The sequence below is a fragment of the Patagioenas fasciata genome, chromosome 7 (genome assembly GCF_037038585.1).
Source record: "Patagioenas fasciata isolate bPatFas1 chromosome 7, bPatFas1.hap1, whole genome shotgun sequence".
NCBI lineage: Eukaryota > Metazoa > Chordata > Aves > Columbiformes > Columbidae > Patagioenas > Patagioenas fasciata.
Genome location: NC_092526.1, coordinates 15,854,358 through 15,972,227, shown reverse-complemented (window position 1 = coordinate 15,972,227; position 117,870 = coordinate 15,854,358). Strand labels below are relative to the sequence as shown.

The window sequence follows — 117,870 nt, the reverse complement described above, 5'->3', positions numbered from 1 at the left end:
AAAGTGGTGGCAAATCAAATGCCCCTATGGGCAGGTCAAGGACAGACTGAGAAACCAGATACAGACCATGGGGGTGGTCAGGAGCAATGGGAGGGCATGAGGAACAGAAGATGAAGCTGATCAAAGGACCTTCTACTGTGAGAAATCTAGAACTGCTTTCCAAGGCAGGCAAAAGGGGAAATTGCAACCTAAGCCCAGATGTGGCACAAAGGGATTTTGAGGAAACACCACTTTATTTTTCAGCAAACAGGGCTAGAGGACACCAGACCATCTTCAAAGCCAGTGCAGCTCAAACATGTAGTTTAGAGGCCTTGCACTACAAGGTGTTCCTATTTCAGACTGGTGGCAAAAAAAAAAACACCTTTCCTTCCATTTTTATCCTACTTCTGCATTGTTAAGCAGCTCTTGCATTTCACCTCGAACAGTTACAATTGAGGAACTAAAGCTTCTTCATTCTACAGATCAAAGACAATGATTAATAACAATTATCAGCAGTGATTAGTTAATACGACCATAATACAACAATCCCACTGCCTGCCAGTCAACTGGAGGCATCAGTGTGTTGAAGCATGACAGCCGCTCCCATCAAACACGGCCTGCTCCTGGGGACAAGAGGCAGCTTCAGCTGAGGGTGATGCAGGCTGTAACTTCCCATGCTGGAATGGGGCAGAAAACAATGAGTTTAGACATGTTGAAGTCAATACAGAGAACATCGCTCTGTAATCACATTAGAGTGAGGGTAGTTATATCCTGAGTGCATGGCTCTTGCTTATTGCTAGATCTTTAGTTCAGTAATTGAAAAGGAACCATGTATGAAAGGGTAAAACAGGGGTAAGTAAGCAGAGGATAACAAAAAGGGTTTACTTACAGGGCTCCTGTCTCAAATTACAGAAGCTGGTTCTTCAAGTATTACAAAAGAGTTCACTATGGAAAGGAACTTCTAATGTAAACAACAGACCCTTTTCCAGTTACAGAAAGAGAAACTAGTCTAGGAAAGAAATGGACCTGAGCGGGGGGTGGTGGTAGGAAGGCACTTTCCATCAGATGAAGTGGCCATTTGCAAATGCTAATAACTCTTTGTCTCCATCTGAACAAAGGAGGGTGAGAGGCAGATGCCACATACATACCTAGATTTCCCAGGAGAAGAAAGGATGAGAAATTAGGACAGACCAGATGTTCAAGAATTAAAATTTTTGAAGAGGAACCAAAACACACAAGAAGCCATTATTGCTCAGGTAAGGTCCAGCTGCCTCAAGGTGTGTCTATATCATGCAGTACAGAGGCACGCAGATATGCCCATGGCATCCCAAAAAAGCCAGCTTGGCCAGAGTCATGCAAGTATCTCTTCAGAGCATGGCGCTCCCCTGAGCCCAAAGGGCGAGAGGAGGCTAATGTTCCGCCACTGCATTTTAAGCTGTCTTCAGGAAGCAGATAATGCGGTGCAGCTCTGCAGATCAGTTGACGTGACAGATACGTACAGACATGTGCATCCACTGTGGAGTGAATCCATCATGCAACCTCAGATTTGGGTCAGATATTCTGACTCCACCTGCAACTCAGTCTAAGACCACTCAGAAAAAACAAAGGAATAAGGACCGGGTGGAGGGTGTGTGTGTTTTTTCATGTGCTTTTGCTTTCTGTCACTTCCAAGTATCAGACATTTAACTCATCTTACTCTCCAGAAGTCCTTTCCCTGTTGCCCAGCATCCAAAGACTGCACATTCAGGAAGAGAACTGAGAAACCACTCTCCAAGGGTAGTGATTTTTTTTGTCCCAGCTTCAGATTTAAGCCTGTTTCACATACTGACTTTTAATGTCAAAGCCATAGCTCCCTCCAAAAAAATCAAGTTAGAAGAAACAACTTTTCTAAACAACATTAAAACCTTACAGGATACTGCAAGAAGAACCCCTGTTCCAAGTTCCCAGCAGTAACTGGACATTGCAAGGTAAGATGGGGATGTGGATATAACATTAGCTTTGAATTTCTTTCTTACCAGTATCAGTCAAGGCAAGCCTCAATGTTATTTTTATCAACTACGTAGACCAGGTGCTACAGAAGTACTTGGTGTAACCTGTCACACTGCGAAACAAGTGTCATATTGAATTAACAATTCTCAACTACACTTCTGTCCTGTTCCTCCACAGACACGTAGTAGAAGTATCATCCAAAAAAACATAACTTTCTAACTCCTGTTTTATAAGCCAACTAATACCTCCACTTACATAGCGTTATTGTCATGGATAGTCAAGAGAAGCACTAATTAGACTGGCACATTAGACACTTGTTAATTACTTTCTCAGTTCTCAATGTCAGGAGAGTCTCTCATTTGTACCTTTAGAAGCTGTGAGAGGAGGAAGAGTGGAAAACAAACACAACTTTTCTCTGATGTTATGGAGTTCTTGAGTTGGTTAACCAGCTACTGCAGTGTAGCTGCCATATTTTTGTCACAGACTAATGTATGCATCTGGATATGGTGATGGACTGATTTTATCCACAAGAATACACAAAACAAGCATCTGTCTGCTGAGGTCAATGAAACTGTATAGGTATGTAAACCAGCAAAAATAAAATCAAAATGCCACACGTCATTTCTTAGCATTTTGATCAAGGTCTGAGATCTGCATTCACGAATGACGTTTAAAAGTATTCACACGTCTGGATTTTTGCATTCAGTTTGGCCCAGTTCAGCTGATAAGAATTCAGTTCAAGAGATGAAAACACAATTTAGGTTTGAGGAAACTAAAGCTGATACTTTTGATTCAGGCTCAACTCTGACTTGAACTGATTTCCCCTTCACCCATATATGTAGTGCGTCTTTTAATATGTTTCTCTCCAATAAAATTATTACACTTTTCTCATGCCTCTCCATCTCCTGTACTTAACACTGCATTTTCACAGCTCTTTCTCAGGTGGCCGCTGAGCCAAATATCCCTTCTGAAGCACAGAAAGGGGAAGGATGACTGTCCAAGAAAATGTCAAAGATGTGTTGTATGTACCAAAGGACTCAAGAACTGACCAGTAAGTTGCTCTCAAACAAAGGAGCACTGAAAGGAGGAAAAATAGGAAAAATGTAGGACTAGAGTCAACATCCATCTCGCACAAAAACTGGACAAAGCAAAGAGTGTATCAGCAACAGCAGACAAGCTCATCTGCAGTTCAGTGCTGCTCCAAGTTCTGCTCACATAATTGACCTGAACCACTTGCCCCTGAGAGTAGAGGGAGAACTCGCAGCAAAACTAAAATTAGACCCTAGAAGCCCTAATCACAAATACCACCAATTTACTACCAGCACATAAGATCTTCACTCTGCTTTCATAGGCTTTGACTCACGAAGCAGAGAGCAACACCAACCCCAATGACAGATTCCTGCACAGCCTTCTCCATCAGCCAAGCTGCAGCGTACAGCGAAGGGCACACAGACAACTTCTTGCACCAAAATACTTGTGTCTGGAGGCCTCTTGGAAGCTGCCGCAGAATTAAGTGTGAATAGGTTATTAGATACCTTTCATAGTTTTGGAAATGTTATTTTAGATGTTTAAGAAAGCAATGAAGGGAGCATGGGACTAGTTGAAGGGATTATGTTTGTTCCCTTTGGAGCGAGGATCCCAGGCAGCTGCATGAGGCAGCAAACCCCAACATGCTGGGCTACAGCAGGAACCAGGGCGCAGCCACATAGTGAGATGTCCTGAGCAGAGAGCGATACAGGCTTTCTGTGCCTCTTGCTTTTTAATTGCTGCATCTTTCCTAAGAGCAAAGGGCCACACACACGTTGGATTCTGCTAACACAGCAATCTGCTTAAGATGCTTTAGGAAGGATCAGTGAACCTACCTTGAACAAAAGTGAGATGCTTTTTTTTCTCCATGGATAGTTTGGGGGAAAAGTTGCCCTTTCCCCAAGTTCGAGGGCTTGCACTAGCCTCAGCCAGTCCATGCCAGCAAAGAGGATGAAAGTTATGCCCTATCCTAAATAAGAGATCTGAGGCAAAAGAAATCACTTAACACCTCACATCCTGCATCTTCCATGCTCTAGCATGCAAGCTGAAGTTTGTGCAGAGTCATGGATTTCTAACCTCAGTAGCAAGAGCTGGATCATTTGTTCTGACTTCTCCTACATCCCTTACCTCCTTGGGCTTATCATGAAATTCCCAGAAAGCTATCCATAGCACTGATTGGAAGGCTTCAGGACATGCAAAAATCCATCCATTTCCTCAGCATTTAGATCTAAACTGTCAGAGCAGGGAAGTGGGTCTCTCCAGATCTGCTGCCATTGCTGCTTTTAATTACAGGACCTGGAGCACAACACTAAACTACACATTACAAACCTCAAAAACCAGGGCAAAGAGGTGCACCAAAGTGTAGTGAGATCGTCACAAGAAACACCACGCTGATTAAAAGCAGATTGTCTGGAGCTCAAGTACTGTCTACAAAGTGAATCAAAACTTAAAGGTGTTACTACAGACAAAACCAAGATTTCTCTGGCTGTGTCAACTGTCTCCCACAGTTACAGCCTATATTTAACAAGGGAGGCAGCGAGACATGCTTACTTTCAAAGTGCATTTCATGAGAATGTGCTGTGCCATCCCCATTATAGGTGCTCAGACAGCCACAACAGGATGAGCTGGTGGAAAAGTTTGCCTTATAGGCTCAATAAGATTAGATTGGAGAGTTATTGAAGGCTGGATTTTGACAGGAGATGACAGGACAGCGCTAATCTCAACCACGCACCGTTTGAACCCACAGAGACACGTTGTGCTACCAGGAACAGTAGGGGTATTTTTGGAGTCATTCAGAACTTGCCTTATAGCATGTCTTGTTGTGCTCATCTTCAGACTCCCACATTTTCTCCACCTTTTCTCCAACTCTTGCTCACTGCTTGATCAACCAAGTGCAGGTCCTCTCTTAGTTGCACTAAACAAATTCAGACACAGCTCCTTCCAGGTAACACTGACCACAAAACCCCAGTGGCATGGGCTCAGCTCAGTGCCACCTCTTTTGCAGAGTAGGTGAGGCCACCATCAGATCAGCTGGCTGGAACTTTTCCTTTAGGATCAAGATCCTAAGCTGACTTCTCTGCAGACTGCACTAGCTCTTGGTCTTGAAAGCTTACAGGAGTGACGCTCTTTCCTTTCTCCTGCTGATCTTCAGATCAATATGAACCTCTTTATTCATCTAATTACAGCTGCAGGGGGCTCTTCACAGCTCAAGTGCATTTGTCTCTCTGTGATGTTAATACAATCAGGCACAAAGATCACTTCATTAAAAGATCATCTATGCTTGATCTTTTTTGAGCTATTAAAATCACTCCTTTGTCACACAAACTGTATGGCGAAAAGTGCAAAGCCGGATGACTTGCTTTAGCCCATGGAGCAGAGTTCAGCTCCAGAGCAGCTGGAAGAGGGCCTGTCACCAAGTAAGTGCAGCACTTCCACCTGATGGAGCAGGCACCACACTCCAAGCTCTGATCAGCTTTCTACTGAAGGCTCCAACTCAGCCAGTATCTTGGCACTATTTAAGCACTAGTTTAAGACACTGCTGCTTGCCTTATACTTGAGTTGGTGGGAGAGGAATGTAAGCATCCCTTCACAGCCAGCCAGCTTGGTTAAATCACCAGCAGAGGTGACTGAACTAGCCTGGCTCGCTTTGCAGAGTAATTATCTGAAGTTGCATCTTCCGCATCCTTTCTGCCACAGAGCTGCTGGTGGGAAGGCCAAGCCTCCAGCAAAAAAAGCAGTCCTGCAACAAAGCAGCAGCAGCCTTCAGCCACCTCAGCTGGGTCCAGGAAGGTCACTCATCTCTGCCCAAGAAGTGTCATCCACTGCATAGATAAATGGGCACTCTGCCATCAGGTATGGGAGGAAATGAGGAGTACGCTGAATGTTGTGGCAGAACCTAGAACAGAGTCTGGTTCTCCGGTACTGTACAATGATGTCCTCTTTTTTTAGTCCACTTTCTCTGCCTTCTTACTACATTTCAGGGGAGCTGGACTAGATGATCTTTGAAGGTCCCTTCCAACCCAAACTATTCTATGATTCTGTATGCCTCCTGAAACGCAAAATGCAGAGCTTGTTTATTTACAGTGCAGTCAGACAGACACTGTCCTTGGAGCAGAGGGGCTCTTTTCTGAGTAGCTGGTGGCCCAGGGGGGATGTTGTCTGCAAAGAGGCTGAGAACGTCCCAGCAAAGGCAGGTCTAGATTGGTACTCAGTTGTCACCTGATAGATGTAGCTTCCAGCTGGTCACCCAGTGGACATTACACTTACACAAAAAGGCACATCTTCAGCAGTAAAGACTAAGAGTCAAGATTAAAAACCAGGAGGAATCAGGGAGAGGGAGGATTTGAATTTGAGAGTCCAATATTGCTAGAAAATGCTTTAACCTCTTGACTACAAGAAAAAATAAAGGGCTAAGGGAACAGTACAGGCAGCCTTCCTCCACTAGACTTTTTTCAGACCTAAGCTATTTTTGCAGACATCATTTGAGGCCACCCACCCTTAGGCCTGTGAGTGAAGAACTCTTTCTTTGTTAATTCTGCAAGGAAAGCAATGCAGCCTTGAGACACTGGAGTGTGCACACAGAATATGCAGGCAGAGCACAGCCTTTGCTACTGTGCCCCAGTCCAAAAGAGACATCTGCAAAATCCTCCACAAAAATTATCTTGCCCTACCAACATCTATATTTCTACCAATGCTGACCCATCTGTGTGGGCCTTGCCTCTTCGCATTATAAATCATCCAGCTGAAAAATAGAAGCAACACTCAATGTTCTTTTGACAACCTCAGGATGAAAGAAAGCTATTACAGCACTCTCTGTGCCACCAAGTTACTCATAAACACACCAAGTCCTGAAATCTTTTTAGCAGATTCTCACTGGAAAAACAAACAAACAAACAAACAAACAACAAAAAGCAACAAACAACAACAACCAAACAAAAAGCAAACAAAAAACCCCCAACCTGTACATGCTAGAAATTCAGCAGCAGAGTAAAACTTGAATTATTGGTTCATCAATCACAGAAATTTCTGGACATGAATTAAATACATATGCTTAAAACCAGCAGTGCTCACATAGCAGCACCATGATGCAAGTACTTCTCACCTTATCAGCCAGAATGATTTTCAGGAACGAGTAGTCACAAGAAGATTCAGGAAGAGACAATTATAGGTCACCAGGTTGATGCTGGCCCCAGAAAGCAGAGATAGTTGTACAGCAGGAATAAGATGAAAAACTATAAAGGAGCATCCTAGCACAAGCTGGCAAAACGTCTACCATATAGCTCTAAGAAATAGATATGCCCACAAGGAATGGTGGCTTGAAGCCTCCTTGGTGCTCTTCTGTAGAGGTAAATTTTGAAAAGCTGTTAAGTCAGAAGGGTTTGAGGGGTCTCATTCCTGCCCCGGGACTCAGAATCAGATGGCAATTTCCTGCAACCAGTGGTTTTGCCTCCCAACTCCAGAAGCACAGCAGACAGTGCTGATTTCAGCTGAAGGTAAGAGCTCAGAGTGATGAAGCACAGCAGCAAACCAGCCTGGAGGGAGCAGTCATATGGCCAGAGCTGGAAACTGCCAAAAGGCAAAAGTAAGATTGAGTGAGCAAAGCTGGATGGACACCCAAAAACCTGTAGCCAAGTTCAGAAGTGCTTTGTATATGGTGCACACAGCATGTGAAGGAGGCAGGGAAACACATGGAGACGGTGAAGTGCATGGAAAGAGACGGAAAAAGAAGACTTACAGTACTCCTACGTGAGGTCACCTCTCCAGAAACCATCGTGTCTTTGCTTCCTGCTGCCCAGCAAGGTGGTGATGGTTACAGTGCGAGTCTCCCTGCACCCAGCCCATGGCAGCTATAAACACTCATTGCTTCCTATCCCCAAATACAGTTAGTGGGTGTCTGCATTCTCAAACACATTTGCAAAAGCCATGTGACAGCAGTTGTACAAGGGGCCAGATGTGCTGACCGTAACAGACACATGGCAGACCCCTAGCAGTGGGAAGGGAGGAAGGAGAATCGCCAGAGAATCAGCAGATGGAGCCAGGCCAGCTTGCTCCTGACCCACCTCTGCTAGTTTGGAGTGATGACGTTTCCCCATTAAAGTCTGGAGCTGTTCAAACACCAGCTAGCAAAGCCATTGTCACTCAACACATTGCCCTTCCTTTAGAATCTCACAGAAGTACCACCCAGGTGAAGGGGTTGCTTTGTGGCCTGTTCTGTGTACAAGAGGCAAAGTACATGAGCTCATTTTGTGCCCAAAGGCCTGATGAGCTTGAGATAAGTGAGACTGTATCTCTGAGTTCTGCTAGTAAATATAAAATATGCATTTCCTCACAGGCTGTTAACAGTCAGCTGGTCAACAAATGAGCCTGTTAATGACCTCAGGGTACCAGTAAAAGAATAAAAATCATATACTCCACCTATGGGACCTCATAAAGCACTCATTGCTTCTTACCCCATGTAACAGCAGCATGGAAAGACAAAGGAAGGGTACAACCCATCTATTACATGTTTTTAAAAATCAAATTTGGGGATTTCAGTGTTTCTGCTATGGAGCTCTGTGCTTGTATGGGAACATCTGTCCTGTGTGCACGTGCACGCACATGTCCATAGACATCACCACCACAGGGGCAACCCTTCCCAGAGGAAATGAAGGAGAAACTGAGAACCTGATCCTGGCTCACCAAAAAGTTCCCACCCAACTGCACAGGGAGCAAAGGCTGTTTACATCATCATTCTGATAAACCTTTTTCTATGTGTTAGTTTTGTTGTGCTGTAGGTGCAGCTTCCCAAGAATGGCTGCACAGACAGGCAGGACAACCACGGCAGTGGCAGCGGGCCGTCAGCTGTGACACAAGGCACAGGACTCCCCAGCTCTGATACTCCACCCTGGATCCCCATTCCTGCACCCTTGATACAGAGAGGCCAGATGCACCTTTTAAGGCCTCTGCAGCAATGCCAGCAGAAGTAACAAACTTGCCTTAAATTAGCCAGCTGAATAAATCCAAGAGAACAAAGCTGTCTGATCCAGAAAGCACGACTGCTTTTGAAAAGTCCAATGTATTAGAGAAATTGTATAGCTCTATGTTGTGACTTCTTTTTTTTTTGGAAAATGCCCTCACTAAACAATGCAAGCCTGGATGATCATTGTTAAAAGCATCCCACTAAGGGACTGCAGCTCTAGGACACATGGGTGTTACCTACAAACAGCTAATGTGCATTAATACGGATTAGTTTCTACATTACAAATATTGACAAGCTCCATGCATAGCAGCTACAAGAACTCTCTATCACCAAGTAGCATTTTGAGCTGATGACACACAGCTAAATCCCGAAAGCCATGCAAAGTCCAAGAAACAACATTTTTTTTCTGAAATACTATACTCCTTAGGGCCTGTGTGTGTCCATTTAAGTGAATCCTAAGGGAATTGGCTTGTTGATGCGATTCGCTTACTTCTCATATTAAATGTTATGCTCTAATCTATTCAATTTCCTCCCTCCTTGTCTTGAAGCACTATTTTTTCAGCTAATTTCTAAACCTGAACTACATATACATGGCTTTGAGTTACTTTTCCCTTCTCCTCCTCTCTCAGTTTCCTTGCTGTCTTTAATTCATGCAGGGAGCAATTTGGGCTCCACAGACATGGCTGGCTTGCTGGTTACCCAACAAAACCCAAAATGAGTGTAGGGGAACAGTGTTCACAGAAAACTCACAAGTTTCCCCACACCTGAGCATCTTGAACCTGAGCAACCGAGCTGCCAGTTCTAAGCCTACCTGGTGATTTTGCCTTATCCTCTGTGCAGACATCACTATCTGGAGGAAAAACGATGGTAATTGCATGGTAATGGAGGAAAACCAAGGCAATTGCAGGGCAATGGAGTCATCAACATCTGCTCCATCAGATGGTTTCATGCTGGCTCTGAGGGCACACAGGAAATCTTCAGAAACTTCAGGAAATCTTTGTATAACAAGGGTTACAGAACTAAGTCTCTTAGAGACTTCCCAAGTCTCGCTCTTCTAAGACTTGGGAAGTGCAGTTGATTGCCTCTTTAAAGCCAAACAAAATACAGAACTGCACCCCAACAATTCTGGTCATTCTGCAGCTACTGAGAGAATCACAACAGGTTATCTTCTTCTGTTCCACTCACCTTATGTTTTTTGTACCTGTCTCAAACCATTTACTGTCTGGCCTAGAGTCATTCTGAGGAACAGATACTGGCAACCTAAGGGCCTGATCCCATCACACAGAAATTTCTGCACAAAAATTCAGCAGTTAAACTTAAGAGAAAGAAACAATTTGCTTTCCATACCTAATGCATGCTTCTCCATGCAGCTGGGATCTGCCCTTCACTTCTCTTTACCTCAGGGTAAATCTCTGAAACTGCCCACAACTCAGAACTGGACTCTGCAGAGCAATCATCCCCTTAAGAACGTTCAGCTGTGCAGAAGGCGATGCTGGTCCTGCCTTCCAGCGCGCACACACTCTGTAACACATAGGTGAGGATTTGGTTCCCTTGATTTCCAGTGGTCCCCTGGGGTAAGTATTGCTCTTGTGTTTCAAGTTACAGTGACCTGCTGTAGGAAAAGGTCATTCCTGCATGTTTTTCTCCCTTCATATTTGTTCTTTTTCACATGTCCTCTGTCTCACTAAAGTTCTTACATCTGAGTCATCATCAGCTTTGGGTTAATGGGGATTATACACAATCTCATGCGTAAACCTTGAGATGTGAGTCATTCGAATGCTAAAGCTCCCATCTCCTGAGGACTGCAGAGAAATCTCTGCCAGACAAGCTACAACCCCATTACGTATTGTCTTGCTGGACTAACCCTATTCCTTCTACACTGATTTTGTTGCTGCTGCCTGAAGGGAACTTTGTGACCATTTGCATTTTTAAATAGGTCAGTGTGCATGTGTCTGGGAGGAGTAAGTAGATGTTCATTATGTAAAACAATTCTTTCTGATTGTGAAAGAGATACAGAAAGGCTGTTCTTTCCAATAATAGGCTTTGAAACCTCATCTGTTTCCCCTCCTTGCTTTTCAAAGTCATTAAGTGGAATAACTGATTGTCCATTTCTCCAGAATGCCTCTGTCTTTGTCTGTTTAATGTCTGCTTCTCACATATTCCTGCTGCCTGTGAGACACTTAATGGAATTCCCACTGCTCCACTTCTCCTCAAGACTAATGATCATGTTCTTCTCATGTCCCAGGGAGCATCACAATAACTTGCTTTTTGTCTTCACTTACTTCTCCCCTCCCCCCAAATCTTTTGCCATAAAACTTTTGCACTTACATACACTCTCTATACGAAGTCTCATCCAACAAAAGTCCCTCATAAGTCTTTCAGCAGCCTTCTCTGTGAGACACCATGAGTAAACAACCTTCCTCAGTTGCAAAGGGAGGATAATCAAGAGGCAAAGAGATTGAATAAGTGGTCCCAAATGAATCTTCAGCAGAGCTAGGAATAAAACACTACTGTTGCTGTTCTCCACCTCTCTTATTTTCTTATGAAATAAGATGAAGAAAAAAATTTAATGAAGCTACAGGGGACACAGCCTGTTTCTGTGATTCTTCAACTTGCGGGTTGATTTAACATGAGTACATCACCGAGAGGTTCCACCTGTTATAGAACATACTTCATCTAGGGTACCTTCTTCATCTTCCAAGAAGTCTGACTACCAGATCTCACAGTTTTGAATCATCCCTTTTGACGAGCCACAAGCTCTTTACAAACAACTCACAACAAACCAAATCAGCTTAGTGATACATATGGTCCTTGTAAGTGAAGATCTCCTCCAGTTTTGCTTGTTTGCTAGCAAATGGTAAAGACTTAAGACAGAAACCCTCTCAGCTTTGTCCTTTCAAGGCCTTTCTGCAGTAAGTGCATGCCTCTTAAGGTAACGTTACTGCCTAAAAAGCACAACCCATACCAGAGAAACAATGGCTTAATAAGCTATAGAACACACGGATAGTTCTCATACTTCAAGCGGTAGATCATAAGCCAGAAGTAAGTTCATCAATCATGTGCAGTTTCTAACTCACCAGAAGTTATTTTCTTCCCCAAACCCTTTGTCTCCTTTACTCCTTTTCCTTAGGGAGAAGAATATACCTGCTGGTTGATGTTATCTTTGATAAATTCCTCCACAAGAAAATGAAGTGAATCAGCAAGTGTAGCTTCTAGAATACGATCAGAATGTTAGTCAAAGGTGGGATATACAAATTTGCACACTACTCAGTTTTGTGAAAGGTGGATCAATATTGCTTATGCTGAATTCTGCCTGGAAACCATACCTTGGGGCCAAACTGAAACATGGAGATCCTATGGTGGGTAACTGCTGAAAGGTCACAAGGAGTACCAGACAACTACATCCCAAGTCACTAAACAAAGAAGGTGACATTGTTTCTCATCTCACTTTTGCTGCACCAGAAGTGACACTCCCTGAACATTCAGGAAGGCTGTGGGCTAGAAGATGAAATTCACACAGGATTCAAGCACAGGGTTAAGGGCCCACAGGGAAAAACTGTTGGGTGACTCTCTTAGCTGTTCAGATTAGGGCTTTCTATGCTGGCCTGCTTGGGATCAAAGAAAAAAAAACCTCTTTCCTCCCCTCCTTTCTAGTAAGTAAAGGGTCCCTACACATTCTGATACAGCTGCTATAACCCTTGTGAAAAGCAACACAGTGCAGGGAGCTATAATGCTCTTCCTTCACATTGTGGATGTACCTCACCCCATGGGGAGAGAATATTTGTCATCTGACCACTCGCATTAGCAGGCTGGAGAAGGAATTCTCATACATCCAAGCCATAAAAACTCTAACAATCAGGTACTACAGCAATTTTACCTTACTTTACCCAGCATTAGGTCTGATCCGCGTGCTTCAGGCAAAAATATCTGCACCACAGTTGGTCTCCTCAGGGGCTTGTGCTCCCTTTATGTGCTGTCTCAGACAGCAGAAAATGTTTCTAGTTCTACCCTACATTGGAGATATTTGTATTTTCTGTTAGTATCTTGAAAGCTGCAAGATTCGCTCCCTTCCAGAGGAAAAAGAAATGACAGTTATTACTGCCCATTATTGTGCATCAGAATAGGAAGAAAGGCTGAGGCGGGGTTGGAACTCAGTAAAAAAAAGGAAGGAAAACAATCCTTTGTTTTGATACATTGAAAGTAACATTAAATGCATTTCTGTGGTCAGCCCACCAATTCCATCACAGGCTTCCCTAACTCTCACAGGAGCCCATACAGCTGACTTGGTGAATACAGACAGGTTTTAAGAATTAGTATACAAGTAAATATATGTAAGACCAAATTTAAGCACTTCTAAGTGCTCTGAAATAATTCATGGTTTGGTAACAACAAAAAGTACTGTGAATACCTCAGACTGCTGGTAGAAGACAAGCTTTCGAGGGTCAATAGCTGAGAACTGTACTGGTGAGGCACCCGAAGGAAGAAGATTCATTGCACTGTGTCCTAGTCACGCTGGCTTCACAAAGTTATTGGGAAGAGGCAGCAGATTCATTTCTGTCCAACTTAAATCACTGAATTACAATAAGCATGTGCAGGGAGAAAGGCAGATGAGTGAAGGGCCTATTTTAAGGCACTCTAAGCTCACAGATACACTAAAATTATGTCTGGTCTGTAAAAACTAGAGGAAGGGACAGGTTTGTAGTTCTTGTTTAGTTCTTTTTATTTTCATAAATGCAAGTACGATTCCAAAACAGTAAAGGGCAGGGGGCACACTAATCTTTCCACTTATCAAAACTTGCTGCATAGAAAAATATAGTCAAATTTTAACATAAATTAAGTAAAGCTGTGTTTGAATATTTTCCAAGTGATTTTCTTGTACAGTAAAGATTTTCTCTGCCTCTGTGCCAGATTTTTATGCAGAGTTCAATGTGGTTTTTCATCCTTTGGGAAAGGTAAGAGAAGCTGAAATCCACAGCCTTGACTTCTTTAATATATCTACTTCCGTTATTCACATCAGATTATGACAGCATTACAAAAGAAAACTTCCTCTGTTCTGGTTTCCTTTATTTTCCTTAGAATGTGGTAATCTATTCCTCTGAAGTTTTCAGGTTCAATAATTACAAGAAAAGAAAAGTCTGAACTGATGGAGAGCTTCTCTCAAAGCTGCCTTCAAAACAGTGCACAGAAACACTATGTACATAAACTCCACTACCTAGAAGGACAAGTAACCTCTTGCAGAAGTCAATGCTGCCTTCATTTGCTAGCACCTTTCCAGTGGTGGGGCTTACAAAGAAAACCGTTCTTTTCTATGCAGTAGTTCTTCAAAGAATTTACAAACACAGGCCTGGGTGAGCCTCCAGTTCCCTGCTAGTGCTGGGAACATTTTTTTTAAAATAATCTTTGTAACCTGTATCTCAAAAAAGGGAGGAGAAAACTTGGAGGTTTCCTACATCCGCTACTTATTCTTGTTAATGCTGGCACACTGTGCTCCACTATATGCTTCATGCTGTACTAGTACCAAGAAAAGAATGAAGACAGAAGGGAAAACGAAGCAAAGCTGAAAGTTTGGTGGAAATGAGTTTTACTTTGTCACAAAGGAACAGTTAAAATTAGCTGCTTATTTCATTCTGGGCAGGGGTGGAATAAAACCAAAACAATCCTATTGCTTGTAAGCACAACAGGAATATCTACCAGTATATTTGCCAGCTTAACAAAATACAAAACTCTTTCTCCTTCCAGATTACCCCCAACCCAACGGGATCACAAGGGAACCCCTTACAGCATCTGACTTGTGGTAGCAGCCAACAAACATCCTAAGAGCAGGATCTGCTGTGCTAAGCAATGTGCAAATGCAGAATATAAAGATGAGCTGTTTGCAGAATTCACAGCCTAAAGAACTTCTCCAGTCTTCCACAGATGACTAAGAATTTCCTTCCTCATTTTCTCACTCCAAAGACCCTGCCCCAACACCGCACAGACAGTCCTGCCAAACCCAAAATATCAGGAAAGTTAGCAAGAAGAAAATCTACCCTGACAACTAAGAGAGCGCAGTGCAGCAGAACAGATCTCCTTGCATTAGAAGTGCTTTGATAGTATGTGTCATACTTCCACGCCACATTGTGAGGACAGAGATGGAGCCTTGCTTCCAGAACTCTCCAAACATGTTGACACTATACTGTTGACCTGATAATTCATTTCAAGCCAATCCAGTATCACGCAAATCACACGCCTTCAAACATGTAATATTTTGGAAGTTATCTTCCACCATTTCTGCGACATTTTCACAACTGTCCGAGAGCACAAATTGGGTTTCTGAGTACAAAAATGAATGAGACAAGACTTGAGAACTGTTAGAGTCAGCAGATCCTACTACTTTGTGACGGAGCAACTTGCTTCATTAGCAGAATATACCCTGGTTGCCTAGAGATTCCCAGTACATTGTTACTGGAAGACCCTCATTCTTCCTCTATGCCTCCCCAAAACAGTGTTTTGTCCTTTCTGTGAAGTATTCAGTTTCATGCTATGGCCCCAAATCCCGTATAATACCTCTGGACACTTTCCACCTCCCGAAGTCCATGGTGCGAAGTATCTTTTCTAGTCCTCAATCCTTTTCTAATTGAAGAAGAGAAGAAGTAAGAGGACCTGTGGACTAGGCAACACATGATATTGCTGATGTGACATGATGATCAGCCTGCTGGCTTGTACTCTCAGCTGCCAGGCCAGCTGAAGAGGAAAGGCTGAACTCCTCATTCCTTTCCCTTTCACCTCTTCCCAGTGTCAACTTTCATAAAAACCTTTTAAAACATAATGCCGAAATCACTGCCCCTCCACCAAAGCTGATTGATACTGCCCCATGAGATATGAGAGCAGCAGATTAATAGGAAAGACACAGACAACCACCATAAGCTTTGATCTCTCCACAAACAAGGCTAACCAAGGTTACTGTCCCATACTATTAGCACCCAAACAGCTTCCCAGGGAGGCATTCCTTCCAGGGGAAAAAGAATTAAATCAGTAACATATAACAAAATCAGAGCCATTATCTTTTCTTTTTTTAGACACTTTGATAACTTCTCTGGCTATGAAGTATGGGACAGGGGATGTTCTGCTACTTGCAAGAAAACGAATTTGCATGGTGTTCCCTGCATGTCTGCTTTGAAGTGGAAGAGTAACTGCCCTAGTGCTTCTGAAGACTGGCCAGTATTGCAATTCAGAACAAGTATCTTCAATGGAATTAGTGAGTAACTAGATCAAACTCTAGAACTGGAAATGTGAGCTTCGACTAAGTGAAAGATCTCTTCAAGTCATTTAATAAGAACCTGAAAGCTGACCCTTTGCCAAAAATAAGTGTGAAGTCAGGCTGTTAGCTGATAGACTCTCAGTAAGACTTATCACAAGCTTCTGATAACTGATTGATAGTCAGAAGACTGGGCAGAATGAAAGGCATTTCACTTGCCTTCTAAAAAATTTGCTTTCACTGTGAGTCATAAATTACCATGCCTTCCTTCAGTACTAGCAACTCAGTTACCATGCCGAGCCTAAATTTGCTGTACAGGTAACAAGATCTATGTAAAAACACTCCATGAACTAAATGTGAATTGCTTGACAGAAGCGACACTCTCTTTAGACTGCGGTCAACTGATTCAAAAGAAACAGAAAGCCCTAGTCCTTATTTTGACTTGTGATTCTGTATCCTGTCTGGTCTTGACCAAGATTTCTTGTCATCTCTTCAAAATGTTAAAAACTATTTTATTAAGGTGTTGTGAATTTAGAGTTTGTAAAGAATAGAACAAGTCGTTACACGTGGCTTCCACACAGGGCTTTTGATATTCAGTGTCTGCATTTTATGTCCAGAAAAGTGGCTTTTGATAGTCCCTCTTAGGCATTGCATAGATAGTTAATAATTTGATTTTAGCAAACATGGTTCTGAAGAAGACAAAAGCATTTTAGAAATATTTTATTAATCAAACAAATTAATAAAATGTAAAAAAAACCCTCCAGTCACTGTTATACTCTATAAATTTGCCATAAAAGACATTCAAAAGAATGGACTGACCAAATATTTCTTATTTCCAGTTCAGAAAAATATCTTCTGGTGACACAAATGCTCTAAAGGTCTGGAAAGATCACTTACTCCCTGCCATCTGCATTTGAAAAGCCCTTTCACAGTCCACACAATCTCAATCAAAACAGGATGTTAGACAGGACAGAGCAGGTCACTGCAGGGAGGAAGGGGCAAAAAGCAACTGCTGCTTCCCACACAGGAACTGTTGTTCAGTATAAAGTGCAGATGTTCCAAAACATTTTTTAACTACAGCTCATGACTTTTTTTTTTTTTCTGAACTTAGTACCATTTTGCACAGTGCGTTTATACATTTGCACTAATGAAATAAACTTTTAAAAGGAATTAATCTGGTTGTAACAAACACGTATCTGTGAAGGTGTCGTTACAGTCTCTCCAGATCTGTAATTTCAGTATCTCTTTCTAAGCAGTATTTGACTAGTTTGGATTGCTCTGTGTAGACAGTACTCCATTTTGGTTACTAATGTTAATTACTGTCAGTTATCTGTCACAGGTGTCAGTGCACAGCTTTCATGGATTCTTCTGCTCTGCGTTAGCAGTTATTCACAGCATACAGAATGAGGATATAACCGATTCATTCACCCTTTTGGCATCAGGAGTATCTACAGTAGTTAAAAGTCTTAGAATGAAGCAGGAAAGTCTATAATAGAAAGAGACAGAGACTTTCGAGCTGCTGCTGAGCTGACAGGACAGAGAACCTGTAGTACAGAGATGCCCATAAGTACTGATCTGGGTACACTGTGGCAAAATCAGCACACATGGCTTTGCTGTGCGCTTGAGATTCTGCTGTGTATTTCAAACTATTCCTTTGTGACTCTCTGGCCTAGAATTTTTTCCCAGAAGCCTTTGCTGTTTGTATGGTTTTGGTTGTGATTTTCTTTTTTTTTTTTTTCTCTCTCTGTGGTGGTTTTTATTATTATTTTAATAGGAAAAAGGCATGAAAATAGAGATCTTTTTTTTTCCCCTTCTGTAACAACAATGCTGTGTAGTTACCTCCACTAAAGATTCAACATTATCTGGTAACCTCACTGTGACATTTCTATCTTCCTTCCCAGGCAATGTATTATAACAAGAATTTCAGGTGCCAGCACAGATTCTCATTAAATTTAGTAGTGTTTAGCTGAAAGAATTGCCAAGGATAAGCTAGATTCAGTGCGCTAAATGAAAAGAAAAAAAAAAAGATATGCCCTAAAAGTATCATTACTTCACAAAATACTTCAGATTATTTCAATCTTCTGTTCTAGTTTTAAGAAGTCAGATGACATTTATAACAACAGAAATGTCTCTGGGAGTTCTGCTTGCATTCAAGACAATAAAGATGGATATACTGTCTTCTCATTAACATCCTGGTTTTGTGCTCCATCTCACAGAGGGTTCTCTTCCAAACCTTTGCTTGCACAGTCACCACATATCGCCCAGTCACATCATGTCCAGCTGCAAACAGAAGAAACAGAATTGGAAGAAGTAGCATTGAATTCAAGTTATTTTGTATGTGTGTTTAGCACTTAGAAAACAAAGCAAATTCAGAAATTCTTATCATAAACCATAAATGGACTGCATAGAACTTAACACTAAGTCGCTATAAAGTACAAAAACACACAGAAAAAAATCTCATCTTCACATAATCGTATGTTCAATTTATAGATTTTAAAAAGCACAGTCTAAAAGTAGAAATCTGCCTGCCATTGAAACTTCTCTAAAGCTGTCTACGTTATCAGCTTAATCCTTGGAGAAATATTTGTAATGACTCGCCTGTAAAAATGGCTAAAATATTTATTAAAAAAGCTTCTTGAAATCCTTGAATTTCAGCAAGCCTATATAAAGAAGATTGATTGAGAAGACTAAAACATCTTTTAAAAATGATTTTCAGTTTTCAACGCACATAAATAGCTGTTCTAGATCTACAAGCTTTGTTAAATGCTATTATAGTAAATTATAACAATCTGCTATCAAATGAGCAGCCTCGTGGGCTCTTTTGAAACACACTAGAGGACATGCTTAACCTATGTAAACACCTGTGTAACTACATAACATAGTGTTTGCCATCATGAAATTACACATCTGGTTACGTTTACAATAGCAAATAAGTAATTTCACATGGCTCTTTCTGACTGAATCCCTTAGGTGTTTGCTAAGCCATGCACTCCAATTTACTGCTTTAAGAAGCACTCGCTGTCTCTCACTGCTCCTTGCAGTTACACTTAAATTTGAAAGCCACACCATGTCTTTATAGTACTCACCAAATCATCAACATCACCACCTTCATCTGTGGGAGGTAGGGTTTCATTTTTCTTTTCTTTAGGAGCCAAGAACTGAAAACACAAACGTATTTATATGATACCAACAAAACACAGACCTTACATGTTAAATTAACAGATTGTCTCCTTTGTATATCAAAACAAATCCACCTGTTATTAAAAATTACGAATGAAGTTTGTTCTGTTTTCCACCATCCAAAATCATCATGAAGTACAGGAAATTTCTTAAGAATTGCTTTTAAGGGATTTCACAGTGAAGTGTGTTGAATCACACACAAAAGGATATGGTTCTTCACCCAACACATGGTTAAGTTGTAGAACACACTATAATAAGGATGCTTCAAATATTAGTCCCTAATCTCAGGAGGAGATGGGGAAAGTTCACAGGGGAAAAAATCCTTTGAAGTCAAAGTCCACAGAAGCAACCTCAAGCACAGGGAGCACCTGAGACATCAGTACCTGGAGCCTGCACTTTTCCCTACCCGTCTGTTATTGTCCACCGCCAAACATGGGATTCTGGGCTAGACAGAAATTTTTTCCATTACAACGTGGCCATATATGTGTTCTTAAAAAAAGATAATTTAAAAATTAGTATTGTGTGTAACTACAAAATGCTAAAGGACAGCAAAGCGCTCCCCCATTGATATGAATACATATGCGAGCTGACCAATGGCTTGTTGAACAAATTTCTTCAGTGTGACATTCTAGTTCTGTGTGGAACTTAAAAGTTTCCCATATAATTCAATTAACATTTACCAAATGAACAAAGACGTGATTTTTTTTTTAAAAAAACAACCCTCAAACACACAAGATGGTTAGAATGCCAGCCTTTAAAAATAGAATATTCATCATATAAAATTCTATTGCTGTAGCTGCTGATACAACTCCCCATATGCCCTTCACTTAAAGCACGGCATCCACAAACAGAAGATAAAGGTAAGTTGCTCGGATACTATAACAACTCAAATCAAACATACAGACAATATCTGGAGTACAGCCACCTCTGAATTATTTTTCTCTTAGTGAAAAAAATAATTTAGCTAGAATGGCAGAAAAGACATACAAGTACTTGACTCTTACTCAAAAAGGGTCTAGCTGCTTACAAGTTTTAGTTACGGTCTCTTTACCAATATCTTTTCTATCAAATAATAGATTTTCTTTTGCATACTAAAATGCACCAGAACAAGTATACAGAGCTGGGAACAACCCTGCCCCAGATAAGAAGATGTCTGCAAAAGCTGCGGAGGAAGAAAAGTCACATTCCATGACTTTGAGTTCCATCATCATTAAATCAGAAATAGCTTATCTATAACTCTAGATGATGAAAGAGAACAACTAGCTAGAAAATAACCACATTAAACAGGCTATAAATACCTGGTAACTCTCGTGCAAACAGCTGTCTCCTGAAAGCAAGCTACTGTTTACCCGAGGACTCAAACTATAACAGCCATAAGGTTGTGTAAAAGGTCATGGGATCCCTACCTGATCACTATGAGACTCTGAGACAACACATTTGTACTGTAGAAAGCTTAAACACTATTTTACATCAATAAAATATTCTGCTTCTCTAGAGCAATAGTGACAGCTATAGACAAGGTGTAAAACATGGAGAACTTACCTGCTGCATCCCATTTGTGGGGAAAGTGCCAGGTACCATACCCACCAGGATGCAAAGCAAATACGTTGCTTTTGGTTAACACCAAAGACAGAGGATGTAGAAAACCTCTGCCTGGTTTTCTCACCACCCAAAGGTCAGACCTTTCCTACATCCTAAGCAGGAACATCCAAGAGGAATGCAGAAAGCTTACTCCACAGACAACACTCACGTTTTAATGTGCTGACTTCAACTTATCATACAGATTTTGCAGCTGCAAAAAAAATCAGAAGGTGCTGGGGCCAGAAGGAATTAGAATTTCAAGGTGCTGTATGTCTGTGTATCTTTTTTGAGAACCTTTTCAGCAAATCTAGTAGGAATGTAAAGCACATACCATGAAACTAAAAGCTAATTACATTGTCAGCTCTGAAAGGCTTTTTGTGCCAGATCAAATTTCTTTTTAAACAGTTAATTAAGAGTCAAACGGTATTTCTGAAAGTAGCACATTTTTCAAAGTTTTCCAAATTAGCTTTTCCACACTAAATTAGGTAAAGAAAGCTAAATAAATGTATAATGAAGATTTGCAATAAATTGAAACTTGAAGTTTCCATCAAATGCTGAACATTCAAAGTTGGTTTTTTCTTCCAAAACCGGGTTTAAATTTATGCAAAAGAAACTACATATAATAGTTGTGCTGAAATCCATTATCTTTCCCAAGGCAACCAGAACATTTCTGTTCTTTTAACCTATCATCCTCATGCTCTATAAAGAGTATTTCCACTATCAGAGGGGAAAACCAACAACAATCAAACCACACAACACTTAAAGTCCTTTTTTTCAGTGACAGGAAAATACACATGGATAACGTAGCTCAACCAAAAAGAAAATAAAATTGTTATGTGTTATCTGTCTAACAAGCAAGCTTGTATGTCTTTCTTTCTCCTTTAGAGAGCAACACTATAAACATGAAAACTTATACCAAAACAGTCCTGAAACAGCTATCAGCTAGAGATCTGCACACAAGAGAAAAGGCTTTTGTGTCACATCAGTCCACACTAACAGCCAGTGCCTTGACCTACATGCTTGCATGTGACCTGTTATAGGGGTAAAGAAAACTTGAATCTTGCTCTGTTGTGCGATATTTTAAAAGATCCAATATAACCCTTTAGGGAAGGGTAACGCCTTCAGTATAGAAAACTAACCATTTTTGCAGTCTAGTATAGACATAGGAAAACACTGGCTTTGTATCACACAGGAAACCTGTGACAGGGTTTAACTGGACCAAGGAGGATGAGATTCTAGATCAGCCCCATAACCTCAAGATAACATTTCCTGTCTCCACAGATCCAACTCCAAGGATATGCAGTCTTCCAATTTCTTAAGTAAAAAGTCATATAAACCCTCAACAGTCAATGGCAAATCAGGGCTCTGGGTTTGGATCTGGAGAGTGTGTGGGGAGGTGGTTATCTAGTGAATTACTGGGATTGCCGACTGCTTTGTTAGCAAAAGGTTTTATTCTGAAAGCCAAGGTAACTGCCATGTTAGAGAACTCTGTTGCACAGCTGATTCCATGCAATCTCTCTTATTCCCCTATTTTAAAGGGAAGTTATGGCCGTTGTAGGACCTCCAATCAATCACAAAAGAAGTTCCTGTATTACAATACCTGGCTGACTGCAAGATGACGTTAAAATGGAAATGTTATTTTGAAGTTGGTCTACCAATCCTTAGCTCCAGCTTAGTCTGGCAGCTGTAAATCTAGTCCTTGGTACTCCATAATTTGTGCTACGCTCCTATAAAGGTACAGTATTTTTAGCCACCACAAGCTCACAGTTAAGACAACAAGCACACTGTAAGGTCTTCATGGCTAGTAAAGATTTCCTTAAGGAGCAGTGGCTATTTCACACAGCATTAGTACATTTTGAGCATCAATGGTAGTTCTAGACTAGGAAGTGAAGTGCTCAAGAAACATCCCGTCTTTGGAAGTTTCCAAGTAAATTCACAGCATTTGGAATATATAACAAAAACTGATATTCTTTAAAACCACCACCGGGGAAAAAAGCTGCTCTATACAATTATGTGTGATGAGAAAAAGCCAGTAGGTCCTTCATGTCTAGAGAAAAACATCATATTCTGCCATTTTTACTCTGCACATCTGCTTAGCTTTCTTAGTTTGTTAGCTTTTCATTTTCATGACATTTCTGTGCCTTCTTCACCTTGAGGTAAATCCTTACAGATGAAAAAAGCAGTTTCTAAATGACAAACTTTTAACTGCTCATTAATTCACTCACGGAGGACCTATTTCTACCCCCTTCTGGTTATTGCTAATGTAAAGCCTGGAAGTTGCAAAAATCAATGTGGCATCTTAGAAAAGCTGCTTCTCTGCAAAGTACTTAGTGATTTTAGCCACAGGTTTACCTTGAAGGGTCTGTAATACAAGGATCATCTTCCTTCTAAACTATTTAAGATAATGGCTAGTAGCCTGATACAAGAATGCTCATCTTACACTCTCCACACAAATACCATTTTGGACAGCAACTCTGCTTTCCTTCAAACAGAAGGCACCACTCTGCCTGTTAGAATTCACTCCTTTGTAACTGTGACATCCTTCATTCAGCACTGCAGTTACTCAAGTGTTATATTTCTGCAGAAAGAATACCTGCAAATACTCCCAAACTTTTGTTTCCGAAAAATCTAATATGATCACCAATAATAATACCAGCAACAGCTATGATGTCCATCAATCCACAAGAGCTGCGTAAAGTGGAAAATACCGATATTGTTGCATACGTGGTGAAAATGATCCATAACAATTTTACATTGCTAGAGTTCAACCACCTTTAGACAAAAAAGAATCCTGAATTTCGAACTTGTATGCTGACAATGAGATCAGAGCTCTATCTATGAAGTTCAAATACTGATCTTGCATATGTAAATAATTAATTATTTCTGTTCCACTACACTGAATTCCTAAAGTTCTTTTTCTTTGTAGACGATATTTTCAGTAATGATGCCAATACATGCTACTTTCTAAAGATCAATTAAAGCAAAATGTTTTAGGGAACTATTTTTGCTCTGAATTGGGGCAATTTCATATGGATCCTATTTCATTCACCTAAAGATTTATCCACGTAAGAAGGAATCTTCTGTTCTACAGCACAGGCTCTATACAAATAGATGCTCATTAAAAAAACGATACCTTTTCAGCCTCTTCACTAGTCACTGAACTTCCCTCTGCTTCATCTTTAGTGATCAAAGAAATTCTGTCTAAAAAAAAAAAGACAAGATATAAAAACATCACTAGAAGGCTTCCCAAAACCACACTTAATGTTAGAAATGAAAATTCCAGCTTCTGAATGTGTCATCACCAGCAAAAATTAAAAAAAAATATTGTTCAAAGGAAAACGTGACTTGCATAAATGAGTCAACTACGATATAAAAATAAATTAATGAGCATATTCATAAGCTTGTGGAAGTATCCATTTAGGAAACTGCTAATATTATGACAATCAAACTAATGAGACACTGAAATCATAGATCACAGATTAAATGCTGAAAATCCGCCAGAAATTACATTTTTAGTCACTCACAGCATGCTCTCAGGTCCTTAATAGCCATAAAAAAATTAACTCCTAACCTACAAGCACTTATGCTGGGATTACCTACAGCACCGAAGTGCTCTTTGGTTGTGCCAGCACCACCATTCAGTGACCTCCCTAAAAAAAACCCCAACATATCAAACCGCAATTACTTTTTACGCCAATAGTTTTTCCAGTCTGGCCTATCACCTGGCTACATGAATGGTTGTGCCTGTGGGTGTGAGAGTGAAGAACAGGAGATTTGTAAAGGCTTGAGCGGAGGCACAGGTGTGAAACCACCTTAATGTGCTCATAGAACTACATGGCAGGGTTTCATGAGACAAATGAACTTGTCACACAGACCCGTCTTGCTCCTGAGCCACTAACTCATTACCTCACGCCTGTCCTCTTTTGGAGACTGCAGTCGCTCCTGACAAAGCCCAATGCCACATTTGGTAGAAAAGAAGGGATGGGTCATGTGGCAAAAACCAGGGAAAACAGGATTTCTGCTTTTGATAGCAGCAAGTAAAAACAATTTTAGCTAACTAGTGAGAGCAGATCAATTATGCATAAAGCACCATGATTTTTTCATCTTCTCACAAGAATATAATCTATTTTGTATGAAAATACCATCTGTTTGTATTTGTAATTTTTTTTCTAAAAAAATATACTCCAGTTTGTTAAAAACCCTGGTTTGTACCAACTAAACAATAGTAAAACAGTATTCTAGTATGGCTTTGGAAGATCCTAGTTTCCTGGCTGCAAAATTTGTTGGGTTTTTTGTGATTGTTGGTTTTGGGTTTTTTTCCAAATTTCTTCGTAGAAGGTCCCTTACAATACTATTCAATGTCGTATTCTTCCAGTGTTGCCTTGTGTTGTTGTTTTGGGTTCCTGAACAAATTCCTACCTTGTATTTTGAAAACGCTGGACAAAGCAGGCATTTGAGATTGCCTGGAGTTTGTCACTTTGAAAGCACTGTACAAAAGCATATCATTGCATTTTACAGCATGCACCCTTAAGAGATACAGCTGGGCATTTAACAGATTTTCTTAGCGCTGGTTCCAATTAAAAACGAGAGTATGACGTAAAAGATTTTTTTAGTCCACCAGGTTTCGTATTTGTGAAAATGTTCCTTCATTTATCACTTGCGTAGTCTTTGAATGTCTTTTGGAATCACACTGCCTCGTATCTCCCAGTTTAATCATAGGTAGGTGTCATATTACTGCATACTCTGTCCTTCAGGTTGCTTAAACACAAAATGATCAGTGACATATTTCAATGCTATCTATGCTTTTTTGAAGTTTAATTTGGAAGATTCTTTTTATATCTCTGCTGCATGAGTTTTTTCAATTTATTTTGAAATTCAGCTGAAATCATATCTTCTGCTCCTTAACCTGTAACATTTAATTTGTCTCTCTTCTTCCACAATTAATTTACCATTTCAACAAGACTTGGCAAGGCATTATGAATATTGCTGATACAAAACTAATAGTGCAGAAAAGGAAGGTGCAACATGAAAGTCTTTTTTTATGTTTTCAAACAGGCTGCAGGAACAAACCATACCAAACACCGCTCTGAGGTTAGTTTAAGCATCCCGTTGCTAACAAGGTTTGCTCTTACATAACATTACATAATGGATAATAGAACGAGAAATACTTTTTTCTTTTTTAAACACCATTCTACCTTGTATTATGATCTCCCAGAAATCAGCTAAGGCTTTATCTTCCATCTTTGATTTCAGGGCCTGCAGAAAATCATTAAAGCACTGCACCTTGGAGAGCTGAAAAAAATAACAGCAATGATAAGAGAAATATTAAAGGAGCTTACTACAGAGCACTGCAAACTTAATTCTTCATTAAGTCATCCAACACAGTGAACACAAAGGTCAGTACAGATTTTGGGGTTTATCCCTACTAAAACCAAGAGTTCCAAGGAAAGGTGAGGCACAAAAACTGCCTTTCAGAAAGCTAGAAAGACTTGCTTGCAACTAGATTTACTTACGAAGAAATTGGTAGGATTGTTTATTTTTCTTTTATAAGTATCAGGTCAAAGACCTTGTGGTTTTATGTTTAAAAGAAAACAAACAACAACAAATAATACCAGAGATGCTAATCCACGTTCCAGTAATAAAAAAACATAAAATGCAAGTATCTTTCTAAACTTTAATCTGTGTAGACTTTAAACTACAAATCCTCTTTTTTTTTTTTGCTCTAGCAATAAATTACCAAGTTTCTAATATAGCAAATAGGTCTATCATGTCTTTAATTTGAAAGAGATGAGAGTTTTCACATATGAACATTACCTTAATGGCTTCCTCTCTGAAAACTCTGATACAATTGATCCCTTTCATGTAATACTGTGAACCTTTATTTTCCAGGAACTGATCAATGCGGTTTATCAACTGCTGACTCACTGAAAGACAGGAGAAATAAATAAAATCAAAGAATGTACAGTTCCTTTACGTCTCTCTTTTTTCTATTCCACAGGCATCAAAAGAGTTAATCATACCCATATCACCTCAAGCTACTCAAGCTGATAATTGTTATTTAAGCTACTGACAATTACTTCAGCCTCTCTGGAAAAGCCAGATATAGAGGAAGAAACCCAAGCACTGCCAAGGCAAAAGTCTTTCCTTTCCCTCAACGCCAAGAAAAAAAAAGCACTGGCCTAGCTTGTTTGATAGAAAGCAAAACCAGAACACTGGGGATCCTAAAGCTGAGGAGGTTATGTTTTACAACATAAGCAGATGCCCTAAATGTCCTTTGAAATACATGCATATTTCAATAAAAGCATTAAATTTACGATGAAGGTGTAATAATGTCAAAACAACAGTTGTAGGGTGATTGCAGTTAAAAGACTACCTTGTTGTTATTGGCATTAGAGTATTACCTTGTCTCTGTACAGGTAGTATGATGATTTTTTCATCAGGGCAATGCTGATTATGGAGATAAGTATTATAAACTGTGCATGCTTGACAGAGAGAAGCAGAGGTAAACAATGAGAGGTAAACAATCAACCAGAAGGCAAACACCAGTTTCACCCTCACTGTTGAGCTCCTAAAAGGTAGGCAGCCATAAACCCCTGCAAATGCAACAAGTGAAAATGTCCCCAAGAGCTTTGCAAGGCCAGCTCACACCTGCTGGATTTTAGTCTTTTATTTTCATAGAATGATAGAACACCAGGCTGGAAGGGACCGCAATGATCATCTGGTTCAACCCTTCTTGGCAAAAGCACAGTGTAGACAAGATGGTCCAGCACCCTGTCCAGCTGAATCCTAAAAGTGTCCAATGCTGGGGAATCTACCCTTTCCCTGGGGAGATCATTCTGATTTATTTCACATTTAATTACAGGAGAGGGACTCTCCAATTTTACTTTCGGGCAGGCACCTCAGCCTGAGCAAAGAAAAGTGTGAGGAGTGTACGTACAACACTGATCCACAAACTCAGAAGCACTGTGAGAAGGATGAGTAGGGACTGATAGTCCACTGCCTCTCTCACAACAAGAAGAGGTGGGTTAAGAACAAACAAACAAAGAAGTACCTCTTCAAACAGAACCAGTTAACCTCTTTGCCACAGGTTGCTGAGATACTTGAAGTTTTATCAGCTTAAAAAAAATGCTTGAGCAAATTCCTGGAATTCTTAGAAAAGGAACCCTATGCAGGGAGATTAAAGATGATGTTGCCATTGAGGAAGAAAATGCAGGAAAGCATTCTGGACGAGTCACAGCATCTGCTTGTCCTGTTCTTGTACTGTTAAAGAAAGGTTACTGGATCAGTAGAACCTTTAGCCTGACCTATAGCCCTTATATTCAGATGTTATGGACATATATGTCACTGCAACTTGGAAACAACATGGAAAATAATCTGCTGGAGTGGCGGACGAAACCAGGATAAGTAAACACGGCAGGAAGCAAACATTGTTTAAATACTGTATTCCCCTCTGCCCACTGTAAGCATTCACAGCTCTAGCTGTTATATTTATGTTCTAGAAAATGTCTAATTGAACTGAATCTGAAGGACAGAACCCTAAAAAGCATGAAACAAGAGAAGTCTGATAATTCTCCTGCTAGCTTTTGACCATACAGAGTGTCTAGAAAAGGAGGCGGCTGATGGTTCTGTGCAACAGTGAGTTCGAGTGCCTGCTGCTCCAGGGGCCAAGCAGCTCACTCTGCCTATTCATTTTACCAGTAGCTGACAAACTATACCGAAGTCTCACTACTTAAGCTCCCCAAGTTAAGTCAGCCTATTTTTTTCATGGTTAACGATTTTGTCATTAAATGTTCTAATTTCTTATGAATTGCACTAATAAAACCAAGTCCTGCTGGTATTTTCAGTGGTGGTGTTGTGTTTTTTTTTTTCTTTTAATGCTGCCTTTTCATTGATGTTTTAAATTAAAACCCCAGGCACTATGAGGGTGCAATAAAAGTCTTTATTGTCAGAATGATTCCAGCATACTCTTTGAAATTATCAGACACTTTACTTCTTTTGCATTTTTTTTTTTTAATCTTTTTTCCATTTGATTGCACTGTCAGGCGTAAGAAGAAGAGACTTTTTCTCGCTACTGACTGTGAGCTGCCTCCTTTTGAAATCTGTTGTAAGGAACTAAAAAAACTCTACAATGTTTTACTAGGCACCAAAAGACCACAATATAGGCACGAAAGAGGTTACATGGCAACAATATTTTAAGTCAGATTCTTCTAACATCTTGAAACAGCTTGGCTAAAATTGGGTCTGTCCATTTGGTCTCACTTAAGTGACAGGCCAATGATTGATGAATCTAAAATAGATAAAATTCCCGTGTTCTGATTAGACCACCAAATTACTTCAGGAGGTCAAAGACAATACCAGAGGTGGTAGGCAACGATTATAACTGGGAGTTCTCTGAAGTGAGCTCTGTTCCTTTACACTTCTTGTCTGAGAACTTTATGTCCTGCTGCCTGTCATCTGCCTTTCCATTAGTGCGAATCTTTGGGTTTGGGTGCTGCAAAAAGTAAATTTCCCTGTTTTTCGAGAAAGGCATAAAGATGTCTGTCTAACTAACCTGTGCATTAACTCTGATATATCCCAGACAAATCTCAAGCATTGGGTTTTTGAAGAGCAGATCCCGGAGTTACAAACCGACAGTCTATTCAGGCTAACGCTGTAGAATAATAACCTTTTTCCTTCTCTCCCAGCTTCCCTCATCCCCCCCACACTTTTAAGGAAGTAAAAGAACAAACTTCTACATTTTGCATTAGCTGGAATTCCAGCACTCCTAATAACCATCACATTCAGCTAATCTCACAAGAAATCTTTATCTCCTGCTTCCTCTTTCTAGTGTACCTGATTGGTTAGATAACAAATACAGTGATTAAAGACTGGATAACTACAGGTTAAAAACAAAATAAAATCTTTTAATAGAAGCTTTTTTTTTCTAACAGGATTTAATCCCTTCCCCACTGGCATTCAGACACATTCTCTACCCTAAAATACACTCACCAATGCTGTTACTTCTTGTGAAGTATGTCACGAACAATCATATTCACTTGTTATCTCTGAATAGTTACAGTACAAAACTGTACTTATATTTTCGTGTTTGTTCAGTCCAGTCCTTGGTCTTGATTACTATGCCAACTGGATTACAGAATAATAATAGATAAAACTGTATTATAGTCCCATTTCTATTCCTTGGGGATTTTTTTCCCCTAAAAAAAAAAAAAAACAACAAAAAAAACACATACTAAAAAACCGAGTTCTTTCTGTAGATCAAAGACTCCTATTTTTACCAGTCTTTTGATTTATCCACTGGTGGTGGTAATGATTTGTATTCATGGACAATGCTTAAAATAAGAGTCACTGACAAAGCAGTTAAATCACCTGATAATTAATTTTAACCTATTGCTCTATAAGTACAATCTTTTTGTAACTGAAAAGAAGGAAGAGATTCAAAACTGAAAACTGCCCTAATTTTTAAGTACTTCCTTCATCTTTCAACCAAGAAACAACAACTTTAAGGTCAAGAGCTGCCAAACCACTCCACTATCCTATGAGGTGCTGTTCAGTTTTGAAATGGTCTCTCTAAGCAGCCTGTGGGTATCAAAATGAACTATTTAGGCTGGCATATTTGAAGGACGTGGACCAAATCCCTACTCAAACCAGGGTCGCTGTGGATCAGGTGTTCATGTAGCTCCAGAGATGGAGAGTATTCAGGTTCTCTGGGCCTCTCTCTCAATGTTTGACTACCATCATTGTGATTTTCTTATTATTTTTTTCCTGATAACATCTAATTCAAATTCTGTTCGTTGCAAATCAGAGCTCACCCAATGACTATGCCCTTCAAAGACAAATCTGGCTTCATCTTCTCTGTGAAGCAGATATACAGAAAACTTCAAAGTGATTTTATATACTCAAGTATTTGGTTTGCAAATACTTTTCTAATGACTGAATCATTTTCATCAAACCAGTCACTGCATTTGGCCTACCTAGCAGTAGAGCATGAACAGTCTCCGAAATACCGAAAAACATCCAGGAAGATAAAAATGCAGATGAACTGCAAAGACATACACCAACAAAAAGTGAAGCAAATACTATTTTTTTTTAAATTATCTTAGGTCTAGAAAGGTAGTTAACTATACACATTTCTACAGAAAATCTCACAATAAAATGTCATCCTTCTTGCAACTAATAAATTCCCATTGCAAATCTCTTATACCCAATGCTTTTATGCATACAAAGCATTCAGTGCAAAGCCAGTGTTTTACATTTTACTAAAGAAGCTATCTACAGCAAACGTGTGGCACCTTAGGCACAACAGAGTATTTGCTGAAATCTTCGCATGCTGACTCCTAACTTTTTTTTCTAGGAATGCCTATGAATAAAAATACTAACAAACTTTCTATAAATATATAAATGAGCATTTGGTACAAGTTGTCTCTGGACATTTTTTCTGACGTCTGCAGTTGTCATTGCAGATCTCCCTCTTCACTGACAATCAGTAAAATAAAATAAGCTCTTTCAACTACAGGACTTCAGACATCAAGTTCTCAGACAGGAGTCCTGTAAAATGCAATGAAATCTGTCCTATAAACCTGCACAGAAAATTTACAAATCATAGAAAATACTATGCATGTGTCAGTATCCATTTTTTTACCCTCCATTAAGCCATCCTATCTTCTACATAAGTGTATGAAAAGAAACAGCCCATACCAGGCACTTTCTGCTCTCCAGAAACACAGTCATGGATGGAAACCTGTAAACAGTCCAAGAGGATAAACTGGTCGCCACATGGCTACTCCTTTGGCATTACAAATATGGCACTCACTGCATTTGAGAATCTTTGTAGTGACAGAAATGAAGAAACTCATTGTCCACTCTTGGGAGTAATGACTGGATCCTACTCAGGGAAACTATTTTATTTGCATTCAGTGACAAAAATATCAGGAGATGTTACCAGAAGACTGTTCTTTGGAATGACTGTGCGCTTATAACCTGCTCAAAATAAGACCTGCATCAAATGACATCTCGCTGGCCACAAATGCAAATACAAAAATAAAGATATCTGGAGGGGAAACACAATGCTAGCTACATGAGCAATCAGCATAAACCAGTAAGTTGACACCATCACACACAACTCATCATGTAAGCTGTAAGTGGACCCTTACTATAATAAACTGCACAGATGCCAACTCAAAACAAAGTTGATTACTGTTTAGGAAACGAGTGGCCAGTCTCAGAAAACCTATCCCTGAGACCCTTACCAATTTGAAACTTTCAGATTTTCTAGAAATATGTATGTACACATTGGTGACCCAGGTTCCACCAACAGCAGACATGTCATTTCTCCTGATCTGCTCTGCTCTGCTGCGGGACACGGCATCAGACACGGGCTGTCCAACCTGCGCTGAGGCTTCTCCCGTGAACAGCACAAACCCCGCTCTTCAAATCCCAGCGAGGGCACTGCAGGAGATGCACTGGTACTCATTTTGGATGATAAATACACCATCAGGGCTTCCTACAAGCTGTTTAAAAATAAAAAATCCCCCTGCCATACTTTCATCTAGATAACTTTATAATTTGGGTGAGACTTGCTATGGACTGAAGCAGATGTGTGCCATTAACCCGCAGCTTAATTAAAAAGCCACTGTACTATCAATATTTAAAATGCAACTCTTCCTACTGCTACAACTTCTCTATCTACCAAAAAAACCCACTCCCAATCAGTTGAAAGGTCTTTCTCCTCACTGTGGAGGGACTCTCGTGCTGTTTTGTTTTAAAATGAGCAGGTAGGTTCTGTTCAGTTTGGAAGACTACACTGGGTGCTCTTTTTACACAATAAAGAAGCAAACCAGGATTCAACCCAGTAGTTCTTCTGTCTGCATCCTGAAACATACAATGTGACTTTTTTTCCCAATAAACTATTTTAACACCACAGATCATCCTTTCCTGTAAAGATATTTTACATTTCATATGTTCTAGCAGAGGAAAAAGTGCTTCATCATTAAATACAATATAAAATTATACTAAAAAACCCCTTAGAACTACTGAATACTTTTAAGGCAGAATTTACTATTTACATAACCAGAATGCAATACAGCAAGCCACTAAAAACATGCCTGTAATGTTTTATGTATTAAGCTACCTAAAAGGTTCCAAAGCAGAAAAAGGATTATGCAGAAGAAAACAAATAATATGCAGACCATGTTTTTATTTATAGTGGCTTCTACTTCTCCTTTAAATGGGTGACTGCACTACATTCTAACTAACTACACCTTATAATTACAGAGCAGATCACACATAAAATAGAAGCCAATTGCTCAAAATTCCAGAAGTCATCCAAACATGTACTGCAGTTATCTGCAGCACAGCTACCAAGTGGATATACTTAAGCACTCTTCAGTTAAATCATTTTCAAGGGTAATCACCGTACTTATTTCTGCCTTAAAGCTTCCTGCCTGATAAAATTAATTACTGTAACAAACCAGTCAACTTTCAGCTTCTGTGTTCCAATACATTGTGCAGTGTTGTTTTACTGTATCTTAATATCTGAAATTTTAGAACACAATTCCAAATATTTTTTCAATAAACCATTTATTTGAGAGCTCATGCAAAATCCATGTAAAATTAGCTGGCTTATAGGTCTGGAAATTCTGGAGAGAAATAGTTATGTAGGATTTAACAGACTGTATCACAAATCAATCAACTACTTAACACCCTCCTCAAACTATGTCCAAAAGGACCAAAGGCCTTGTGGAAATAACTAGCACCTCACTCCAGCTCCTCTGCAAATCTTTTTGGTTGAAAAGTGCTATGGTAGTGGCTATTTGGCAGATGAGGTTTATCTTGCCACTGCTTTCAAACACACTTTAAAAGAAAAAAGGAACCCATCTTGTGCATTCTAGCTTTGGATTGCCTATATCTTTATATAGCTATTCCAGCAGGGAAATACCATACAAGCGAATGATAATTCCATTGCATTTTCAGACTTAGGGAATGCAAGACAGGGGCTGACCTGTGCTTTGTATTCTTCCTCTCCTCTGCATCAAAACCCTGTCTTGCTGTACACTGAGAATGGGTTCAGTGCACACAGAGCCTCCTCTCAGCTTTAAGTCACATACTACCTGCTCATTACACTCTAAATACACCTGTGCTTTCTTCAGCTCACAACAAACACTAATAAACTATCTCTGCATGTAAAAATTTGAAACCCAGGCATCAGATTCCTATTTCTTCATAGAACAGAATAAGTAGGCAGCAGCAAACAGGTTTCTCACACTGCACGCAGCCAACAGCCCTCCACTCTGAGCCAGAAAGATCCCGTGAAGCCAAATGAGAAGCTGGTGCCCAGTTTGAATGAGGCAGTCAGTCCGTAGCAAGGGATCTTCAGCTGGGAACACCTGAGGAGTCACTCAGATGCCGCCATGCAGCTCTCTAGTGCCACCTTACACAAACACGGGTATCTGAGACTTCCAAATGGGGAAGGCAAATACTGACACGGGAATTACAAGTGACACCTTTCTTTGCTGAATGGCACTAGAAGCTAAGCAGTAAACTCCAGAGCATCTCGCATAGCACTAGAAACTCTTGTTTGGATTGCATTTACTGAACCCTGAAGATGCTACTAAATATAATTAAGATAGATAAAAGTCATTTACCATCTTTGAAGTCAGTATTTTTCTGCCTCACCAGAATTCGGAAATCTTCTGCTGGATTAACACTGCCAACCTACAAAAGGTCCAAAAACGATACAATGATATGCCAATATCCATCTCTTCTTTCTTGCAAGGCAATAAGAATCTTTACATTTCTGTTTACTTTAATATGGAAACAGAAGCTCCACAACTCTGCCTGCGGACTGATAAAACAAAAGAATGTCTTACAATGTGTGTTAATGCGCAGGACCCTTTGCAAAAGTTAGTTATGTCATGAGCAAGATGAATTTACACTTACTATGCTGCACTCTTATAAGGCAACCACATTCTCTGGGGTTTAGAGGTCAGAAGCACAATCATTCAGGCTATCTGCTAGTTCAGCTTTGAGACTCTCTGCAGCACAGACTTCTCACTAATCTTGACAGATGCTTAATGAGGAATGGGAGCTCCCAGGCACGTGGGTACAGAATCACTGGTTTGACACTCTGGTGCACTCAATTCATCTACCCTTTCTGGCCCAGTCTGACATCTTAAAGCTGGAGCTCTAAATGGGCATACAAGTACAGAAACCTTACAAAGGAACTAAAACCAGGTCAAATATAAATAAATCTCTACTGAAAAATGGATGCAATAACTTTGGAAAAAAAAATACATTGCTTAATATTTCCTTTCAGGAATCAAAATTCTCCTAAGTTTATTTGAAAATGTTATGCTTTGCTGTCAAAATAATTCTTTGATCATTCGATAAGGTTTAAGCTTCCTTGGTGTCTGCTTCTTTTAAATCTGACAATGCCACTTTTCAGGAAAAATCAGAAGTGTATATTAGGAGTACAAAACATTTAAATCCTTTTAGATTTAAAATAGGTTTTTAAAATCTCAATGATTAATTTAAAAAAAAAAACTTAAAGGACAGAAGAATTTGTCTTTACAATCTCCAGCAGACTCTCAGATCCACAAGCAGACAATATTTCAGCCATGTTTCAGCTAGTATCAGGAATACTGTATATTCGCTATAATATGCTTAGAGAAATTATTCTTCCCATTTAATAATCAGATTTGTAAAAATATGCTTACAGAGGTGACGTTGCCTTCAGCAAGCTTCACGATGCTAAAGCTACCTTCCTCATCTTCAATTTTGGGTTTCTTAGGGTTGGGTCCATCTTCACTGCTGCAAATGAGAAGGACAAAAATCAATATAAACACTTAAACTAAACTGTCCTGCCTACTAAGTAAGGAGTCAGTAAATTAATGAAATATAAGCTGAACACTGGACAAAATTTCATTTACAGTTATTCCCAAATGAACAGTACTCCATGCCTCATTTTGCCCCACAGGCTGGACAAAACAGACAGCAGAAACAGAGCTCAAACTTAATCTTAGTGTAAAGCAAAGGCACCACTGTTGAAGGTACAAGATTATTCACACTTATTTTAAGAGTGAATTTACACATACACATCTTCTCCACCTTTCTAAATACATGACATTTCCAGTCACTTAATTTGGAACCTGTATATTGAGTTAACCTTGACAATTTAAAGTATATGATTTACAGTAGATTACATGACATTTGGCCTTCTCACTGGATCTTCTTACCATGAAATGGCAATGAAACTTAACATTTAAGTAAGAAATTCATTTACTCTTCAAAAATTACCTGCTAGTTCCTGCCTTGGAATTGATGATAGCTACTACAAATGAGTCTAATGACCCATATTCTCCATCAGCACACAAGAGCTTTATAAACTTCCATTTACAACAGTCAAAACCTGGTGGGCAAACCCCAATTAAGTATGTAAGAACACTCCTAGGACATTTTAAGCTACATCTCAAAATGCTTTCAAATTAGTCTTTGTTATTTCTCAAAAGCTATTCGTGATTTTAGGCTACTCTCTAGCTTTGCCCTCCCAGGTAACATACACCAATGTGTGCATTCAAACCAGGAACTTAATTGTACCATCTAATGTGCCAAACTTGAGAGCATATCTTGGCAAAAGAAGAAAATCCAGCTAATCACAAAAGGGGAAGCAAGTCAGATGCTGTGTTTTGTGTCACTCAATGTGGCAGGCTACTGACACAGAAGAATCAATTTCAGTTGCAGAATGACTGAAAGCTACTCAATGATCTAAATCGCAGTATTTGTGTTCAACGAATCCCTAAACAAAGTAAGAAGCTTTTCTTAAAAATTCTGCTACTGCAGTGAAAAGAATAAAGTGCTTGACAATGTAGGGACAAAGCCAGCAATCCTAGGCTAGGTGTCATTTTGCATTCTACAATATTAGAACTGATTTTAAAAATCACATTGCATGTTACAGAGCAATCAATTACTAGAAATCACTTGTACAGTCTTCCTTTTTACTTTCTATAGCACACTCCTCCTCTACTTTACAATCAGTGTCAATCTCACTTTGTTTCAGTAGTCTTCTCTGTCTTTTACTTAATTTTGTCACTACTGAAATGAAATCGCTTCTCCTCAGCAACTCCTGTCATCCAACATAACCTTACTTATCATTTTAGGAGAAGTTTGGTTATGCATCAGGACAAGGACAGGACACCTTGCTTCTTTCTCAACTCTGCTGAGTTTCTGGCTGACCTTGAACACGTTGCTTGATGGGTTTGGACAGTCGATATGTCTGTCTGTAAAATGCAGAAACTGATACTTATCTAACACCAGTGAGTTTGGAACTTCTACTTGAATCAAAATTCTTGTCTATCAATGTGGTTTGATGAAAGGTGCAAAGAACAATGAAAAGTCTATTTTAGAATTCTTTTCTCCAAAGGTGTTTTCCACTCACTTGCAATGTCTTTAAATCTTTTTCTTCCTGCCTTATTTTTACTGATTCATAATACTTTGGGATTGGAGGAAAGAGAAAAACATAAGTGATGCTGCCGCATTTAACTGCTTGGGACAAATTCTATAGCTGTCATTAATCAGTGCAGTACAGCAGAAACTAATGAATCCATATCCATTTATACCAGCCAAGGATCTGACATTTAGGATCTGCAATGCACTGATTAGCAGTATTTTTAAACTGTAAAACGTGCAACAACTGTTCAAGAAAAATTAATAAAATACACCCACTTCTACATTTATATAGAAGCCTCTCACATACTGCAAAGCTGGATGAAGTAACAGCCTCTCCAAAGCAAACTGCTTTTTGTTTTATTGGATTTTTCAAACTACACAGAGCTTAGCAAAAGTGAAACAAAAAAATGCTGAACATTGAAATCAGTAATAAGACATCATGCCTACAGTTATGCTTCCTTAATCCCATTAGACCTTAAAAATTAAGCAGACATGAATCAGATCATTATGATGACATGAGACACAAATCAGTTTTAGAAAACAAAAATAACGGTCAAGAGAGCTCCTAACCTACTTTTGAAAAACTTTAGTGCAAATTACTAGATCTGATAGCATTAATAAGTTGAATGTTATCTGGTGTTTAACATTTTCCTTAGTCATTGTTGCAATGAGCTACTTTTCTTTATCAAGTGATTTAATTATACCACTCAGCTTTTCCTCAAACACAGACCAAAACCATAAAGTTAACACTTCTGTTGTAGTACTGACAATACTACTGTTCCCATTCATTACTACAGCAATACCACCTTTTTCATACTTTTTAATCCTATTACCATTCATTCTCCTTTGCATAGTTGAGTCAGTATACTTTTGCCTTCCTCACGGATTTTTTAAAAATCATTTTAGTGCCCTACACTGATTTCTGTCTCAATTATTTTTATAGCTGCTTTCATCACCTCTCTAAAGGAAACCAGTTTTTAAACAAAATAGCTTTATTTCTTGCTTGTCAAACAGATGCCTTTGGGGCAATATGTTTTTAAGCAACTACCAGTAATCAGTGACTGTTTTTTGTTTAAATCCTCTCCCTAGCTTGTTTGAAGCCAGGTTTTGATTTTGTTTGTTTGTTTGTCTGGTTCTATGACTTTTTAAAATACACATACAAGGGTATGTATGTATACACACACACAGAGAAATGGGGGCACAGAGCAAGGACAAGAGAATTATTTACGGTATGAATCCACAGATGCACCAAGGCAAGACAGGCACACACAGTAATGAACTATTAATAAATAAAAAGGTGCTTCCCAGTCTTTCTACAGCTATGTGGTCGTCATTCCAGCTCAGCGATGTGAGAAGTCACATCACATGCTGAGGGGGCTTCAGCCAGCTCAAGGTCTATGACAGCGCAGCAAGGCATCAAACTGGCTAAGAGATGCTGTTCGTACCACTGAAAGCACTGAGCTAAAAATGACAAAAGGGAGGGAGAAGGAGCTGAGAACTTCCCAACATCCCAGTGGACCCACTAGTTATATTATATGCATCCAATACATTAAGCCTTTAGAAGCAGATTTTGCTTGAGCAAATTGACTTGTGGCTGAGGTGACAGTAGCAATGCAGTAGCAATTAAGCATTTCTTCTTCATATTTGCAGCACAAGTAAACAGACCATATGTAATAACAAAAAAAAACCTAAACTGTTCAGACAATAGATGTTCCAGGAAGAGTCCATAAGTTTGATTTTTCAAGACATCCACAGCAGATAATAATTAAGCTGCTTTTCTTTTGACTTGGAATTAAAAATGAAAGCTACAGAGAACAAGCTAAATCAAACATGCTGAAAAGGAAGACTCATCTTTACAGCTAATTTAAAGCTCCACAGAATTTATTCCAAACTGAATTACACCCTCTGTTATTTTTATTTGAACTACTTTATAACTACCAGTAGGACAAATTGTTTGACCAGGAAACAGTAAGCAATACAACAGGTTGCCCAGAGATGTGCAGCCTCCACCTCTGGATGTTTTCAAGACCAGACTGGATGAAGCCCTGAGTTACCTGTTCAGATTTCATAGGTGACCCTGCTTTGGAGCAGCAGGCTGAACAAGAAACCTCCTGAGGTCCCTTCCAACCTGATGGATTCTGTGACAACAAATACAGACCTGAGGAAGCTACAGATTGGCTCCTCGTATGTCTTGCTCCATAACATTACAACCACCAGTATTTACAAAATACCCTACGCATACTGTGGTAGCACAATATTCCCCGACTCGTCACTATTTTTTCAGCATGTAACTCATTGATCTTATGTTCAAAAGATTCTGAGCCTGCTTCATCCAGCAAAAACAATTTGAAGTGTAAAAAAAAGTTTCAAAAAATACATAATACATCTCCAACTTACTTGTCTTTGAAGATATCTTGAGCAGTCTTGTCTTCTTTTTTCTTGCCAACTTCCTTTAGGGGGAAAAGTGCTTTTACTTTTTCAAGAGGAGCCTGACACCTTTCTTGCACCACACGAGGCATCTCCAGCATCTCTAGAAGGTGCTGCTCAATTGGTGGCAACGGTTCATTGGGGTGAAATGCTTTATGCTGCAAACACTGCAAGAAACAATTTGAGTACAGAAAAGCTTTTAGCTGATATGCATTTAATGTAATGCTTGTATGCGTGACATCCTACAGTACAAGCAAAATATCTTCCACATTAAAGAAACTACTTTCATATTGCAAACTAATATTCCAGCTCACAAGTGGATTGAAAGTCATATCATCAGCTGTTTAAGAAGACTAATAATTATATGTAGCAACAATACTGATGCAGATGAGCATTCCCACACTCATTGGAATTAGTTCTATGAAAATTATTAGGAAAATCCCAGGAATGAAAGAGTCATCTGCATCTATTCAGCTTTTTAACTTCGCTTTATCTTTAAAATGCAATTCTATTAATAAAATAGTAATGTGGGAGAGATTTCTATACACTCCAAAATTAGGCAACCAGATATATACCACAACCATGTATTCCAGTTATTGCCACATTTTATTGTCCTTCAGAGAAAGTATTTCTTCTTGGTCAATAGAACTCAGTATGCATACAGGATAAATTTTCACCAGTTTAAAAACAAATGGAAAGAGAGAAGTTAAATGTGCACAGGTGATACACAATATAGGTATGTTTGCAAATTAGCTCTGGAAAGAGTGAGGGAACAAAGGGGCCTGACAGATGTATGTCAAGGTTCAAACAGATGGTAGGAACTACAGAGGACAAGGCTTTTTCACCAGAGTGTAAAGGCAGCACGCACAGTCAGGGAGCTGAGCAGAGGGAGAGAAGTGAGGTTAATGAGGCAGGCTACAGAAATTCCATTGAGAATTTTAAAAACAAAGTAGGTATCTCCTAAATATTTTGAAGTCTAGGATAGCAGTAGAGATGTATGTGCAGATATACGCAGATACCAGTGCATAAACACACATACATGAAAACACATGATGTACATGTGAGAATAACTTTTCCAAGCCCATTGTACCGGGTTAACAAGACCCAAGGGTAAAGGTAGCTACTCAGTAAACTATGAATAGAGCAGAGGTTTGCTCCCCTCTTGGCTGTCACACATGACATTGATTTAAAAAACAAAATCAAAGCACACCCCCCCCCCCCATTTGTGCTGAAAAGCTGCCAATAAAGAAAATCCAGACCATATGCTACACATCAATACTGATGTGCTTTCATGCTGCCATTAAGACTCCAATCCATATTAGCGCACACTTTCAAAAGGAGGCAGTCATACAGGCAACTGATTTGGAAACATTTATAATGATTTAAGGCATAATTATTTTGAAAGAGAATAAAAATGTTGCTGGAAGCTGCAGTAACAGCTCTTGTAATACAAAAAAAACAGTATTAAAACAACATTAGGGGACTGAATTAAACTCACAAAGCAAAAAAGGAAAAAAAGAAGTACTCTGTTGTGAATGTGTTTTTCAGGCTTTTGCATCTGAAATCTCTATGTGTGCAGCTGCAAGAGCTGAGCAGACTGAGTACCACAGCCTCCACTTGTTCTTTTTTTTTTTTTTTTTTACAGTAGATGACAGCCTCTGAAACCTGAGATTGCAGGTACCATCAAAACTCAGGTGCAAAATGGAAATGAAGTTGAACAGACTTAATCTGAGGTTTCTAATCCCAAACAATCCCTTTTAACCTTGCTTCCTCGCCCTTCTGTGCCCAGCAACAACCACTTCAGTGGCTAGAAGGCAATCTACAACCACAACTATCATGTACTTAGGATGTCCAAAACAAGAAAGATCAATTAACTTCCCAGGGTTCTTTTTTCATGGATTATGGGATAGACTTGAACAACTCATTTTATGCTAGTTAGTTAGCTTTAGGTGGTTAAAACTGTGTGAACTGAGTCCAACACAAGTATCTCAGAGTTCAGTTTACACCTAGTTTGTGACAATTTCAAATTGACCTTCCAACAGACCCATTACATTCAACCAAAGGTAAGATTATTTGCTGCCAAAAGCCCTTACAAACTTCTGTGAGCTACCTCCTGTCCCCCTGCTGCTCTGCTTTTTGAAAGAACATCATGGTACAGTCCAACCACCTACAAAGAAGCTCAGCCCTCTACAGTTGCTTATATGTGGTCTAACAAGAGCCATTACAGCAGGGGTGTCAAACTCATTTTCACCCAATGTAATTTTAGGACTGAATAAATGTAGGAGTAGTTACATTCATACAGTCCTAAAATTACACTCAGCCCTTGAAGGCAACCACAAGACTGACGTGGCTCCCACTGAAAATGAGTTTGACACCCCTGCATTACAGCATATTTAGGTGCAGACTCTGCAGCTGGATCCCATGACCTATGCAATGCCACAGGCCACCGTGCCCACAAACCATTCCCTCAGGTCTGTCTCAGTACAGAACAATCACTGTTGAGCAACTTGTTTATTTGGCTATCAAATAAAATGCATTGCATTCCCCAAACATCTTTTGGACTTCAAATCCCTGTATTTCAGAGGAACAACTTAATGACATTGGAAGTATGCCACCACAAAAGCTCTGGAAGTTTGCTTAGGCTTTTCTGGAAGCAACAAATAAAAGTTGAAACTCTGGATATAGGATATTCCTCATCTTCCACTCCAGCAAGCATTAGCAATTCCTTTCCACCCACTCTATCATTTCCTGATGCCTACCACTACTTCCAGAGATACAATTTAGTTTGATGTTTCTGTTTAAATTCTAGCTCATGTCACTTATAATTCCAAACGTCTTCATGAAGCAACAAAGCAAGGAAATGAAGGGGGAGTTCATCCTTTCTTCAGAGTTATTCTTTCAAACCATCTACAGGTCCTGTTCAGCCTAATCAATTTACTGACTACATTCAAAACACGTAAAGCTTTTCTTCATAGTTCTTAAGGAACCAGCAGTGTCACTTGGTCTAAGAACAAAATATTAAGAATCTGAAACACATTTGAAGCAAAGGAGAGAACAATATTTCTGTGATTTATACAGATTAATAGTAGTTTTGTAATCGAGACAAATGGTGCTGTGTGCAAGCAAAAGAAAGCACTAAAAGGACAGGTAATTTAGGGGTTTATGAACAGCAAGCACCATGGACAAGAACTGTATGCCACCCAGTACAGTGAAACAGTCAATAACTACTTCTTCCACAAGTAGCATTCACCTTTACAAAATCCTATTATCCCCTAGGGAAATTGGAGAGTTATGCAGTTACTCTATTCTAGCAGCACTTGACTCAGCTGCTGGGAAACCACAATCATCCTGCTTCAGAAGACAACAGCACACCTAAAGAAACATCTTTCATTGATAAGTGATACCCACTGAACCAAAAGAATGCAAAATTGTATCTAGTGATGCAATAGAGGAAACCCTATCCCATTTGTGTTTCATTTACAAGGAAAGCCATGTTTTTTTGCTGTACCCAAGCTTTACAACCTTTCCTAAAAAAAGTCATGCAGAGGTCAATCCATCTTAAGCTCTTGCCCAGAAATAACCTGCTATTGACTAACTCTTGCATTCAGTTACACACTGTCTTGTCAATATGACTGGCAGAATTTGAAGGGAACACTGAGTTCTTCAGATGTCAGAGTAGGATTTGAAGACAGTGGGCTCACATGTGTTCCTGAAACATGCAAAAGACCTTCAGATCCTTTGCTGCTTCTGACAATCCTGAAAAGCAGCATGGTTTCTGGAAGCTAGAGTTAGTGTTCTTAATTTAAAAAAGCATCTTCTTCCTACTTGTAAACTGAAAAAAATTCACTTGGAGTTGTTGAGATATGACGAACATGGTTGCTGTAATACCATTTTTGGTCAATTTTCAGAGTGGAGTCATGCACTCAATATATCTCCATAGCTCTGCATACAACACAATTCTGCAGCTGCATAAATTGCATCGTAATTTTCTTTATTTTTGAATTTGCTATGTCATTTTCTTGAACACTTGAATTCCAATGTATAATTAAGTTTCTCATCCTCACAGCTGCAGTGAAAATCTTCATGATATGAAAGGAATGTAAATCAAAACGTAGACAGCTTGATACAATAACTGCAAGAAGTGTGAACTGCTCTGCTCACCCATAAAATGCATCAGCTCAGACATCCAAACGGAATATTTTAAATGTCAAGAATGTTAACTATTTACTACTGATCAAGTTCACCTCAGGCTGATCTGGTTTGGAACCACTGTGAGATGTAACAATGTACAAAGTGACTCTGCTCAAGATTTGATGGGATGCAGAATGAGGAGCTACAGAGATCCCTGATTTTCACTCAATTTCTCTCTTTGCCCAGAAGCCTCTGCATGTCCACACCATCACCGTGGCAATACACTGTTGAGATACTCAAGCAAGTTTTAACTCGTCTAGTCTAGGTGCCTGTGAACACCATTGATGTTGCTGCAGACACCTGAGCACAGGTATAATTTCCCTTGCTTCCTGGAAACTGGAAAGTTTAAGAGTAAAATCTATGTCGGGGACAACATAGAGATCACTGGCTACCCCACACTTTAATGCAAAAGGATTTATATTCCCATCTTTACAATGCAGAAGTTTCCAAGGTAAATCAGAGAAAGACAGAAGAGTTAAAAGTCTTAATAAAAGACTTTTTCAAAAAATGCCATATAGATCATCTCACCTGATATAACCTCTGAAAATGAGGGTTTGGGATTTTGCTGGGCTTAAACAGGTCCTCAAAAGTTTCTCCATCATCATCTTCAGAAATCAAATTCATAGAATCAATCAACAAGTCAACAGCAGATAACTGATCCGCTAAGGCAACAATTACATACAAAGAAAAATTAAATACACTTGCAGATGGCTGAACTTCTTGAACAATTTATAAATGAAGATTCACTTCACAATGTGAGATTTTCACCAAGTCATTACATGCCACAGAATACACTGAGGACATAGATGTGCCAATAAAGAATATGGATAATGGACACAATAATAAAACACCTGCTTTTTTTTAAGGACCACAATGTAAAGTCATAAAACGTTCCCCCTCACCCAAGACCTCAATTATTGCTGCCTTTCAGCTTCCATTTTTCAAGATGTTTTTATTTGCAATAGAAGGTTTATAGGCCACTTAGAAAATAAGGAGAACCGTTGGTTTGAAAAACCAAATGGCTGAATACAAATTTTTGAAGTTATGATTGCAAATTAACACCATTCACAAGAGTCCACTATTCCTTTGGTAAGACAGGTTTCAGATTTGTTCTCAAACTGCTGGTTACAGACAAGAACATAGAAACTGTTTCAGAAACAACCCTGCATGTTTTAAACACTTTGATATGCAGATGCCCATTCAACGGATCTCATAACAACTTAAAGAAGCAGAAGTGGATGTTAAACTACATCCATTTACATACATTGCTGTACAAAATCCTCAGAAGAGTGAGTCAAGCTTTGTATGGTTGCATGTGCTATGGCTCTCCAAAGACACCCTCCATCTGAATCTGTACACCAGTAAGTGCATGTTTCACGCACCACAGAAAATGTAGGCTTGGCCTTTGTACAGGTCAAACTGCAACTGACTACAGGAACAGCTTTGTACAAACAGAGCTGATGCCTCTACTTCAGTTCTAGCTAATCACATACTGTAGTTCCCACAAGGTCTGGCTGTTTAGTCTAACAAATGAGTTGAAAGATCAAAGGGTATGGAGGACTAAATCTCAGATGTCTATCACAGAGATCCTGCGAGACTAATAATACCAACACCCAAGCAAGAAGACATTTAACAGGATAGTTTTAAAAGACTGTCTGCAAACCTCGAGTCTGCTCAGCTGGCAACTAAGCAGGCAAAGTTTTGCTACAGGCTTTACACTTCAAGATGACACCACCATAATGTATTCCCAATGGGATGGGTTATTTTTTCCCTAAGCCAAAATAACGACAAAGCTTATGTTTTCATTGTGAAGCCAAATGTTTTAGCTCTTTTAGAGTGTCTTAAAGGAAGACAAGTAGATTACTTTGTCCAGCTGCCCAGTGAAGGACTATCTTACCTGTCGGAGTGCATTTTTTATTGTTTTTCAAGGATGAAAATATGTATGGTCTTAAGTCTTCCATGTAGGGTAGTTGCACATAGATGAGACACTAAGCATGACAAAAGAAGAAAGAAAAAACTGAACCTGAAGTAAAACAAACAAACAAAAAGAAGTATCCCCAAGTGCCCTATCAGGGCAATCTAAACAATTGGAAAATCCAAAGATCTAGTATCTGTGTATATCAAAACACTTACATATTTACAGACCAACATCATTTTAAGCCGAATAAAACACAGCGTTATTTTATAACATAGCGATGGCTACACGCCTCATTTTTCTACAGGTAGAATAAAGACCTCCCAGATCATCCAATCCCTTTTTCTTGTGCAGAGTTCCAACCAGCCAAGCTTTAAATGCTCCATACCTTTGCATTCTGTGAGGTTTTATCACAGCTTACTGTGTCTCAAAGTCTAAAGCTGGTTTTGGTTTTTTTTTTAAATTCTCAGTATCATTTTTTCGTTATTCAAATACCTCCTCCAGTACATACTACGCTAAATAATTCCTTTCCATCCTTTATGTTTATACTCTTCAAAAGTCTGAAGATTGTTATGTCCGCCCCCACCTTCGTCACTGCTTTGCCATGTTATACATATTTAGATTTTTCAATAGTCTCTCATAAGTAAGATCAGTGGAAACATATGCTGCAAAAATTCTGACATACTGTGTTGCTTCTGGGTCTCTCAGAATTTAAAACAAAAATATTTCAAATATGATTCTGCTGTGTACAGAACTTTCTTTTTTATTTCCTAAGAAATAAACTGCATTTTTTCTCCTGTTATTTTAAAATAACCTTTTCAAGTAAATAAATATACTACTGTCTTCCTAATTCTCCATATGAATTTAAACAACAGGTTTAAATGCTGTGAACTCCTCCCCACTGTTCCAGTTGACTTGGAAACCTAATGACAACAGCATAGTTGGACGTGCTAGAAATGCCATGCCAACTATCAAATTCAGATTTTGCACTACTAAGCAATCTGGAGATAAATCCACGGTTTTAAACAATGAAAGAAACTAGTGCAACTTTTGATTGTATGCTAAGAGGTAGGTAGTAACACAACAAGAAAGCAGTGGCAACTGATTACATAAGTATGTGATTACACCGTTTACAGATTAAAAAATGAAAGAGTTATTTCCAGGATAACAAAATGTTATCACTATGTTATTGACATAAAAGTCAGTATTATTTACATCTGTAATATAGAGGATACTAATAGAAACATATGGCATTATTTTTCCATGTATTTTTCTGCAGAATGTTCTTAATACTATTTATTACTTCCTTGTCCTAGCTGAAAAGTCACATTGGTTTCTTCCGGTATTACATAATACTGCAAATTTATACAGTTCAAATATGACCATTTATTAATTGGTATTTGTAAACCATCAATACAGACAGTCTCTACAGAAAAATTACCTCGTATGCATCCTTTATATATGGAAAAGCTACCCCAATTTGCGGGTTACATCTTCTATCATAAGCATAACGCACTATAGCTACCACCTTCAGCTCATCCAGCGCATGAACAAGGGCAGAAAAAGCAACTGCTGCGTTCTGGAAAAAAAAGAAAAAAAGTCAGACCCTAAAAGGAGCACAGGTCAGCACTATGGTGAAGTTTTTACCTCTAATATTCAAAATAATTCGGAGATCTGTTCTAAATAACACAGTGACAGGGCACACTGTTGCTCTGCATGAGAAGGTACTTAAGCACTAATTCCAGGTTCCCCATGCCCTTGCACAAATGTACCATTTACCACTTTCTCATTATTAATGAGAGATGGTATGCATTTGAGGTTTAATCCAATTTCTTTTCAACCTAATGGGCAATGGAACAAGGTTTCTGTAAGCTGCATTAAGAATATTTGTCTTATTAACACAGAAAGAGGGACAATTCCAAGTGCCACTACCATTCTTTTCTGTTCCACGGCAAAACACATTCAGCATTAAACTTCAGTCCACCTTACCTCATCATCTTTCGCTGCAAAGACCTTCAGAACCTGGTTGCCCATGTAGTAATGCCTCTGGATCTGGAGAAGCAAACGGTCAAGAGTTAGCCTGATCTAAACCAAACATCATTAATGTGACCAGACTCATTAAATTATGAAACAACTAATACATCACTCAAGTGAGAAACCACAAAATTTAATTACTGTGCATAGAGATTAAAGGCCTGTATATGTTTCATATCACCATTTATCACTCAACATGGATATTCAGTTGTATTTGGCAGGATATTCTCATACCTTCCTATTGATGGGCAGGAATAGAAAACTATGGTATCTGCAGCTGTTACCAGTCTCAATAATACTGCAGTAATCCAAAAGTCAGTGTGGAAAACCACAGTGGTTAGCAAAAAGACCTAAACCTAACTGACACCACATCTACACTATTAAATTTTCCTAGCAAAGACATGTCAAAAATGAGCTGGAAAAAAGCACATCCTTAATTAAGCAAGCTGCTTCAACAGCAACCTGGAGTACATACGGCTGTGCTGGCAAAGACACTTCTGTTAGCAGAGCTGATGCTGTTCATGAACATGGCTGACCCCCCAAAAAAGCAACAAATGGTTTCATTAAGGGCCATTTCTGGAATAGCGAGAGCTACAGAGGCTGAGACACACCTAGAGAACACCGCCATGGCAGAAAAACCGTCATGAAAACTGCACACCACTTTGAACACTGGTTAAAGTGACCTTTCCTTGTTAAAGAAAAACGTCATCAAATTACACTGTCTCCAAACTAATGTGGAGTTTCATTATCTAGCAAATTACCATAATGCTGTTGAAGTTGGTGGCAACTTACACCAGAGCAGATCTGTTTAATGTATTACAGCACAATTCTTCAATTCAGACTATTCTACCTGAAATTATTCTTTGCTGTTCTGTCTTTCAAAGCTCAGGAAATTTTATGCTCACTATAGTATAAATATCTAGACACGAGTATCACTACACCTGTTTTTTGTTTGCAAAAAAGAAAAAAGGTCCCTTTGTAATATTTTCAAGTATTATTTCTTGACTTATACGGCATTGCTTATAAATTAAAAATCAAAGTTTAAGCGGCCTCTGATCTTCTTTCCTGAGGGATGCGAATAGCTCAGAAAAATACTGTGAGGTAGCTCTATTCCTTCTTTAATTATGTATTTGGAGCTGTTCCAGTTTCTCTAGTTAATAATAAATTACCTTTTCTCCAAAATTTTTAAAATAAACAATTTAATATAAAACATACATTTGAATAGTGTCAGTATTATGATTCCAAACAATAAAATTCAAGAGCTAAAACATAAAGAAAGTATCAGTCTTGAAAATTCCAGCTGTAGTTGAAAACTTCCTGATATCATTATCTATACAGGGTAATTTTAATCCTGCAATCACACCTGAATAGTTTTGTTCTACTGAGGTCTATGCAACTACTATTGGGCATAATTACTCGCACTCCTAGTTAGAGGACCAGAATACACTTTATTTAAGATGTAATTCCTATCCATTATGAAATCCACAGACAAGAGAAGCACGTAATAAAAATTATCAAAAGCAATAAATATTTTTGCATTAAAAATATAAAGCAATGTTTTTAATTCTTTCGGGCATATTTACGTGAATCAAAAGTATTCCTACAATTAATTATTAACTATGTATTTGAAGATATTATCACACTATCTGATCAATGGTGACAAAAAAAAATCCATGTGAAATAACAGCTCACTTCCAGGAACACGATATTTCTCATCTGCTTTCCTCTTAGTTTCTGTTTTCAGTAAGAGTCAGAAAACAGAAAGCCAGCCTCCAGCATAAGAAAACACACATGGTGAAATACATCTTACAGAATTAAACTAAGACAGTAACACTCAGCTGTAGGTTAATAACGTGTGAAAAGATGCAAGAAATTGTCTCATTGAAACACTGCATTCAGACACAGCATTTCACTTGTTAGACCTGGTTTCTGGTACCGGATTTATTAGTCCCTGCCATGTCTCTTCCCTGGCCAATTTAAGGCATATAAGATCAAGCATGATAAGTTTCCTCGATCGATCACTTCCAGCACACAAGCTGCCATGTTACTTAACAACTTTAAGTTCTGAATGTCCTCAAGGAGCAATCATGTTGCAGTGCCTATCGAGGCTGGCTTCTCATTTCAGTAAATCACTGTAAATGCCTGGTTCCTCAGTTAATAATATGCTTTGAACCACCATGCTGCAGTAGTCTAAGGGCATCTCTAAAAACATGCAAGGGTCTCTGTGCCACCTGTACTGTAAAGTAAAAATATGTTTAGCTACATCCATTTGGAAGTAAGCTTCCTACAGACACTTCCCATTTCATTAGCATCCTTCCTTCCTGGTATAAGGAATGATTCCTCAGCCTTTGCCAAGGATTCTGTTTTGTTCAGGCACCAAGACATGTCAAAGAAGAACGGGAGGGCTGGGAGCTTTCAGAACAGAAGGCACAGAGCTGCCTCACGATTTCTTTCAGTTTTGAGTGGTGAAGGGGACTGGGTGCAGGGAGCTCCAAGAAGAGTAAAGTTTCCGTCACAATGGCAAAGTTAATACTACATGTACACACAAATACCAAGCACCTCATTGAAATATAGGAAATTTTTGAATTATGTTATCTTCATCTAAGTTCTATGAAGTCCTTGCTACATTCAGGTTTTGTTACAGTAGAAACAAGAGGTCTGAGTTTAGTGGCTCTTGTTTCACTTGAGGGCCCAAGGGTCACATTTATGAGCTTCTCTCCCTCACAAGATCACATACTGTTTGCTGATTCTAGTACGTGTAAATAAGTCACCCCTGTATACCTGACTGCAAATGCGCCATTTCCAGTACTGGAACCCAGTACAACACCACAATTTTTGTGAATTCAAACTGAAATCAGTTGTCTCAAACAACACTTGAACAACAGTTTAGTGCTGTACCTGAGAGGATCTGCTGAATCCCAAAACAGAAAAACATTTTGCTTCTGTTTTGTATTTCATTTGCTCTTCATCTTCCTTGGAAAAAGGAACTATATCACTCCCATAGCGAAACCCTGGAGAACAAGAGGAGAGCATCTGGTAAGCATATGGGCCTACAATTCCAACACCAAAATTAGGTCTCTGAATATTTTAACAACGCATGCATGCCTCACAGCTACACTCCACACACGCTCATCAAATTATTTTCCCTGTCAACAAAAAAACCACACACCCCATAGACACGTTTTGCACTTCACGAACAGCAGTTGCACTCCTTGTACGTTGTTTTCTATAACAGCTACCCTCATAGAGAGCAAGAGAGAAAATAAGGGAATGGAACATCTTACCCGAAGTTACACTCACAGAATAGATTTAAGCAAATCAGAACAGATTTCAGTACATAGACTGCAACACTCCCTACAAACGTAATACAAAAAAATCCAAACATACAAGTCATGGACAGGAAATGACACCAGCAAACAAAATGTGTTAACAGTGAAAATGAGGTTCATTTTCCCACACAATGGAAAACCAAAACACTCCTGTATGCAGAAGTGGCCTTTCTATACATCTGTGTTCTTCTTCCTGTGCTTTACATTGCATAGGTATCTCCACAAAACATGAAGCTGTTTGTGTCTCAGGGGCACCATCTGTTCCAAGTGCTTATTCCCTTACCTCAAGCCACAATATCCTCCCTGTAACATCATCACTTTCTTACACTGTCACAGACTAAGGAATATATCCTCAGGTGTGAAGAAAGCAGAAGGAACAGAGGTAAATCCCTGGATGAAAAAAACCTACATGTGGACTCATTTTCCTGGAAACAAAAAAACCAAACACACAGGCAGAATGAAAGAAATTTCAGTATCAAATGCAAAATATTGTCTAATTATGACATTTCTCAAAATGTCCACAGAAGTCCATGAGGCATCAGCAGCTCTTTAACTGTAAGAAATATGACACCACTAACAGAGAAGTGTTTGGTCACGCTTGTTCACATTGAACTGCTTGTTCATCACTTTTTACTAGCATCCTGCAATGACTCGCCAACTCAGGTAGTCAGGACATCGGCAGAGAATGGTCACAAATGTTTCAAAATCTACTTACTATAAAAAGTGAATTTTTAAAAATTTATTTTTACTAGAAGTTTTGAAGTTATGAAATACAAACAGACCGTTAGCTTTTAACTATCATTTCTGCTTAAAGAAAATCACTCTGTTGTTGGGACATTTTTATCTGCTACTGCTACAAAACACCTATGATAGCTACAACAGAAAGAGGTTAAATAAAAAATACAGTATTTATCTTCATTTTTCAATGTACTTTCTTTGTTTGATGCACTTTCTATACTGTTACCTCCCTTCAGAGTTAATACACTTTCCCTACTTCTGTAGGATTGAAATGGCAAAGAAAAAATTGGTAACACAATATATATAATAGTAAAAAATTAAACATCTTTGCTTAACTCAATTTTTAAAAAGTAGACTATTTAATTCTGTTTCTGGGGCATTTAGTCTTCTAAGGAATTTAATCCACTCAGAAAGAAGCTGAAGGTTATAAAAAGTATTCTGCATACCTCTACTTGAAACTGAACCTGCTATGGAATTTACACAGCAAAGTTAATAGACTCTTAAACATTAAACCTTCCTTTAATGGTTTCATCTTCCCAGCTGCAGAATATCTAGAGCAGTTGCTTATCTAGGAAAAAAAAAGCAGTTGCATGAAAGTATTCATGTTATAAGTACAACTGAAGATTTAAAAAGATTTAAAAACAGAATAGAGGTAGCAACTACTCGCTCCAGAACTGAGGTACGGTCCTCCATGGTGTACAGTTTAGGAAGTTGTAGTGCCTTCCATGTTCCACCTGGTGGTATTATTATTATTCCTATTAGTGGCAGAAGTAAGAATTTTTAAAATATGTGAAGACAAAGAGTCTCAACATAACAGCCTCTATCTTCCATCAGCTTACAGTGCTTACATTCTAAGATCACATCTAGGCTTCAAAGTATAGGTGATTTAGGAGTACAAACACTCAGTTTGTCAATCTTCAGTTTGTCTTCAGGGTGCACATGAAGTCATACCTTGAATAGTATCATCCTTCTGAACTTCCGTCTCATCATCATCATTCAAGCAGTAAACAGTTTCTTTTCGAATATCTTCTTTTCTGAGGGTTTTAGCATCCACAACTGTCCAAACTTTTTTCACTTTCTCTTCTATGACCTATGTATCAGAATTCAAATAAAAGGAAGATTTAACATTTCAGTGGGATGCAAAGCGCTTACCAGAACATGCAAAAATTTCTTAGACGAAGTACTGCATTATTTTGCCAATAAGGGATTAATACTGACATCCCCAAATACGCATCTCTGACTGCTACCACAGTGCTTTCAGCAGAGTTTTCATCTGTATGAGACCTGGCACATGAACCACGCTGACTGTGTATGTACTTGTCTTGGTTATTCATTTGTGGAAGTCTTTTAGTGCTGCCAGGATAACATGTAACTTTCTTGCTGTGTACTTTACTTTCGATAAAGCATTAAGACACACGTTAAAGATACAAGAAGACTCAATGTTCATTGAGCTTGTTTGACCAAGTTTGGCATAGGGTTACTACACCACAGGATAAAAATATCCCAGGTTACTGCAACCTCCCCAAAAGGTAGAAAAATATCTCAGCTGCATTATGGGACTAGGAGGGGAAAGGAGGAGTAAATATCTGCAATGAGTGAATGTTTCCCAACCACAGGGAAAGAAAAATGCTTCCTTTTCTTCCTACTTAAGTGAGATTTCTGGTATATTTAGTGAATGAGAAGCAAAATGAAGAACGGGGCAGAAAACAGAAGAGACAGAATAGATTATGTCAGTAGCTATCACAAGTTTACTCCTAGCTCTGATCCAACGGCTGTATGACCTCGGGCTGGTCACTCGGTTCATGTTGCTTACTCTTCCAAGCTTCATTTATTTTGCGTGTAAACACCTTTTGGAGGGGATTCACTGCCTATTTGTACAGGTCTGGAGCAATATCCTCATTAAAAAAAAAAATATGCATAAGTATAAACGGAAAGTTGGCAGCAGAGATCTCTTTCAAGGCTAGTATGCCTGGAACCTTGCAATACTGGCCAGACTCTTAGTCTTGGGTTCAAACAAAGCAATTAATCTCCATCTCACCAGATCCATCAGTGCTGCCACGCTATATAGTTACCTATTAATTATTCAATACCTGGAATATTGCACACATTGTGTGCTGAAATTCACTCACTTCTTCCCAGCACTGTGTGAAGGACCCATATAAACTGTAAGGGAAACACTGTGCACAAGCTCTGCCAAACAGTATAAAGCAAACAAGCAGAAAAAATATACCTTTTTTTCCAAGTCTGAAATAACAATAGATGCGATCCAAACCAATAGCTGGTAAAACATTTACACCCACCATTTTACATACACATGTGTATAATTCTTCTCATGCCTAGGGCTTAAGAAATATATACTAAGGCTCATTGAGCTGCAGACACATCACTGATGCCGAATGGAAAGCTTCACATAATCACAGAATTCTTAATCAGGTTCATCAACTTCAATACCACTAAGTGTCATGGCGTAGACGGCAATTACTTCTATTTCCGTACATCGTGAATTTTAGTTATTTAACATATGTGTGCAATATGGTGAAGTTAAGAGTTGCTGTGGGAACCACAGTTTGAGATGTACTGCCTTCTATGCACATAAAATCTCTACCATAATTATTTTGGATGTTGTTTCCTTTTATTTTCTTAGCTTTAAGGAAAAAAACATGCAGCTGCATCTAACTTGCTGCCAAAATACACTAAAACATGCGATTTTATGAACTTACTGATTTGTAGGCAACAATCCTTATAGACAAATTAGAACCAATAGTGAGCTGGCAGGGCCAAGGCAAAGATTTCCTTTCTATTTTCTTAAACATTGAAAGACGTTCCAGGCTCTCTCTAAATGAAAGAATCAGGAAAACAGAAATGAACTCTGGTGAACTGTAATAAAAGATTACAGACAATACACTCTCTTCAAGGAGATGCAGGAGTCCAATTGTTTCAGCTTTGACTGCACGAAGCACTAGAAAATAAACTGTGTGAATAATCTGGTCATTAACTATTGTCAGAAAAGAGAATTAAAAAAAGAGGTGGTACAGTAGATTATTCCCATCTCAAACCTTTGTGATGATGTGACATTAGGGCTTAAAGACAGTCAGTTAGGTCTTGTGATGAAACTACACAATTGCTTATTAAGCATTTTACATTTATCTGTGCTCACCCAGTTAAGGCATGTAGTTAGCTGAACATCCCAAATTAGAAAAGGCATCATTAAGTGGCTGAATGTTTTCTGCAGCAGAGGTGAAGCAGTAAAGAACCCAGTTTCAATTAACAGGATTTTGTTTGTGTGGTAATTAACATTTGACACTTTTTCTCAATGCAGTACTAATGAACTCATTATTTTCAGGGCATTCAGGTAGGATGAAGTAAGTTACTTTGATTATTTCTAGCCTTAACATATGCCAGTATGTTATGCCAGTTCACACAACACACACAAAAAATAACTGTAATGATTCAATACTATAGCGTTAATTCAATTGTACAACTTTAAGCAATGGAGTCCAAAAAATAGACAGCCAAACCAATTTAGAATATATTATTGTGAAATCAAATAGGCTTGCGCCCCAGAGCAGATTCCAGCTAATACAAACTGTATCAGCTACAATATTTTGCTATAAAATTCCGACATAGAGAAAGCGCTCCTTTTTTTAATTGCATGACGAAGCAAAGATAAAAGAGTGTTGACCTCACATTTATAACATGATGATAAAACCAAAGATCTATGTCTCTGACTAAAGCACTTGTCTGGCAGAAATTAAGATCAACTCCTAAAAACATTAGGACAGAATTCAACTTAGTATTCTCCTTTTCAACTTTCTTAGAACGAGCAGGGTTATTCTGAAAATTCTAACAGAAGCACAATGAAAGGAGAAAATGCACTGGCATTGTCGTCATGAGAGAAACACTGTATTTCTCTTTTTTTTTTTTTTTTTTTTTTCAATTCCTTGTGGAAAGGAACAGAGGAAAAATTGCTTCCTCTGGCAAGAGAGATCAATACAGGATTTTTAAATAGAAACTGTTGCTACATCATTAAAACTACTGCAACACATATATTCCAGAATGAATATGAAGATGAAATACCTAAGTGTCAAATGTCTAAAAATGTCATCTAAGCTCAGTTTATTGATTCTATCTTTTAATTTCTTATATTTATTGAAGAAAAATGCTCCCTGATATCCAAGACAAATCAGTCAATAAAACCCTAGTAAAAGCACATTTCAACTTGTATTTTAAATACATGTCTCTTCTCCTCTGCTCTCCAATCCCTTCCCCCAAAGCCAGAGGCAGCAGAAGTCCCTCCTGTCCAATAATCAGAATATCAAAACCTAAAACAATACAACAAAACTTTCCACACTTACTTTGCTGGCACGACCGATTTATTTTCACAAGAGTCGAAATATTTTTACCAGCAGGAATAATGAATATAAGAAAGTAGAGAGTGTATCTGAGCTGGTAAATTATCATGACAGATTTGTAAGGCTAACTTCTTAAAGCTTGATAAGCAACTTAACTGCATCTAGAACCTCACACAATCTTTAAACAACTAAAGCTTTAATCTATTTGCCAAATGCCTATTTAACCAGATTTTGGATTTCACTGAAAGCAAGGCATGAAGACAGCTTAGACAGTAACAAAAGCCTGCAATAAAAAAATACAAAGAAAGGACCAAGCCACATAGTAGCTTTATGCATACGGAGCATCCTTAAGGATAAACGGGCCCAGAAAGATGTTGCTTTTCTGTGCAGTCTCTTGATGCAATGACAAAGCCTGCTTTTTGCTAGAGACTCAGACTGCTCTGTTGACGACTATGAAATACATATGCAGTGATACATGTTTCTTCACTAATCCACAGTAAGGCTCAAGTAACAGTTTGGCTGCTGAGGTGCGAAGCAGATCGGCTGGGCAGGGTGAGGGAAGGAAATCCCACAAATAAAATTTAAAGTTATGAATAACATGCAAATAGCATGCAAACCTACAGGTACATACTAAGTTTCCTGAAAAACACATTGTCTAAAAGATCACATTTCATAATAACACTACTAAGACAAAAAAAAAATCAGACTTTTATAAGGCACATAGATGTGTTTTGCTTGTTTCCCAACTCAGACAACACCTATGTGAAAAAGTCTTGGATATATTATGAGCTACATTTTTCCAGAGACACACACAGATTTTTTACTCTTTCATAAGGGAAACTATCTTTCAATTCTTGCATTAGTAATGCTGCTAAAAAAGTATATTGTTTGGCACAATGGCATAGTCTTCTATGATTAAACAGCAGGATTAAACAAAACATTACTCAAAACATCTGCAGGAGTTTGATAAACTAGTGAGCTAAAAGAATTCTGAGACCAAGGAACAAAGGCTACCATTAAATGCAAATGTTTTACCTGCACTACGTTACAAATTCCAACTCTTTCCAAAACATGCTTTTGAAATCTCATTTAAAAAAACATTCCTCCAAAATCCACTAACACTAAAGATGGAAGAAAATTGATATTTTTTTTCTTTAAATACAGATACAGAAAATTCATTTTCCCCTGAAATCTCTACGCTTTTCTACCTATTCTACAGCAACAGAAGAAGCTATTTGAAAGGGACTGAGTGTACAGTAAATTACAAAATTCACTGACTTCAGTGAAACTGGAGCCAAGTGACTGATTACTTGATTTATTTCATGTTTTGGGGAAGAAATCAGAAAGTAAATTTACAGCGTGATAAAGAGGATTAGCCAAGTTTACCTGAAAGTATAAATTTCTTCCAGCCCTCCTTCTTCATCCAAAGTATGCATCAGTTTCCTCACCACATCAATGCCTTCCTTCTGTTGCTCTGTTAAACCCTTTCTTGGGAAAGAGTTTCTGTGCATCTGAGAACAGACACTGGCACTTTTACCTCCACCTCCATCATCAACATTCACCGGAAATGGCAAACTAAGAACACAAGCAGAAGCGGTTAGTTTGACTTTCTTAATAACCAACCAAAACCAAAACAAAAATTGTATCAGGATCAACAATTTATATCTAGCTGCAGTCAGATGTATGAAGAGCCACAGGACTTGTGAAACACATGAATTTCAGGTCTACTTGGCATTGGTAACATCTTGACCAGAGCACTGCACCAGTTCTGGGCAACACACATCAATAAAGATGTCCACATACAAGAAGGGATTAGGAAGTGAAGATAACAATGATTAGAAAACAAAATATATGAAAACAAATTGAACAAAATGAAGCTTGTAGAGAAGGGAGTCAGAGGACAAGACAGTCTTAAATATAAAAGGTTGTTGCAGAGGGGAAGGGAACAATCAGTTCTTCATATTCAGCCTCTGCTAAAATTACATCATGGAGTCAGGTCAGATATTCAAAAACCCGATAAAGGCATTTCAAAGCATAATCTCTAACACCAAGTGCCTGAGGAGGCAGAAGAGTCTCCATCACCGGAAATCTTTACAAAAAGATTAGACAAACACTGCTCAGCAATGACATACACACAACCAAGCCACTCTGAAGTAGAGGGTTGCCATTCCAGGCCTGCGATTCTGTATCGGCTCTAAATGCCAGCAAATGGGACTTTCACTGCAGTGGGGCTATTAGGTATCTCTGGAATAAATGTTAGTCTTTGAGATTTTAATAGCCTACAACAATAGGTCAATTTCTGAGTGAAGATGAAACATTTTCCTGCACTTCAGGAATCAGATTTTAAAATTTAGCCAGGGGTTATAGACAAAATCATTTTGCCACTCTTCAAAACACAACAGAGTTAACTAAGTGTAATAACCACAGAAAAGAGAGATGTGTAAGATCCTCTTCTCTTGTGCCCTTGACAATGCCTGCAGATTTTTCAGGTCTTTTGTCTGATCCAATTTTGAATGAACTGCATGATACCTTTTACCACATTTCTACAAAGTATTTTAGCATTGCATTATGTTTTCAAAAAAGCAGCCTACAGATCTCTACCTTATTTTCACCTCATTAGCCCTCACTAAACTTACATGTGGAGCAACATACAATAAGTGCAGTTAACAATATGCACAATAATGTCACCTACAGCAGAGTTAAAGATCAAACTTCAGCAAAATGTTTGGTACTTTTTTGGGAAGCACCATCCACTGACAAAGAGAAACTGTGTTTTAAAGCTGTCATGAGAGCACAAAGCTTCAAACCTCCAAAAGTTAGATAACTTTCACTACACAGTGCTTAGAGACTCCTGTGATGAGAACTGTGTAATACCCAAAGCTACACTGTGCTCAACATGTGCTCGGTGCTTGGTAACAGGGAGGAAAACCAACTACCTGCCACAAGTTACAACTTAATCAATAAACAGGGTGTAACAGATGGAAGCATGGGTTATAACAAAAGGACAAGGTTTAGCAAGAAATCGCTTTTAAACCAGAATCCTGAATATTTTACATTTGTACATGTATTTCTCAATGCATCATTTGCTCATGTGGCTGGGAGAGAGGGTGTAAATCTGAAGTTGATGCTTTGTGAGCAACATCTCCCTAGTGCTTCTACCAGCTGTGGGGGCTTTTCCTTTGCTACATTATAAACAAAGAAAATGTAAAGATTTATCAGAAATCTCACAGAACAAAACTGCAATGTTAACCTGTGGTGGTAGCACCTGTCTGCACAGCCAACTACAGGTATGGAGACAAGGTGGCAGGGGCTAAATACCAGGTCTCTGAAGGATGTACTCTGGCTGGTAGCACCTAATCAAGTTCCTGGTGTCGTGTCTCCAAAGTCTCCAGTGCCAACAATAGCTCATATAACCTAGACAGGGCATGTCAAGGCATGTTGCAAGCGTACAAGACCCGAGAATAGTCAGACATTTTTTTTTTTTTACACTCAGCCTCTCCAAAGCACTGGCAAAAAAACGATTTTTCCATGGAGGATCAGCCCACGATTTTCAGTCACGCTTTCCTACCTAACACCTCTGCCATCTTGCAGCGAGGTCCACGAATGCTTTACTGAATTTACCAGATTCACAGCATTGCTCCTTACAGAACACTGGATCCAGGTTAAAGTAAGTATTAAAATGGTCAGAAGTAAACATGCAGCTTTAACTTTCTCCTGGTTAATTGTTTGTTACAAACAGCAAACATTAACATTCACGCCAAGATTTGTTTTTAAATAAACTCCTACTAGATGGCCTATAGCTTCCTATGTTAACACCACGTGCAACAACTATTAATAATACATATCTCAGCAGCACCACTGATTCTGCAGATCAATGCCTGTACCAAAACAACCAAGAGATTCCTGTCATAACAATGAAGACATTGCTTCCATTTTCCAAGCCCATCACTGTGAATATGTAACCCTTCTCCTCAGACGACTTCTGTTGACACCAGAATCAGGCTCTAAACATCTGCAACACTACTGCATTATTTCTTCCCAGTAACTCCCTTACCTAAAAGGATCTGGGCTGTTGCTGTGAGAAAACCGCTGCTTCCGAGGCTATTTCTGTCTCACCGTTTCTGAATTCTCTGCTTATATAGATCTTTTATCTTTCATTTTAGGTTCTGGCTCTAAGCTACAAGCTTAATAGAAGAAGAAGCCATCATCTTAATGTATATTTGCACATCACTTAATCAACGGGACTTTGTTCATAACCGGAATTCATGACATGTGTAATTAAGTACTTAAAACAATCAGATTACACACTGGTACACCCTCTATAGAAATCATATACCAACAGATTACCAGCTCCTTCGAGATTGTTATTGAGAAAGAATCATAATTCCCCTTCAAAAAATGGCATAGTGCATAACAGCTACTTCCATACTCACAAAAACTGAAGTGAAATTCCGGTTTTCTTCAAGTTAGCGATGATAATATCCAGCTGATCCTCACTGACAGGACTACTAAGGTCTGTAAACAGTTCAATGTGTCTCTTCTCGTACTTCTTTCCTCTTCAAATAGAAAATAAAGAAACATTATCTAAAGGCCTTTTCTAATACTTTCCTTACAAAATGAATTTTTTACCAAAGCAAATTAAAAAAAAAAACAAACAAACATACTTGGTAGAACTCGCTCTGTCATTACTCATATTATTTATGGTAAGTTTTTATCTTTACATGATTCCACCTACTCACTCCTACTCCCTAAAATTGAGGATTCTAGTCCTTTGACTATATAAATCACTAACCACATCTAAATGAATGGAATTCTGCCAACTTTTACCAATGTAGACTAAATGTTAATAAAATGTGAGGTTGTTTATTGATTTATACTTGATATTTCCTTTGCAGGTGTAAGTCTGTCCTTGTGAAAATGGAAAGTGTATTTTAAATTAGTGTTGCTGGCAGGGGTGTCATTTTAGTAAACTAATTCAGCAGATTCATTGCATAAGATGGACTTCAAAGCCTACTTAATGCACTAAGAAGTAACAACAACAAACATCAGAAAGTTTTGCCAGCCACGAAACAAACTTCAGTTAAATTGATAATAGTTTTTATCTGGACAGTCAAGCATAAGGCTGATTTTCTTGAATTTTTACCTGATAGTATTTTATCAACTGAAGGAGAATTCCATATCAAAGAGTTTGTTGCATACAAATAGCTTACCCACAATACAATAAAAGCAGTTGCTCCATAGGCATTCAAAGTTATACTGCCACAAATACAGTGATTTTAATTCACAGCTCAACTGTTTAATTGATACAGCTTTCCACACTGATTAGAATTTATTCATAGAAGTACAAATTGCATAACTAAGTCTAGTCCTCTGCATTCACAATTAGATCATACGATTTTTCTAAAAACATGTTCAATCTGTTTGGAGAGGAAGTAAGGCTATCTTCCTTTCCCTGGACCAACAGTCCACTGAGTCTGAGAAACACATCTCCAGTCTAAGTACATTCATCGACAACTGTGTAACACACACAACAACATTTTCTTTTAGCTTAAACAGGTGGGGCTTTTTTCCTGTATGTTTATCTTCTACAACCTGCATATTTGCAAACAGCCACCTTATCTCAAACAGCCTTTGATTTCCTAGGCTGAACAAACTCACCTGTTTTTTTTTCTTTAGAACATATGCCATCACCCTTATAAATTTGGTACCCCTTTTCTATGCATTTTAACAGCTGAATTAATGTTTTTTGAAAACAGATCACAAGAAATGTGATGCTAAGTGAAGCCTTTCTGTCTCGAATAATGGCATTAATATTCTCATGAATCTACTGCGAAGTTCCCAGTTGCATCAGGAAGCTCTTTGATTGTCTGGAGAAGCAAGATGTCTCCTGAGCATTCCTCAAGGACAGACTCCTGAAGTGTGGATTTTGTTTTGTTTTGGTTTGTTTGTTGGTTTGTTTAGTTTTTTTTTTCCCAAATAAGCATTTTCCATATTTACACAATGCTGGAAATGTAACACTGACAAGAAATCAGATCAGCTTCAAAACGCAAGGTCAGAATTCTGTAAAAGGCTTTGGGTTACATACTCACATTGTTTCCTTCTGAAGCAAGTCCATACACACAATAATTGCATCGAGAACTAAGCAAATTTAAGAAAAATCTCATTTAGAACACAAATCATGACACAAATTTAACTTGTTTTTTCTATGAATCTTGTTTTTGCCCCCCCCCAAACACTGACAAACACGCATTTTAGTTAACAAGCAAAGAATTTTTTGAGACAAGTACTCTTCAAATATCGATGCTGCAAGAGGTTCCTATATAACTTGTCTACATTGTGATCTTCTCTCTTATCCGTTTATCTGATGGAACAGTAAAAAGACAGCTTCAGGGCCCAATCTTTTAACTGCCAGTGAGGAGGCTCAAAGGGCAATCTAATCTTCATAATGCCACTTTGAATCCACAAACAAAATTTACTTGTACTTTCAAGACATGATACCATTTTCTCATGCAAGTTTTCCTTCACAATATCTGCATCTGGCAACCTCTTGATAATTTCTTCCTCACCGCAGTTTTCATTAGGAACACATTCTTACCACCACACACAAACCTGCCGACCGATTGAAGACAGAGTGTGACTCTGCTTCTGCTAAGATCCAGCTGACTGGCTGCACATTTCTCCAAAACAGCTCTGCCAGTCTGAGCAGAGTTCACTACAATCATTTTATGGCCAGAAAGAGAGAAGACAACAGGTGAAGCTGAACAACATGTAAATGAAACACACAAAGGGACACTATATAGATTGCCTTCGTTTAAAACTCTTCACCTTATGCAACTAACACCACAATACATTCAACCATGAACAACATTCAAACCAGCAAGAGACATCTGGCAATGTTAGAAATATTTTATATAGATACCAAGCTGATGCACCTCTATTCTGCTTTGTCTGGCTTCTGGTACTTCTGCTGACATTTTTCATAAATAATATTCTTATTTGATGAAAAAGTTCTGCACCAGCATTAGAAAAAAAAAAAAAAAAGAACCTTATTTGACACCTAAAAATATATTATTGCTATATTTCTTCTCTTTAATTAATGAAATACTTCATAAAAACTATTCCCTATGGCCAAGGCTCCATCTGCTAACCTAAAAGAATGTCAAAAAGCAGCTAATTGCTTTTGAACAAACTTACAACCACAAATCAGCTGAACTCTGATAGTAGCTAAAAGTTCAGAGGAAAATCTGAGCCCATTTCACAACACTAACGTCCTGTCTCCTATGTAACTGCCTCGGCTCAAGAAGAGCTCTACAACAGAAGGATACAGTCTGCTTGTTCCGAGCCTGGTTTAATCACATCTTGAATGTCTTCCAGCAGATCAAAATCTGGTAGCATTAGTGACCTGTGCACAGTAATGTTTTGGTACTGATCCCTACTGGCAAGGTCATTCCTAGTACCATCTGTGCCAAAAAAAACTACAGCCACTTCATCTTTTGTCTCAGCAAAAACCTGGAAACAGAGAAAATACAAAACCAGTATAAAACCACAGGTATATTCATACACAACTATGTTAGGCAGACTCCAGCAAGCTGAACTAATTTTGAAACAATGTCAAGTACAGTGGATTTACTTTTTCTTCTGCAGTGCTATCCTACCAAAATGTAGTCTTACATAGAGTTCACTAATTTAGGTATAATTAGCAGACTGACATGAGGATATATGGGATAAAACAAGTAAAATTGGCTGACTCAGTCCTTGAAATGAGTCTTCAGTATGGTAATCTTACAAAGGTTGACACATTTTAGAGAAAGAGTACCTTTTTCCCCCTCAAAATTTATACTGCCCTAAAGAAAAACAGTGACCAATCCAACTGCCACTTCTCCACAGAAGCAGACCTGAAAAAAAGCAGTTACTCCCACATAAAAACAGATTCTTACAAATTTCTCATTTATTTCAAATATTACTAAATGAAAAAAATATTTCACAGATGTTGTTGCTTCCTCTCCCTTTTTAATGTTTTTTTATTACATGTGAAGTGACACATACCTGTCGCTGCACAAACTTTGTCATAACCTTCTTGGCTTGTTCAAGTGAAGACTCTTCACCAGAGGCTGAATTGCTCATTGCATACCCTACATCCAGGCACAGCACTATGGCTGCCTAGAAAGGACAGACAATACCAAATAAGAATGTAAATGGACTAATATAAGCATAATTACTTAAAACAGTTAGTTCAGATCCTTGCACATAAGAAACTAAATAACCAAACTATGTCGCTATTGGTTTCTTTTGCAGCAACTGCTAATATGAGACAATGGTGGAGGACAGAACCAGTGCAACTGCACTGAACTAGGAATTATTTAATCCTGTACCATGTTTCAGGCATCTCAGTGGAAAAAAACAAACAAACAAACAAACAAACAAAAAAATCCCCTGTTATACAAAAATCTATCAGGAGAGAAAATTTCTGTTCAACCCTGTGAACACATTACGGACCTAAAGGCTTTTCTACACTAGAAAACAAACTAGAGACGTTTTAGCTGACAGTTAACAGCACAACACAGTTCAGTATAACTGCACAACACAAGGTGGATATACCAGCTTGCTCCCTAAACTCTGTAGCGACATCCACCCCCTGCAGCAGCTTGTAATAGCTTCAGAGCACTGCTTGGTGCAGTTCATGAACATCAGGATGACTGCGCTCCTGTGGCTTCCAGCCAGGGCCAGAACAGTTGTTGCTGCTGGAGGTGTCTCTGCAGCGCACAGCGATGCTCTTAGTGCCTCGGAAGGAGAAATTCCAATTTCAACTTAAGGGCTTACATCCCACAAGCTAGCATATGTGTTTGCACTGCTGATCATTGCTTTAACTGGTCTGTATATATCAGCGTCGAAGCCTTTCCCTTTTTGATTTATAAGCTATCATAAGAATAAAGTAAAATTGCTTCTTGTGAGTTCTTTTGTTCAACATTTTTTAATAATGAATACTACCCACAATGTATTGCCCATTCAACCAGTTTTGATAAATTCATCTAAAGTTCTTCCGCAGACTAATTACTTTGACTAACCTGAGTAATTTTATGATTGAGCTGAACAAAGCTACAAGGGGAATTCAGCACAATTATGTCCTGCACCTCCAAGGACACTGAAAAAAGGGCAAGTCAAATTTATTGTCACTGATTAAATCAAGGTTCTTGAAATATACATCAAAATCTTGCCTGGTGAATAGCCAGTAGCTTAAATTACACTATGTACAAAAAATATTGTTTGCCAGAACACAAGAAAGTTAGGTATTATCTAGTTTGTAGCTGGTCACCTTGTTTTAAAATACAAAATATATCAATTCTCCAATAAGTGAAAGTGCCAAAATGATGTGGGACATAAATCAGAAGACTGAGAATCAAGCAACACAAGATGCATAATCTGCTTTTGTAAAACAATTCAGATGAACAGTAAGGAAAGGTGTTGGTCTAAACTCTTTTGCATATGACCATGAAAACAACACCAAGTAACTTTTTAAACATCAATTGAAAGAACCTGATTCTTTTTTGTCACCCAAATAGATATGTTCTAATATCAAGTTTATAACAATAATTTGCCCAAATTAGTTGTCTAATGCTCTGCATTAGCAGCTCTCACACCATTTTCTTGTTCTCCTCCTTTTCGCAAAACATATTGTACACCACCCCTGTCATTTTAACATGTACTAGTTTAACTCCCTGCACCCTCCCAGGGTAGGACAAGAAGAAGAACAAACAAAAGCAGGCTGAGCAGCAGGACTCCACAAGACATCCAGCAGGTTATATTCAGTCTCAGTGCTCTGTCCCTCACTCTGCCTTTACTGGTGGCCTTTCTGGGAGCCAGGAACTATCATCTTTGAGGCAGCAAGGTCTGGAAACTCGTGGAACGGAACAGAACAGTAGCAGTAACTGAGGCTGCACTAGGTTCTCACAAGAGCCATGTTACTGCTCACCTGCCAGTCTGAGGAACTACTCTACCAGCAGCTACAGACCCTTGGCTTGTTGCTGTCCCTCCTCAAGACACACAGTTGCTGGCAGCTGAATTAATCCTGTTGTCCAAAACAGGTGACATGTTCTTCACAGCTGGGAGGATGACAGCAAAAACCCCAAATGACTGCAGGAGTGAAGAGCAGCTGTTTTGCTTAAGAAAAAATGATGAAGTGTCACATGCTACCATGCTCTTTTGGAAGGCAGCAAACTCCAAGCCTGGTACCTATCTAGGTATGTGAAATCCTCCTTCAGGAAAATAGCAGGTCTGTCTTTAGATAACCCTCCTCTATATGCACCTTCATCTGTTATTAACCAATCTGCTTTACTCAAATACTGATAAGGAGGAAAACAGAACGAGTCCGCTTTTATCTCTAACCCCAGAGTGCTGAAGCTACTTGTAACAAAGCTAAGAGCACTTCAGCCTGTGTTTAACAGATACTAAACCGCCCTGGATCAGAAAAACACTTAATGCAGCTTTCACCAACAGGACTCCTTAAATATGCCACAGAAACAAACTGTATTTTTAACAGGGCAAACTCATTTCTACTATTATACCAACAAGAGCAATAGCAATTACTGCTGTGGTAGCTGCACTTTGCTCAAACCCGCAGCTGCCCCGAGCGAAGCCCCTTTGACTCAGGGAGTTTTGTAGCAGCCGCAGCTCAGAGGCCGCACAGGGAGAGTCACTCGGTTTCGGGGATGGGTTTTGCAGCCCTGGCTGTTGTGCCGGTTGCTTCTCACACCCAGCTCAGCTCGCTGGACCCGGGCCAGACCAGCCGCTTCCAGCAGGTGAGCACGGCCGGACCAGCCACGTTCAGCTCCCAGAGTGGCACCACCGGAACGAGCCCCAGGTGTCGCCAGAACCGCCACAGCGAGCACGGGGCCGCGCCAACACCCCCCGCCACAGGCGGCCCCCCAGAGCCAAAACTCAAACACCGCCGTGTCACAGGCGGCAGCGGCGGCCCCGGCCCGCAAAGGAGGGACCCGCTGTCACGGCCCCCCAGCGCTCAGAGGCAGCGCCCGCTCCACGACCCCGCACCATGAGGCACGTTACCGCCGCAAGAAGCCCGCGGTGCGGGCAGACCCTCACCTTGCCGCTGCGCGCCATCGCGCCGGTTCCGGGACGCGGTGCGTTGTGCTCAGCGCTCCGGCCGGGAACACGGCGGCGGCGCCTCACGTTCCGCGGGGCGGGCAGCGCCACCCAGCGGCGGGCGGGAGCCGGGCAAAGGGCGGGCGGGGAGCGGGGCCCGTCCCGGCTCTGCCCCATCCCCGGACCCCAGCAGCGGGGAGGGGACAGGTCCCTCACCGCCTCTGCGGCGGCGAAGCGGGGGTGGCGCGGCCTCCTCAGCCTCGTCGGCCTCGCCTAGGACCGAGGGAGGTGCAGGACAGCTGCGCCAGGTACGGCCCGGCCGGGTGAGAGGGAAGGGCGGTGTGAGGTGCCCCCCTCGTCTTTCTCCTCAGATCGACACAGCAGCTCCCTGCCAAGCGCCACGTCCCACAGGCATGGCTGGACCTGCGGGTTTGGTCAGACGGCATGCAGCACATAGCCAAGGACAGGCCTGCTCTGGGGGGACTGGGTCCCTGAGGAGCGGCAGCGCCAGCGCCAGCGAGGCCTCTTGTCTCCTGCCGAGCCCCATCTGCCCCCTACCCCGCAGGGCTCCCCAGTGTCCTCCCAGCACCCGGGAGTCCCACAGGACACATCTGCTGAGGGAGTCGTTCATTCCCCTTTGCCCGGCCAGGGCTTTGGGCTGAATGGAACTGTCTGATAAATCGTATTCTGCTCATGGATCACCAGGGGGACACGGTGTATTTATATATATTTAGTTAAACATTGGCACAATACTAGCTTTCTCCCAACATTAACAACAGAGAGGATTTCTCAACCAAATTGCATCCAGGCTCTGTGATGGAACTGAAGCCTGCTGATTCTATAATTCATGAGATATCATCTATATCTGGGCACCCGTTGCATATTAAATCAACAGGAGAAATGTATAGAGAATGGCAAATATTTCATCATAAATATTGAGTACTTCTTGTTCTGCATTACCTTCCCTGTACCGTTTGAGAATATCATCACCAGTGTTATTTCTATTCTCACTCTATCTCAAACCCCACATTATTATCTATAATGGTTCTCAGAGTGCAAAGTGGTGATATTAGTATAGCTACAAAGGAGTAAATCTCACATGAACACTCCAAAAACCTTGTACTGGGAGGCTGACCCTACAAACACAAGCATTTCCGTTTTAAATTGGTATCTGAAGACAAAAATCCCCTTTCCTTCCTTACTACATCACCATGCTTTGGGAATATTGATAATTGAGGGATTCGCTCTTCAAAGCATTTTGCATATCAAAAGAACAAGCAGCTTGGTGATGTGACAAACATTTTATGGGAAATCTGTAGACAGAAAAAAACCCAGAAACTGCAAGAAAGAGCTGTTCAATGTCTCCCTGAATATCTCTACAGAGATTTCAGATTAATCAGCCAAGGAAGTCAGGTCTGCTTATTATTATTATTATTATTCCTGATGTTATGTTAGTCCCTAGGAGTGCTCACTACAGACCAAAAGCCCCCTTTGGGCTAGCAATCAGGCAGTCCCCCACCCCAACCAATTTCCAGCGTAGCTTGCAGCCTACACATAATACGTGTGCATACACACAAACATAAATGGGAAGAACGGAGAGATAAGAATTGATCAACATCAATAATAGCTTTTCGCAGGCCATCAGAAAAACATTTTGCCAGGCACTGTAACCAGTGAATATTTTACTTTTATGCTAGGGCTGGGAAGTAAAACCCCAGCCCTGACAGCTGACACAAAATACTGACACAAAATACTGGCACAAAACCCTTCATAGTCCACTTTGAATCCAAGATCTGACACAAAAGCTGAATCCCAGGCTTTGGTCCAAACTCTCATAGCTAGAGCAGTAATTGTAAACATCACCCAAAGAAATGTAATTGGGGTACATACTAGGAACCTCTGCTTTGCAGAAAGGTTGGTGTGCCCAGCCCAGCTACAGCACCCTATTCCCTTACAAAGTCTAAAGACACCTGTAGCCATAAAACTCCATCTGTAATTTTCCAATCCATTACCTCTCAATCTGGCATAAACGGGGTCTTATAACTCTCTTAGCAAAATACACAAACAATAAACCCAAACTTTCCCCATTTGCACCTTCATGCTGCCAGATTTCCTCAGAGCAATTTCCACCATTTGAAGGAAAACTGGCTAATCCTTTCTGAAACAAACTTGAATCCCCCTTTACTTTTCAAGTCTGCACAGAGCTCTCTTATAGGCAATCATCAGATCTGCATAACAAACTCCATCTGGGGGCACTGGGGCTTTCTTAGCCTGGATTAAGACTTGAAGATCTTTGCTTGTAAACACTTGCCAAAAGATACTTGTGATTAATTGGCCATTTCCATTTTACAGAATGTCAGTCTCAGGGTATAAATAATAAATGTGATGTCTCTGAGGACTCAGCATCCAGGGTGATCAGCTGTGGTCTCGTTTGCAACAAAGTGAGTCAGACCTTAGTCTTCGTGAGGTTCTCACTCATTGCTCTGCTTTCTCCTTTTTTTGGTTACATTTCTTCGCCCAGAGAACCAAGCCTGGATTAAGTAAGCGTGCTCTTGGGAAGTGCCAATTAGGGGCCTGCCTTGTGTTTAACTCAATGCTTTTACAAGGCAGCACAGAAAATGGCTTCCCTGTTTTGTTACAGGAAGGAACATGTTATCCAGAGAGATGCAGCTGGGACCCAGCTGCTTATGGCAGCTCTGACCAAACGTGAATGGCTTTGACGCAGAACCAGAAAGATGGATTGGCTTTTCTCCCTCTTGAAGCAATTGCCCACAGGGTAAAACTTTGGATAAGTGCCTGTGGAAAGAGGAATACCATAGCCATCTGGGATCTAGCCCAGCAGTTTTGTTGAAATAGATACACAAAGCAGAACTTTCCATAGAAGAATTAGCTTTGCAATCATTACCTATTCTTCGCCTGAGTTCATATGTAGAAGTGGACACTAACTGCAAAATGAGGAATTATGAACTGAATTTCCTACAGAGATTAGTGAAGCAGGGCAAGGACACTGTGGCACCAATCAGCTTTGTATTTCTACAGGTACAAACTTGGCAGCAAGCTGAAAGGCAAAGTAGACAGGTAATTGGCATCTGAAGCAAAGCAGAACTTCGGAACACATCTGTTGCATCTTCCTGCATTGGGCTTCATGAGGTATGTGTACACAGCTGTCTTTTCCCAAGAGGTCATTCCAAACACCTGCTTGCAAGCACATGCCAAAACTGTGGTACAGACCACCACTGGTATTTATTATGTCTGTTTAGTGATTCCTGATGGTCCTTCCCAAGAGGTGCAAACCTAATACATGGTCTTTGCTTAGTAGCTTCTTTGGAACACACCTGCAGGGAAAAGAACTCAAACATGGGTTTCATTCCCTAAAGGAAAACTGGGCTTTGACATTGAGGATCATCTCTAAGTCCACAGAGCTTGTGCTGAAAAATAATAGTAAAAAAATTCTTCTGGGGATTTAACAGCTCCCATCTGTTGGCCTGCCTGCTCTCTCCGTTTTTTGTTTAGTTCATGCAATAGAAGAAAATGAGTCTACTAGGAAACATAAGGAAATTATTGTGATAGAAAAACTAGAAAGCTAAATAGGAAGGAATATGCCACACCATCCAACCTTGCTTGAAAACACAGAAGAAAAACATAGTGAGGAGAAGTAATGAGTTATGAAAGTATATTGACTTGGAGTGGGTCCTGCCCAGCACATTCTAGCCCAGGGGCTCCCAAACTGTGGCAAATGGGTGGATCACAGCTGATACATAAGCTACTTCAAAGCAGCTCACCCACAACTCATGATCCCACACCACGGCAGAGGAGACGGGGAACGCTTCTGAAATGGCTCCGCAAATCCTTCTGCATGAAGCTCTCATAGGTCATAGTTCCGCTTCCAAAAGACACCATCACTGTTGCTTTTCCTCCTCACAGCCCCGACTCCAGCTGCTGATTTGCAGCCTCCTGTTTCCCTCTGACCAGTCTGTTTTTCTTCTCCAGACTATCTGGTTAACAAACATTTCCCAGGCAGAATAAAAACTTCCACTGGCTGTAATATACCTGCAAAGGCCTTATTAGGCCTAGAGAGCATGAAGTCACAAGCCAACTCTGTTTGCAACCTTTTTTCCCAATTTACCTTTATCACACTATCATGGCTCACATTGAGAATGACACTCTTCTGTAGCATGCACGTACCATCCTGCAGAATTAGTGCCCATCCAGTAGTTCTTCCACCTGATGATCATAATTTCCAATGAACAGAATGGTACATTTACCTAGGAAATTGTGTCCTTTTTTTTTTTTTTAGTTTTTCGCTTGTTTGGGTTTTTTTGTTTGTTTGTGTGTGGCTTTATTTGTTTCAGAACATTTATGAAACTTGCAAGGACCTTTTTAAATTTCTAATCTTCTCAGCCACTGTGCTTGCCATCCCTCTCAGTTTGGTGTCATTTCCAGTTTTCATAGGCACATTTTTTTTCTCCAGCTAAGTCATGCTTAGCCTGAGATGGCCACCTCCGGGAGTAACCATTAGACAGCTCTGTATATAACATTCCAGCTGCTTTTGCAGTTATTTTGTCGTACATCAAAATATGCAACAGCTTCCAAGCCTGCTTTTGAGAATGTCACTCAAAACAGCATCAAAGAAATTATTCACCTTGATTTTAATAAGGCTATCTGAAAAGCCTGCATCTCTCTCACAAAAATAAAGATTGATTTGACATAATTTGTTCTTTAAAAAAAAAACCAAAACCACACACTTATTTTTCCTTTTACTTATTATCTTCTAAGTACTTATAAATGATTTAATAATTTTTTGTTGCTAGTTTCCAGTAACTGAAACATAAGTAATACTTAACTCCCTACCATCTTTGCACTCCCCCAGCCCCTTTTACAAGTAGATATTATATTTGTAACCTCACTGATCCTTTCAAGGAAAATCATTATTTTTCCTGAGAGTGTTTTAGCCAGTTTTATATTTGCCTTGAATTAAATTTCCTTGACTCAGCTGATTTGAAAACATCTCCACCGTTTAAGCACACTCTTGACTGTTCCTGTTTTATCTTGAATCACTTTTTGCTGCAGGTGACCTTTGTAAATGGACAGGCTTCCACAGCTGTCAGTTATTTAATTAGCTCAAAAGGCAGAAGCATATGCTGTGAGTTCAAAGGTTTTAGCTCAGCTGAAACCCATGTAGCTTGTGGGAGGAATCTATATAATAGAATTTAATTTTACTTCTTTAATATGTTTTCTCTAAGAAGTAAAGAGAACATGAAAGGTGCAAATGTCCAGCTCCAAGATGTGAGGGGAATTCTGACTCTGAAGTTTCTTCTGCAACCTTAACCAAGTACTTTGTGTCTGTATATTATGAAACAGACTCAACTACAGGAGCAGGTACTTTTTTTGTCCTGTCATAGCCTCTTTAAATACATATTGAGATAAAATCAGGGCTGTGCACCGGAGGAGCCATAAGATTTTTGCCTCATGTGTTACAAAAGCTGGGAGATATAGACTGAAAAAGGAAATTCTTATTATTATGATAATTTAAATCTTAAAATGTCATTCAGTTATCTGGGTTTTCTCCAGCAGGTTGCCTGTGTTCTGATTTACAGATCACTTGAACCCAAGTCACTAACCAGTAGGCACTGGTTATGTGAGTCACATTTGCTTAGTGCTCAGTTTGAGATGCAGCTAGATATGCATAAGTGCTGAGCATTCACAGGTGTTCATGAAAGGAGCTTCACTTTGAACACAGAAAATGCCTTATTACGTCAAATGTTTCAAAAAAGTCAGCTGCAAGGCATCTCAGAGGGGCACTGAGACTTCATAGACATTTGTAGCTTTAAAAATCCTTGTGCCTTTGTTGCCATACAAGTTTATCAGCATTTATGTCACATACAATTGCAGGGGGAAAAAAAAAAAATTATGTGGAGTACTTACATGTGACAGTGGTATGTATTATTGAGAGATGGTTCTGCAAACGGGTTTCAGCCACACTTTGAAATATAAGGGCAAAACAAAATGCTGGATTGGCTTCTCATTAAATACTTTCCCATGCCCCCACTATACAAGCCTGGCAAGCCAGAGAAAAATAGCAGGAACACCTGTGACTGAAGATTGCTTCAGGTTGCATACCTGTGAGGAACGGGGAAGGATTAATTTTCTATTAAAATATTAAAGATTGGCATAGTGTAACTTCTTAGTATTTGCCATGGCGCTTTCGCAGCACGTAAAGGCATTTCTAAGGCAGAAAAAAAATTCCGCAGTGGGCTTTTTCCCCTGATTTTCAATTCAGCCACTGGAGGGCAACATGATCCCAGTTTCCTAGGCAGAAGAAGCGCTGTAGCCTGCAGACTTAGGTAGTGTGCACCCAGCAAGGATCATCAAACTGCAGAGGAATTTCTGCCTACAGGTGTGGCAGAAATCGGACAATAACAAACAGCCCCTCCCCCATGTTTTTAAAAATATTTTTACATTGTAATTTTTTTGGAAGGTAGACCTATAAATTTCTTCCTACACCTGAAATCTATTAAGCTGGGCTTCTGCTTAGGATGATGTTTTCATGAGTTCTAAATCCATGGATTAGCCAAAGGATTTCTGAAGGAAGCGATGTGAGACCCGGTCAGCCTGGTATCACAAGAGCTGAAATATTTCCCCCTGCTAAGTGACTGGAAGCCTGACATGTTTTTACTCTTGAAATAACTCTGGCAGACTTTTCTGAATTAGTTGTTAAATCCATTACAACAGATGATTTATCTATTACATTTTAGAGGACTATCAGCAGTGTAGGGTCTGATTTTCTTTAAAATTAATAGAAATAGTTTGGTGTGATTGAACTTCAGAGCACCTGAGTTCCTGGGGAGAACCAGGGAGTTCATGTCAGATGTTCTTACTTTGAGGAAAGCAACAGCCCAGCAAAATAGAATCAAATAGTATTTGAAAAATGTTAAAGCCAGTGTTTTAGGAAGAAATAATAAGTACACACTAGATGCCGATAAAATGAAACAACACCTTAGAAACTGGGGGAAAACACAGACTGCATTATAGGACACAGCAAGACAACAACATTTTTCCCCGAAGTCTTGTATTGGCTGCTGCTGTTTCAGATTGTGTTATTGCAGAAGCAGAATCTCATCCATTTTGTTCTCCACATGCTCCTGGTTTCACAGTCTTTATCTCACCTTTCTCTGTGCAGTAAGTCTTTGTTTGCAGCTGTTAGCAATCCAGCTGTGTTTTCAGCATCTCTAGAAAGCACTTTCCTGCAGCAGAATTGTTCTGGACAAGCTAGCTGGGGTAACTCACTGAGTGAAGGATCTGCTTTGTGGATACACAAGGATAAGCCTTTAGTATCCTCCATGTTTCTTCCTTCCCCCACCAGCATCATGCACGTACGCACGCACACATGCTGGCTAATGGTCCAGTTTAATCCCTGTAGCACAGGGATTTGTTCCTTATCCATCCATCCAACCAGCCAGCAGGAGGGGACGGAGAGAATCTTCAGCTGCGAAACAAGGCTCTTTCCGAGCTGGGAGAGAAGATCCCATTTTAAACCCCTATTTATTTGCCTGCACCTGAAAGCAGATTGAAAGGATGGAAGTTTTGATATTTGGAGAAATATCAGCCTTAACGCACTTTAAAAATGGAGCATTGCAAATATGGAGGATGGGGATGTCATGTTTTAAGGCCTTTAATGCTTGTGAGTTCCCAGTTTGTACAGCTTGGGGGGACAAAGCAGCAGTGTGAAGAAGGGAGCTGCTATTTGAGAGGAAAGGAGGGATTAAGTTTGGGTTTTATTTGTGTAAATTGATGCTAATCCATGATACTAGCAGATATGTGTCAGTGTCAGATGTAGAGGCAATGGAAGAATAATTGCACGTTCTTCCTGTCAGTTATTGTTTGCAGGAATTCCTTGGAGGGAATGGAGTCATCAAGATGACAACTGCTGATTTCTGCAGGTTTTTTTGTACTACACAAGGCAGACATTCAGAGTTTTTTAACCTTCTGTTAAAATAAATGTCAAATTTAGCCATCAAAAGATACTTGATTTTAGGGTGGAACTGGAGCCTCTGAGCAATCCTGGTGGCTGAAGTCCACCACCACATGAAACTCTTGCCTCAGAGTCTGTTTCAATACTAGAGTTCATCACTTCAGTGGGTGTAATGGCATTGCAGAGGAGTTGGTATTACTACCTGCTTTGAGTCACTAAAGGTAGCTCTACCAACACATATTTAGTGAGAAGGGAGATGTCACACTACATGTGCCCTGGGAGGATACTGCTTACTGTGTTAAACATTTAACTTCTTTTTTTCACTACACACAGATAGTAGGAATTATTTCTGCTCATTTCTGAAGTCACAAGGGAGCTCATTTGAATAAATTAATGAAGGTTAAAATTGCTTGTGTTTATTAATTCTGTGTGCAACTTTTACATGGTTAAAATGTTAAGGAAAAATCTCCATTATGATGGAAGGATATTCTAGTAATTGCCTGTAATTATAAGAGCAGCTCGCTAGAAATACATTTAAATACATCGTAGCAAAAGACATTAGAAGGTGACACTTCCATAGATTAGGGCAAGTAATGTATTTTAGGAAGAAAGACTGAATAAATGGAATGCTCTCCTTATGGCAGCTACCCCAGGACCTGTTGGATTCATGCCCAGCATTGATGCTAGAAAAGCCACTCAGTTTACTTATGATATTTGGGGCTGTTAGGATTGCGACTGCAGGTGATTCAGACAACCAGGCTAGAATAAATTGACATACATTTGTGTCATATCACAATAAGCCAGTTTACTGTTATTTTGTAGTAGAAATAATTTATTAACTTATAGTATCACTGTAGGAGCAGAAAGAATTTGGCGTGCATATGAAGATAGTCAAAGGTACCTTGAAATATATTAGTCCTAATATACATTTCTGATGGAGGAACTTGCAATAAATGAAGCCCTGAGGGAACAGGTTGCCTGGGAGGTGGGTTTGTATCTTATTTGCCAGGTAGAACATACTATCAAATTCTCTAGTTATCTTTTTTTATCTTGTGAAGTTAAATTTCCAGCTTAAAGAAATGGTTGGAAAAAAGGAGCCCTAAGACAGAGAGATCGCATCTGGGCAGAAATTATGTATCTTAGAGGGCTCCAGGTCACATTCTTCCATGGCATACCTAATTTCAGTGGATGAAAAGCATAAAAGATTTTAGCTGCTCTGTTTTTGTGGGGAAGGTTTTATGTTTTAGCTCACTAAAAGCAAGAGCATTTTTTTAACACAGGAACAAATGCATTGTTGGCCTGGCTCAAGTGTTCTCTTTATTTTAATGCATTTTGACAGACTTCAGCCACTGTGTAATGACAAGAAATTAGGAAGACTAAAAGTTAAAGGAGCTGGGTAACCAGAGGGGATCCATGAGAGCCCCTCAAGCCTCTTTCCCGGAGCTGCCTGTTCAAATGCAGCCACATTTCACCCATTTATGTGGAAGGATGCTTAGGGGGCTTTTTGAACCCCATGGCAATTTACCCTGTTATCAAACACACAACCACAAGCCCTCCCTCATCATTGAGTGCCTGTTAGAAGAGAAATCATGCTTTAGTAGTTAAGGCAAGCAGACATGATGTCCCTTCTAATTCACCAAATTAATTGAAAAGTCCTTTTTCCAAGTGGATTAGCCCCCTTTTATGGGTAGCAGTATTTGGAAAAGGTCTGTATTTGCTTCAACCTTTCTCTCTTGTGAGTTCCCATTCAGGGAATAGATTTGGAAGGACAAATCTACTCAGAAATCAATCCACATCAAGCTAACTGCCTCCACATCAACAAATCTGTCAGTTCTCAAAGAAACTGGGATGTGTAAGTCACCAGGCAGAATTAGCACTTTCCCTACCCCTGGTGAAACACATGGTGCAGTCATACTGGTGTTTTTTGCCTGGTGTAAAGGTCTTCAATAGGAGTCTCTCCCACTGCTAACCATTATCTTATAAAATTATCACCTTGTACCTCAAAGATGAGAACTGCAAAGACTAATAACCTAATTCTCTGGTCCCCGTACCGCCATCCCACTCTGCCACATCCGGGAAGCCAAAAGTCCTTCACCAGCTTCCTCACTGGAGGTGGGAAGTCCCCACATGTACATCTACCACATGGGGAACCCTGTTCCCCTGGCAATGTTTGCAGCAGGCAAGAGCACCTTCCTGGTAGCTCCACCTGCTTTGTTGGATGTGGCACTAATAGTTTGAGGAAATGACCTGCAGGTAGCCTTTTGGCTCAAAAAGCTGTTACACTGAAGCTGTGCTAGCCCTCAGCTAGGAATTTCATTTGTTTTTTCCAGAGATATACATCTCCTTCTTAGAAGAAAAAAAAAAGTCAATTTTTTGCCTTGTGCTACCAGGAGGGTAGGACTGTAGTAAAACTGTGCGGGAGAGCATCAAGGGTGCCAATTAATATTTAGACACCTCAAAGAACTGTGTTGGTGGATTGTCCTTTGAGTTATCATAATAGAGACATGTCTGGAATTCTTAGGGGTGGTAAGAAATCCTCCCAGCACAGCTGTAAATAGCAGTTCCAAGTCAGAGACACACAGACCATATTTGTAGAGTTCAATGTACTTCCTATTTTGGTATGGAAGCGTGTCCGTCCCTACAGGTCCTTTGGGCTAAAACCAAGCAGATACTCAACAAGTGAAATTAAATCAAGAAATTTTCATTTTTGTGCTGTGAAGTAAAAACATAGAAGAACTCAGAGTCCAGAGCTATGGCAGTTCTGGATACACACAGGTTAACAAGAGGTAAAACTGACACCCATTTCAGACACACTTTAAAGTGGGTCTTCAAAGATAGTGATTTGTAATCAATTATGAGCATGGAACAACTGTGCCAATCCACCATTCTGTTTTTAACACATAGTCAAGCAGAAGCATGAGAGCAACACTCTTCTAAAGCCACATACATCTTTATTCTCCACCCAGGCCAGCAAGGATGGGAAAAGGGAATGCAATTAAAAACAACAATCAGCAAACACACGCTATCTTTGCTTAAAAAAAATCCATCCAGACTGGAAGAGTCAGAAACACACTCAATAATCCAAATAACTGTAATTCCCTGCACTTTGACAGTGGCACATAAGCAGAAATTCTTTGTGAGTTTCTGAAAGCAAGGGTAGACCAAGACAAAAATTTGTGCTTTCTTCTGTTACAACAAGTGATTATGATTATATATTTTGCAGCAGGCAAATGACTCTGGGGGATAACAGGCAAGAGAGAAAGCTATCCAGAGTTGTTTTGAGAAAAGTTTGAATCAAACTTTTATAAATAGCACCAGAACTAGCCCCAGGCTTGAACCAGCCCCCACCAAAATCAATGGCAGAACACCCTGACTTCGGCAGGAACAGAGTCAAGGTTGGTTAAGCATAAAGAAGTAGGAAACACACGATATCCCAGTATATCCCCAGAAAGGTGGAATCCAAACCAGAAGCGTAGCTGCCATGGCAGAGAGAGGGTACCGTGACTTCTCTGATGCTCCTTTGTGTCTATATAGCAGTAAGAGGCACAGATTTGGGTTTGTCTCCATGCTGGCAGGCTGCTTGCAATCCTGAAAGCAAATCCTGCAGTTCAGCAGACATTTCACAGGGCTGTATTCTGTAATGAGCTTGTATTTAGCACTCAAGGCCTCTGTAAGCTGAAGGCTCTTTGTGCTGCTGACCCCAGCCTTTCGTCTAGCCTTGAACAGCTGCTCTTTGGCAGTGACAGCTGAATCAGGTTTTCTCCCTCTCCAGCAATGCACACTTGCCAGCCGTCCTTCCCCCAAACCCACTTGTTTGCCTCATGCTGGGGCCAAGATACACAATCTACTCCTTTCATGCCAGCAGTGTCCCTCTAGGCAAAGCACGTGAACACTTGCCAGCAGGCCAGCCTTCCCATTGATGCTTGTTAAGCATCACTTTTCCCACCCTCCAGCCATGTGGAAGCCTGTGATTTCCACGTGGAGGAGTATTAAGCAGAGTGGTTGCACTGGCTCAGTACAGACTGCCAGCACTGGCATGACTTATCCTCAGCTTCTCTATGAATTCAGAGGCATATCAAGCTCCCTGATTGAAACAGCCCTGTAAAACACATTCCACTGCATGAACTGATCCCAGGCATATGTCTCTTTGAACCCCCCTGTATTACCTGCCATTGCCTCACAGGTTGGGGTCTTTTTTTTTTTTTTTTTTTAATGTGGAAGTTGGTCATTTTCTTTAAAGACTTCACCAGTAAAAACTGAAAGCTGTGCATCAGGAAGCAGCCAACACAGCCTGGCTGTACCTGTAAAGTGTAGGGCCAAGCCTGCTCTTGATATGTGGCTTGTATGCTGTTCACACTGTTAGTCCTCAAGCGAGCATTAAGAGGCTGCTTTGGCTGGATGTCCTAGAAGGAGATGGACCAAGGATACAGCAGGGACTTAACTTATTTCTCAGTGTCAGGCCTAGAGCATCCATCAGATGGACTGCTTATACATCACAGGTTTCTAGATGTCCTAATCAGGACAGCCAGACAGTATAGTCTTGGCCCTATCCTTGAAATGCAACACAAAACACTAGTTCCTGTGAAATCCAGCTTCTGAATGCTTCTCTTTACCATCCTAAAACTAGAGCAGCTCCCCCTCTGCTAGGGAGACTGAGGACGTGAAACACACAGACAGGACTGTCTCTGCAGCCTGACTGCAAACTACCTATTACCTACCTACATGCATGCAAATGATGGGCTCCTCTGGATTGGGGCTGGGCCAGACTTTCTAGCAGCACCAGCTGAACTAGAGCATTCAGAAAATTAATCATGTTTCAGATGTGTAACTCAGTTGCCATTAGAGTCCGTTATACCTTTCTTTTATTTTCCTCATGTCCTCCTCAGGCCAAAACCCCAACAGTCAATCAAGAAAAATAACTTTTCTGCTAGTCATTTTTTAAAGAGACAATTAAAATTTCTCCAGGCTCTGGTGGACACCTCAGTCTGGTCTGGAAGCCCACTAAGATGCCATGCAAAGTCTCAAAAGGAGGGAAACCAATTATGAAAATGAGACATGAGGGGAGGAGCATGTATAATCCATTGCTTTTCCATGTAATTAACCAGGAAGTGTGTGGGGGATGCAGATTTCCAGAGCTGAGACACTAATGCAGTTTGCACTGGCAGTAACAGACAGGTGCAAGGGACACCCCTGTTCTGAAAGGGAAGGTCCAGCAGCTCTTCCGTAAGAGCTACCTGAAAAACAGAATGGCCATTTCAGTGAGACCTTCCCATCCCAAGTACCTTCTACTTCCCTAAATAAAGGTGCTGGCAGTCCACACTTGCATTGCAGTGACATGCCAACTGATCACCTTTCCTCAGAGCAGATGTTTCTTCCCTACAATGCAACTGTTGGCACTGCACACTGCGTACCACTCCCATAGCCCACTGCTTCTAAGTAGCTGTCAAGAGACCAAATGCAGGTGTGTCTTTGTCAGAGGCTGTACTGCCCTCTCCCAGTGAAAGGCTGGATACAACTATTGTAGTGGTCTATTTTTCAAATTTTGACAGTGTCTAAGTGGCTAGCCTACCTGGAAGGTTTGCTGCACTTGTCAGGACTGGAAACGGACCCTTTCTAGGAAAACTGCAGAAACATCACATTTTGCAATTTAGCCTTTACCTCTGAATGATTTCCTAGCTCCTGAAGGTAATCCCCCAAATAGAGACTTCTTTTCACCGAGTTGACAGATCACTGTTATGCCCCATTCTGTAAAAGTAAAGTCTAACTTTACAGAAGTGGACTTTTCAGCATATATCTCTGCTACCTCACAAACAGACAAAGCCCCACAGACCGGGATTTTCTCATCATTCCCAGAAGTTGTAATTAGCTAAAACAGATGACAAATCCTTGGAGACCCATGCACCTCCCCACCCAGACCATGTGAAGCTAGCACACTTGCATTCTGTGACATTTAAAGAGCACTCCTAGCCCAATATTTTACTCATTAAGTTTGCGTTTAAATATATATATATATATATATAAAAAAAAAATCTGTGTGTTATTTTCTAGGTGAAAACCACTCTCATATGACCAAAATAGTCATCCAGGACAAAAGCTCAGACTGCCGAGGTCTCAACCCCCTGTGCAGAACTCTTGCCAGAGAGACTACCTGAGATATTGTCAGAATCTAGCAGCTCGACAATGCTGTACGGAGAACAATCTTCCAAACCCAGCTTGCTGCAGAGCCAGCCACAGAAGCCCTTCTCCATATCCCTGACAGCACGCCACCAGTATCCAAAGGACCATGCTACCTGGGCCACAGCTGAGTACAGGCCTAGGGAAAAAGACACAACCATAATTATAATTGGGTAGAAGATGATCAAAAAAGGACAAAACGTGATTTTGTGCCAGAAGGTCCTCTCTTCATTGTACACCAAGAAGATGTTGTACCATGTAATGGTTCCATAGTAGAATGAAACCACAAAGGACACTACAAAAATTACGGGGAGGCAGATGATGGTCCAGAGGATGATGTGGGGTCCTCTGTCCAGCCCAACATCACATTTCTTCTTCTCAGGTACATCTTCTTTGGGCGGTTCCTTTGACTTAGCCAGTTCTTGCAGCTCCTTGTCTGTTAATGTGACATGGATGTCCACCATCTGACCCTTTTTCTTTCCCCTGGTGATTGTTCCAGTCAAGGTGACATATCGGCTGTCTAAAGGCATGTTCCAGACACCTATGAATACAGACAAACTCATCTATATCGGTTTTATTTTCTGTACAAAGTATTTTGTTTAAATCACCAATGACCTCAAAGACAATTAGATACTGCATATAGAGTTATAGTTAAATTAAAAAAATAAAAAAAAGATGGAACACAAAAAGCAATGCAGTATAAAGAAGATTATCACAGAACAAAATGAAAGAAGAGCTAATGAGGCCGAAGACAGGAATTCCATGTGAAAGAAATAACATGGGAGAAGACTCCAGCATCTGCACTGGGGACAATATGTGAAGGGAAAGTGCCGCAGGAGTAGACGAGAAAGAGAATAGACAGAGTAAGTGCATAAAAAATGGTATGCCTATTTTGTCTGGTACCCTCATAGATTTATTCCTGAACAGCATGGACACTTGGAGTGAATTAGATAAATATGACTAAGGCTCTTGTTCTGGAATAAACATATCCATACATGGAGTTATGCTTGAATAGCTAGTATTTCACTTTACAGTTGCACTGTGTCACAATCCAAATTTATTTTCAAAGTTTAGAAAATCCTTACAAACTCTCATGTAATTATATTTGCATTTTAAGGGATCAACAAAGGCACAAAATAGGAAAGTCTTAGTATGTGTGTTAAAGTCACAAACAGACTGCCTTAGCTTCCAAGTGACATTGGTTTAGCGTGGTCCCTGGAGTGGTACTGGCCATTAACTCTTCTATGAGGCTAAAATATACTTTCTCCTGGTTTTAATTCTGACTAGCTTGGAAGGAGGTCTTCAGATGCTCTTAAAAGGAGGCTGAGCAGTTTGAAGTGGCCCACAAAAATAAGAAGGCAGCAGATAAGCCATGAGAGTAGGAGTTGGGATCATGGGGGAATCCAGTGCGGCTGATGGACCAGGAGCATTCATTCACATTTAAGCCCCACTCAGCCTGCACTCTTGACCACAAGAGGATTAGCTATCGGACCTGCCTCCCACACATCTTCCCTGCAAGGTTATCCAGGGCAGACATCAGAAGTGAAAGTGGCTCCAAGATGCCCCACAATGACCTTGCCAAATAATCACTCTTAAAGAGGAAGCTGTGCTGAGAATATGCAAACAGAAGGCAACAGCAAATCCTAGATAATAAGTAAAACTCCCTATCACAGGAAGAGCCACTAAATCCATCTGCTTCCATCCTTTCACTGAAATGGCAGTTGTTTAAGACATGGACATGGGCTTGATCATAGCATCACTGGCTTAAAACATGTTCAGCATTTTTCTTAATCAACTCCAACCAGCACATACATTTAAAACCAAGAGTGTGGCAACAACCAACCTCTGCAAAGAACTGCAGGAGACACCCCAAGATCAGCCTTTGATGCTTTTTATCAGAGTGTCTTCATGTATGAACTCAAGTTGTCCTTGCCTGCAGTCTTGGAGAGGGTTGGTCCCACAATCACTTCCACTTGATCTCAGTGCATGCTGGCATCAAAAATATGTTTACAGAAAGTGGGTGTTCCCAGGAATACATACCATCTGCCATGGACTGACCCAGGAACTTAGAGCCTTCCTCAGAGCTCCTCTCCCCTCCTTCTTCATCTGCTTGTTCTTCTTCCACCTTATTCTCATTCTCTGACCGATACACTATTATTGACTCGGGACGGGACTCTTTCTTCTTCTTTTTCCTCCGGTCCATAGTGGCTTCCCCATCAAAGGTGACAGTGGTTGCCACAGCCCTTCTCAGGGAGCCACGGTGAGGGCTCTGGCCTCCAGACTTGCTCTCTTTCTGTACGGTCTCCTCCATCCCACTGCTGCTCTCAAGCACCTCACTTGGCATCTTTTAGCACTTGTTTCCAATCTAATAGCTCCTGCACTTACAAGTCATTGATTAGACAACAGTCCCATGGATGCTTTGATTTGGTAAGATGTCCCACTGCTGACATCCAAACTACGCACTCCATTCCCAGCCTAAAATGAGACAGAAGTATCTTTTTGTTACCAAGGACACAAAATTGCCAGAATTTTCCTATAACGAGTTACTTCCAACTGGTTTAAATGTCACATGAAGATCCTTACTACTGTCTTGAACATCAATTTTGTTACATACATACATGTTTCGTATATCACCTAATCCTAATTCTCAAGTTCCAATTTGAAATATAATAAAGCAAAGCTACTAGAAAAGGAAAGAGTATTAACATTTATAAGAAGAGATTAAACAAGCACAGCTTACTGGGTGATTTTAACATTCCTCTGCAATGCTGGAAACAAACAGAAAACAATAGTTTTGGCCCACATGCGTGAGAATGAAGAAATGAAACCATACAAGAAAAATAAGTTGCCCGATTTAAGGACTGGTTGGATCAGAGACAACTGCACTCATCCTGCAGTTACAACAGCCGTATTGGTGCCGCCCTTTCTCATTTTGAGGGCCTTCTGATTTACTATTGTAAGGATGTTACGAAAAGTAATCAAATGATGTGGAAACGAACAATGTTTCAAATCTTACCAATTTAGCATTATGTAATGCTGTCAAACCTTAAAAATATAGTATATACAGTGAATTAAAGCAAAATTACTATTAAGATGACTTCACTTGGGAGAGAATTGGAAACCACAGCAAAGTCTTCTGATTGTGCAGGGAAAACAACCCAAATCTTCACAAATATTTGTAACAAATATAAGGGCTCAGTTTTTCACTCCTCATCCAAGCAAAATTAACAGCAATTTCAAGTGACACTGTTATCTATGGGAAAGGTGCCTAAGGAAAAATCATACAATTATACACACATTGGGGCAGACAAATCCTGCTCCATGAATGTGGAAGACGCAGGATTAATGGTTCTCAGATTTCATAACATTTAAGAAACTGACTGTGCCAAGTATTCATGAAGTATTTAGGTACAAATCTGAAAACACTGAATAATGTTTTAACAGCTCTGAAGAGCTCTGTTACATTAACATTTTTACATTAACATTATAAAGAATGCACATGACCAGTAATTAAGCTTCAGCCTAGTATCTGAGTCATCTCTTTAGCAGAAAACTAAGAAATAACGTTATCATAATTTATAGCCCACACAATGCTGGGGAAATCGTTATTCTTGAACAGATGCTAGAAAAAAGTTGAGCATTTTCAGATTGAGCAATATGGTTCTGGTCTTTCCACAAATAGAATATTTTGCTGGTTTGTTTTGAAATTTGTTGCAGAACTTTAGATCAACTATTTATGCCTCATACATTTACACACACACATGACTTTTAATTTTACCACTTTAACAGCTAAGACTGTGGCCAGTTGTCTGTATGTGGATTTAAAGAACTCAAACATTCATATTATTATTTAGAATAAACTCACTCATTGTAGTAAATTCATCCAGGAGGTGTAATACGCTCTAACATTTTTCTCTGAGGATCAACAATAAAACTTCATATTTTGCATCTATGAAATCCTAAAATCACCTTATTGAGCCCAATGAGCACCTGAGACAACAGTGAGATTCCCCTCCCAGAGGTGGTGAAAAGCAAGCACGCTTGGAGCCAGAGAGAAGCCACAAGCATCACTGCTGGGATGATCTACTAGAAGTGTGGATACACAAAAGTTGATTTGGGATTAAATTCCTGAAGTTCCTGGCTGTAGTTCCATGCTCAGTCCCTACTGCCTTGAAAATGGGATGACTTGCCAGTAACATTTAAAAATAACACAAAGTTACAGGCGAAGATTTGTGGTTGGGCTTTTTTTTCTTAGTTTATCCAGCTGTGAACTTGCTTAAACCCACAGCAGATGATAAGCTTATGTCAGTTTTCAGTATCATGCCAAAGCCTAAAGGACCCTGTCAATCTTGACTATGCAAGGAGGAGCGAGATGATGTTACTTTTGAATCTGGCACTGACAGGATCGCTGCTGGAAACCTGTGTCCAGTGCTTGCGCTCACCGGGCCGGCAGGATGCTGATTAATAAGCAGAAGATGCTGATGGATTATTTTGCTTTGTTTGACATCTGCATTCCCACTACAGCAGCTATTGCACTGTGAGTTACCTCCAAGACTAGAAACACCTCAAAAACAGGGTTATCAAGTGGTGGCAGCTCAGTTTCTTCTTCTCATGCTCCTGAGCTGAGGGGAAGGAATGGGCAATGGGGGGCAAGCCCCTATGAAACACCGTTACTGTGGCTGGGTCAGAGCCCTTGGGATAAGGAAATGAAGGAATCCAGGTTATTCTGTTCAAGGCACAAGGAGGTAAAATCTGATGTCAGTCTGTCTACATCAGAAACAAAAACATGATGCAGAAGATCTCTGTTTCCAGTGGAGGACGATGCAGTAAGATAAAAGCTGAAAGATACAAGTACAGGGCAGACGTTAGGTGGGTGTTTTAACCAAGTGGGTAGGTATCACTTGATGTACATCATGGAGGGCTGTGGAGAGTTGTCCCATCACTGGAAACTTCCAAATCTGGACTCGGTATCTTGGCAGCAGTTTGGTCACCAGTACTTGATCAGAAAAGGTGTTAATGTGGGGAAGGCCTCTGGCTTCTACTAGGGAGCAATCAGACTGAAAAATCAGAGATGCCTCCTGATCTTAAGCCTGTTTTCACAGTACATGTTCATTCTTTTCTCATCTGTTTTGGCTAATGGAGCAGCTGGGATACCTTCTGCCACCTGTACACACCTTCTGAACACAGCAATTTGAAACACCACCATCAGCCCCACATCCCGCAGGGATGCAGGTGAATCATCCAGGATCACTCTCCAGTCCTGTTTTTCCTGGGAATATTTTCTCCCTAGTTGCAAACAAAACATGGGCTCTTGCAGAAATCGCAGTAGTGTCCACAAAGCTTACTTTTTCTCTCTTCCTTTTCTTTACATCCTGTAAAAACAAGGCCAGCCTTCAGCACTGCACAGCTGTCCACAGCATCAACTCTTTTGGCCATACACCGAGATCTTAACCCCTAAAAGCCTTGCTGTGGAGCTGAAGCATGACAACTGCTATGCATCTAATATTAGTGATGTCTCCCATGTGGGAGCACAGGGGCAGACATGAACCTACTAACTGTCCGCAGGAGGGAAGAAAAAGAAATGGTCACATTTCAGAGATAGCAGGGAACAGTTTATTAGCCAAACAGTTTGTTATTAACCTCTGTGTGAAAACAGATGGCGAACCCTGGGGAGGCAGCTCTGTAAAAACACTCTGTAGAGGAATTTTTAGAAGCAGAATCTTCTGTTACTATGCAGGAAAGCTACTGCTGGTTATGCTTCCCATGACAGTATTAGTCTTTCACACGCAAAACAGGAGCCTAAAAGCTTGGTCTTGCACCATTTAGGTCAAATGAAGTTTTCTTCCATTGGTTTTCAGGGCTTGATCCTGCTGCTAACAGAAGAGAAATTATCCAGTTTGAAAGCAGACAGGTAGGAAGAGGCTTCCCACAAGATAATAAAATCCTTCATCTTAAATCCCTGTTACAGCACATGTAACCTTTTTATGGCTGCTCAGAACAGATATGAGAGGAAAAAATGTAGATGGTAAGCAGTGAGGAGCATCAATTTTTATTTTTATAGCCACATAAAATGTACAACACGCAAGAAGAACTGGCACTGTGTCTTCACTCACATCATGTAGGCGTTATCTGCAGAAACAAAAAACAACCTGTGCTTTAGAAGCACTGAGAGTTGCCCAGGATGGGAAGAGACAAGGGGAAATTTACCCCAGAGACATACCTGGAGAGAGAGTTCCCTGCCCATGGGTCCTCCTTTGCCTGTTCCTTTTACTCCATAGCCTCCCCATCCCCAGTCCCTCCTCCACCCAACCCCACCGCTGGTTTCGTGCATGTGTGTGTTTCTGAGGATGCATGTTACCCAAAGGATTATTTCCAATTCCTAGTATTTTTAAACGGGCTATCTGCTGGCAGATCATACACATGAAAAATAGATGGTATCAGATGCATCCAGCTGTTCAGGACATATCTGTCACCAGTCAATCATGTTAGGACAAAACACACTGGTCTAATGAAGGACATGCAGCCCCAGACCCTACAAAAACATGTGGCAAGACCTGTGTAAGAAAGTATATTTAATTCAGAACTTACATTGGTAGAGGACCAAACTGTAGGGCTCCCTCAACGGCTTTGGATCTGTTTTAAATACCTAAACAACTCCACATGATCTTTCACATATGCATCCTCACCATACCCTGCTGAAACTGGCTCAGACTAGACTACACAGTTACTTGAATCCAGCAAATACTCAAGGATGTGATGAATGACATGTTAGAAGACGAGGCAAAGACAGCCCGTCCCTATCAGTACTAGCGTCTGTGCAGCTTGTGGTGAGCTTTACAGGGGGATTTATCTCACTGAAAATAACTCTTTTGCATTTTAAAAGAAAATAAAATGTTATTTTTAGCCAGATGGATTCCCTCATCAGGATCACCATGCAGCTACCCCTAGAGGAAATAACATCTAAGGAAGGGGAGAAAAACTATCCCTCGTGGCAGTGGCCCATTACATGGCTGCACTGAGTTTCTGTATAACAAGAGGCGCAAAGAGAAATGTCCGCCTATGCCATCCCAGCGGGAAAAAGTAAACAGCAAAACTCATAGATCACACCCGTGTTTCCCTCCCTGCTTATTCCACAAGCTTCAAAATGCTTTCTGGAGAGAGACAAGAAAAATGACTGTGCTCTGGGGGTGCATACAAGCAGGAGCAGAGCTCAGGCTGGATTGCCGGCACTGAGCACCAGAGCAGAGGGGACAATGCAGTGAGATGACTCATGCCACCAAAAAACATTATTGGTGTTTGCTAATGGAGCCCCCTGCCTCACGCCTTCCCCTCAGGAGCAAAGGGTGCTAAAAGCCCAAGCTAAAAGCAAAGAGAGGAGTGGGCAAGCAACACAATCTCTGCAGGCAAGCACCAACAGACCCAAGTTTGCCCAGTCCTTGTGATGCATCACTGGCACACGGCTCCTGCCTGTTGGCAAGTGGCACTAGTGCCAGCACTGGCCCGCACTAACAATGCTGAGCAGCTTCTGGATGAGACCTGTGGGCACGATGAGCCGGACCTACACTGGCCAGGATGGGTCGTCCACCACCAAAGCTGCATTTGGAGCAAGGCTAGGCTTGCTTGGGTGTGGATTAAGGGCTTGCTGGCTCCTGGTGCCCTGCTGGGCAGCTCAGGCCCTTTGCTCTCCCAGCGATCCTTCCATGAGACACCCAAATGCTGACAGTGCTCTACAGATATAGCGAAAACAACAAAACAAGTAGCGAAGAAAGGCGTTCCCAAGTATTATCACTAAATTTTTTCTGGATGACATTTTCAAGAGATTTTTTTAAAAGTCAAGGACATTTTACAGAGTATCTGTTTTATGAATCAGTTCGTTTTATTTTATTCTGCTGTTCCGTAACTTTTCCAAATGTCACAGAATAATAACTGCTGTGTAGATCAGTATTACCCAAGGCTGGAAAACAGCATACAAGAACAGCTGTGCATTTTTATTTTATATTAAATGAAATGCCTAATCAATTTTCTTGCATGCCAACTTTTTCAAAATCTGCAAACTGTACTACTTTTTTTTTAGAACAAAAGTCTGAAGTGCTGTCTCTCTGTTGTGGCCCCACTTCTTTGTCCAGACTTGTAGAAATAAAACTTGAAACAAAGGACTCAAAGCTTCCCACTGCCTCCACAGGGATGAGGACTGTTTCTTCATGTTTATTATACTTTGCTAGAAATGTCAATGAATGGCACATGCACATTAGCTTTTAAAGAGAACCAAGGCTTTAAAAGAAGAAAGACTTGGAAATGGAGGTTGGTTTGAAATCCTTGAAGTAATCTAAGTGGTTTAGATAAGAATCTTGAATAACCCTAACATATGTCCCTAAATAGTGTAGGAAAAAAACCTCAATGATAAAGTGGAGTCATGCTCTCTCTTTTCCCCTGCTTACCCCTCACTTCTGCATTTGCCAAAGCAGTGCATCCTGCACCTTGAAACAGCAGGTGCCCATTTTAATTCCAAACCCACTCACCAGATCACTGCTGGATTACAAATTACCATAGGAACAACTGAACCAAGTGGGTCCCACCAACTCGAGCCCAGCATCCTGCTTCCACAGCAGGGCCCTTAAGCTGGGATCAGGTGTAGCATCTGTTTTTATTGGTATAAGACCTGATCCAACCTCAATTTGAAGCCTTTATATTAAACAGTTTTGGAAGAAGCACTAGAAGCTTGCTCCACACATCAAACAAGTGTTGTGCTTCCTCTAAGCATCCAAGCAGTTGCCCAGAAAAAAAGCAACAACAGAGCAAGCATATAGTACATGAAAACAGTTTTAAACCCCTCACCTCCCTTCCCAGAGTGCAGAGAAAACACCTGCTACACAGTGTATAGCCACACACACATATGCAAGTGGAAACATTGGGAGTTGCTAAGTCTGAAGAACGCAGAGCCATGAAGCACCAGTGGTGGGTGAGAAGCACTTGTGCTGATGCAAGACAGCCTAGTCCAAGCTAGCTAGAGACCTGGCTGGCAGGTAGTTATTGCAGCGAAAGACTGCAAGACCTCCAAATCTTTTCTTTGGAAATCATGCAGTGCTCTTTGCCAGGATGTTTTCATGCATGCTGGACTCCTGCCTGACCTTTACCATAACTAAAAACTAGGATTTCTGTTAGCACCTCAGGCATTTTTCTTCCTTTCTTTCCTAATCAGAAGATCCCTGACCATCTCAGTCTCCTTTCCTGCCCTGCTCTGTGCTGGCATGACCAAGCACCCAAGTGCTTTGCTCAGACAAAATGAGGAGAGATCACACAGAAATACCTGCAAATAGAGAGCAAGAAGCTGCAGCCGTGCAGCCCAATGGAAAATCTGTCAATTGTAAATCCAGTCTGGAAAGGATTATCTGAAAAATATTGACACCAAAGTACATGCTACAGTTTTCATTTGGGCAAGATATCTGGGGGCTTCAGATCGGAGCTTTCTCCGCGTTACACCCAGCTACAGCCCAGGAATTGCTGAAGAGCCAAACTGCACAGAGAGAGAACTGGGAGATTCCCTTGGGAGTGATTCACAGTTGCTTAATGCATTGCACAGTAAATATAATCTAAGATATTTAGACAGTATCTCCAGCAGCAGGAATTAGTTGGCTCAGGGGACTCTCAACTGGATACAAGTGCAGATACAGATCCATGATGCCAGGGTATTAAAAATGCAGGTCTTTCAATTGCAGACAAGTGAATGCATCAGGATCATTACTATGATATTAGCAGGGTGTGTGATTCTTTAGAAAACCTGCCTGTGTACCAGTTTCAAAGTGTTTGATGCTGATATTCTACATCTTGCGCCACTACAAACTCTGCGTTGAGTGGATTCTCCATCTTCAGTATCTCCTGTATGTTTTTAATTACTGGCATGAAGTTCCTAGGGATAACGTTGAAAGGTTGTAAAATCCTGATTATCTCCTAATTAGTCTGAAATCCCCTGAGATACCACTGAGAGTAAAGTACCTTTCCAGAGGGGAAGTCCCTAAAGACATTGATCAAGAGCCTGCCCATCAGCTGGAGCTGACCAGGAGGTGTCCTGACATGACAGAAGTGAGGAAACAGAAAGGCTCTCACTTGCTGGTGAGAGATGATGAAAGCAAAAACAGCCACAGGAGAGAATGCACAGACAGGAGGTGAAAGTAGCAGGGATTTCCAAAAAGGTATTATGTATAATCCCACAGGAAGGTCCAGAGAGGTAAAAAACCAGAAACTCATACCAGTTTTCATCTGGCTTTGGCTCACTCCTGGCATGGGGGGAAAGAAATTACAGTTGTTACACTTCATGCAATTTGGTATCCCAGGAGAAGAAGGATGTGAACCTGGAACTTCCGTAAGAGTGGGGTTCTGGGAAAGCAGAGCCTGCTGGAGTGCAAGACTCATTCTTTCTAAGGGCTAACTAGCAGAAACCCTCTGTCAGAAATTGTCTGCCCTTAAAGTTTTATTTCAGGCACTGAGATGCTTTTCATTAAATCTCGTCTGCTCTCACCGCCCTGTGAGACTGCTGGCCCCAGGGATTCCTCTCCCAGAGTTTGGATCCCACACAGGTTTCTCTCCTGTTTGGAGCTGTTTTCTCACATCAGGTTGGTATTCAGCAGCTCTGAGACCTTCTCCCTTGCCAACGTGGATTACAAGCCATGGGAGGGCAGACACTGCCTGAAGGACAGAAGGCGATAAGGAATTATAAAGGCAGTACATAATATTGCCAGGATTTTTAAAACACAGCAGCATACCAGACTGGCAGGTGTCATCAGCTGAATAGCTGAGCCACAGGCTGGCAAAGCACAAAACCAGCTTTTGACAAAAGTAGCCTTTTTTGAAAACACAGAATTTCCTGTTCATCTCAACAAACTGAACTAGTTCATTCAAAGCCAAGACACAATTTGGGAGCTGTAAAAACAGGGAATCTAGTTTTTTCCTCTTCTGTCTATAAATAAAAAACTATATGTTGAAGAATGACGTGCTAATCATACAGCCCTGACGGAGCTGACAACTGAAAAAAAACTACTGATTAGTTCTTTTTCCTAAATGTGTCATTTTGATTTTTGAATGGTTCATATTTTAAGTGATAGATATACCAAGGAAAAAAATACAGATGGTTTTTAACTTCAAAAAATGAAGACTGCGAGGCTTTAAATGCAGATTTATTTTCTTCTAAATGCAAGCTGACACATACTAAATAAATAAATCAGCTGTCTAATCAGACACTATTTCCTACCATATAAAAATTAAGAATGTGAACATTAAGTTTAGAGAATAACATAAATATGTAAGGAGAGCCTTCTGCTCGCTGAATTTACCACTATGGCTGCTGCATGTATTAACAGACCAACATGTTTTAATGCGCCAAATAAAAGAAAATGAACAGTCCTTTGTGAATAAGGAAGTACAAGTGTAGGAGAAGATTAAAATTGATTTAAGTTAATAAGATTTTCTTCTTTTCAGCTTAAATAATTTTGAATTTCAACCACTGGAGTAAAATTGATTCATGCAAAGGTACACTTTGAATCCTTGGTTCAAAGGCAATCCACACAACATTGAATAGAAGCCATTGCCTCACTGAAAGTATCTGTGAGCGCTGGTTATTTCAGCTCTGTTCTTTGTAGAAAGGTTTTGTACCAGAAGGGGTGACCCTCCATTGAATGCCAAGGAATGGATGTCTCATTTTCTCACCTTCTTACTCTCCAGTCTTTATGCCCTTCCCCTTTCTCCCCCTACCCATCACTCACAGAACCTTAACTCATGTGTTCAGTCCCTTATTTATAGCATTTCTATGGCTATTAGGAAATGCCAAAACCCAAGCAATTTATCCCAATAGGAATAAAAATCACTTGATAATGCTCTCTAGGAAGAACACTGAGAACAGCCAAGTCATATGAGCAGGAAGGCCCACTGGATTTTCCTTTGTGGCCTGTGCCTCAGTTGGGATGGCAGGCAGGTTGGAATATGAAGATCTAGTTCACTAGCACAGATGAGTGCTTCTCCCTGGGATTAATTAATGATTGCTCTGATACAGCCTGCCTAAATATGTAGGGCAGCCAGAGACAGTTAATGGGGGATCTGTGGAGTCTCCAGATTGTGAAATATAATTAAAAGGGAAAAAAAAAAAAATCTTGCATTGTCACCCACAGTGATTCACGTTTTGCCTCCAGAAAGTAATACTGTGCTTTAAAATATTTAAGTATTCTGCAAACATTAACCCACCCAGAAGGCAACTTTGCCTAACGGTTAACTCACTGGCCTAAGTCACCAGAAGTCTATTCCTTTCTTGTCACCCTTTGCTGAATGAGTCTGGACACATCGTTAACTTCTCTGTGCCTCCCCTTCCCTACACTTAAAGCTAGGGCAGACGGCTTCCTTTGAAATACACTGCATTTCAGGATGAAGATGCTATCTTACAATTGTCTCTGATTTAAAGTATTAAACCTTAGAACATGTTTAAGGACAAGTAAACAAATCCATTTAACAAATGAGAAAACCAAAACAGACTTGACAATTCTCCCACTTTACTTAAATGTGTCTTTTTAAAAAAAATTCTCCGTCTCTTCTCAAATTAGCCATCTCCTCTAGGGTGAAAATAATAGGACAAAATTGAGATGTACTTTCAAATGTCTCTTCTATTGAAAAGGACAGAGGAGGTGCCTGGAAAGATACTGAACATGCACACACGCTCCTGGGCACATCAGCACTGGTTAAAATCACCTGCAATGGACAATGATGCTCTGTCACTTCATTGTGGGATAGAAAGGAAAATAACATTGCCTTTCCTCTGTGTCAGCTGAGTAATTAATACTGAGGTTATTGAGGGGCATTTTAAGAGAAAAAAAAACAAAAACCATAAGGGCATTTTGGCACTAAAAGGCTATATTAGGGACATGGCAAATGGTACCACCGCAGCCCCCACGGCCTCTTCCCGACAAAGTGCCCGTCAGGGGCGAGGATCCTCCGCTCGCGGGTCCCCGGCAGGACAGCACCAGCAGCTGCCTGTGCCATTCGTGCCACCTCCACAGCATCACACCGGCTTCTCCGGGCCGGGGCTCCGCACCCGCGCTCCCGAGGCCATCTCCCCGCGCCGCTGGGGAGGGTGACCCGAAACGTTACAGAAAAATATTCAACCCCTCCCTTCACGGCAGATGAAACCGCGGATGGTGGGTTTGCTGGGAGGCTCCCGTGGGAAGGGGCGACCCCGAGGCAGCAGGACGCTGCCTGAGGAACCGATCCCTCCCCGGCGCCGGACCCGGGCGTGGGTAACCGCCCCCCTTACCTGCCGCCCGCGGGTGCCCGGTGCCGCGCTGTGCCACGCCGCAGCACTGCGGGATGACCCGACCGGGGCCCCGGTACCGCTGCCGACCCCGCCGCCCGCTCGCCGATCCCGGGGCTGAGCCCCGGCGCGGGCGGGGCTGCCCGTCACGTGGCGGCGCCGCTGTGCGAGCCGCGGGGTGTGTGTGTGTGTGTGGGGAAGATGGCGGCGCGCGGGCTGCTGGCGCCGGGGCTGTTCCGCGGGCGGGTGGCCATCGTCACCGGCGGTGGCACCGGCATCGGCAAGGCCATCGCCGCCGACTTGCTGGCGCTAGGTGGGCGGGGGATGGGGCTCCGCAGCAGGGTGGGTGAGGGGAAGGCGGGGGATGGGGTCGGGGAGCTCCCGGACAGTGGGGCTGTGAGGGCTTTGTGGGTGGGACGTTGTGACAGGAGTCGGTGAATAGCGATGGGGACGAGGTGGGGTTGATGTGGGGCTGTGTCGTTTGACCCGCTGGCACTTAAAAGATGCGGCACTTAAATTACAGTGGTCAAAGTGAAGTTATACTGAATCCAGACCCTTTCTCTTGTATTCCCTCTTGAGTGGGTTTTCACCTTGTTTAGGCGGAGGATTTATCTGGTTGTTGAGCTAAGTCTTGCAGAGCAGTAAGATTTTGAACTGTTGTCCACACAGTAAGCTTGGAGAAATGGTGCTTCTTTCTCAGTACTTGTGACAGGAATGGCCTGAAGTTAAAGTATATCTTCAGTGTGTGCTTTGTGGGCTTTCTTTCAGTGCTGATTACAGAGAAATGGTAAAATCTGGAGTGAAAGACAATCTTCAGGTCATCCACCTTGCAACACCTTTTCTGCAGGTTTCCACAGAAGTGCTAGGGATTGTCGGCATCAGAATGCTTTCGGGTCATGTTTATTGTCATTATTGGATGCCCCAGCACTAGCATTGTGGCTCGCAGTGACACGCTGCCCGTGGTTCACGCTGTCAGAACGTGCACCGTGCCATTTCACTGCGTGGTAAAGAGCTTTCTTTGTTAATGGTGTGCTGGGAGACATCTCTGCGCCTCCTGGACTTTGTCACCCCAGCTTTCCACTTGTGCTGTGGAACTGAAGGGAGGGCTGGTTTTGTCACGTTTATATTACTGGGGAACTAAGCATTTTTTTTTAAGGTGTCTTTACATGCACCCTTAAAGAGGTGCTTTTTAAGCATCATCACGCTGTTGGTTGATGATGTTACCCAGTTACCTTAAAATTGTACTTAATTTGATCTGGATTATTTTCTCAAGCAAAATACAAATAACAAAATGTGTGTCCATAACATCTAAATAGAAAACAAGGCTGCAAGTCTCTACAAAGCATATGTGAGAAAGTGAAGAAAGAGCTATGGCTTAAGTCTGAGTAACCTTCCTCACCTGCAGACTTACTGGCTACTCCTGACAAGAAGATGACCAGTAACTATTTCCATGTGTAGCTTGTGCTTTAGGCTGTGTTGTTTTTGCAGGGAGTACTGGCTGGACAGAGAATGCCTGAGGGAGCAGTGACAGATAATGCACGTTGTTTTTATAACCAGTCTCCTTTGATGCCTTCTGGACAGATTTAAACCTTTCATCTGGAAACTTGTGACCTTTTCCCTCTGACCCTATCAGGAAGTGGTCTGGTCATTCTTTGTGAAGCAAAATAAGTGAAGTAGTGTCAGGTTGTACAGTAGCTTTCAAGTGCTCTTCAGTCAGTTAGAATCTCCATCTCCCCCAGTTAGCATATTTAGCAAAAATACAGTCTCTTACTGGACCTTACTCTATCAACGTGGGTATTAATAATAAGCACTTCAGTTGATAAATATAACGGTGCTACTGTGATTTAGTATTTTGTGTTAATTGGTAATAGTGTGTGCCATTTTATCTACTCTGTGTTAGTCAGGTGGTTGTGTAAGTGACTAGAGTTCTTAATTTAAAAATCAGGAGACCTCAGAGACTAATATCTACATGTGTTGTTATAAGATGGCCACTGATTAAAGGTGGAGCTCCCATTCCTAGGGATATGTAGTTGCAGCAATTTCTTCTGGAAGAATTCAGCTCCTCTGTTGTTTGTTTTGTTTTTTTTAAATTTTATTTCTAGTTTTATGTATAGTTTCACAAGACAGTATGAGCCAAATGAACAGCTTGCTGCTCTTTACTCTCACTAGTTATTTTTAGTTGATTCTGGTGTTTGTTTGATCACATGAGAGGCCAAATTCCACTCAGTAAAATATCAACAAAGAAAAAAAAAGCACCTGGCAAGCTGGTAACATTTTTTTGGCTGGTTGAGAACGTTGAATTGGTTTATGTTAAAGCAGATGAGCACCAGAGCTGGTATGAGGAAGGGATGGCCTCTGCTGGGTGCTCACATTATGGAAGGAGCAAACTGGGAGCAAGACCTCCTTGCCTGCATGGCAGTGGAAGCTAGTCATTTGTTTATCCATAATATGACATTGCATGCCTACTGGATTTGCATTAGGAATTTATTTGGTGTGGTCTGTTTTAGTCTGTGTAGTAGCAAATTGCTGAAGCTTTAAAGCTGTCCTGAGTCTGCTGGTGTGACAGAAGAGGCTAGACTAGTCGTAGTGTCAGTGTTTGCCATTAATTTGGCACCTGCCTTGTTTTTCTCTGTAGAACAAGTCCTTCTGCCTCTAGATGCTGAAAAAAAACCAGAAAATTTGAGCTGTTGCCTATTTTTTTCCTCTCCTTTCTGAGCAAGGGTTTTGCAGCGTGTGGCGGTGCCACAGAGAAGCCTCTGTTCTGCTGTCTGTAGTCTGTAGATAAGAATTAATCTCATGAGGCTATCATCCTTTCCTTCAGCCTCTGTAGGGTTAAAAAGCAGAGGATTACATTTGCTCACCACTAATCAAAATTACAGCCAGACATACGGTAAGATTATTTTTGTGGTTTTAGGAGCAAGCGGTTTTTTTGTAATCAAGACCTGCTGAAGCATCTTTAAATCACATAATTGATAAATGAGGCAGCTGTGAGCAAAGGCAGCAAAAGTGATGTCTGAAAGCTACTTTGCTGACTCTGCAGCTCACAGGCTATCTTCCCTTCTGCAGGAAGGAGAGGGAACCTCATGGACATTTTTTTGATTGCTTTTTTCTTGGCACAGTGGGATCTTGTTGCTAAAAAGCACCTGACATCAGTCATTTCTTTCTCTTGCAAGAACTTCAATGCTGTATCTTCTAGTCAGTGACTAATAAATGAACATCCTACAAGATATCTCGATGATGTTATTAAAAACCTAGCATAACTGTAATTTTAACCATGTTAGCTGAAGGATGTTTCATTTTGTCTCTACAGGTTGCAGTGTTGTTATTGCCTCTCGTAAATTTGACCGATTAAAAGCTGCTGCAGAAGAACTGAATGCTACATTTTCTTCCATGAGTCCTGCCAAAGTGACTCCTGTACAGTGCAATATCCGCAAAGAAGATGAGGTGAAGACTGGTGATCTTGTTCTGGGGCTTAATGTGTCAAAAGCATATTGTGTATATAAATTCACAGATCTCCAGAGGTCTTTCCTGACCCTCTCAGAAGTGGCTTAGATCTAGATAAAGATGTGCTTTCCAAGAGAAGACCATTTGTTAGCCACCCAAGCAAGAAAACATTTGGAATTGCAAATATTTTTCTGACCATGCATATGTATTTCAGATATTTCTGGGAGAAGCAGGTCTCTGAAACTGGCATATAGTACAGCTGAGCTGGAGCCCATTTAGCGTGGTTCTGTGTCACATTTCTGTGACTGCAGTGAGGGGGCGTTAACGTGTGAAGATGGGGACCTCAGAATAGTTCTTTCAGACAGGGAGTCATAGAATGGAATCTCATCGCTTGTGGCTTGACACGATTGCCCTGCATCGTCAGTTTTGCTTGTGTCAAAGCAAAAAAAAACAACCCACAGATATTTTTAACCATGTTTCAAATTTTGTTTACAATTACAATTTGGTTACAATTACTCATTTACTATCTCAGTTAAGCTTTTTCTTTTGTCTTCATATTACAACAAATGGAAGGTCAAGAGCAAAAGTACTTAATCCAGGTTTTCAGAAATCTGCATTCACCTCCTATTTTTTTAAATCTGTGTAATTAAACATTTAAAAGTCCAGCATCAGGTTGGACTTTGAACCTATTGCAGACAGCTAGAAAGTATTCCAGTAACCACTGATTGCTACATTCTTCTTAACTTCTTAACTTTTCAAATTCTAGCATAACTTGAAGGAATATTAATGACCTTCAGTAGCTATGTAGATTCTGGAAATATCCTAATATACCACCATAAAGCAAGTAAAAAATAAAATTCTTCCCTTATGGAACAGCTCATGCCATAAAATATTTATAGTAATATACTTAGACTTTCTCTCCTGAAGGAGATGAACCCTGGGGCTGTGCAGTATGTCACTTCACCTACCAGTGAATTTTAGATTTGTATATACTATCATCAGCAATGCAACATAATGGGTTATGACAGATGTCAGAGGTCAATTTACAAGATTAAAGCTACAGGAAAGAAAAGAGGTAAAGAGAGAGAGAGGCTTAAGCCTTCTTTCACATCACTGTTCTTGCAGAAAATACTCTGCATGCTTAATAACCTTTTGCAGGTGGATCTTATTTCTGCATCAGTTTAAAAATGATTTAGGGGGAACTACAGTGTTCTGTGGGATGGTAGAAAGCTTGGATGGTGAAATGAGGTAATCTCCATTAAAAAAACTTACCATTCATTCTTTTCCTGTTTATTAAGTGTGGCTAAAGACATGTTGGACCAAACAGTCTTAGATGGCTTTGGAATCTTTCTTGAAGGTGCTTTTAAAGCCGCCTTTGTGGAGCTGTGTGAAGTGTTCAGGCATTGTTCTGTGTTAGTGGAAGCCATGCTGATATATGGAGAAACTTCTGTATTTGGTATTACCCTGTAGTATCATCGTAGAATTGTCTTGTTTTCAAGTTTAGTTTTAAGCTCTGCTCATTTACAGATACACCAAAACTTCCTTAGAACTTTTCATACAATATTGGAGAAGCCTCTATCAGGTGCCTTCTGACAGTGGAAGTTCTCATAAACCATTGTCATTTCACAGCTCTATGTACTGAAGAGAGAGTGCAGAGGAATAAGGTCAATTAAACTCCAGTCTTGAATGTTTCACTTATTGACCCAGTCTCCTAGTTTGACTCACTTCAGTTCTCCAACTGCTCTTGCTTCTTTCTGCTGAAGCCCTATTCAGAAAAAAAACACTATGAAAATTGTGTAAGTCTTTTGTGGAAGTTTTGAATAAGGAATGCAATTTCTGTTGCATGTTAACATAAGAACTTAAGTGTAGCCACTAAAAAATGTTTATCCATTCCAGATGTCCCTCTCCAAGAATAGATATTTTTACTGGTTAGAGAGACCCTGTGATTTTTGGTTTTTAGCTCTTGTTTTTTCTGGCTCTTTCCTCCTCTGTTAGTTCTTTAATGCTGAGATTCTCAAAGATTGCTAAATTCTGTCCAATTTTTACTTAATTTCTAGAATTACTAGTGGACTAGAAATGTGTCTTATAGTAATTTTCAGCTTTTAGATTTGTGTTCGGCATAGTACTTCCTTACACTTAGGTGTTTAGTGTTTGTAAGTTGAAGCTAAACTCTAACAATCAGTAACTTATACTGCTAAAAACTGTCGAAACTTAGAACTGAGGGATATGGCAGATTTTCCACAACCCGCTGCTCACAATTCTTATTTATTGTATTTTCTAAGAGCAGCAATGGTGAATAGTTTATTTTAGTTTGCATTTGATTGTCTTGCAGACACTAGAGGAAAAGTACCTTTGGGCTTTTACTTCTAGTGAAAGAACATTGTATATCCACTTTCAAAACCTACTCCATTCTTAACCTTAAATTTAGCGCCTGGGACTTTGAGTCTTAGTAACATGGATTAGTAGAAGATGTAGTGAAGAATTTTTCTAGCCTTGGGGCTAAATCTTGAGTAGAGGCAACACAGCAATCTAACTCACTTCAGTATTTTTACAAATACAGGACTAGCTTCTTGTCTACAGTGGAATTTGAGGTGAGAAGGCATTTAGACTTTTGGCTTCCCTCCTGAAAGAAAGAAGACTTGTACAGCTGTGTTGGCTCTGTATGTACTCATGAAGAGCTTTAAAACTCATTGTCTGGTTTCAGCTTAGCGTGACCGAAGAGAAGGTACCTCAGAAATTCGCGGAAGCATGTTGTTGGGTAGAGAGCACAGCCTCTACAAGTATTCCCTGTGAGTCATTACATCCTCTTTCTCAGCTCTTATACCAGGTATGATAGAATGTGTGAAGGAGAAATACCTTATGAATGTTTCAACAAAGGAAAAAACTTGGGAGTTCAAGCCTCCTTAGATGTCAGAACTGATGCATCACAAGCATCAAAGCCCAAAAAGCTTCCCGGAGAACTACATAATTAATTTGTTATATTCTTCTCTTTGATACTGACACCTTTCTAAGAGTAAATTTTTCTCTTAAAGGAAGCCACTGTGATCACCTGTAGCAACGAGCCATCTGTAGCATGCGGTTGTGGTTTTTTTTTCAACCCTCCATTTCCATCAGTGGTTCTGCATTTCACTAAAGGCTCCTATGAATTTTGTCATGGTTTTGATTTTATAATCAGGCAAACTAGAGGGAGGAACTTTGAATAGAGATCTAAGAATGATGAAAGTGCTTTCAAAATTACCAAATGTTTTTTTTTGCCTCCTGTTGCAAGTCGTAAAGTAACTGACCTGCTTTGAAGGTGACACAGCTCATTCCTCTTGTGTGCCCTACTTTGGATTTGTGAAATTCAAGCATTAGAAGATTCATCCCTCATCATGTAGTGCAATATATCTGTTAAGCTCTTTCTGGCCTCAGAAGAATCAAAGAAGGTGCAGTGAATTAATTGCTACAGAGCCTGATGCTGTATATCATGGGAACAGCTTAATGAATTCACATTAAGTCTCTTAAGCTTCATCCTCAGAAGCCTTCTTGCTTTCTAGCAAAGCTTACTTTTTGTTTAATGTGCAAGACGTAATCTTTCTTGACGGAGAATTTTCAGCCATTGCATAACCTGTCAGATTGCTGCTGCTGCTGTTGGCTAGTTTTCCATTGAATGTTTTGTAAAGGATAACAAACCTGTTCAGTTTTTTAAAATGGATGAGTAGAGGGTTCTGGAATGCCGGTAAGATCACCTAAGGTTTCTATGTTTTGTGTTCATGGAACCTTATCCTGAAGCAGTGGTTGTGCACCTGTCCCGTATCTTGTGATCTGGCATGTATGTAGTGATCAATATAGATTCTTTTTGATTATAAAGCTGAAGTGATTTTAATTATTTGGATGTTTTCTAGAACTGCTCACATAATGTGTTGGATATAACAAAAGCAGTTCACTTTGCTCTTGCTGAGATGCAGAGCAGACAGCTGTGTGTGTGTCTTTCCAAACCAAGCTCTTTTTTTGGAAGTTCAAGGATGTAATTAACTAATTCTAGTGCCTCAATGTAATGGTGGCGAGAGTGAAGGAGAAAGACCCCATCCTTTTTCCCGTGTGAAAAGAGCTTTCTGTTGATCTTTGTAGGTGTTGGGAAGGGGAAGCATGTGTTTGTGTGTCTTAAATGTTGAGCTACAGCATTATCTATTGACAGGGAAAGAAAGAGATGAGGAACTTGTAAAGACTTTGTGCTTTATGTGCTGGACAAACATTTCTTTACCTGCCATCTAGATAAGTAGAAGACATATCTAGGTAAGTGAAAGATAAAACCTTGCATGTTTAGTAGGCCACTGCTCTTCTTGCAACCAGCAATTCGGAATTCTGTGCAGTGTCCCCTTTCCATACTTGAGTTCCAGCAACAGTAACTGCTGCTGGAAGCTCAAAGCTAAAACCTATCACTTGGACATCAGACAAACAGGACTTCTCAAGATGGGCTCAATACAGTACTATGTAGCACTTGCCTTATGTCTGAGTTAACTAGTAACTTTTCTTTTCCAATAAACCTTCTAGCTTAGCATAATCTCAGTTGGTTTATAAATACTTAATGCCTGTCTCTGTGAAGCCTATAGTGGAAGAGTGTGGCTTGGTGGGAAGCTGTGGATAAGACATTCCTGTTGTCTTGCTTTAAAATAACACAGCAATAACAAGAAGTAAAAATACCTGTTATCACTGTGCAAGAATGCCTACTAGTTCTAGTCCTCAAATAGCAGATCTAATATGCTGTAGTGGGTAGTTTGTCTGCTGAGTTTTACTCAAGTTCAAGGTGACCTGTGAATGCATGTGGAGAGTTCTCCCTTTTCTCTGTGTCAGCGAGTACTGTCACCTCAGTTATCTGTGAAAGTGTACTACTATATAATACCTTTGAGTTGCAGTCACACATAAAAAATCCTTATTGAAGACCTCCTGTCTTCTGGTTATGTATGAAGGGCCTGAGTTTGTTATTTTCAGTCTTTATCAGAAGACTGTCCTAAACTGCTCGATATGGTTTCTGCAGTTTTGCTTTACTTCCAGAGAGTGTCTTTAGTAGATTTTTTAATGAAGTTCTTTCATGTGAATTGTGAATATTTAGGAACAGAAAGGAATGTTCTTTAGTTTTCACTGCAATTTAAACGTGTTCTACCGCTCCCTCTTTCTCACTCTGCTGGTGACTGCTGTCACCATGTTTACTGTAATTGGGAGAAGCTCTGCAATGATGCTTTCTCAGCAACACAGAAGACGTTGTGAAGATTGCTGCAGTTGCAGCCATCTGAGCTGTCACTGGAGAACCTGCCAGCCTTTGCTGGCTTTTGGAAAGCAGAACTGATATATGTTTGGTTTTGGTTTTATTTTTGGTTTTTTATTACCCTGAGAACATGGCGTGACAAGTAGAAACAACAACAGAGTTTCTTAAGATAAAATGTGTGAACCATTTTGAATTGATGTCATAGCAGTTTTTGTCCACCTGCTGAAAACTTGTTTGTCATGTCTCTTCTCAGTGAATTTTTCTTGTATTACTTTATCTCTGTTTTTTTTTCCCTTTTCTGTGTTTTATTTTGTTTTTCATGAGCCTGAATAGCCTTAGTCTGTTCAAATATTCCTTGTACTGAAACCATATGCCTTCCATAAATGAGCCCATACTTCAGTGACTTATGGGGACCAATATTCAAAGCAAGCTTCTCAGACTGACAGGGAGTAGAGTTTGATATTGCTGAGCAACACATAACTTTTGCTGCCTAATGAGACATAACTTACTCTTCTCTGGTTGTGAGCAAACTTAGAAGTCTTTATGGCAAGGTGGTTCTCGTAAGTCATGGGTTTGGGACTACTGTCACAGATGTTTTGGTTTTTTGGTTTGCTTTTTTTTTCTTTTCCTCAGATCCCACAAGCTGCAATGATTGATGTGAGGAATAAGATGTTATTCGGAACTTAAAGATGGTGATTTATCTATGAAAATTGTTTTCTTAAGGCATCTTTTTCTCAGCAGGCATTAGTTTTTCAATCAGGCTTCAGTCACCATATGCCTATTTAGGTTTTCTTATTCAGCAGGGTGCATCCTTGCTGAATAAGCACTGGAACAGGCTGCCCAGAGAGTTTGTGGAGTCTCCTTCTCTGGAGACATTCAAAACCCGCCTGGACACATTCCTGTGCAATCTGCTATGGGTGAACCTGCTTTAGCAGGTGGGTTGGACTAGGTGATCTCCAGAGGTCCTTTCCAACCCTAACCATTCTGTGATTCTGTGATCCCTACAGGATCCATGCAATTCTGTTAAACCGTCCTGAACTGTTAGCAGCAAAAGCTATAAGGCAGCTATTTATGAGACTGAGGTGGTGACATTCTTGGTGAGATACAGGTCATGCATTGCTTGTTCTTTTATTTCTGATGTTTTCTACTGCTAGCTCATTACAGAGGAAGGTTGATAGATATCCTTCCTCTAGTCAAATCTGTTTCAGCAGCAGCATTGCTCCTGCTGTTTGTTTTTTTGTGTTTTTTTTTTGGTCTGTGTTTTCTTTGACCAAAGATACTAGATTAACTTTTCACATATGCTTGAGTAGGAATAACTGATATATGGTATCTAGTTATGATAGGTAATGTATGTGGGAAAGTCATGTTGCCCCACTTCTCCTGTTTCTTAAGATAAAATTTAGATTATTAAATGGTTGCTATAGAGTTCTTATTGCTGTCTTGTAATTGGAAAAATATAATACATCAGCGTTGGTATCTGTAAAATCTTTGAATGCTTTGGAATACATTCCCTTCCAGAAGTTTTCTCACGTTTAGTTTGAGTGTGTGGCAAAGCTGCTGTGCTTCCAAAACAAGACAATGCAAAAGGCTTTGCTTACAACCTGTAGCTCAGATTAGGTCATTGTTAGAGCTAGGTTTAAATTCTCAAAATCTATTTCCTTCCATATGAACTTAAACTACTCCTATTCTGCACTGACTGGTCTTTGAGTAAGTGAATAAAATGTTTACTGCTATTTGCTGTTAATACCTTCTCAGTGTACCCAAAGTTAAACAGTACCAAACAGTGCTCTTAATCATAAGTATTCATCCTGCCTATAGGCAGAAGGTATCTGCTTAACCAAATATTCACCTTTCATTTGCTGAAGAAGACAACTTGTAGTATTTCCAGCACTTGGTAGAAGTTCATGTTTTATAGGGTAATAAATTGATCTGCTTGATCTGCATGAGAAGATGGGCTGTTGCCAGCTCATATGTCAGAGCTTTAGTGACCATACACAACTTCACAAGATGACTTGTGTTTTCTGTTTAAAATGCTAAGGTATATGGGTCAGATTAAAAAAAACAGTAGCTACCTGATATGGAACTGTTCCAGTATCTGATGTGAAGACGCCCACCCTTGCGAAAAATGTTAGGAGATTCTTAGTAGGTCTTAAGTAGAAGGTTTTGTGTGTGTTTGTCTCTGCAAAACTTCAGCAGCATAGATAGTCTTCTTTCAGTGCTGATATTTTGTGTGGCACCTGCATTATACCAGGAAGATTTCCTAAGTAAACATGGACTCAGCCCAATCCTTCTTGGCTGACTAAGCCTGTCATACCGATCTTCCAGCCCCTCTGAAGGCTGGGGCCTCCTCTTTATGTGTGAAGATGATATGAGAGAGAAAATACTGTCTGAGAATGAAATTTGGTATATAGCTTAATCAGCATACCCCACTAACAAATATTGTTTCAGGTAGAAGCTTTGGTGAAGTTTACACTGAATCTGCATGGGAAGATTGACTTCTTGGTGAATAATGGAGGGGGCCAATTTGCAAGTCCTTCTGAAGCCATCCGTGCAAAAGGCTGGAATGCTGTGATAGACACAAATCTGACAGGCACTTTCTACTGCTGCAAAGCAGGTAAGGACTGAATGTTAAGCTTTTTTTTGTTTGTTTTGTTTTTTTTTTTACAGTGATACCAGAATACAAGACATTTAAAGTTTCCCTACTTTCTTTTTTCACACACTTCTCTGACAGTGGATATTTATTTTAATGAATCTCACCCAAAGTTTTACATTAAACTTCACATTACAGTTGTTCATATATACAAACAAACATTTAGGCAAGTACAATCTTCTGGTTAAGGCCAGGTTTGAGGAGTCAGTTAGTTTGGATACTCAAAGGACTGCAGGAAAACCACTTAACTTCTGTAGCCTGTATTCCCTGTGTGTAACACAGGGAAAGACTTCTCTCCCATCAGGGATGTAAATTTAGAGTTCAATTTAAGTACAATGCATGAGTCTCAGACAGCATTAGGAATGTGGAAATGAAAATAATTTATGTGGAAGCATGAGATCTTGATTTCCACCAAAAGGCTTCTTGACAAACATTGAGCCTTACCCAGACCACACCTGTTTTCTCACCACTGCAGTGATGAGGCTGTGATACAAAGAGCAGATTGATTGTCTAGATCTGTGTAGTGTAATTGAAGTTGAAACTCCAGAATTGGCTTCCAGTTGGCAAGTTCGTTTGTATGCATTTCTCCTGATATTTATAGGATATCTTCCTCCTTCATACAGTGTACAATGCCTGGATGCAGGAACATGGAGGAGTCATTGTCAACATTACTGCTGCTGTGAGAAATGGGCTTCCTGGAATGTCGTAATATATATTTTATTTGATTTTTACATCTTCCTGTATTTTTCCCCTGGAAGTACTAATTGCTCCTAAATACTTTATATTTTATATAGAAATCCAGCATACAGTATAGAAATACAGTAGTTAAGTCAAGGCAGAGCAAGAGTATCCTTTGGCTGTGGGGGGGGGGGCATCTTTTATTACTTCAACAGAGACTACAGGAGTAAATAACATCTCTGGTCTCTGTCAACTTGTTTGTAAGAAACTATGAAGCAAGACTTGCCAGTGAAGCTTCCACTGGAAATGCTGTGATAGTGGGACTAGATGCACTGAAATGCAGCATTTGCTTGTTCTCTCTCCAAGTTTCTAGAGGGTTTACAAACACTTGGCACCTGTTGTTTTCCTCTTCTGCTGTCAGTTTACAGGTCTTGAGGGTGTAGTAATGAGTTACGGGAGTTGGACTGGTAGCAAGGGAGTAGGAGGAACATTTCTAATATGTTACCAGGTTTTGCATTATCATTTGGGTCACATAATGCCTGCCTTTCCCATTTTCCTTTTTACCCTCACTTTGTAGCCATCTTTCTCAGAGAAGTTTCTCTGACACAGAGAATCAGTTCTATTTGCTCTACTCCTTTCTTGACTGGGAAGAAGGCTCATGGGTACAAACATATTACCACATTTGTAGTTCTTTTATAGTGACACAAATGATCACAACTGTCTGCACGTAAATGCAGCATCCTCTCCATATCCATTTGTGTACTATATTTGTTCAAATTTCTTTACCCTCAAAACAGAGGTGAGCAAGAGTCTTCTGATTTGAAACTTTTCCACCAAAAAAATTTCAATGTGTTGAAAGAGAAATAATGTTCAGAAAATTATTTGTTTCAGTTATTTATTTTAAAAGGAAATTTTGAAGTTATCAAAATGCTGCATTTTGACAGTTTCTTAATTGAAAAAAATTGAATTTCTTCTTTGAAACTACTTTGTTAAACTTTGAAAGTGAATTTCTATTGAAGAAAACATGAAAATAGAATTTGAGTAAATGTTACATTACCTGTCTTTGTCCTGATTCAGGGTTGAAAGTTTTCAAAATTTCAAATTTTCAACCAACAACAGGATATTTTCTCACTAGCTTGTTCTTGGCAGTACAAAATAAATTTAGAGATCCACAGGGTGGTGCTGGAACTACAGTTACTTGCTTTTCTCCACTCTGCTTACATTGTGGTGGTAAATAGGCTGAAGCTACATTTGAGAGTTGAACCAAGATATAGAAAACCTAGTTCCGAGTAACAGTGGAAAAAAGTTTCCAAAAAAACTGTTGTGTGTGGATGTAGGTGGATAGACAGAACTACTTTAAAATTAGATTCCTGCTGATTTGATACCTGTTTTGGAAAGAGACTATTGAAAAAGACTTGCGTTTACAAGTGCAGCCACTGCTTATGCCAGAAATCACTGGATACAGTTTTCATAAGTATTAATTTTAAGCATGAAACTAGTCAAGTTTGTGTGTTCATACTGTGTCTGGAGATGATTTATTTCTGGCCTAAACATAAGTCAGGCTTAAGAAACAGAAGTCTGGCCTAAAACCTGAATGAGTCAGGTTTTCTTATGCCTTTCTTAAGTTTTTCTTATTCCTTTTCTGGTATTGGAGAAGCTATTTTATCTGTCTCCTCTCTTTTGCTAGGCTAAAGGAACTAAACTCTATTATTCTTTGAGTCCCACTGCCTGCTCTTCATTACTGCAGTAATTTGGTCTGCGTTTGTTCAAGCTGGTATTCATTTCAGACTAGTTTCCTACAGCAGCAAGGTGTGTGAGATCACTCTGGCTATGGTCATCTCTATCTCCATCTGCCTGTAATAATTTTTGAACAGTGGCTGGTTTGAATCATGTTTGTCAGAAGATCTAAACTATTTTTCAGACCACTGTCCTTTCAAGTGTTGCTTTACCTGTGCAGCCTATGTTTTATAGTGTTACACAGTTTGAACTTTGTCTCCTGGTGTTTTTCATTTCATAAGCCACTTTTGCAATGGAATGTAACTGACCTCATGTCACATTGGGGAAGAGATGATAACTACTGCCAGAAATGACAGGAAATTGTAGCATAGCTTGTTTAAACTGTAAATCTATGGTCAAACTTACAAACTGGAAAATCTCTATCTCAGGTGGTTGGTCCAACCATAGAAAGCTACTCTGACTACCCTAGTGAGGCTGTGGTAGAATTAATATTGGGCACTGTCAGCTGAGGGAACAGATACTTCTTTTGTTTTATTTTCTCAATAGGCACACAGGAGCTGCAAGAGCTGCTGTGAATAACCTAACCAAGACTTTAGCTTTAGAATGGGCCCACAGCGGAGTAAGAATCAACAGCGTTGCTCCTGTAAGTAATGGCAAACAATCTGATTAAACTTAGCCATCATATGTGCTCATGGTTAAAATTTTCAGACCAAAACTTTCAGATTTTAACATCTATAGCCTGTAATTGTGTGTGGATTATTTATGTATTGATTTATAATTCCCTCGTCTGCATTCTTCCGGTCATTTGAAATTATTTTGTACTGTTAGGATGACAAGCCAGAGATGTGGGATAAAGTTGCTTCAGCTTTCTGCTTTGTCTTGGCACTCTTGGTTTATTTGCTAGTATAATGAAGTGAGATAATACCTTGGAGGAGATGGTAACCTGCATTACAAACCCTTGACATAAAACTACCGAATGCTTTATGTCTCAGTAATCATTACATGATTTCTGAGTTCACACAACTTTTTTATTTGAGATTCAGGTATGCTGATGGTTTCCATCTATGTCCACAGAGTTATTTTGAAAATCTCTGTGTCATATACTGTCTTTTACTTTGTCTTCTATGTGTTACGTTAGATTAGTTTTAGGCAGAAAAAGACTGTATTCGGAGCAGAACTTCTCTCAAAGAAACTGAATGTAAAAATGTGTGTTCTGATTTTTTTCTTATAAAATGTATGCAGACAGGAAACCACTATGCAGGTCAGCTAAAATATGCCTGCCACATTTCTGAGGAAGTAGGTAGTGTGTGGCAGTTGTTTTAAATAACTGTATGGAAAGACCTGCTGTATTTTCTAGTGCATGGTGCTGCAGATACAGAGGTTATATAGAAGCCCTCCCATTGACATTAGAGATTATACAAGAAAGTATTGAGAACTTGTTCTTGGGCCTTGGTGATTTTCTTCTGCAAGCTAATATGAAATGCTTACAATTTCAAAATGGTCTTTGAGTTTCTTCTTTGTACTCTTCACTTGATAGTCATTGAAGTGACAGTGGAGAATTGGAATAATCTGAATTATTGTGCTTGAACAGAGATGTGGCTAGCGGCCAAATTACCTTCTTGTATAAATGATACTATTCCATTAAATATAAAAACTTGCATTCAAGTGCTGTTTAGATAGTTTAATCCCATAGAGAATCCCAGTAATTACAACTTCATAATTTTACAATGAACACAGTTTAAACATATACAAGAGAACTGAATTTCCACTATGCTGTTTTAAAATAGGGAATAGTATTTTCAGAAACTGCTGTTGCAAACTATGGAGAAGAAGGTACAATGATGTGGTTAAGGAGCATACCAAAAGTTCCTGCCAAGAGATCAGCGGTTCCTGAGGAGGTAATGTATTTCAGAACATTTGTGACACTTCTCTTTCTCTGTTTTGAAGCTACTTCATTATATTGAGAACAACAACAAGAAAGAAAGACTTAATTTTGCACTGTGATTGAATATTAAAAAAGAAAAAAGCTTGTAGTAACATATAGTAGTGCCAAGTGGGAAACTTAACCAGTAGTCACTGTGACACGAAAAATTTAACTTAGATGCCTCTTACAGCTGAAGTGTTTCATAGTAGACATTAGTTCTGATCAGGTTGACTTCCAGCAGGGAGGACTGAAAGAATTAATGTGAAAAAAAATAAAAGTGTATCTTAAAAGTGCTTAGCTCTCTTCAACTGAGAATGTGCATCTTTGATAAACTGGTCAACTTTTCGGTTTGATTTTCAGCATCTGATGCTGATCTTTGAGAGCTTACTGGTTTTTATCTGTTACATGCTTGATGTTTGTGGCTGGAAAGATGGCTTTAAGACTGTTATGGTTTTCATTACTGAGTAGAAAGTGTTGCTATGTCTTGCCTGTAAAAGTTTTTACAAGTGTCTTTGACATGAACAATTCCCAGCAGCTTAAGAGAGATTAAAATTGTCATTCTTTTGTTAGATCTCTCCTGCAGTGTGTTTCCTGCTGTCTCCAGCTGCTTCTTACATAACTGGGATAACCATGGTTGTGGATGGTGGCAAAAGTTTATATAGCTGTATCCTAGAAATACCTGGTAAGAAATGGGCTCCAAAATAATGTCCTTCCAGTGGCTGAAGGTGGGCAATGGGAGGACACAAAAGTAAACTGCTTAGTTTCTCAATCAGCTAAGTATGTTACTTTATTTGCTTTCCTCAGATCACGACAGATGGACCCCACCACCAGAAGGAAAAAATTCTGAAATGCTTAAACAGCTGCTTTCTGGCAAGTTCAAGGCAAAGCTGTAAAAGAATGAAATTTCATCTTATTCCTGTTTGCACACTTGCTGATAATCTTGTGTTGTGATTTGGGTTTACTGTTCTCAGTAATATAATTTTTTTTTTGCTCAAATATAACTACATTGAGTGTCTGGATTTTTGTTGGTTTATATTTAAAACTTCAAAGGCTATCCATAGTACATCTCTGAAAACACTTGCTGCCCTGAAAACATCCAGTCTCTTCAGAAGGGAAGATGTAAAAGATAAATTCTCCATCTGCACAAGCACGGAGTAATGAAGAATCTCAGTCAGAAGTGAACTTTAAAAATACTTATTTTGAAGTGAAAGGGGTAGAGAGGGAATGTTTCAGAATCCATCTGTTCTGTATGAATTTTGAGATAAGGTAATTTTAGATCTTCCTGTCCATACCATGTTGTCTTACAATGGTAACACAATTTTGTTCATCAGTGTCTCTAAAATAGGTGTGATTCTTGTGATCAATGCAGAGATTCCATTTAAGAAACAGAAATCTTGCAATGTATTCCTTTGAGAGGCTGTATTTGTCATTACTCAGTTTTTAAATTGACTATAAGGAAATACTCCCATGTCAGATAACTTTAATCAACGTTTAAAAAAATAAGTGATTTGTTCTAATAACTGAAGTTTGTGGAATCAAGTTGCTGCTATAGAAGCAACCATTTTAGTACTTCATTTAGTACTTGATTGTAAGAGTCTTTGCCAGTTTGTTCTCTGCAAAGATATTTGACTTTTGTGTCTTTCATTAAAATATGAGAATTTACATAGGTACATGAAGATCGCTTTTTCATGGAAATCTGAATGGCAGTTTTGTGGGGAAAAAGGGGTCTGAACCAAAGTGCGTTCTCCTCCTGATATATCCTTTTTCCTTAGAAACTGGGTGGTCATTTATGTCTTTGTGAGAAATTTGTACAGAGGTAAAAATCAGCTTTTTTCAAACCTGTTGTGCAAGATATATATTGATTATTGCAAATATTAGTTCAGGGTACACAGCAAGAGAATTCCTGGAAGAAAATGCACCTGTTAGGTGACTAACTCTAGAAGCCTAGCCCACTGCATTTAAGTGAAATTGCTTAGTTTGTTAAGAGGTTATTTCTACATTCTTAACATCTTTCTGTGGAAGAAAGTTGAACAGGCTTGAGACTTGCAGAATTTACTTTCTTTTCATGTTTGACTGTGAGCTTCTATGAAATGTATGGACTGTAGATTTGATGCAAAATGCAAGTGATTTGATAAAACTAAGTTACTTTTATGATATCCCTGAGGTGTTCTCTACAGCATAAACTTGGTAATGATTATTTTATATTGTTGCGAATTTCCTCTTTGCTGGAGTCTGAATATTCATAAAGAGGGGAAGTTTATGCATAAAGGTGGTGAAATGCCTCACTCATCTCATTGAAATGGAATATGAGAAAGGTGAGTGTTTTCCTGTGTGGGAGATGTGTTCAGTCTGCAATTAATAAACTCGTCCACAAGTAAGAATTATAACAAACCTTTCCACTTACAGAGAATACAAGGAACTTTTGTTTGACCTTGTGTTCTTCAACTTCCAGCAAAGCAATTAATGTATTAAGGAGACCTAAGCCAGTTCTTCAGAAGAGGCTTTTTTCCCTGGCAAAAAGTTGAAACAGCCAGCATATGTGGAGCCATAATGTGCTGCACCTTAGTGCAGTGGGAGAGTATGCTCAGAATACTCTAGTGGTAAGTATGGTGTAAGAATACAGAAAATACATCCTCAAAAAGAGAAGGGAAAACATCACTGTCTTCTGTTTTGTGTAGGGTTGGTTTGTTTATTTGTTTTCCCAGTAATCATACTAATGCCCCCCATGTGTTGAGGCTTACTGTGCCCAATATTAAAATGTTTATCACATTATGTTAGATATTAGGATAGTAAATCCTTTAGTGCAATAGTGCAGTAGTTTTGCAATGATCACAGCCTCTCTTTATTTTTCTTTTTTTTTCTTTCTTTTTATTTTTTCCCTTATTGCACTAGGGAGAACATGAGGTTTAATTTTCAGAACAGAGGGTTTATTTTGATCTTTGCATCTTTGGTCCATTTTTATGCAGATTAAAATTACTGTTACAGTTCTGCAGCATCTTGCAGAAACGCAGTGTTATGTCAGCTGGCAGCATGAATGTTTCAGTTTTCTGCTGTTAGCCTTGCAGATAGTATCAGTTGTAGCAAAGCTCTTCCTAGGCTGTTGTAACAACAGCCCTCGATCAAAGGACATTGAAAGGTTAAAAAAAACGGGTGTGGTAACAAAACATCCTTGACCTGTGTAAGATTTAGGTATCTGAAGTTCAGAGAACAGGGCTTGATTTTATTTTGTTTATTTATTTTACAAGGGAGGTGAATGCAACTGTGGGAAAAGGGCTGAGTAACCTCAGGAGGAATCAAGGAGATTTATTGATCAAACACTGAAACTTAAATGTTTGATGCACTGTACAGTTGTAATAAGCAAAGAGAAGAATGTTAGAAAAATGTTACATTTACCATTCTGTTAGAAATCTATTTTCAGGTGCTTTAATATTTACCTCTGGCTAAACCTGTACCTATTCTGCCTATTCCTTAGCAGATACTATTTTGATTGATAAATAGGTGCTCATCAACTGCAACTTTGCTCCACTGTCTGGTCTTATATCTGAATATGTCGTAGAACTTTATGAAGGCTGTGTAGTTCCATGAAGGGGAATTTTCATCAACTGTACTTGCCTGATGTTTTACAGATACTCCTTGTGTTAAGCAGAATATTGATTATTTGGGGTATTTATTTAGTTTAAAATGAAGTTTGATTATTCAAGGGTTTTATTTAGTGTAAAATGACATCTGTTTTGTAAAAATCTTCATTCTTCAAAGGTCAACAGTCATCATGTTTGGTAGAGGGAATAGAGTCTGTGCAGTGTCATTCTGCAGTCAGGTGCATTGCCTGCCTTAAGATGTAAATGGACAAATACAAGGCAACAGTTGCTTCTTACAAGCTTTTATGGCTATGTTTAGTCTTCTGAATGGTCGTATAGAATATCGTGTATAATCTTTAAGAAAGCATGCTATTTGCCAGGTAGTGTAATTTCATATACTTCTAATCAGTATCTCCTAGTTTACTCTTGCCATCTCGAATAGCAGGCTTGTGTTAAATGGCTGAGTAATGTAGATATTAGGGGAATAATTTTATTAGTAAGGTCAACAGTGCCTGTGTTCTGGATTACTGAATATGGCTGAGTCCTAACAATTGCATCATAAAGTTCAACCATTGGCTGGAGCAGACAAACCTACCAGTGCCCAGTTTCTTTTATAGTGTGCTTTTTTCTAGAGAAGCAGCTCCATACCTGAATGACTACTGTATTTTTTCCCATACTTTGTTCTGTTTCAAGTATTCTAGACAAGTCAATGGCTGGCTGTTCTTTATTATTTTGTTCTGGACCTGAACTTAAATGTCTTGGGTAGTGGGAATGCATCCCGAAATGCAAAATACTAAATACTGATGGGAGATTCCAGTCTGGGTAAGAAGTACATTTGCTGGGAGGGAAGATGAAGTCTCTTATCAGAGAGATGAGCCTGTTTGAAATAGAATTACAAACAGGATTGTTGATTTTTTTTTTTTCTGTTTGTTGTTGTTGTTGCTTGTGTTGTTGTGTTGTTGTTTCGGGTTTTTTGTTTGTTTGTTTTGTTTGTTTGTTTGTTGTTTTTTACCCAAGTCTCTTAGTTTTAAAGTGTTTGTAGATAAAGGCTTACTTAGGTGTCATCTCTTAAAATGAAGTCTGTTTGGCTTCTTTTCTCATATTCCTGTAGAAGATTAATTTTTTTCCTGCTTTGGGATGATAAAGGAGTTGGTTGCTGTAACTGCTAACCATAGCTTTAGGTACTCTGAAGAATCTACTTTTTGCTTCAGATCTGTAAGTCTGGGGCTTTAGCTGTAAAGGTGTAATGAATCTTCCAGCAGTGGTTTAGGGCTGTTCTCCCCCAGCTATTTGCTCTTCCTCTCTTTTGACATCAGCCTCACAGTGATGGCACATTTGTATCAGGAGGAACTGGAACTACTGAGATGCAGGCACATCTTTCCTTCTGTTGTGGAAAGGCAGAGGAGCATAGCAGACAGAAGTAGCGAGGGCTTGAAATAAAACTGTTTGCTCAATGCATGTGACCTGGGTTTAAATTTATGAACAGAATATTGGTCCACCTGCTGGTGAGAAAGGACTCTTGATCATCTTATAGCATCCTTGCATCACAAAATGTACTCTACTGCTCTTCCCAGAAGAAACCATTTTGACTGACCTTATCTGCTCTGTCTCCAGCAGCTTGTTCCTTTGCCAGTTAAACCGTCTTTTGATAAAAACACTTATTTAATCACTTATTTAACTATATCCTTTCCTGGATGTAGTTCAAAACATGATAACACGGTAAAATGGTGCCAGCTATAGGAATGAGTGGTGGGGACGCAAAGAAACTTGGGGAGGAAAAAGAGGTTGATGGCATGGCCATGAAAAGGGGCTGGTTTGTTCACATTTGAAGCGTTAGCTGTGCCTTTAGTGTTAACTAATACAGGCACTTGTTTGTGTCAAGCAATAACATCTAGAAGGTGAGAACCTCTTACTGCAATGAAGTATTGATTCTAGAATCCAGGGAGAGCCGTACTGCCAGATTTCAGTCAATTGCTTGAGTAGACTATCCTAAGATGTGCTTACCCTATCATTTCCACCCCTACTCCTCCCAAGTTCCATAGCATGTGTAGGTCTTGTACTGAATGCATAAATAACTAATATGCTTTATTGCAGCTTCTGTAATCTATTTTTATACTCCTCTATATCAGGAATTACACTTTTCCTATAAGCTTTATTTTGCTTCAGTAGTGTGATACATCATCTTGGAATCATGCCCCTGGGTTTGGGCTGAGCTTAGTGTAAGCCAGCGTTGTAAGTGCTGGTCCCTGGTGTTGATATTTTTTATCTCAAAGTCAATATTTAGCTGTTCATCCTGCTCCTGATTCTGAAGATGCTCTGTTTTAGGGATTATGTAACGCTGATGCCTTTCAGGATGTACGTGACCTCTGCAAAGCACTCTGGGAATGGTACTCATAGTGCAGCAAGAGTGCTCGGTGCTGTGTGGGCTTTGTGCAGAAATACAAAGAGCCGCATGGGTAGAGGAATGTGGAATGATTTCCACAACCCTTCTAGCTTCTGTAGTGAGGGAACTCCAGCTTCAAAACCTGTTGTTCACTGCTCCTTCCGCCATCAGTGAAATCCATTTGCAAGATGCTGAAACTGACAAATGGCCATGAACTGGAACATTAAGGCAAGGGAAACACTGGATGTGTTTTCGAAGCTGTGTAAGCAGCTGTGGCTCATTGATCTTGCTTGATGGTGCAGGAGCATCACACAATGTCAGCATTTTTCTTGGCTCACTATCATTTAGCAGAAAAGGTCACCTTTTAAACTTTCTAGTTATAGACTTTTCCATGACAAGTGTCTCACGAACACGGCTGACAATTTTGCCAACTGTGGAACAAAGGGTCTCAGCTTTGAGGGACAACTACATCTCCTTCACGTCGGCTCTGGAGTTCTTATTAATAATTATGATTCAGAGCCTTGTAGCATTCTTGCATATGCTTCATCAGTTGGTCTTCCTTTAGCACAGTCCTATTCCATCCATTTTTTTTTTTTTTTTTAAATATGACATATGTTCTGCAGTGTATTTCAGTGGATGATCTCAAAGTACTCAGGTTGTGGGCCTTGATGTGCAAATTTTTAGTTTCATATGTGGTTCCCAATGGAAGTTTATTTGCCCGGGTATGCAGATCAGGGTTTTGTCCCACTGAAGACTTGTCTGTTTGAAAGAGCTTACCAGTGTAATTATATAGGCATGTAATAACGATAAAAGTCTTAAACTTCTGTTCGAGTAGGTTTTCCCCAGGTTTGTTTAGAGTGGCCAAAATAAACCCCCAACCCTTGCTTTGGATAGATTTTGGGGGCTTGTCCAGGCTTTACAAACCTCTGATTGTCTTAAAGATTAAATGCCTCTGACCACAGGGCCAGAAAACACGTGAGCTGCAGCTCAGTTGGGATTACCCTGCTGTGGAGTCTGGTGCAGTGGCACAGATCACTGCTCCCTCGGTGGGACTCTGAACATGTGTCACCTATCAGCATGTCACAGAAGGGGCTTTGTTAAGCACACACAGGTCATTTGTGAATCTTGTACACCACAGTTCCTGCCTGTAAACTTATTTTAAAATCTGTACAAAACAGATTGCCATGGTAGTATTTACAATCATCTGCTACTTAGACTTTGAGGGCAGCAGTATCAGCTGTCCTGTTACATATTGGGGGATGCTGCTTTGCTGATTGAAGGTGGTCCTGCAGAGAATGGTCAGCTTGGGCTGGGAGAAATGTG

At 40.0% G+C, this 117,870-nt stretch overlaps 3 protein-coding genes and 1 long non-coding RNA gene across 7 annotated transcripts; 2 read left to right on the top strand and 2 right to left on the bottom strand.

Annotated features, from left to right (window-relative positions):
- Positions 1 to 16,894: 16,894 nt before the first annotated feature.
- XRCC5 (X-ray repair cross complementing 5) lies at positions 16,895 to 81,615 on the bottom strand. Of its 4 annotated transcripts, none has more exons than XM_071810892.1 (21): positions 81,595 to 81,615; positions 64,424 to 64,537; positions 63,703 to 63,886; positions 62,467 to 62,515; positions 60,811 to 60,933; positions 57,764 to 57,952; positions 54,746 to 54,860; positions 52,977 to 53,115; positions 50,857 to 50,969; positions 47,914 to 47,976; positions 47,366 to 47,503; positions 45,907 to 45,997; positions 44,538 to 44,671; positions 39,789 to 39,985; positions 35,663 to 35,756; positions 34,592 to 34,661; positions 26,766 to 26,875; positions 26,147 to 26,243; positions 24,085 to 24,152; positions 19,277 to 19,348; positions 16,895 to 18,470 (listed from the first exon to the last, which is right to left on the bottom strand). In XM_071810892.1, exons 2-21 carry the CDS (start codon positions 64,499 to 64,501, stop codon positions 18,456 to 18,458), a joined length of 2,139 nt encoding a protein of 712 aa, XP_071666993.1. In that variant the 5' UTR covers positions 64,502 to 64,537; positions 81,595 to 81,615; the 3' UTR covers positions 16,895 to 18,455. The 4 variants fall into 4 exon arrangements, with proteins under 4 accessions (XP_071666993.1, XP_065697507.1, XP_071666992.1 ...); XM_065841435.2 differs by lacking the exon at positions 81,595 to 81,615 and adding an exon at positions 67,475 to 67,555; XM_071810891.1 differs by lacking the exons at positions 16,895 to 18,470; positions 81,595 to 81,615 and adding exons at positions 21,121 to 21,162; positions 67,475 to 67,555.
- On the top strand, positions 67,598 to 82,620 carry LOC136103390 (uncharacterized). Its single transcript, XR_010651604.2, has 3 exons — positions 67,598 to 67,782; positions 70,514 to 70,624; positions 81,495 to 82,620. It is a non-coding gene; the product is annotated as an uncharacterized lncRNA (long non-coding RNA).
- On the bottom strand, positions 78,378 to 95,046 carry TMEM169 (transmembrane protein 169). Its single transcript, XM_065841436.2, has 3 exons — positions 94,912 to 95,046; positions 83,661 to 84,095; positions 78,378 to 82,161 (listed from the first exon to the last, which is right to left on the bottom strand). The coding sequence occupies exons 2-3, from the start codon at positions 83,962 to 83,964 to the stop codon at positions 81,542 to 81,544; spliced, it is 924 nt and encodes a 307-aa protein (XP_065697508.1). The 5' UTR covers positions 83,965 to 84,095; positions 94,912 to 95,046; the 3' UTR covers positions 78,378 to 81,541.
- A 24-nt stretch (positions 95,047 to 95,070) lies between these two features.
- Positions 95,071 to 112,248, top strand: PECR (peroxisomal trans-2-enoyl-CoA reductase). Its single transcript, XM_065841437.2, has 8 exons — positions 95,071 to 95,221; positions 98,219 to 98,352; positions 106,046 to 106,211; positions 106,871 to 106,952; positions 109,209 to 109,305; positions 110,450 to 110,560; positions 111,157 to 111,268; positions 111,391 to 112,248. The coding sequence occupies exons 1-8, from the start codon at positions 95,110 to 95,112 to the stop codon at positions 111,477 to 111,479; spliced, it is 903 nt and encodes a 300-aa protein (XP_065697509.1). The 5' UTR covers positions 95,071 to 95,109; the 3' UTR covers positions 111,480 to 112,248.
- Positions 112,249 to 117,870: the final 5,622 nt, after the last annotated feature.

Bases quoted from the DNA above. Each gene is read 5' to 3' on its own strand.
- XRCC5 (XM_065841435.2), bottom strand. The intron at 50,970-52,976 runs GTATGACTTCAT...CTTGTTCTCCAG, and splicing joins GAAGGATGATACTATTCAAG to GGTTTCGCTATGGGAGTGAT. The intron at 26,876-34,591 runs GTAAATGACTTT...CCTGTCTTTCAG, and splicing joins AAATACTGACTTCAAAGATG to TGAGTCAGCAGTTGATAAAC.
- TMEM169 (XM_065841436.2), bottom strand. From the start codon at position 83,964: ATGCCAAGTGAGGTGCTTGAGAGCAGCAGTGGGATGGAGGAGACCGTA. The intron at 82,162-83,660 runs GTATGTATTCCT...CTGTATTCATAG, and splicing joins GGGTCAGTCCATGGCAGATG to GTGTCTGGAACATGCCTTTA.
- PECR (XM_065841437.2), top strand. From the start codon at position 95,110: ATGGCGGCGCGCGGGCTGCTGGCGCCGGGGCTGTTCCGCGGGCGGGTG. The intron at 106,212-106,870 runs GTAAGGACTGAA...TCCTTCATACAG, and splicing joins TTTCTACTGCTGCAAAGCAG to TGTACAATGCCTGGATGCAG. The intron at 109,306-110,449 runs GTAAGTAATGGC...GTTTTAAAATAG, and splicing joins GAATCAACAGCGTTGCTCCT to GGAATAGTATTTTCAGAAAC.